The sequence below is a fragment of the Cavia porcellus genome, unplaced genomic scaffold (genome assembly GCF_034190915.1).
Source record: "Cavia porcellus strain 051 isolate PalLab524CR breed Dunkin Hartley unplaced genomic scaffold, mCavPor4.1 scaffold_2, whole genome shotgun sequence".
NCBI classification, from domain to species: Eukaryota; Metazoa; Chordata; class Mammalia; order Rodentia; family Caviidae; genus Cavia; species Cavia porcellus.
The window spans coordinates 23,258,591-23,402,769 of NW_026947485.1; the positions used below are offsets into that span (position 1 = coordinate 23,258,591).

At 36.6% G+C, this 144,179-nt stretch overlaps 1 protein-coding gene and 1 pseudogene across 2 annotated transcripts; both read right to left on the bottom strand.

The window, feature by feature from the left end:
* Nucleotides 1-39,381: 39,381 nt before the first annotated feature.
* Macc1 (MET transcriptional regulator MACC1) lies at nt 39,382-101,399 on the bottom strand. Of its 2 annotated transcripts, none has more exons than XM_063239213.1 (6): nt 101,258-101,399; nt 95,887-96,067; nt 61,698-61,820; nt 58,436-60,471; nt 55,281-55,469; nt 39,382-42,555 (listed from the first exon to the last, which is right to left on the bottom strand). In XM_063239213.1, the coding sequence occupies exons 3-6, from the start codon at nt 61,810-61,812 to the stop codon at nt 42,343-42,345; spliced, it is 2,553 nt and encodes an 850-aa protein (XP_063095283.1). In that variant the 5' UTR covers nt 61,813-61,820; nt 95,887-96,067; nt 101,258-101,399; the 3' UTR covers nt 39,382-42,342. The 2 variants fall into 2 exon arrangements, with proteins under 2 accessions (XP_063095283.1, XP_063095285.1); XM_063239215.1 differs by lacking the exon at nt 101,258-101,399 and adding an exon at nt 101,124-101,237.
* LOC111756881 (U6 spliceosomal RNA) lies at nt 67,133-67,228 on the bottom strand (annotated as a pseudogene).
* Nucleotides 101,400-144,179: the final 42,780 nt, after the last annotated feature.

Here is a 144,179-nt window from a genome sequence, read left to right on the forward strand (position 1 = left end):
GAATTCCAGGCACATGATGAAGAATCAATAGATATTAATTGACTTGATTTAGAAGTGGAATTACTCCATTTCCCAAAGACAAGCTGAAAAGCGTCTATTGATTTGTTCCAAGGTCGCGGATGTTGATGGTTTAGAATGAAGCTGATTCAGCTTCACTGTACAGCGAGACAAGCTTATTCTATGCAGGCCATTCATAAATTTCATGAAATCATGTTCCCAACAATATCTTTTAAGCTTTTACATCAGAAGACGCATTAGCCTTGTATTTTACAATTCACAATATTGAACCCACTATTGCCTTGGATTAGAGGACTTTTTCTATCATGATTGCTCTCAGATGAATACCATGGATGGCCACCCGTTTTCACATTAAGTAGCTTTACATGGACACATTATAACCATTTATACAATTTTGCGCTCTTAAATTACATGATTTAATTGCTTTAGTATTTTCAGGGGATTTTTCTCATCAGGCAAAGAGAGAATTCTGATCCTATTAAAATTAAGCAAATTAATTCTATTGTACAAAAACAGTTTAATAATAAATGAGATGGAAAGCTGCACTCACTCTGAGCTGAAATAAGAAGACTGATAAAAAACTGCAGCCAAAGGGCAAAAGTAAATGTTTTTTCTGTGAAATTACTGGCACCGGGACATCACCACATGGTACTGTTACTGTGCAGCAATAAAACTTCCATGACATGTGACTGAATTTAATGATACCTACCCAAACTCTGAGGTCATCTAAAGAAATAAGCAAGCAAATAAGAGGAAAAGGGTCAGGTCCTGGGTGTTTTAACCAGGCCTTCTCATCCCGGTGGTGGCAAGAGAGAGACGAAATTGATCATGTGAAACCTACATTCTCTGCCCTTCTGAAGGGAAGGGAACTCTGCTCTCCCGGGCTCTTCAAGGAAGGAAGCCATGGATCTGGAGGTGAATGTCGGTGGCGGGGACTTCTTCAGTCTCATTTCCTCTCACTAGCCCTACCCATCTAAGGACTGAGCCCAAAGGACCGGTTATTTTAGGGAACACTCAGTATTTGGAAAACAAATACTCAGTTCTGAAAGACATGAAATAGAATGCTTTGCAGCTGTGACCAGTTAAGTGGCCTTTTATCTCTTCAAGCTTCTTCGCTTTACTGATCAGTAACGTTAAAGGAGGGATTGAGCAATTTCATCTAATACCTTTAATCATAAGATTACAGTAAACATTTAAATTCCCTACATTGTATGCTTAGGACTGGTTAATACCAGGAGACAAAGAAAGATAAGCACGAGTGAGAAAAACTAAATACCATCTTCCTTCTCTTCACTGTCCATTGTTGTAATTGCTATTATGATAGTCATGTTCATTGCAACATGGAGAAATATTTTTCAGAGTTCTAGTTTCTGCTTCCCAAATTAGTTAGCAGTGAGTTTATAGTCTTTACCAGTACTAAAAGACTGTGACTGTCACAACGTGCATGACCAAACCCTCACATAACCTCACGTAAAAATAGATATTTATATAATATCTTTGCTCTATACTTCATCAGAAAGCCACCTGCATTCTTGCCACTTTTTTTATCAGTTAAAGTTTATGATGTTACTAATTGTATTCAGTCATGATAATAATGATGAAAATTTTCAAGTCAATAAATAATATTGCTGACATATTTAACTTTCTACAAACATTGTTTTGTATTCTTTCTCAATCTATACAATTTACATAATGAAGGCACTCTCATTGGACACTGTCACACACCTGTAGGGTCAGATCTGTAGAAGACTGAGAAATTCAAAGCTGCTTGGGCATTTAGTGACTTAGTGAGACCCTGTCTGCACCCTTACCCAAAAGTTGCTAATGTAGTTTGATGTAAGGGTCCTACATTCAATTCAGTCCTTACTATCATAACACAAAACACAGAGAGATGCTGAACTTGTCTTCAGAATTCTCTGTGATATAACATTTGTAAAATTATACACACCACAGGATTCTGGAACTCTCTGAAGACATATACTGAATATTAATATTTGTTGTGCTGGCGGATCTGGGGTGCCCTCACTGGCCTCTCTGCGTGTCTGGAGGACTCTGGATTTCTGCGCCCAGACTGCTGGAGTTCCCTCAGGCTTCCAGGTGCAGTGAAGGGGAGAGGTGGGTTTGAGGCTTCCACATCAGCCTCCCCATTCCAGGCTTCATTTGGAGACCTGCTGAGCTCCCGATAGGTGGGCTGGCCCACACTACCAGCCTAGCCCAGCCTGTTTAGCTGCCGCGCCTGGCCATAGGTCTGCAGAGGAGGAGCTGGGCAGATCTGGGGTGCCCTCACTGGCCTCTCTGCGTGTCTGGAGGACTCTGGATATCTGCGCCCAGTCTGCTGGAGTTCCCTCAGGCTTCCAGGTGCAGTGAAGGGGAGAGGTGGGTTTGAGGCTTCCACATCAGCCTCCCCATTCCCGGCTTCATTTGGAGACCTGCTGAGCTCCCGATAGGTGGGCTGGCCCACACTACCAGCCTAGCCCAGCCTGTTTAGCTGCCGCGCCTGGCCATAGGTCTGCAGAGGAGGAGCTGGGCAGATCTGGGGTGCCCTCACCGGCCTCTCTGCGTGTCTGGAGGACTGTGGATATCTCTGCAACCAGGGAGGGTCCACAGGTTCCTGAAGCACTGCGGCCTGTGGTGAGTACCCTAACCCGGCTGCGATTGAAGAACTGTGGAGCTTCCAAGGGGCAGGTGGGCGCACAGTGTCCCTGAGGCCCAGCTTGTCTGGAACTGCGGAGTTCTGAGCAGGCAGAGGAGGGCCACTGGTTCTGTAGGCCTAATGGCTTGGAGTAGCGCGGCGCCAGAGTCCCAGTAGCTCCAAACATAGAAGGGGATTTTCAACAGATCCTGAGGAAGCTTTCAAATAACACTTGAAACACAGAAATATAGGAAAATGACAAAACGAAAGACCAAATTACAACCTCAAACCTCCAGCCCATCTCAAGAAACCCTAGGAACGATGTATATAGAAGAAAATATATCCCATTCACCTCATATATCGGACACAATAGCCACTGAAATTGACAAGCAACTCCAGGAAGCTTTAAAGAAATTCAAACTCGAAATAATCTCCCAGATAAAAGAAGAAATGATAAAAGAAATGAAAGAGATTCTAAGTATATCTAAAGAAAACACAGATAAAAAATTGGAGGAACTAAACAAAAAGATAGAATCCCTAGACGAGCAATATAAGAAACAAACAGAATACATAATGCAGATGCACAGAGATATACAGGAAATAAAAAACTCCACTGAAAGTTGTAAAAACCGCCTTAATGAAAGTGAAGATAGAATTTCAGACCTTGAAGACAGGATTGCAGCTAGTGAACAGGAAAGGAAAGATCTTTTGAAAATAACAAGGAACCAGGAAACAATTCAACAACTGCAAGACGATGCAAAGAAGAATAACATAAGAATGATAGGGATTAATGAAAGAGAGGGAGACAACATGAAGGATGTCAGGAGGATATTTAGAGAAGTAATAGCTGAAAATTTCCCAAGCATGAGATCAGAAACTGACATCAGGATCAGTGAAGCATATAGAACTCCAAACAGTCATAACCAAAATAAAACTACACCCAGATATATAATAGTCACCATCCCAGAAATCCAACACAAGAATAGATTATTAAAAGCTGTCAGAGAGAAAAGACAAATCACTTATAAAGGAAAACCTATCAGAATCACAGCAGACTTCTCAGCACAAACGATAAAGTCAAGAAGAGCATGGAGTGAAGTATTCCAGATCCTAAAGCAAAATGATTTCCAACCAAGACTGATATATCCTGCAAAACTATCATTCAAAATAGATGGTGCAATACGATACTTCCATGACAAAGAACAGCTGAAGAACTTCATGAACACCAAACCAACCCTGCAAAAAATATTGAAAGACAGTTTAGATACACAAAGGAAAAAACCACTAAGCAAAGCAAATAATTAAACAGAACCGAAAGATAAAGATGCAACAGCAGAGAGATAACATTCCTACAATTAACCAGCATTTAACAGTAATAACCATTAATGTAAATGGTCTCAATGCACCAATCAAAAGAAACAGACTAGCAGAATGGATCAAGAAACAAAATCCAACCATATGCTGTTTACAGGAAACCCATCTAACCCAGAAAGATACTCACAGCCTGAAAGTCAAAGGATGGAAAACAATTCTTCATGCAGCAGGAATCCAAAAAAAGGCAGGAGTAGCCATTCTGTTTGCAGACAACGTGAACTTTAAACCAACAATGACCATAAAGGACAAAGAAGGTCACTACATACTCGTAAGGGGAAAACTCCAAGAGGAAGAGATAACTATCTTAAATATATACGCACCAAACTCCAGAGCACCCAGTTATATAAAACAATTATTAACAGAAATGAAAACTCAAATTATCAGTAACAAAATTGTAACAGGAGACCTCAATACACCACTGGCACCAAGGGACAGATCAACCAGACAGAAAATGAGCAAAGAAATAACAGAACTGAATCACACCTGTGAACAAATGGGTTTGATAGACATATACAGAATGTTCCACCCAACAACATCAGAATACACATTCTTCTCAGCAGTACATGGATCATTTTCTAAAATAGACCATATATTAGCTCACAGAACATATTTAAGCAAATGCAAAAGAGTTGAAATCATCCCTTGCATATTATCGGATCATAGCGCTCTGAAATTAGAAATTAATGACAAAGGATACTGCAAAAATTCCGCAAGCACATGGAAACTAAATAACACACTCTTGAGTAATCAGTGGGTCACAGAAGAAATTAAAGAAGAAATTAAACAATACCTAAAAGAAAATGAAAATGCAGATACAACTTACCGGAATCTGTGGGATGCAATGAAAGCCGTTCTGAGAGGAAAATTTATTGCACTGAGTTCCCACATCAGGAAAACAGAACGAATACAAATAAATAACTTGATGCTACACCTCAAACAGCTAGAAAAAGAAGAGCAAGTCAAGCCCAAAGCCAAAAGAAGAGAGGAAATTATAAAAATCAGAGCAGAAATCAATGCAATAGAGACTAAGAAAACAATCCAAAGAATCAACGAATCAAAGAGTTGGTTCTTTGAAAGAATAAATAAAATCGATAAGCCCCTAGCCAACCTTATTTAAAAAAGGAAAGAAAAAGCTCAAATTCATGCAATAAGAAATGAAAAAGGAGAAATCACTACAGACCCAATAGAAATACAGAGGATCATCAACACCTATTTCGAAAACCTCTACTCTCAAAAGTTTGATAACACAGAAGAAATAGACAGATTCTTAGAAGCATATGAAGTACCAAAGCTAGATCAAGAGGATATAAAACTGTTGAATAACCCAATCTCTGCTAATGAAATTGAGAATGTAATTGGGTCCTTGCCCACCAAGAAGAGCCCAGGCCCAGATGGATTCACTGCAGAATTCTACAAGAAATATAAAGAAGACCTAATGCCAACACTCCTCAAACTATTCAATGAAATTGAAAGGGAAGCAATCCTTCCTAAGTCATTCCTGGAAGCAAATATTACTCTAGTACCAAAACCTGAGAAAGACCCAACTATAAAAGAGAACTATAGACCGATCTCCCTAATGAACACAGATGCAAAAATCCTCAATAAAATATTGGCAAATAGGATCCAGCAAATCATCAAGAAGATTATACACCATGACCAGGTGGGATTCATCCCAGGAATGCAAGGATGGTTCAACATACGCAAATCAATAAATGTAATCCACCATATCAATAAAGCCAAAAATAAGAATCACATGATCATCTCTATAGATGCAGAAAAAGCCTTCGATAAGGTCCAACACTTATTCATGATAAGAACTTTACAGAAAATTGGAATAAATGGTCTTTACCTCAATATAATAAAGGCCATTTATGACAAACCAACAGCCAGCATCATACTAAATGGCCAAAAATTGAAAGCCTTTACTTTAAAGTCGGGTACAAGACAAGGATGTCCTTTATCACCACTCCTATTTAATATAGTACTGGAAGTACTAGCCAGAGCAATTAGGCAAGAAAGAGAAATAAAAGGGGTAAAGATAGGAAAAGAAGAAGTTAAATTATCATTGTTTGCAGATGACATGATACTCTACATAGAAGACCCCCTAAACTCCATTGAAACACTCTTAGATACAATAAATAAATTCAGTAATGTGGCTGGATACAAAATCAATACTCAGAAATCAATAGCATTCCTATACACGAACAACAAAATAACAGAGAGGGAAATAAGAGAAACTGGACTATTCACATTAGCAAGCAAAAAAATGAAATATTTAGGAATTACTCTTACGAAAGAAGTGAAAGACTTATACAGTGAAAATTATAATACACTGAACAAGGAAATTGAAGATGATCTCAGAAAATGGAAAGACATCCCTTGCTCATGGATAGGAAGAACAAACATTGTGAAAATGGCCATTCTCCCAAAACTGTTATACAGATTCAATGCAATCCCAATAGAAATACCATCAACATACCTTATAGATCTAGAGAAATCACTCCTAAATTTCATCTGGAACCAGAAGAGACCTAGAATCGCAAAGGCAATTCTAAGCAGCAAAGACAAAGCAGGAGGCATCACAATCCCTGACTTGAAGTTATACTACAAAGCAACAGTAGTAAAATCAACATGGTATTGGAATCAAAACAGAGCTGAAGATCAGTGGAATAGATTAGAAGATACAACCACAACTACGAACACACTCAACCACCTTATTTTTGATAAAGGAGCCAAGCAGGTTCACTGGAAGAACGACAGTCTCTTTAATAAATGGTGCTGGAAAAACTGGCTCTCCATTTGCCGAAAACTAAAGCTAGACCCATGTCTATCACCATGTACTAAATTAAAATGTAAATGGGTCAAAGATCTGAATATTAAAACAGAAACACTAAATCTATTGGAAGACAAAATAGGTAGAAACCTTGGAGACATAGGAGTAGGTAAAGAATTCATGAACAGGACTCAAACCGCACGGGAAATACTTCCCAGAATCAATAACTGGGACCACTTCTTATTAAAAAGTTTCTGCATGTCAAAAGAAATCTCCAGCATAGTGAAAAGAAAACCCACAAACTGGGAAAAGATTTTAGTGAACTCTCTCTCAGACAAGGGCCTCTTGTCTAAAACATACAAAGAATTAAAGAAACTCAGACCTCCGAAATTCAAAGATCCAATCCAAAAATGGGCATCTGAGATGAATATGCAATTCTCAGATGAAGAAATGCAAATGGCAAATAAATACATGAAAAAATGCTCATCATCATTGGTCATTAGAGAAATGCAAATTAAAACCACACTGAGATACCATCTCACTCCTGAAAGAATGGCCAGGATCAAGAAAACCGACAACAAATGCTGGGGAGGCTGTGGGGAAAAAGGAACTCTCCTGCACTGCTGGTGGGAGTGTAGACTGGTACAGCCTTTGTGGAGATCTGTCTGGAGATTTCTCAAAAAGTTGGGACTGGAAATCCCATTTATTCCAGCTATTCCACTTCTAGGCATATTCCCAGAAGAACTGAAAGCATCATACCACAGTGATATATGTGCACCTATGTTTATAGCAGCACAATTTGTAATCGCCAGATCTTGGAAACAACCCAAGTGTCCATCAACTGAGGAATGGATAAAAAAGTTGTGGTATTTCTATACAATGGAGTATTATTCAGCTATAAAGAAGGATCACATTGAGATATTTATCAATAAATGGGCGCAGCTTGAGACCATACTCATAAGTGAAATAAATCAATCTCGCATGTGTGAATACCGAATAGTTTCCCTAATGTAAGTAATGATTCAAATATATAAAAATATGTGGTAATCATGATTCCCCATTAAGTGGCCTTGAAGCCTTATAAAGTTTTCACTCATTAATTAGAAAGGCTTTATTCTGGGCTTCTTGATATGAAAATATTTGAAGCTAGAGTATATGAAGTTTTACCCAAATATTTCAAGGAAAAAGACACTATGGTAACTACTATTAAGTCAGGTTATAAGGTGGTGAAGTACTAGGTTATTGAAACAGTCATGCTGTGACCTCTATTGTTATATTGTTATGTCCTGTTTTATCTCAATCTCCCCCTTATTGTTTCAAAAAAAATTATTTAGTCATTTCTTATGTTTGTATTAATTAAAGAAAAAATTCAAAAAAATTAAGATATATAAATAGTAACTCTTTTCGATTTCCTATTAACTTGTTTTGAAGTCCTGTAGTACTCCCACGATCTTGTTTTGACTGATTAGACTCTGTTCCATTCTATATGATAGTATCAAGTTTGAAGACATAGGCAACTACTTTGAAGACAATAAGATTCACTAAGATACCCATTCTGGTTTGACTATTGTCTTCTTTGGAAGTCCTGTAATGTTTACAATGCCTAAGTTTTATTGGTCTTGTTCTCTACTGTTTTGTCCAACTTTATAATATCTAATAAGATAGACAATTCTTTTTAAGGAAACAAGGGACAACGTTGATAACCATTGTTGATAAACTTGTACTCTGTTCTACACCATGTGCTATGTCTATCCTTGGTATTGACTGACAGCTTTGTTTTGCCATATTTGACTGTATTCTCCCCCCCCCCCAAAGAAAGTAATAAGCACTAAGGAGTAATAAAATCCAAGATGTGTAAATTTTGTTGTAAAAAAGAGAGGGAGGGAAAAAAAAAGAGCCCTAACGGATATAACAGCAAGTGTGTTTAGGGATGTTAAATAGCTGACTATATTAATGTTTTTGGAACATTGAACACAGCTGTTTGCAGTCTCCCTGTTTGAATGTCCACCTTGTGTTCTTTGATACTGTGATTTGAGGAACTGTTTTCAAGAAAATAGTGTGTAATCTACTAGCAGGTAATTTCTTACTGTTATGGTTTTTTGTTTTGTTTTGTTTTGTTTTGTTTTGTAGTTCTGTATTGCGTGTACCCTTACGCCGCTTTGGTTTGTTTTGTGTTTTTCTCTTTTTCCTCTTAAATTAAAAAAAATATATTTGTTGTGCTGTATCCTGTATAGGATATACCCTATAACTATCATAGTTGAGATTTAGCTTTTCTTTTCTTTTAGAGACCAAAATGAGATGTCATATTATAGAAGGCTTGGACACAACCAACTTTCACTATTCCAGCTTGGAATGAAATGCTACCAGCTGATATAAAATGGATATGATTTCCTCAGTCACAGATAGCCCTATTTTTATAGTGACATAAAAGCAATGTGTGTATAAGGAACGTTTTGTGTGAAGTAGTTGTGAAAGTAATTTAGCAAGTCAGATACTATTGCCACCATGTCTAAAACACTGTAGTGGCATTCCACACTGCATTGTTGAAGCTCAAACCACATAGCATAAAATGTAATCCTTTGTTATTTTGTTTCTGCTTATTCTTCCATTCCTTATCCATTAATTTAGCATCCCACATTCCTTCTCTTTGTCTTACAGTTGAATAAGCAGCATTGCCAAATGGCTTGCAGTTGTCAGAACATCCTACTTTTCCATGCTCATTCTTGCTTCTACTCATGTTGATTGGGCTGTGTGGAGACCTCACCTCCAACTCTTTATGTTTACTTTATGCTTATGTCTCTTTACTGTTATGGTTTGTGTCTGGATGTCCTCTCAAAGCCTCCTGCAGTCATAGGGCTTTTCAAAAATGGCTGAATCTAGAGTGTGTGATTTGGGGATTAAGGGTATGTGATTAGTAAATCAGTCCATTGGTTGGTTTGGCATAGTTCTGGCTAGGCTTAAGGGTGTGAGTGCTACACTTTCTCCAGGTCAGGTAGCCTGAAACCAATATAAAGGACAGAAAAAGTCTAGTCTTTTCTCTCTTTCTGCCATGAACTGCTCCCACCCCACCATGTGCCGCTCTGCCTTGGAGCCAGCCACTTACAGACAGGAACTTCTTTTAAACTGTGAGCTAAACGAACCTTTTCTCTCTTAACTTTAGAGTATTGGATATTTTGTCTCAGCAATGAGAGAAAGGTAATAAAGATACTAATATTTTTCTTTTAAAATTATAAATCATAAATCTAGAAACACCAAGCATTCAGAATTCTCAGTAGAATCTGAAATGAAACTTAAATAGGTTGTTAATTAAGCTAAAATCAATGTTATTGAAACCTAATTTAGAATCTATTAATTTTAGTTAATCTTAATTTAAGTACTCTTACCTGGTTTCAATGTTTATTATAGATGAGGAAACAATTTAGAAAGAAGAGATAGATTTATTACAGAGAAGCCCTGATAATTAGTAAGAAGTTTAAAGATGAGACTTTAGAAAGTAGAAGAGACATTAAAATTTTATAAAGATCACAGTATAAAGCAACCTATATTTTTCCAAAAAAATTACATTATATGTAGAGTACATTTAGTATACATTGGTAGGAAATTTTACAAGAGTATTCTAGGAAGTGCAGAATAAAATGTTTAAGAACTACAAAAGAGATGGTATTACTTGAATAGATTAAATTTCTGTGACATATAGTAGTCGCTGCTAAATATAACACTATTTTGTTTGGAAGTCTTGATATGTAAGTACAAAGTTTTCCTATATTAATAGATAATTCAGAATGGCCAAAGGTCATATATTATTTTCTTCTTCATTTTGAAATTTGACAATACTTTTCCAAAGAAAAAAGCTAAATATTTATATGCTATTCATGGGTTTTTAATCATCAGCAATACTAACTTATGATATTTGCATTCAAAGTGAGTGATAGGAGTATATCTCCACACACAATAGAAATTTGTTTAAGTATATCCTAAAATCTGATCATAGTTGTTTTATGACATACAAACATCATATTTCTGAGAGTCCATACTGATACTATTGTTAGGGTGTATAAAAATTAACTTGATTGAAAGAAATGATCGACCAGAAGAAGATTCATGCCCCAGTGCAATGCTTTAGCAAGATTTGGGGAAAGGGACATTTGTTTTCATTAATGTATGTTTTAGTTTTTTAAAAAATCCACATTGTGTCTTCCATGTTACAAGAAAAGGGAAAAATATTCTGAACAATGAAGTCAGGTTCTCTTTTTCTATGAACTAGATATTTCCTTAATGGATGAATGCTATCACTGTTCCTTTCCTTTGAGCTATGACTAGAAAAGCCTTTTTTTGTTTCACTGCCTGTGACCATGTAGGGATGAAAAATGAGTTTCCTCTAAGTATTCCTCATTCTCAACCTCCTTTGTTATTTCTTAATTGTGACCTACTAATAACACAATGTGTTTCTGGGATTTAAAGTTTTTGTAGTTCTTTTTTTTTAGCACCAAAACAAATCACTTGACTTTTTATATACATGATGAAATATACACATGCAAAAAAGAGCATAAATATTTATCTTCTATAGCAGCTTGCTATTTCTCTTCCTAAAAGTTTTCAATTTCAACAATTCAGTGGGCATTATATTAGCAAACATATCTAGTGTATGCCAGGGAAATGTATAATAAATTCAGAAAATAACTACCTTTTAAAGGGTCCTTAGTCAAAACCTAGTATCTTAGATGCTTTCCTAATAATCTCCAGTCATTTGATACCAAAAGAAACCTGGAGACTACTTGCTTGAAAGGAACACTGAAGGAAGCTTCTTCCTCAAGGAATCTTGGTTCACACACCCTGAATCACATCTGAGAACTGTTTGGACAAAGTACAGCTTCTAATCATAAGTAAATCCTCCAAGTGTGGTTCTGCTGGAATTAGTCAAAATGTTTGATTCCAGAGTTTACCACTTAGCCTTATAAGTCATGATATCATGAGGTATTTGCTAATTGTTAAGGTTCTTGACAGAAAGGCCTAGAACACAGTTAACACTTAATGCACTTTAGTTATTTAAACAATTAATGTTCAACAAACGTTAGCTATTTCTGTGATTACATTAACTAGGTATGTAGAAAATGGAACACTCCTCCCGCCCCATGGAATCTGTTCTCATCACACTTTATCTAATAACAACACATGAGAGACCACACAATTATGTGCTTACTCTCCCTAGCTATATATGGTTTTGTCAGAGTCATTTTACAAAAGGGTCTGGATATTTTCTGTTTTTTCAACCCAAGTAAGGACAACAGAAGAAAACACTTAAGTTCCAGAAATGCCATCACTAATGAGAAAGCTGTTAGAGCCCAGGGTCATTCTGAAAAGAGATGCTGGCTGGCTGTCTCTTCCGAGACTGATGTCACACTGATATCTCCACAGACGAGGCTGATGTAGAAGCACAAATCAGTCATCAGTTGTATGTGACTTCCTTTGAGTCAAAAATAGTACTCACTGTTTCTGCTTCCCCGTAAGAGTTTCAATGATTTGATTGAAAAGACAGCTGAGGTGAAAAAAGTGATTAGTCTAAAAGCAAAAGGCATAAAGTTTCTTGGTTTGGAATCTAAATCAGACTTGGGAGATCACCTGATTCAGCTAAATGAAAAACTCTCTTCATCCAAAATCCTTTTTCATCGAATAACATGAGAAATTTGAACAACTAGGAAACAACAAAGAAATGTTGTTGTGACTATAGAAACCAAATGTTAATGATTGTGGCCCACAAGGTGCATGCTGGGATACTCACCATACCTGGTTACACAGCTGGGGCACAAACAGCAATGGCAGCCACTCTTCCGTTAGAGCTATCTTCTCCATTTTAACTAGGGTATTGAGTTTTATTTCAATTTTGGGGGATTTTATATCCTCTTTACATTTTTAAGTGAATAAAAGTACCATTAACATCACTATTTTGAAATGCTGCTGTTTACTGTATAAAAATACCAAGTGACGGCCACTAATACAGATATATTTAATTTTGTTTGCCATGTACACAGTTAATCTTTGAGTGGTTTGCTACATACTTTACATGAACTGTTATTAACCCTCCCAACAACTCAATAAGATAGATAGATCTACTTTTATTTCTAGTTTACAAATAAGGGAGTAGTCTTGGGGAAGTTCAGTAATTTGCCAAAATAATCTTATTAGCTTAGAAGAGGGTCTGAGGATTTAGCTCAGAAGCATAAACACCTGCCTTGCAAGCAGGTGGTCATGAGTTCTATCCTCGGTACCAATTAAAAAAAAAAAATGTATTAGCTTAGAAGAGGCAGCAGCTAGTCCAAGTTCACTTTCCTATGAGCTTTTGTTTACTGCCCAGTTGTCACCCCCAGTCAGCCAGGGAGAATGGATGGACTCTTCCATACTCTGACATCCATAGGCCTTAATGGCTGCCTCTCTGCGGGATACTGCCCTCTCTCTAGGGAGAAGACAGTGACTGCTCGAGGTGCATAGTGCATTAAGACTGCTTAGGACTGACTTCCACCTTTTGTGAGGGCTGAAATGGCCCCCTTAGCAGACAAAAGAAGCAGAAGACCAAGCACGCTGTCTTACAGCACTGGACTTTAGCAATGAGCATGTGTAGGGATTCCCGGAGAAAGGAATGAAAAGTAAATACAGTTTATTTGGAAGGAATCTTAGAGCTTCAGAAATGAATGGAATTCATGCCTGTAAACAGAGGAATGCTGTACGTGATTAAAAAAAAAAAAAAAAAAAAAAACTCTCTTGCCTCAGGTTGTAAACAATTGAGTCAGATTTTTCTCATAACCTAGAACTTCCCTTGTTCATGATGCAATCACTCAGGACTTGTTATTGAACTCCATTAATTAGCACTGACAATGGCTGAGAAGGAACTAAGGCAACAGTGGCACCGAGGCTTCACTGGATCCCTAGGTTGCTTGTTGAATCATTTCTAACCCAGCTCCACACCCTGCACTACTCAGTCAGATCGTAGAATCTCTCTTCTGAACTGAGGCTGAGTACCCAGCACCCACCTTTCCTTGGAAAATAGATGGATGAGTAATTGTCTCATTTACTTTATTTCTCATATCTCAACTTCAATGCTGACTCCTCAACAACCAGAACCAGGGTAGATATATCTATTTAACCCTGGGGTGCAAGGAAATAATGTGAAAGAGTCATACAAGTAAAAAACCAAAACAAGGTTCTGTTATTATAAGCTTTTAGAAATCCAGCATAATTGAACATACAGAATCATAGTGGCTTATTAATAGCAAAGAAGTGAATTGAGCACTTTTGAGTTTGCTTGACATTGGTCTAAGCGCTGTGTTTGTATTATGTAACTCAGTCTACACAAATACCTTGTAAGACGGATGACAATTGCTCTTAAATCTCTGACTTCAGAGTTAGAATCTTGTTCTTTTATTCTAGTTCAAGTTCCTTGACTACAAAGCACCTGCAGAGATCAGAAGTAATTTACATATGTAATTTCTGTGCAGTTCTAATATTTCAGAGGAAAATTATAGCAATTTCAGTTTTTTACAGTTTCATACTCCATTCAAGACAAGTTACCATTAATAAAACAGTAATTCATAATAACTTGCTATTTTAAAGGTAGTGTCTTTACCTCTTAGTTAGATGAATGATTACTTTCAATTAATAAATGGAGATATTAACTAACAGTGATGATTGATTTGAAATTCTGTTTGATGAAGAAACCCATAGCAAGAAAATAGGGTTTAGGCTTTGTCTTGGCTTTGTCTTAGGTTTTATTTTTTCTCATTACTGGGACAAAACATGGAACATTCAAAATTAAGGAAGGAGAGGTTTATTTAGCTCACAGTTTGTGGAGGCTTCAGTCCCTAATCAACTGGCTCCAAAGCAGGGTGGCATGGCAGAGGGTCAAGAGATTAAAATGCCAGAAGATAGCAAAGCACCAAAAACAACAGATATGGAGGAGCAGTGTTTTTTCCTCCCTTATATTATAAGCAGACTATCTACCCACACCATCTTGGTGCCTTCCTCTTGCAGAGGCTCAGCATGTTTACAAAGAGAGGACCCTGCCCCCTGTTGACTCCCTAAATTAAACTTCTGAACTTTTCAAGTTCAAGGGTTTCAACCGCAACTAACTTTGTTTGTTTTAATTTTTAACTTATTTTTAATTGCACAATATTTCAAAAATGCAGAAAACTACAGACTATATTGTTTATGCAAAGATCCATGTGTAAAAACAACATCATTAAACATACACTGAATTTTCCTAAAAATAAAACCTCTGCCTTACATAGAGTAATGATGGCAGGGAAGACAAGCATAGGCTGCTTGAGGATGACATTTTTGATTTGTAGTTGTCAAGGCTGATAATTTTCCCACTAGTTCTCAGTTTTGGAAAAGAGGGTGTTGATATTTGGCCCATATGGCTCAAAGGTTCACTTAGAAGAAAAATAATTACCACGGAAATTGCTAATGACTCAGTATTCATCTGTGTTTCTTCCTGATGTGTGAGTGCTCTTCTGCAATGGCCATATATTGCTCTAACAAGTCTTGTATGTGTGTAAACATAGATAACGTGTAATAATTTTCTATGCTGAAAAAAATGCTTATAAAAGATTATTATATGAGTCCATTTTCACCTTATTTTCTTTTTTGTTGGTTTCAGAGGTCTTTTTAAAATTTTGATTGAAACGTAATATTTGTACACTTTTACATATTACATTCTGATAGTTCAATATTATGTACAGTGCACAGCAATTAATTCAGTGAAGTAAGCTTTTCTATCACTTCAAACATTTGTCTTTACATGTCATACTGTTTTTACTTTCATACTCTTATTTTGTAGTCATTTTTAAAATGTGAGGTTGTTTAAATCGTTCATTGATTGTATGATAAAGAAAAAAACCAAAACTCATCCCTCCTTTCTGTATGTTAGTACCTCTTACTGAACTTCTTTCCATCCTCTCTCCCTACTCCTTCCCCATCTCTAGTGGAAGGCAATTATAATCACTTTATTTTCTTTACTCAGCATCATGTTATTATTTTAGCTTTTAGTTAGGAAGTGTCACTGCTGGGTGTACAAATTATAACTTGAGGTGCTAAGGAAGTATATAATAAGTGTCAGCCTAAGACATGACCATAAAGCAAAAATACACATTGTAGTAACAGATGTCTGGGAGGCAAAGACTTTTATATATTTTAAATAATTTATTTCATCATATTTAATGTAGGTGATATACTTCTTAAAGTTGTAAAATTGAAAATCATAAATTTGGAGCGGTGATATGAACAATAGCATGTATTAGAGAAAGACAACCAAGCTGTAAAACATCCCAAGATTTTAGGAAAAGGTTGACTTACTTGAGAAAGGTAAGTAATTGATATTCTCAGATCCTAGGCTGCTCAGCCTGAGGTTTACTGCGGCAGCTCTACTGCAAGTCTCCTGTACTCTGTGCCCACTTACCTCATGTCCTGTGCTTACAAAGCCCCTCTACCTTCTCTCAGCCCAACTCTGAGTTGTGGTCTGAGGAAATATCAGTAGAAGTCATTTCCTTTCCTTATTCTTGAAATCTTGTCATCCTGCAAAACCTCCTTATGATTCCTCTATTTGTCACTCCCTTTCTTGCAAACATCTTCCCTTTAAAGACAAATGGCTTTGCACGTCCAATTTGTTGCCTTATTCATGCTTTTAGTACCAGAAGCTAACTCTTCCAGGCATGTTATTACTTTTAACACAAATTCCTCATTTCCTTTACCGGTTCTATGTGGCTAGAACATAAGCAATTATAAGTAACTTTAATAGCTCTGTGGCATTTTCTGGGAGATTTCTCTGGATCTCTATTATCCTCTCATGCAAAACATATGGTGCCAGTTTTCCAAATAAGGGAAAGATTAATAAAATATAGGAAATTAAGAGAGATCAGCAAGAGTGCTTGGCTTTAACTCACCCAAATACTACATGACCCCCAGAAGCAGCACTTCTAGGGACAAGACCACTGTTATGTGATGATTTGCAAGTGTGTAACATTTAATGTTTTATAAATCACTTGTGTTTCTATTAGCTCATTTGATTTTCACAGCAAAGAGAGGTTGAAAATATGATGAAAGTTAAATCTACAAACTACTGTTTTTTTTTAATGTGCCTCTATCTTCATAAAGAGTATCCATTATAGAGTAACACAAAAAGCTAGATAGAAATGTGCCTTTCAGAATACCAAGTCAAACGTGTAAGCATTGACAAACATAAAGCATGAAGATCATGTTCTTTCCAGGGATGTGATCAACATTCCATGAGGTCTCCTTGGCTACTGTTATCCTTATTATATATTGAAATTAAGATCATACAACCTAGGTGTCTATAACAGTATCTAGAAAGATTTATAATTCAGAACTTATCAAAGATAAAATTGATTAGCTGAACCTGGCATCATCTGCATTTGGGACTGGAAATTTTATGTGATCATCCCAGCCATGTGACCCTGGTAGGAGTGAACTATGATCCATAGCAAAAATCTCTGATTCTCAGCTGCATAAATACACTGGTTCCTGGAGAATATTCTCAACATGAAGTACAGACACTGTCTAATGTCTGGGCACATCTTTTCTTGTGTTTTTTACTCATTTTTTGAACGCTACTCATAGCAATGTTATAATTGAATAATGTCCCTCCAAATTTACAACCTAGAGTCCCAGTCCTCAGTACCTTAGAATATAAACACATTCAGAGACAAAGTTTTCAAGAAAATAATTCAGTTAAATGAGATCCTTAAAGCAGGTGACCGTATCTTTCTAAGAAGCAGAATCACCAGGGTTCTGTGCGTACAGAGTGACAAGCTGGCAACAGGCATGAAGAAGGTAATCTTCCACAAAGGAAAGAAAAAGACTTCAAGAGACATAAATACTGCTGGCACCTCGATCTTGGATTTCCAGCCTCCAGATCTATGGGGAAATAAGTGCTGTTATGTAAGTGACTTTGTCTATGGTGTTGTTCTAAGGTAGCCTTGGAAAACGAATAATCCAGAACATTAATTCTGAATACTGTACTTCATTTTCAAGTGTCCCAACTTTGCAATCTAGGAAAGGAACTTGTATTGTTGAGCATTCATGCCCACCATTCACTGACACTCAGCCTTTGTGCTAATCTTCTACAGAGATCCTGCCTCTTGCCTGGCTTTGCACACTGATGGTTAGTTATCCTTTATACCAGGTATTCTGGTTCTGTTTATGAGCCTGGTAGCATTAAGTCTTGAGCAGGGAAAAGAAAGTTCTAAATGGTCTGGTCTGCAGACACAATGTCTAAAAGATAATCAGATATTGTCCAAGATAATAACCATCTATTATTAGATATTCTGTGTGTCATTCTACATAATATGCCTATTGACTCTTTGCTGTGATTTATATTGACAGAACAACCCCAAAATATTATTTAAACTTTGATGTACAGTACAACACACTCTGAGAAGAAGTAAAGTTTTTTTTTGTGTGTGTGTGAAAAACTATAGAATTCATCATGCCCCACTCATGTACCACTGAATTATGTTTGGCATAAAACTATATCCTTGTAATTGTTTATCTCGAATTTCTGCAGTTACTCTCATTTTTCCAAGTTCTTTCTTAATAAGATACTATTGCTAACTAAGTAAGCATCTGTTTTAGTCCTCTCTGAATTCCTCTCATCTGTTTTGCTTTTTATATTATGATTTTCTTTAGGAATTGATGACTTCTCTGTATCTGGACCTTACTTTTCAATTTCTGTTCATACAGTTCCCCAAAATATATGTTAAAAAAACATTTGACGATATATCACTCCAACTGTTTTTCATCTTATCCATCTAAGCGTTTTATCACCTAGAGATAGCACCTGGCTCTTTTATCAATTCAACCTCACGGCTTACAACCTAAACACTTGTGCCCTTTCCTCCATCTTGCTGGGGGGATAGCAGGATCAGGAATCCTGCGTGTGAACCTCTGAGATGGAGCCACGCCCAAAAGGTGTCTGAACTAAAAACAGACCTCATGGTGGAAGGAAAAACACAACATGTTTAATAACACTGAAACATATTAGTGTGTAGTGGTAATGTTGTATCTGCAAAGTGATCATGAAAAATCACAAAGGAACATTAAAATTCATCAAACATCCTTCTGTAAGGCCCTGTCTTGGTTAAGGATATAATATAAAGGTACTTGCCAACCATGATAGAGGCCAGAATCATGTCACTGAAATGACTGGCTTGCTATTAAAGGGCACACTTTTTTATATTCGTACACTGGCAAGGTCATCTCTCCATCAGACTTACAGTTCCATCCAACTTTAATAAACCCTGGACTTATATATGCCTACTAAGCCCACACATATCCTAACCTGTGGAAAACTGGCCAAGTGGGTAGGTACGCATCCATTTATTCATTCACTCCACAAAACATAACCAATTTCCAAAGATGGGCCAGGCACCAAATTTATATAAGTATTTTAGTGAACAAACACCATGGGTAGATGAATGAGTAAATCATTGATTAAAGCTATTTTGTTCATTAATTTCCTGTGTAATATAAGGAAAAACTACTTTCAAAATAAAAAGGTTTAGCCGGGCATGGTGCCACAAGCCTATAATTCCAATACTCGGGAGAATGAGGCAGAAGATAGCAATGTGTTTGAGCCCAGCCTGGGCTACAGAGTGAGTTCAATGCTAACCTGGGGGACATAGAGAGACTATGTCAAAAAACAAAAACAAAATCAAGAATTTTAACACAGAGTGCAAGGGAGCAAGGAGATTCCCTTGAGTTCAAAGATGCAAAGAGCAGACAAGCATGCTTTCATCCAAACATCGCTGAGAGTACTGTATCTGGGAAGAAGGATAAATAAAGCAAAACATTATTAATTAATTCACAGTGGTGGCAACATGCAAGTCTATTGGTTCTCTAATAAATATGTGCTTCTTCTCTTTTTATTTTTCAACTAATGCTAATCCAAATCTATCAGTTTTTTTGTGATTTACCGCATCACTAGAGGATTATGTTGTAATTGTTCCAATTTTGCTGTATTATGAAAAACTATTTTCAACTTATGTTATACCTCAAAGGTCTTCAGTTGCAGATTGTTTGTATTCGGGCCTGTGTCTGGGGCCACAGCTCCTCAAACTAACATAAAAGACATAAGTAAGTCAGAAGCCTATCAAGGTCTCTTTCCTTATCTGCAGAGCACAGATAGAAAATGGAATCATTCTAGAACTTCCTTTAGAATATGAACTTCTTGAAGACAGGAATTATGGTCATATTTATGTTTGACTAACACATAAAAGGGAATAAAGAAGCTTCTTAAATACGTGACTGAATAGATGAGTATATTCTAGACTTCATCGTGACCTTGAGTTTAATATTATGGTAAATATGGTACATGGAAAAGACAAAGCGTAAACTATTAGAAGTAACATACACAGTGAGGAATCTGGAGATGGTTTATATGAAATGAAGAGACTTCCTTTGGATGTTTATCCTGTTGAAGAAATGAGGAAATTTGAAAGAATGATAATTGCCCCCAAATGTGTAAGAGAAGCCCTTGTGGAAGGGGACTCCTGGAGTCAGTTCCCTCCACTCACTGCAAAATCGCTGAAAACAGTGAGTGTCTTAGCTAGTGAGATGGTTAAGGTGCAGTGTACCCTTGACCAGTTTTGGGATTTGCCGGGTGGTATCAGTGGAGTGTGATTCTGGTGTGTCTGCGTTGGTCCTGAAGGCATGACTTCGAGGTCTATATCTGATCTCTCACCCTTACCTCTTGGCACCCTCTGCTTCATGCTCACCATGAACTAAACATTTTAGCTCTGCCATGACCTTCTGCCATGATGTTTCTGCCTCAAAGCCAGAAGATCTTGGACTGAATTCTCTGAGGCCCTGAGTCAAATTGGTATAGGGAGGAATATGTATAACTTCCATCCTGGTAGACGTCAGATACATCAAACTGATGTTCCCCGAAATTGAGGACTGAATTCTAAGGAACCACAGAGGTTCAAGAGCTGGGTACAATGTGGGTCAAAACTATAGTCAACCAATAAGATAATAAATTTAGCTGCTTGCTAATATTGATCCAATAGTAGAGCATATGGATGACATCATTAACCTTGGTTGAGAATCTATAGTTTTAGTCTTGCCTTTAGTCTTAGTTTTAGTAGTCTTAGTCTTAGTGAGTGATGGAGGTGGTACACCCCTGTTGAGACAATGGTTTATTAATACAGGAAATGTCAAAACATAGTATCAATAACCTCAAGCTCCATTTCCCTTAGGGAAATATGTAAATTTGTAATTTTAATCTTCTTCAGATGTTTTAGCCACACTTTTGACGTGTTCTCATTTCTTTTTTTTTTTTTTTTACTGGGGATTGAACTCATGACTTCACGCTTCCCAGAACTATCCCTGTCTGACTACCTATAATATATCTACCTAACTTAACTGTCTATAATAAAGTTACTCTCCTCCTTTAAAGGGTGTTAGGTATTGTGTCCCAGCAGCAAAACAGTTTACTAATACATTTATCATTTTATCACCAGTAGTTAATGGCACAGATAAGACTCCCAATCTGTATTACTAAATGATGAATGAATGAATGAATGAATGAATGAATGAATGAATGAACAAAGGAGGTAGAAAAGGCAGATCTGGGCTCAAGTATAGCAGACTTGCATAAAAAGAAGAATGTTCAAAATTGGAATGAATTGTCTTGTGGGGGTGAGTAGTTTTAGTGTCTAGCATAGAAATAAAATCTAGGTGATAAACAGGTGAGTTTCTTTAACTATAAGATTTTCTGACTTTATACTGACTTCTGATGGAGGGAGGAAATTAGGACATGGCAATGCTGGATGGGGAAGTAGCTATGACCTGTTAATTACAAATTCCTAGGAAGCCCTGGCTGTGGACTTCTTGGGAAAATTCCAGCAGGTTTCCCATAGAATGGCCTAGATCTGACGCCCCCTTGAGGAGAGGGTGACACAAAGTGATGTCCACACTGAGGTTTTGCCACTGTGTTTATCTTGCACCGTGGCCCACCCTCAGGCTGCTGGGTATACTTCTTTTTCTACTTCTACTGGGACTAGACTTGCACTGCAGAGCCTATTTCTTTCCCTACCTTTATAAAACTTGCTACCATTTGCACTTGTCTTGACCAATCCTTTGCTGAGGAAAAAAAATAGAAACAACTTCCAGAAGGAGACTCCAGCACCCTAAAACAAGTAACTTGATAAATTGTTTAATATTTCATGGGTCAGTATCAATATACTAAGCATGAATGTGACTGACATTCACACAAATTGCTTCATTAGTAAGATAATCTATTTTGAGAATCACAGTATTGATTCAGGGGTCTCTAAAAAAAGAAGCATAGGTGCATTACTTCAATCAGTACCTGCTGTCAAAGAGAGGGTAAAATGACAATAGCAAGATTCAAAGTCATTATTCTAATAAACTCTTTCAATAAAGCACTTTAAACAATGAAGTATGCTTTGTGTGAAAATTTTCTTTAATGAAATTATCAAAAATCTATTGTTTTACAGATTTTTATTTAAAAACTACTCCAGCTGTAAACTGATTGGAACAACTACCCTATGCAGTCAGTCTCACACAACATTTAATCTTAAATAATCCTTTCACAGATATACTCTTGTATTTTCTAGTTTTCTTGAGTACAGTGTTTTGGAGGTACATATTGACCTTTGGTGCTCTGAGAAATTTTTCCAATTATCTTATGTTTAGAAAGTATTTTTCTTCTATCCTCAATCACTGAAATGTTTGGTATTTTTCTAAAGAGAGAACCAACTCTGTCAAAGTCATATCTTCAGTTGGTCCTGAGTGGACCGTTTTCAAAGTCTTTTCTATGTCAAGAACTCAATGGCAAAATTAGTTCTACTTGAGCATTGTTTAGTTAGGGTTACAGTTATTTTAAGACTCTTTTAAACACTGGAATGTTTTGGAAACACAGTCCCTTTTATTAATGTAAGAGCCCTGCCTGTAAACTTGGGTTCATTCTGTTGAGTCAGTACTTACTGATAGCTTCCTGAATTGACCCACAGCTTTAAATGCTGCTTTCCAAGTGTCCTTTGCCCTAAAGAATCAAGGAGTGCATTAATGTAGCTGTTACTGTAATATTTAATAAAGAACCTTGCGTAGGGTTTTAGAGACTGTCCATTTGCAGGTGAGTCCTGCTCCTAAATAATACAGAAGTTATTAATGTACCAATAAGGATGGAGAAGGCAGGAAAGCTGGTTGATGGTGTTTACTGTGCATTCCCAAAATCTAGGAACATAAAATGTAAGTAGTCCAGAAAGAAAAAAAGACTTTAGGTCTGCCATTCCTAAGTGCAACAGTTGAAATTAACTGCCAGAGAAGCCTTTGGCCTAATTAAATGTAAATACACAAAAGATCAATTTATAGTTAACACAGACATGTCTGTTGATATACCAGAAAACCACAACAGTAGCAAAAGGAATGAGAGGCAGCAATGACAACAGACGCTCCCACTTTGATGTTTCATGTGTTTTATAAACACTTTAATATAAGCAGAGCGTTGAACCAAGGCCTGCATATATGAAAATTTGACTACATCGATCAAATATCTGGACTTCTGTTTTCATGCTTAGTTTCTTCACTACATGGAAAATATCCACAAATGGGAAGATGATTTTTAAGCACATCTCATAGCCTGCATTATGTTTTAGACATGATAGATCTGTAATGAAATTGTTTTCTCACAATGTTTTACACATTGTGCTACAAAACATTAGGTTTTTGCCTGTTTTGCTGCTGAGGAAATAAAGGAAGAAGAAAATGAGAAAAATGAAGGGAAAGAGGAATAGGGCAAATAAAAGCAGAAAATAAGGAGACTCACAATGTCTGGATTGTTATCATTGAACCAATTACTTATCACTGCTCGTGCAGATGCCAGGCTTGGCATAAATGAACATTCCATAAAAACTAACTGATGGGCTGGCAGGTAACTGTAAAACATATATTAGGTCACTGTTGGGATCAAGATAATCCTGAAAAAGATTTTCAAAGACCTTTCACAGACATGGAAAATGTGTTTCACTGGTTCTCCATTGTTTAAAATTTATTGTGTTGACAAATGTTCCTAATGCTGGTTTTCACAAGCTAAAATATCTATCTACTTTGATAGTCTATTAGATATGTAATCACAAACTATTTTTATTGCCTTATCTCTTCTTTGATTAACTTAATATTTCAGTGGTTCTGTGGTCAGAGAAACCGATCATTGAGTAACAAACTCATATATCCTTGCGAGGACTGCTTGCATCAGAGGGGTAAGAGCATTATTAGCTGAAATCCTCAGTCACCAGTTTTATTTTTAGCATGTGTCTCTATTTTTGTACCCTATAATTAATTTAATTCTTGTCTATTCTGGTTCTTTTTTTTTTTTTTTTCAAGAACTGCATGTCCCTTTCCTTTAGTAGGTTTATTATGGTGGGCATTTGAGCTACAGTCCAAAATTCTTGATAAGGATTTAAAGTATCATCCTTTACTTTTAACAGTGGCTTTTAGTGTCTTGTTCTTAGGAGTAGCCAATTAGTTTCTGTGTCTGATACTTTTTTTCTGGTTTTAGCACTGAAAATTCCATGTCTTAGGAAGCCCTCAATCTTGGGCAAACCAGGAAAGGTTATTTACTCTAATTATACATAAAAGCCATAAAAATGGCACGAGAGACTTTAACACTCTCTTTCAAACTGCAGTTCTCTGATGGATGTTATTTAAGCCTCTCTTCTCAAATCCCTGTTTAGCACAATCTACTTGGGTTTCTCAGGAGTCTTTATGTCCATCCTCCATACCCTTCAAGAACAATCTTTCAAGTGCTCTGCCAAAGGTGTTTTAAGGGTGATCTAAGCCTTCTATTGTTCTGCTTTGCTCAACAGGGACATTTGCTTCCTAGGCACCTCACTGTTCCTTCATAAAACAAAGTCAAAGAGTTCCAAATTCATGTTGTAGTTACTATCCATGACATTCAGTCTGCTAGCATGTGACTTTGTATTTCTCCATCTGTCAAAAGATCACCCCTTTCCTCAGGTGGTACCATAAAAGCACAGTCATGAAAAGCTACCTGTGACTATGCATCATTTACACCAATATTGCTTATTATTAACTTTAATAAGCAAAGTTTGTGCGTCATGCTTGAGGTTAATGGACACTGTAGCGACACAGCTCAAGTTATCTGGCCTGGTGAATTTTCTGAAACTTTGAAAAATCCCAGGATTCTGGAGAATCATATACTTCTCAGACATCTAGAATTTTCTGGTGAAAAAGAGAAGAGGGTCAAAATTTTAGTAGATTTACTGCACGGTTCTTTAGAAAGTATTTGGCCAGGCCAGCATGGTGACCTACATCCTAGCCCTCCCAGACACTGAGGCTGAGCAGGGTCCAGCTGCCTTTTCAAGCAAATGAGAGGAAAGAGGCACAGCAAAACAGGAAAGCCCTGGCTCAGCCCTCAAACTGAAGAAAAAGAAAAGAAAATGGAGATCAAACATTTGACCAAAATAGTTAAAGATGGTTAATTGATTTCAGTAGCTACAAAAATAAAAATTTACCGCATCATTTTTGTTATGAGTTGAATTGTTTCCCTGTCCCAAATTGCTGTGTTAAAGTACTAACCCTCAATGTCTAAACATGTGAGCATATTTAGAGAGAGGATCTTTCCAGAAGAAATTAATTTCATTAACAAATTAAGTTAAAATGAAATCACTAATCCAATGACTGGAGTCCTTTGAAAAGAGATTAGGGATATGTGACATGCGTGGAGAGAAAGCTACGTAAGGACATAGGGAGAAGACAGCCATGGGAAGTGAAAGAAAAAGGCCAGTGACAAATCCTTCCCTCATCGTGCTCAGTGGGAACAAAATCTGCCAAAACCTTGATCTTATTTCTAGCCTCCAGAGCTCTGTGAAAATAAATGTCTGCTGTTTAAGCCACCCAATCTGTAGTACTTGTTATGGCAGCCTTAGCAAAGTAATGCAATTTTCTAGTAAATAAACACAAGATTTACTAACTGGTCAGAATAGACCTCTCATTAAAGATAGATTTTTAATCTTGCTTTAGGCAGGAACCCAGGGATTCATTACTTGGAGTCCAGCTCTAACACTGGATCTAAATATGCAGTAGCTTCTTAGCAATCAAAGCAGAAACAAATATAAAGTTCTCTAAGATGGGAAAAAAAGACTATAGAGACTTTTTCTTTCTAAACTTGATAGTTTCAGAAATAATATCAAGGCCCATCTTCCTAGTAAGCAGCCATGGTTCAAGTGAGCTGTGGCGAGCCTGGAAGAGAACCAGTCTGCATCTCTCATCAGTACCACTGTGTGGCCTGAGAATCAAATATGTCCCCACCATTAGCAACTAGGAACCAGAGGTCTGAGCATCTCCTGGGAGGTTGACCATATGCGATATAGCAAATATGGGGGATTTCCTTCTATCATCTCTTTGAAGGCAAGTATTGTTTTCACTGTTATGCTTTGTTCTGATTAATAGTTTTTCTCTATCCAATATTCCATTTTGGTAGATTTTACAATGTTCTGTTTTTAGTTAGATTTTGTTAGACCCGATTGAATGGACAACTATTGTGAAGACAATGAGATATACTATGGTATCTATTGCTGTTATCCCGGGATCCCGGGATCCTGCTGTGAAGTTCTGTACCAATTTCACTGCACTGTCTCAATCAGTTTTGTTCTGGCTTGTTCTGTTGTATTTTACTACTTTCAAAATTTAAAAAATTAAAAAGAAATAATATCAGATGTTTCCTGTTCTTCTTATCAATAACTTTACTAATCTATTATTTCACAAACCACTCAGTCATGAAAACAACATAATATTGCCTTCTGAAGAACATTCTACATGCAGAGCAGATTATGAGCATAATCAAATAGATATTAAATAGGAAATATATAAGAAAAAATTATTATGGACTCCTACAAGTAAAAGAGTAAGTTACATGGTATGTAAACTATACTTTTACAAAGTTGTTATACAGTAGGAAAAAAAGACGTCTTTTTCTTTCATATCTCTTTCATTTTGCCTGTTTTTCTACAATGTTTTGGAATCATCTAATTCACTGTGTTACTGCTCTTCTACTTTCTCCTTTGGCAGCATTCAGGGTTATTATTTCTTCAAAATAAGACATAAAGATCTCCAGTGAAAAGTCAGATCATTGAGAAAATATATATGCAACTGACCTTGAATCTGATCTCCTACTTTTTCATCCCCCAAAACCCTGAAAGTTGTTTTCATTTCTAGGTCATGACTCAGATTCTACCCTTTCTATTTCCTGAAACAGGCAATCTGGGAACTCCTCCACCCTCTTCTCCCCATCAGCTTCTTTCTAGCAGCAAGAACTGCTTGAGTACACAATATAACAGATCTCTCTCTGGCCCTCTGGGGCTCGGTGCACCTGTAGCTTCCAGGAAGTTGTAAATGGTTATCTCATGTCAGCAGCAATTTACAAATCAGTATGCAGAGGACAGATATGGAATTGCTTGTGGAAGTCCATTCATTTAGCATTTGACTTAGTGCAGATGTTTATAGAAGCAGGCCCATTGCCCAGGCTCCTCAAACAATCTGAATTGTACTTGACAAGGGAAAGAAAAAGATTCTGGTCCAGGAAATGATTCTGAGGTTAATCTTATATACATTTTTAGTGGAAAACTTCTGCTGGACTTCTCACTACACCTCTTCTGGGAATATACTCCAATTTCACTTGGTGACCAACAACCTCTGAACTCTGGGACCTGGTGACCTGCACTGGGTGCCGAGTTATTAACAGGTAGCAAACAAAGGGCCACTGATGACAGCTGTCCATGATTGGTTGAGGGATAGAGTCTCAGCCTAAACTGCCCAATCAGAGCAATTCTATTCATGGGGCTATCAGAAAGTACTTTCTCTTTTAGTCTGGGTTGAATCAAAAAGTACTACTAGGAGCAATGAGAGTTTATTACACAGATTAAACCAACCCTGACTCTTTTGTGGATGCTAGTAGTTCTCAGGTCTGCTCTCTTGTCCAGCTCTGGTGCTGAGCCAGAACTCAGAGGGCAGATTGAAGGAAAGAAAAAATGGACAGAAACTTTTGAAAATCATAGACAGGTGAAACCTGCATTTGTCAAACAGTGCAGCCCTGAGCTGTCAAGCTCCTCCTTGAATCCAGCGCCACTTTTGTGAGTAGCTGCAGAGCAGAGAGCTCACTAAAGAGCTTATGTCTGGCCAGGATTTGGAGACAGGTAGGATCCCAGGGAAACTGCAACTGTAGACCACTAAATTGCTCCTGTCCGGTAATCTAGGTCACTGCAGCTGCAACAGGGCCTGACCTCCAATCACTTTCCAATGACAGAAATGACTTGCTAATCTTGTATGTATTTCTCTTGCGGCCAGTTCTGACCAGTAGAAGGGAACTGCAAAACACTATCTAGTATGGCCAGGTTGACACATCACCAGACCCAAGCACCCTGGAACAGAGGAGTAAGTACATGTGAGGATGGGGGTCTTGCACTCAGCTTGTCATCAGAAGGGAGAATACAGAGCCTCTGGCCCCACTGAGAGCAGCCCAAGGATGAAACTAATGTAATCTAAAATCTGAGAAGAGAAGAAATAAATCAAAACCCAAACACATATTTGGTTACACTCTTTTAATCTCTGAATCCTGGAACGCCTGATACGACCCCTGGAGTTTTCAATTGTGAGAGACTATAAATTCTTTATGCTTGAGCTGATTCAAAATAAGTTTTCTGACAACAGCTCCTGGAAGACTGCAGTACGATAATTCTAATTTGGGGTTGCTGTCTTTGCTCTAGCTGACATTCCTTAGCAGTTGAGAAAAAGTCCTAAGTATTATTAAATCTAACCTGGGGGAAATAAACAGTTAATTTTGATCTTATTATTGATCATAAATAAAAAAGTGATCAAAAACTGAAAAAAGGGAAAGATTAAAAAGTAGAAAAACATGTCTAAAAAGAACCTCTTTTCATAAGAACATGATGAAACTGTTCCCTGAATCCCTTTCATGCTTTCTTTCCCTCATGATGTAAAGGGACTTAATAGGGCACTTTTTTCCCCATAGAATGCATTCTTTGCCATGTTAAGAAGGGTTTCTATGACTAATTTTATTGTATCATTTAACTTAATATATGTAAGGTTAACTTCACACCAAACTTACCAAGCCTAAATTCTGTTTTAAAGACTGAGTTTGGTAAGAACCAGTTGAAGTAAAACAAGTAATTCTATGTAATTGATATTTGATTTTCACTTACTAATCTTAATTATGACTACATAAATGTCCAAAAACATGCCAAGGGTTTAATAGTGGACTTAAGTGTTAGGAACATTTAAAATCTGCTTTCAGGTAGAAAAAGGGAAAGAAGCAATGGCAAAGGATGAGGCCTGGTATATTAATGTCAAAGTCAGATTGTTCATTTTATCACTGTTTCTCAGGCACAATCTCTTTTGATGTAGAATTGCTCATTAGAAAGGGGTCATCTGGCTACTGTACAATTGGTTGGTAATTCTAAAATGAAAGAGGCATATAGATACTTACATGTACTGATTGACGGATTGACTGAAATATTTTTTCAATGAGGAAAAATAAGTCCAGTTTAATAAATGAAAAATGAGTAAAAATAAGGTTTTGCTCAAGGTTAGCTTATGGAAGTGCACCATTATACACATTTTTACAAAATTATCTTAATGTATTGAATATATATCTCAAATTTGGTTAAACCACTTTTACTTGAATAGATTTACACTTTAAATGATACACAGATATCTTATTTAGTTTATAATTAAAGTTACTTTAAGCTTATTAACATAACAAAATTCTTATAATTTAAGTGCTAATATTATATGAAGTGATTTTTAGTTCCCTATGTATAAGTAGTCACTCTTTTGTGTGCTTTGGACAAGTAAACATGCATGCAAGAAACCATGCTGCTTTATTCTGAAGGAACTCTTTAGATTATCTGACCTAGCATGATAATGATATTTTTAATCTCTGGGTTATATGTTTTATTTCACTCACTCTATATAGGGGAAAACTTCATATAGAAATTGAGAGAAGAGAATTAGGTATATCTATATAAAATCTATTTTAATTAGAAAAACTTCCAGTGATGTAATTTGTCATTATTTTCTTTTTATATTATCTCAGATATTCCTTAGGCATTAAGAAATTGCCAAACATACCATTTAACAGAGGAGTGCCCCAGCCAGCCTCACTGATCCCAAAGGATCCAAATCCCACCCAGCCCAGCAACCCAGCACTATCCATAGAGGGAATATCCTAGCCAGCTGTACCAGTCCTGGAGGAACTGAGCCCCACCCAGCCCAGCCCAGAACCCCAGCGCCATCCACTGGGAGAGTGCCCTAGTCAGCCATGTGGGACCTAGAGGTTCTAAGCTCTACCCAGCCCAGTGCAAGGCACCAGTGTTATACTTCATGGGCGTGCTCTGGCTAGTCATGTGGGTCCCAGTGGATCCAAGCCCTAACCAGCACAGCATCCTGTGCAATCCATCAGGGGAGTGCCTGGCCAGCTGCGTGGGTCTTAGAGGACCAGAGCATTGCCCAACACAGTGCAAAGCCCCAGCAACATCCATTGGAGGAGTGCCACAGCAAACCTTATAGATCTTAGAGGAGACGAGCCCAGCACAGCACTCAGGAGCCATCCATCGAGTGCCTCAGGGAGAAATATGGATCTGGAAGAGCCCTGCCCAGAGATTCTCTGCCACTGAGTGGAGTACCAGTGAGCTGAACGAGGACAGCAGCTCTGATCATCATTTTTCTGTCACACCAGGAACCTTGGATCAGAGGAACTGAGGTGCCTGGCCTACCCACTTATACTGCAGAACAGTCAGCAAGCATGAGAAGCATCTATAATCAGCTCATCTGGAGGGACCCAAGAAAATGACAAAATGAAAAATCAAAATGCAGTATCAGACATCCAACCAATGACAACAAACCCAGGAGACATTGACATAGAAGAAACTGGAAATTGTACAACTGAAATAAATACTTGAGTAAAGAAATAAATCCACGAGGCTATAAAGGAAATTAGGTCAAAAATAATCTCTCAAGTAAAAAAAGAAATGACAAACTTTATGAAAGAAAAGCTGACCATATCTAAAGAAGACATATACTAAAAAAAAGATGAACATAAGAAAATGATGGAAACTTTGAATGAACAATATAGAAAAGAATTAGAATCCATAAAACAGACTCAAAGAGATATTCATAAAATTAAAAATTTTATTGAAAGCTGGCAAAACTGCTTGAGTGAAGCTGAAGATAAAATCTCAGACCTTGAAGACATGATGAAAACTAGTGATCATGAGAGAAAAGATCTCTTAAAAATAAGGAACCAGGAAATAACAATTCAACAGTCAGAAGATGATAAAAAAACAATGTAATAATGATGTGTCAACAAAAAGCAGGAGTCACTACAAATGACATAAAAAGACTATTTGCAGAAGAAATAGCTGAAAAATTTCCAACCATAGAAGAAGAATCTGACATACAGATAAGTGAAGCATATAGAACTCCAAATAAATCCACACCCAGCCATATAAGATCCCAGATATCAGCACAAAAACAGAATACCAAAAGCTTTCAGAGAAAAGAAACAGTTCCTCTATGAGGAAAGCCCATCAACATCATGGCAGACTTCTCAGCACAAATCACCAAGTCAAAAAGAGCTTAGGGTAAAGTATTTCAAGTCATGAAAGAAAAGAAGTTCCAACCGAGATTGATGTACCCTGCAAAACTATCTTTCAAAATTGATAGAAAAATAAGATGCACAGAGCAACTTAAGAAATTCATGACCAATAACACAACATTACAAAGAGTACTGAAAGATACTCTAAAAAGAGATAAAGATAACCACAACTCCAAGAACAACTACTGAAAGAAACTACCAAGTAAGGCAAGCACTTAAACAGAGAAAAAATGGAGAACCAACAACAGGAAGATAACATGACAGATAAGTCAATATGTATCAGTTAAAACTATCAATGCAAATGTCTCACTTAACCAATCAGAAGAAACAGACCAGCAGAGGGGATGAGGAAACAAAATCCAACAATACACTTCATATAAAAACACATTTATCTCAAAGAGAAATTGATAGACTGAAACTCAAAGTATGCAAAACAATACTCCATGCTACAGGCGCCCAGAAAAAAGCATGGATAACTATTCTATTTGCAGATAATGTGAACATCAAACCAAGAATGATCAAAAGGGATAAAAGTCATTACATATTTGTTAGGGGAAAACTTCAAGAGGAAAAGATAACAGTCATAAATATCTATTTAGCAAATATGGGAGCAACCAACTGTATCAGACAAATATTAATAAGCATGAAAAGTAAAATAAGCAATAAAACAATTATGAGACACCTCAACACTTCATTGTCAAAAACAGATAGGTCAACTAGACCAAAACTCAACCAACAAATAAGAGAACTGAACCAAACTTGTGAAAAAATGGACTTAGTAGATGTGTGGAGTGTTCCACTCAACAAGATCAGAATACACATTCTTATCAACTGCACATCAATCATTTCCCACAATAGACTATATACTAGCCCACACAACATACTTAATTAAATGAAAAAGGATTGAAATTATCCCATGCAATTATATGAACTTGGTGCTAAAAAATTAGAAATTAATGACAAAATAAACTACAAAAACTCCATAAACATATGGAAATTAAATAACACTCTCCTAAATGATCAGTGGATTACAGAAGAAATTAAAGATGAAATTATGCATTATCTACAATTGAATAAAAACACACATACAACTTATTGGAACCTGTGGGAAAAAATGAAAACAGTTCTCAGAGGAAATGTTATAGTAGTGAATTCTCACATAAAGAAAATGGAACAAACACAAATAAACAATCTAATATTGTACCTCACATTTCTAGAAAAACAAGAGCAAATTAAGCCCAAAGCTCAAAAAAGGGAAGAAATTATAAAGATTAGAGAAGAAATTAATGCAATTGAGACTAAGAAAACAATACACAGAATTAATGAATCAAAGAATTGGTTCTTTGAAAGAATAAATAAAATTGATAAACTCTTAGCAAATATTATCAAAAAGAAGAAAAAAGAAACTCAATCCATGCAATAAGAAATGAAAGGGATGAAATCACTACAGATCCTGTGAATCATCAGAAGAGTTATATCTATTTTGAAAAATCTATACTCTTATACAGTAGAAAACACAGAAGAAATGCACAGATTCCTGGAAATGTATGAATTACCCAAACTGGATCAAGAAGAAATAAAAATCTTAAATAACCCAATATAAGTTAATGAAATAAAAACTTAATTAAAAACTTACCAATAAAAAAGCCCAGGACCTGATAGATTCACAGCTGAATTCTACAAAATATTTAGAGAAGATTTAACACCAATATTTGTCAAAATCTTTAATGAGCTGGGAAGATGGCAGAACAGTAAGCAGCAAACTAAAAAGCCTCTCTGAGAGAAACAGCCCAGATGCTAGAATATAGCATTCTGGAGAAGGGAGAGCAGTAAAGACATAGGTCCCCTTCACCAAGGAAGAAACTAAAGTGAGAATTGAAGCCCACAGATAGAATATTAAAAGAGAAAAACTTGAACAGAAGAAGGCAGTAGCTGGCGGTACTCTCACCAGAGCTGGTCCCACTGTGCCAGAAGCACTGCTGGAACCCAGAGATGCACCAGCACAGTGAAGCTGGTGGCTGGTAGCCTGAAGGCCTTGGTGAGGAGATGTAAGGGCAGAAGGGAGCAGTGAACGAGAGAACTGCACTGGCTGGCACAGCAAACTACCCAGGTTCCCGCTGCTTCGACTCCCCGGAGCTGAGGTCATGTTGGGGTGCACTGAGGTCAGGGATCAATGAGACCAACAGAAAGCGGAGCCAGTAGGGGACCTGCATTGACCTGTGGTGAGTGTTGGGAATAAAACCTTTCCACGGGAAATGGAACAACATCTTAGAACCAGGCAGGACTGGCAGAAACAAGGTACTGCAGAGACTTCAGTCAGTTGTTCCCTTGCCAGATGGGATTGGCCAGATGTGCTTGGCCTGGGTCACACCCCTGGCTAGGAACCAGTAGAGTGTCCCAGACCAACTCCCTACATGCTGCTCATACCAAGGTGCAGTGAAGGCCTTGGCGGGCTGGCTGACCCAGAGGGGAGGCGCCAGCATACACTGTCCCTGTTTGCACCTCAATAGCACACTGGAGTAGGCAGGGTCACCTAGAAAGAAGAACCAAAATCAACAACAACAACAACAACAAAAAAGGGGCCTTCTTTACATGCCTGTATGGAAGAAATAAAAAATATGAGAAGAGGAAACAATAAGAAAAAGGCCCCAGTCCCCAACCCTGAGAACACTGATCCAGGAAAGGTAAATACAAAAGAGATTGAGGACAGCAAACATGCAATATCAAACACAGCGTTAGTGGACATAAAGAAATACCTTCAAGACCTCATAGATGAGTTCAAAAGAGAAACATTTAACCAAGTAAAGCAAGATATAAATAGATTAATAAAAGAAATGCTAAATACCTCTCAAAAGACACGGATGGAAGAATGGAAGAACACAAAGGAGAGAACCATTCGATAAAGAATATAAGAAAACATAGAATACATGAAGCAGATTCAAAGAGATTACCAGGAAATTAAAAACTCCATTGAAATCTGGCAAAACTGCTTGAAAGAAACTAAGAATAGATTATCCAAACCAGAGGACAGGTTTGCAATGTGGGATTATGAAAGGAAAAACATTTTAAAAATAACAAGGAAACAAGGAGTAACAATACAAAGGTTAGAAGATGACAAGAGGATCTATAACTTGAGAATAAAGAATGTGAATGAAGAAGCAGGGGTACAAACAAAGGAACTACAAAGACTATTCACAGAAATAATTAAGGCAAACCTCCCAAACATAGGAAAAGGAAATGATATTCAGATGTATGAGGCATATCCAGCCACCTACAACCAAAACAGAGTCACACCCAGGCATATAATAATCAAGATCCCAGAAATTCAATAAAAGAACAGAATATTAAAAGGTGTTAGAGATAAGAAACAGATCACCTATGAAGAAAGGCTCATCAGAATTACAGCAGTTTTCTCGACACACACCATCAAGTGAAGAAGAACTTGGAGTGAAATATTCCAAGCTCCAAAAGAAAATAACCTCCAACCCAGATTGATATACCCTGGAAAACTGTCTCTAGAAGTTAATGGAGAAACAAGATGCTTCCAAGACAAAGAGGAACTGGGGAAATTTGGGACCACAAATCCAACTCTAAAGAGAATACCGCAGGGCATTCTAGAGAGAGAGAAAAGGACTAGGATTCCAGGAACAGTGGCAGAGAGGCCTCAATGAATGGAGCAGAAAACAGAATGAAGAAGATAAGCAGACAACTGACGGCAAACAAAGAGCACAACAGAAATGAGGCAGAGAAGGTTGGTTATAATCTCTAATATAGATGGCCTTGATACACTAAATTAAAAAAGAAGAGAATCACAGGTAGAGTAGATCAGGTAGGGTCCACTGAGATGCTCTTTATAGGAAATATAGTTAACCTGAAAAAGGGTATATGGACTGAAAATCAAATATGGGAAAATAATGCTCTATGGGACAGGGAGCCAGAGAGTAATAGGGGCATCTAGACCAGTCTTTGTGGATAAGTTGGAAAGACAGGCTTTAATAGGTAAAGGAATATAATTAGAGATCAAGTCCAGGAGGGAGAAGTTTTGAAACCACTTAGGTAAAAACCAGGCTGTCCCCCCCTCAATTTAAAACTGAGGGTCTATATGAGACTCAAAAATAAACAGTGTGCCCTGGGAAAGTGAAAGGGGAGGAATGGTCTTTAAAAAGACGGCAGAAGATATCGTTAATAGTGTATCAAGAATTAAAACCCATATTACTCACATTACTCTGCTTAGATAGATTTTATTCTGTCCCAGTTTGTCCACTTGCAAAGGGCACAGACAGCTATTCAAAAAACGCCAGGATATGGTACAGTAATCATTTTTAATTTCCTATTAACTTAATTTGGAGCCCTGTATGACTTATACTGGTTTATCATGACTGATCTTAACTAAATCTGGTTTGATTGCTGTTTTGTACTTACAAATTTTACTCAAAATTGAAATGATTGATAGTATCCAGTCAGAGAGTTTAGGCAATTACACTGAAGATGACAAGTCTCACTACGATACCCATTTTGGCTTGATTACTACCTGTTTTTGAAGTTTTATACTACATATAAAATTGTGTTTTTATTAATACTCTTATGTACTGATATATATTCAATTATCCTATGTCTGTTGATATAGCCAACTCTATTGAAGATAACAATAGACAACACAGTAACCACGGTAGAACCCCTTGTACAGTGGCCTTATATGTCTTTTTCATTTCATGTGTTTATAGGAATGTGTTTTGTTTTGTCTTGCTTTGTTTTGTTCCTCCCTCTAATATAGAAAGGATAGAAATATATGTTAAGACTCATGCATGCATAGAACCTATAAACAGTTTATGAGAACTGATCTTATGGCACAAGATGAAATGAACAAATACTTTGAAGAAAAAGAGACACTAAAGTACCCAGTGCTGATCCAGGAGTGTCATAATGTGAAACCCAGAAAAACTGTTATTCTTTGCTCAGAGTGATTTTAGCCTGCTTGGGTTTTGTTCAATCTCAATATAAATGAAGATATGGATAACTGCATCTATAAGTGTATAGGATTGATAACCATATTACAAGTTTTTGTCAAACAGAACTGTGTGCAGTCTTGCTGTTTGAATCCCCACCTTATATGCTCCACTTTTGTATCTTGAATAACTATTTGTAAGAGGACAATATGTAAATATCAAAAAAAATCTTTAATGAAGTTGAAAGGGAAGAAATTCTCTGTACCTCAATCCTGTATGCAAGTCTTACCCTGATACCAAAACCAGAGGAAGATCCAACCAAAAAACAGATCTACAGGGTAACCCCCCTAATTAATAGAGTAAAAAATTCTCTATAAAGTACTAGCAAACAATGTAGCAAATCATCAAAAAGATTATACACCATAACCAACTTAAAATCATCTCAGAAATGCATGAATGGCTCAATGCACACAAATCAATGTATCATATCAAAAAGACAGAAATCACATGATAATCTCAAAAAAGACAGAAAAAGATTTTGATAAAATCCAACACTTGTTCATGTAAAAACCCTAGAGAAAATCCTATTAGATAGTCTTTACCTTAATCTGATAAAACCGTTTATGATAAACCAATTGGCAGCATCACACTAAATGGACAAAAACTGAAAACTTTGCTCTAAAATCAGAAATAAGACAAAGATTTTCACTATCACCACTCCTATTCAATACAGTTATGGAAACATTAGCCAGAGCAAATAGACAAGAGAGATATTAAAAGGAATAAGGATACGAAAAGAAAAAGCTATCATCATTTGCAGATGATATGATTGTCTATATAGAAGAGCACAAAAACTCCATCAACAGAATTCTAGACTTAATAAGCAAATTTAGCAGTGTATCTGCGTACAAAACAACTCTCTAAAGTCAATAGCATTCCTGTACACAAACAAGAAACTCGATGAGAGAGAAATTAGGGAAATCACACCTTTCAAAATAACATCTGAAAAATGAAATACTTACAAATCAATCTAACAAAGGAAGTAAAAGATTTATACTTTGAAAATTACATAACTTTGGAAAAAGAAGCTGAAGAGGAATTCAGAAAATGAGAAGATACTCCTTGCTCATGGATAGGAAGAAAAACATAGTGAAAATAGCCATACTCCCAAAACTATTACACAGATTTAATGCAATACCAATCAAAATACCATTAACATACCTCACAGATCTAGAAAAAAATCCTAAAATTCATCTGCAACCATAAAAGAACCATGAGACCCAAAGGCAATCCTGGGCGGCAAAGGTGAGGCAGAAAGCATCACAATTCCTGATCTAAAATTGTACTACAAAGCTGCTATAACAAAATCAGAATAGTGCTGCAAATAATCAGACCTGAGGATCAGTGGAACAGAATAAGGGATACAGACACAGCTACAAACACTCTCAGCCGTTGAATCATTGACAAAGGGACCAAACACGTTCACTGGAAGAAAGACAGCCTTGTTAATAAGTGGTCCTGGGAAAACTGGATTTCCACACGTCAAAGACTTAAACTAGGTGCAGCCATATCTCCATGTACTAAAGTTAAAGTGGATCAAAGGTCTAAGTATTAAGACAGAAACACTAGACCTGCTGGAAGACAAGTAGGTAGAAATCTCGAGGACATAGCCGTAGGCAGAGAGTTCATAAGCAAAAACCAAACTGTACGGGAAATACTTTGAAGAGTCAACAAATGATACCTCACTTTTTAAAAGTTTTTGCATATCCAAAGAAATTGCCAACTGAGTGAAAGGAAAGCCTACAGATTGGGAAAAGATTTTTGCAAACTGTCACTGTAACAAAGGACTTTTATCTAGAACATATAAGGAATCGGAAAAAACATCTCATAAAGTCCCAGTCCAACAATGGGCATCTGAGATAAATACACAATTCTCAGATGAAAAAATAAAAATGACAAACAAATATGAAAAAAATTTCAAAATCACCGGTCATTAAAGAAATGCAAATTAAAACAACACTGAGATACCCTCTCACTCCAGACAGAACAGCTAACATTAATAAATCAAAGAATAGAATAACAAATTCTGGAGGGGCTGTAGGGAAAGAAAACCTTGTATATTGTTGGTAGGACTGTATACTGGTAAAATCACTGTGGAATCAGTGTGGAGATTTCTCAAAAACTTGGATTAGAGTTACTATTAGACCTAGCTATTCCATTTCTACTTTCCCAGAATTGAAAGCCTCAAACCAGAGTGAAATATGTGCACCCATATTTATAGCTGTGCAATTAGGATAGCTATATTTTTGAAACAACCCAAATGCTTATCAACTGAGGAACAGTAAAAATATGTGGTATTTTTATATAATGGAATACTATTCAGCTGTGAAAAAGGATCAACTCGTGATTTTAAAGGTAAATGGATGCAACAAGAAACCATTCTCATAAGTGAAATAAATCAGACTTATATGTATAAACACCATATTGTCTTGCTAGTATAAGCAACTGAAAGTAAATAAGATCCAAAAGTCACAATAGACATGATGAAAGGAAAAGAAACTGCTCAAAGGGAAATCATATTGTTTGAGCAATTTTACAACTGAATGACTATTTCACAAATGACAATATGCAATATAGTAACCATTGTTAAATTCCTGTCATCTTGTTTTGAAATCCCGTATCACTATACTTGCTGTTGTTGCTTGGCTTTTGTTATTGTTTGTTTACTTGATTGTTTTTTATTTTTCTGCATTTTTTCACTTTAAAATGAAATGAAAATCTCTCTTAAAGTATCACCATATGAAAATTTAAAATTTTAAAGGTCACAATTATGGTATTGTATAATTTATATTTTCTCTATTGTATGTTCATATAACAAAACTGCTTACTAGTAATAACATTTTCCAACCCAGTTCCATCCATTAATTTAGCACTTTATTTCTTCCAGAAACTTAATTATCTCCACATTCAAAGTTCATATAAGTATTTCCCACAACACAGAATATGAATGTGTGCTGTATCCATTATTGGTAGGAACCATCAGTGACACGGAGCCAAATGAATCTTATTGCTTCATATGAAGACTTTCACTTAAAGACATAGTGGATTTGTGATTCATAGAGAAAAAAAGTCACATTGCAAGCTAGAGACTCTACTAAAACCTTATTCTAATTCATGAATTATTACATGAAAATCCTGAGGAACTGAAAGAGTTGCCTAAGCTTTTCCCATTTTTGAAATGTTTAAAGCAGTTTTGATTAGTAGCTGTTGACACTTTTATGGATGTGTAGGATAGGCTACAAGGAATTAATTTCATTGTCTTTCTGTCAAGTACAGGTGACTTACGATTACTAAAGTTAATCTTTTCTGATTATGAAAATCTACTCTAGTAGGAAAAATGCAAAATTCAGAAAAGTAGACACAATTTATAAAAACATTAGAATAAATGCATAAGAACAGAATGTTTGGACATGAGTTTACAATTCCCCTGGGAGGATTTGTTCTAATACTATAAAATATCTTTGTGTGTATAAATATTTAAACCATTCTTTCATACTCAAATTACAGAGATCGTGTTTTTTTTATTTTTTAAAACTCTTCTTAAATTAATTTCCTAACCACAACTTCAAAACACAGGTGTAAGCTGAAACGATTTGCTTAACCCTACTATACTGATCACCTATCGAGATCTCTGTCTTCTCAGCTCTTGCAACCTGGGGAAACCCAGGTATTATTTCCTTACTATGCCTTCCCAAAATTGTCCCACTGCCTGACAGGTGAAGAGATTCTAAGAATCTTCTAAAGAAGGCAAATCACCTCAGCAAAGGAGTGTGTCCTGAGCTTACAAGCTGTTTTCTTTTTTCCTTCTCCCTGAATTTATTTTCAATTAAAATAAATTCTGTCCTTGAATATGTGTACATAACTCCTTGGTAAGGTTGTACTGTCCTGTCATTGGATATCAATATTGAAAGCCTTAAAGATTGTGCTTAAAATCTAATTCAAATTACCTTTGCGAGCATACCAAAAACCCCAGGTGGTGGTGCTAAAAACCGTAAGGAGAGTCTGCTTTTACTTTTTCAGCCAAATGGACATGTTTTATTCAAGATGCTGAAATAAAGCCTTTATTCAGTGTATCCACATTAGCTTGAGGGTCGGTTTTATTTTCCTGAATGTGAGGAGTCTTGGTGGTCCTAACGTGTCTGCTGCCCCCTGCTTTCACACCTCCACTGCCCTTTACCTGTTCACCAGTACGCCTCCATCCCTTCACCCTGGCTCCCTTCACTGCTGAGCTGTAAGGTGCCAGGAGCTCCAGCACCCTCTGAACACCAGGGGCTGCGTGATGCCCCTTCAGCACCTAAATTTTCTTCACAGGGTGAACTTATGCCCTGCCTTTCAGAGAATGGCACCTGTAGATACGCTGTCTCTCAGCATCAGAGCCCTCCATTGGAGCTTTCACCACAGATGGCATTTTACATCCGATGGAGTCACTTTTTACTGTCTGTCTCTATCATGGAGCAGTACTGAAGTCAGGGATCATTTTTCCCTTTATAACCTCAAGACCTTATATGCCTACTACAAACAAGGCACACACGTTTTGTCAACTTAGTAACAACAGATGAATGGCAGTCTAAACACATAAACACTGCCAGGCCACCGGAAGACGGAACATATCAGTAAGTACAGGTCATCCTTTCGTGAACTCTGTGACCCATTAGTACTTACAGCAGCTCAAATTCTTCTTTTTTTTTTATCTGTACCAGGGATCAAACTCATGACCACACACTTGCAAGGCAAGTGCTTATGCCACTGAGCTAAATCCCCAGGCCCCAAATTCTTGTTTATCTGTTTTCTAAGAGCCTAGTAAAATATTCTGGGGCACACACACACGCACACACACACACACACACACACACATATGAACACACACAAAGATAACAGTACTTTTAGGGTTAAAACTGCTGTCCCAACGAGGGACAAATCAAGTTTTTGTTTTTAATAACCCATTTTATTAAAAGTTCTTGAGAGCTAGACTACTTTGCATTGTGATTCTGCAGAAAAAGACTGAGTTAGGCAGAGTTAGATAGAGCCAAGACCCTGCAGGAAGCTGGTGAAAACATCAGGTCCACGCATTTGGACGACAGATTTCTGACATTTTATCTCATTTACCTTCTGGCAGTCTTCCAAGAGATGGTAAAACAAAAGAAAAAACTTTAAAATGTAATAGCTATCAGTGTAGGCTATCAATATGCATTTTATTTTTATTTTCTATTCTAATTTGTATAAATTTTTAAAAATAGAAGCATATTTTTAATCAGAAACCCTACTTTGCCCTGGCGTGGGCATCCTCTTCATTTCTTGGTTTTTCCAAATGTGATGTGGGAAATCATGCTGGCAAACACCACTCAGGAAGAAGAGACCAGTTACGGGAAGTGTGTAGCCCTGAGGGTCTCTAGTTCCGCTCCTCCTCTCCTGGTAAAATTCCATGTGATCCAGCACTTACTTTAACCAGGTGTCTGCATGGTGAACTTGCTCTCACATGAGTTTTTTAATTTGAGAAAACGGAAAGTATCTTTCAAAGAGAGGGAAGGCCTTTTATTCCCTCAACAAACCAACCTAGTGTTCGCCTTTGAAATTTTTATGCACACACACTCGAGTGTTCTGTTGTAAACCCAATGCTGAGTATAAGGATAAGCTTTGCTTTCACTAGGTAAAAAAATGGCTTTTAAACATAAAGAATATAAGTATAATACCTTTTTATTTCTCTGTCTCTCTCTCTCTCTCTCTCTCTGTCTGTCTCTCTTTCTCTCACACACACCAAAGACATACACACTATTTTTTTTCCCACCATTCCTCTTAACCCCAATAACACTCTACATTTTTATTCTTCCTCAGAGTTAGAGAACGCTGTTCCTCTCAAAACTTCCAAACAGTTTACTAATAGTAAAACTCCAGTTAAGTCTCTCCACTGTTTGGTCACCGGATTCTTCATTCTGTCCAAAGCTGATTGAAGGTCTTGTAACACATCTCTGTAGCTGTTTCCATACTGAGTGCTCCAAGTATAGAGAAAATCATAGGCAGGCTTCCACATTATCTATAAAGAAAAAAGAAATTAGACTGGAGCAATATGAAAGTAGAGTGCAGAGGAAGACAGATGTTGAACAAAAAGATTTAAAAGTCTCTGTAGATATAAAAGAAAATGAAATGTTCATTATATGTGAATTTATTTAATGTGGTTGAGAAGATTTATTTTATTTTATTTTATTTTATTTTGGAACCGGGGATCGAACTCATGACCTAGCAACTTGCCCGGCAGGCACTTATATCGCTGAGCTAAATCCCCACCCAAGAAGACATATAACACGTGTAAGTTTCTTGTTATACTTCTGTGTCTCTAAAACTAAAGATTTTAAAATAACAACTGCTAATATGGCCTGCATTGATTTATTCAACATCTGCACATTGCTCTTTGGATCAAAGCAAATATAAAATACTTGCATAGTATATTGACAATAACAAATGTTATTAAGATAAACTTTTAAGTCTCTGAAATATTTTTAAGAATAAAATAACTTTTTAAATATAATATGTATTTGTGGTAATTTTATGCTACTGCACATCATAATAAAGATCTATAAAGTATATTTCATACTTGTAATTCATTTTATTTAAGCAAGTACATAAACCAGGAAAAATATATCTTGATAATCAAGTCAAAATAAAAGCAATACATATATCTAATTCAGAAATTAAGGTTATATTTTATAACCTAAAAAAGATCAATATTAAATGTTTTTTCACTTTGTTTTCCCCAAGCACCTACCCATACCAATGACGTCACTGTTTCCATAGTAATAAATGTACGTCAGAGGAGAACTTCACACACCAGAGTGTATGTAATGGTAACCACGGCAACAGGCTCAGAGAGAATAGAGACAAAGCCAGACCAAATAAGAAAAGTGGAAAATACACATGCATGCACACACACATGCATACACGCACACGCAGAGTTTAAAATGAATTTTCTCTAAGAAAATAACAAAATTAACCATGTACTTATAATTGGAATATTTGGAATATAAACTTTATTGCTTACTATTTTCTGGGGCTCACTAAAGTAATTCAAGTGTGATTCAGTAATTTGCATAATGTAGCAAGACAAACTTTGAACTAAACAATACGAAGTATTGTCCTCTTATTGTAAAAACTAGATTAACAGTATTATCACATGAAATAGTGCCATAGGATATAATTTGTCACTGGCCTTCAATATCACCATATAGAAGACAATTAAAGTGAAACAGCTGAAGACCTAAATATGAGATTCCATTATGCCTTTGAACCACATAAAAGGCTCAAAGGATGAGCTGATGCTATTTGCCCCAAACTGTAAGCCTGAGGAATTATAATACCCATACCCTCACCTCTCCTGACAAAGCTCAATTCTGCAAAGAACAAAAGATAGCTATTAAAGTTGTATCGCTTTAAGATACATGATACAGCAAGATAAATCATCTGAGTTTTGTTTACAAGCTCTGCCTTCATTGACCATATTTATAAATGATTATATATGCCACCACAGAGAGAATCTATATGGGATGTCTCTCGTGTATTTTTCCACAGATTGACATTGAAAACAAATCCCACAAAGTACGGGCTATCACTAGTAGCTAAGCTGTAAAAGATAAATTCAGACATAGTAAAAACTTTTATTCAGAGGCAGTCTTGACTGTCACTGCTCAGATGCCAAGAAGAGCTAAATAGATTATTCTGTAGTGGATTTATCCTAACCGTAAAAGCACTGTGACTTACATTATACATTGAATTCATTCAAAAGTCCCTGATGCTCAACTAGCTGGAACATCATTTTTCAATTTGCCAAGTATTGTTCAAAATAATGGTATTTACAGTTAATGGCTTCTAAGACAGTTCAAAGTCCTTATTGATTGAACAACAAGAAATGTATTTAGAAATGTGGGAGAGCATTTCAGTAACAAGGTGATGGCAGAGATTAGCATAAAATATCACAGAAAACAGGTGTCTCTTAAGAATTGCAAATGGGTAATTTTAGGATTGTTCACTGCTCTGCAGATTCAGTACCTTTATAGTCAGAAGCAGTCAAAATGGCCTCACTGACTTTCCTAGGTGAAAAGCTCTGTGCCACATACATCCTGACACAGCACTGTGACTATGTATAGAAAAGCCCCAAGGCACACTTAATCATAAAGCAGCTTCCTGGTGATTCTGGGGGCAGGAAATATATCCAAGCGATGCATAAATTAGAAGCTACAGATTCTGGCGCGTTCCAGTGACACATCTTTTCATACACACACACAGTTATGCACATTGCTACACAACCCCATCACATTGGCCGATTTGTACTGATAGCAGAACAGTCAGCCAGCTCTTGCAGTCAGAGAAATACGATAGATTCCTGAGTCTCAGACCCTAAGAAAAATTTCCAAGAGTATAAAGAGATTTCCTAGGAGTCCTTTGGATTAGTTGGAAATGCAAGAGCTATTTCCCTATGCTCATTTGAGGTTTCCTGGAGTCTAAAACACAATCTGGCTAGAAATGGGTAGATTAGCTGTGGGATGAAAGGAGTATTTGGAAGGTGTGTAATTTTAAAAATCTGAGCATATTTGTGATGGTTTATGTCTAGTCCCCCCAAAGCCTCCTGAACTCACAGATGAGGCTTTTGAAAGGTGAGCAGATTATTCAAGTACTATAGCTGAACATGATGTTAGGAGGTTGGGTCTGGTCAGAAGACGCAGATCAAGGTGGTGTGAGCTGGATGGATTATCTCTCTTCCCACTTCTTCCCTGCATTACTTCACTCTGCTTCCTGGCCACCATGATGTGAGCAAGTTTTTCACCATGCCCATCTGCCCCGCAGCCCTGCCTTGACACAAGCTGACCAAACTGGCACCTCCACAAATTGAGAGCCAGAATAAACATTCCCTCCTTCTGAATGCAGGGTTGGATATTTTGTCTCTGTGATGAGGAGGAGACTAAAACAATACTTTGCCTATAGTTTTTATTTCTCATTCCAAGAAAGTAAACCTGCATGTCACTTCAGTGTAAAATTTGATCCACTATACATAAAGTCATCAACTCAGACAATAAAGAAATACCATCACCACACTAACACAATGAAAATACACAAAATACGTATCATTGGTTATTTTACACATTAAGACATTTTATCACCTACGAAGGAATTATGTCAGACCAAGTGATAAATGGAAAATTAGAGCATGCTTTTAGCAGCTTCCAGCAGAGAAATAAGGTAGGCACCTGCCAGACACAGGCCCAGGGTGTGAGTAGATAGGATTTGGAGATAACAGTGACAAAAAATCTAATAATGTACTTAGATTTTTAAAAATCATTTTGAGTAAAACAATGATTATCCTATTTAATCAGAGTTATGATACTATCATGCAAAAAAACACACATTTGGTCAGTTTTGTGTTCATATCTTGGTTCCACTGTGTATTGGATGGATCAATTTGAGTGAATCAAGTTTTCCTGAGCTTTGAACTTTTGAAAATAGAAATTTGGATAATAATCCCCTAGTCTACGTCTTTATGAGGGTATCTGATGAAATGGTTTGTGGAGAGTTTGAATTTCAAGAAAGAATGTCTAAGAACAGCTCACCCAGCGTCTTCACATCTATTCTACCAAGTCCCACTTTCAAGGATATCACATTGGGAGGCCAAAATCCATAGTATGGGTTTTACAACATGAAAATTAGCAAAATCTGCACACTAGAGCTTCCTCCAGACTTTTGAACAGCTGATTGTTAAACACTTACCACCATGCATACAAATGGTACCCATTTCCTGTTATATACCTCACTACTTATAACATCAAATGTGGAGATTAAAAAAATTATTAAAATGCTTAGAAAATCCAGTACTTTGGCAACTGAAACACGTTTGGTAACCTTGGAAAAGACAGTTTTAAGGGTCATGCAACACATGCAACAGATATGAGCAGAAGCAAAAGAGAAGTCAGAGGACAAAAGGCCACATTTAGAATCTGTCTATTAAAAAAGAGAGAGTCAGAAGAAGCATCAGCAGGAAATGAAGGTACTTGGAAAGAAAAATATTCTGTAAAAAGTGATATTCTACAATGGAAAACAGAATTTTGGTTTAAAAACCATCAGTCCTAGATGAAAGGTATATCACACACAAAGGACCTAAGAAGAAAATTATTGGGCAGAAACATAAACACCAAAGAAGGTTAAAATCATGACAGAACTGGGTAAGTAATTAGAAAGGTAAATAGCAAAAGAAATTGAGAAAGAGCAGAAGCATATTCCAATATTTATGTACTAGATGCACTGAACTATTAAATTTGAGAACCATGTTTTTCCTTAGTAATGGAATCTCTGCCAGGTGCAGTAAATATAAAGTTTTCTATAGTGATCTCTGCCTCAACAGAGCATGATAAAAGTTCAACTTTAATCAATGCAAAAACTAGTCTAATAAGTTAGTTTTTGTCCTCTATGATTAGATATATGACATTTGGATACAAGTTCTTAACTAGCTATGCTTTAATTCCCCAGCATTTATTTATCTTGTTTTTGTTTTCTTATGAAAGGCAAAATGCAAGAGTAATTAAATATATTAATTAATCACAGATACTGATATTTTGTCCAAATATACATACGGGGTAAGATCACAGAGAAATCTATACTTTTCAATAAATTACAAAGACTATAAAGTCACCACCTCTGGGAATGTTTGAAGAAAGAAAATGGGTAGAATAAATAATTTCCTTTCTGAATTGACCTAGGGAAAGTCCTCTAAAAACTAGAAATGTGTTACAGACTGCCAAGATTTCTTGTGGTTTGTGTTATCTTATAGCTATTCAGTGTTTTTAAAAGCACTTTCCTGCCTTTACTGAATATTATGATTACGGAGTATTAGTAACTTCACACTTACACTTGGGTGAATCAGAAGGAATGTATGTTCCTGAGAGTTTGTTTTGTAAATTATTCTTACCCACAAAACAAATTCTCCCACTCTCTCATCTGTATCACAAGTACTCAATGCATAAGCTACATTCTTTTGTCTCTATTCTTGACTTTGCTATTGCTGACTTCTTCAAGATATGGGTTCACATTTAAATAGGCATCATGAGACTGATAAAGGCACAGCTGTTAATTTCTTCTTTATGTGCTTTTCTCTCATATAAAGGGCAAGAGCATCAGTATTTAATTTATCAAGTTCAGAAGTTTTCCCAAGTCATAGCATCTGCGTGGAAAGAATGTATTTTTTCCTCTGGTTTATCTCCTCAGTATTAAAGGACAAAGTAAAAGTTAAAGGAACAATGAAAAAATAATGTGTGTGGTATCGAAAAATGGAATAGGAATGGAAGGAAAAAATTTCCAAATTTAGAGTGCTTATTTTCAGAAGCCAGCAAGCCTCATTAGATAATTCACTAAATGATGAAATGCAACATGAATACAGCAATTCAGATATGAGCATAGAATTTTTAGGCTCTTTTTAGCTCATAAAATGTGAATAGCATAAAGAATGTAATTGATTTTAACTACCTTTGGATAATTACATTTTGCCACATTACAAGATTAATAATCCACCTACATTTCTCATAAAGTTATAGGAGCAACGTTTCATTTTTAAGTACCATCAGCAGAAGAATAATTAAAGCAAGTTTGCCTTCTCAATGATTATCATATGTGTTTGTCTTCTGCACCTCACTTACAATATTTAAATTGACCTTACATCACCTGTATTTCATAAATACACAAATATTGCTGAAGATACGCTTGTCATTGTCCTCAGAAGAAAAAGGAAGCTAACGTATCAGAGAGTCACTTTCCTCAAAAGGGTGATATTGGTTGGTTAAAGTTTTTTTTTTTTTTTTTTTTTTTTTTTAGCTGGTTAAAACTTGACATAGCATTCTCTTGGAAAAGTCTTTTGGAGTCCAGCCAGCTAAATTTTTTTTGTGAGAATAAGTATTTAAAACTTCTGGGGTTGAGAATAAACCAGAGGAAAATAGAGAACCTGTTCCTTGCTAATCCCATCTTTTCAAAACGCTGTAGCGTCACAGCAAAACCCACTGGTTTAGCCTCCTCATGTATATCATAAGCATTTGATTCACAAGCTACAGATATAGAAACTGGACAATTCAGGGTCACTGCAAGCAGAAAATAGGAGTTGCTGCATAAGCCAGAAAACCATAATAGTCTAAGGACGTTCTCTTACCTTTTGCAATATATATCTTCCCAGGAAAATTGAATGATGTTAAACCCATAAGTAAAAGCTGGTCACTCAAGAGTTTCCTCATGCATCAGCATTCTACCAGTCTCACAAGCCTTGAAACCATTGCTGACTTTTTCTTTCCTTAGCTATATTGTTCATCAGTTGTATTACTAAAAATATTACTATATTCTCTTCTTTTTCCAAAGTCATCTAATGTCACAGAGTTGTCAAACTCACCTATTCCTCCTCTTCAAAATGACAGATGTTGTGTACTTAATGATTACAATATGCAAAGCACTGTACCAAATGTGTTACGTTTTACCTTCTTTGATTCTCTGAACATTTGACAATCGTTCAGCAAGAGAGTATATTTATTTTCATTTGGCTAAAAAAAAAATTCCTAGAAAAGTTAAGTAACTTGCCTAAAGTCTGAGGGTTAATAAAAGGTAGTCGTGGAATAGGAATCCAGGCCAGGAAGCTTAGTTTCTGTGCTCTAGCAGTCATTCAAGACTCACTTCCATCCATTCCGATGCATGCACTCACCACACCTCCCAACAGTTTTTAAGGTCAATTCTCCTCTCTGCCCAACATCTTTCCAGTGGTCTCTAGAATGTACTGGTGTTCAAAACCTTTAGGGTTTATTTCTCATCCTTCCAAATTCTTCTTATTCTACGTATCTTTCTGGGCCAGGATGTGTCTTCTAATCATGTTAATCACTTTTCAATTCTGAAAATTTTTATCATAGTCAACACAGCTGTTAGCACTGTGTGTAAGAAAAAAAAAACTATTGAAATCCTAATTCTACTACAGATAAAGGATACAAATGCAGTTATATTGATCGTATACAAAGTGATGGATGTGTTGTCTTTCATATATAGTTTCTTGAAATAAATGAGATAATGTAAGGAATATGGTTAGAACGATTGGTACTTACTAAACAATAAGTACCATCAATCTTATCTAATCATAATGTAACAATTCAAATATTCTCTAAAATGTAACAATTCAAATATTAGCAGTATGTCTCAATCTGTACACCAACATGAAACTTAGTTTTTAAGAGAAAAGAAACTTCTTTTCCATTCTTTGTTTTTTACTTTTTGTAGCTCCTATACTGATTCTCTTTCTCCCTCTCCCTCTCTCTCTCATTCGTACTGGGGCTCAAATGCATGCTCTCATATTGCACTGCACTTCTGTGCTATATCCCTAGTCCTAAACTGATTCTTAGAATGAATGAACCCAGAAAATACACTAAATGCATGAATGAACAAAACACCAAAACGACAAGACAAAGATATGAAGGACAGATAATGTGTGGCAAGAGGTTTGTATAAAATTATTCATTCACTTATCAGCAATATTAACTGTAGATCCCTGTTTTCCATCATTAATGTAAATTTAGAATGAAGTACCCTAAAAACCCTGTCAGTGAGAAAATGAAGAGAAACAGAAGGCTGCTCCTAGAAGATATAAATGATTAGATCTACACTGATGAAATGATGATGACAAAAAGACTTCAAATATACCTTGCCAATGATGACTCGCTATAGGTGAGCATAATCTTTGCTGCTGGAGAGTGAACCAATGGGAGAGAGCCATTGGGGAATTACTTTTTCATCTATGGTGATAATCCTGGGAAGGCTAAGGGAAGAGCGCCCAGTTCAGGGTTATGAATATTTTACACGTGAAATATTTAACACCTCCAGTATTTTCTCTTTAAAAAATCCAACTTTTAAAAAGAAACTTTTTTTAATATTTTACTTACTTCTACATTTTAAACCACTAATGGCTTCAGAAAAGTACCAGTGAATCTGCATTAGTTTTCCTGGAAAAACTTGGGCAATAGTTACATCTTCATAGCATTAATGTACTTTGTTTCAAAAAGAAATATCTAGAAATATATACATTTTAATTGTGTCAAGAATCTAATCTGTACAGGTTAGATTTAAATTAGGAATTACAATGTCATTAGAAGTGCTGAGTAACTTTCTTAAAATTGAATTTGGGGAGATGGTTAATTTTAAAAAATGACAAAACAATATGAAATAGAGAAAGGTATTCAAGAAAAATCTAAAAGACATGCTATTAATATTCTCTATTCTTTAATAAGTTTGAGGCATGATGAAGATGTTCAGGGCCAATTTTAGTAGTTATCTATCTTGGCTTGAAAGGAAGACAAAAAATAAAATGAGTCGCTTAAATCCCCAGCCCTGACAACCTTCTTGTCTAAGATGTAGTCACCCTGCTGGATTTGAACCTAGAAGGTAAAGGCTGTGTTCCAACCCTGGTTCTGGGACATTCTAACTCTGAAGTTATCTAACACCTGTACATTTTAGTTAATATTTCGGTCTTCCCTGCAAGTTTGTGTTGGAAAGTTTTTGAGGTTATCAAATAATTTTTGTGGCATTTCTGGAAAAGCACCAGGAACATATGACAGATAACTGTCTACTCAAAACAATAAAAATAGAACAGAAGAAAGACAGAGAAACAGAAAGGGATTTAAAAAAAAAGAGTGAAGGGGCTTCTGAGCAAGTGAGATAAAGAGACCAGCGCCAGCAGAGGAACTACTAAACTGATTGTCTCTTGGCCTCAATGCTGGTTCCCTGCTCGGAGCTAACTTCAGTGTGTTTTGCAATCAACAGCTGGACTTGTAAACTTACAAACCAAATCCCTCCACAGAGAAAAAGAGAACTGTACATTTGTATTCTTTTTAGGGAGACAGAAATTAGCATATATTGAACCTGTAGGTTAAGTGGCCTAACAGAAAAAAGTTCCTATGGGTTATTTAGAATGGATCTGAGTCTGACTGGTAGTATAAATCACAGTAAATTGTACCACTGGCCCTAGAAAAACATGTAGGGGATTTCCTTTATGCTTCTGAGTATTTATCAGCCTCAGGCATAGACTTAGTCATGTATGATTTGTTCTGTGCAAAAGTAAATAATGGAAAAGTGGGCTGTTTGTTGGCCTCCATCAAGATTGGAGGTAGCTATAAACATAATTAGAGAAAAGCCAGATGCTTAAGGAGGATGACAGAATAAATAATTCTCCAATAACTATCCACAAAAGATTGAAAACAGCACCTTCTTAAGAAAAAAAAAAAGAAGTTGTACTTTCAATTAGACAGCTTTTTAAATCAGCTGAAATGTCAGAGTCGGAATACCACATTTCTCACAATATTGTTCTTTTCTTTTTCTAAGGGTTTCTGATATTTTGGCTCACTCAGTAGACACTTGGTTCTACTTTGCAGACTGCATTTGGTGCGCATTATAGGTTGAAATCTCCTTTAAGTTTATAGAGAGAAACGTAGTCTGTGAGCGGCTGTAATTCATTAGCCCTCAGCCACTCCCGGCATAAGGAGTCCTTGACAGAAAGCCAGCTCTAAGAACTCAGAGGCCGGCAGCTGACACTCCCTGCAGCTGCTAGGATTCAGCTGACTTGGTTTGACTTTTTACTCTGCATGGAAAGATTGCTCTGTCTTAGTCACCCAGCTGGAACAGTTGCTTCACAGTAAGAAAAAAAAATTTAAAAATTAATACTCAGTTCAATGCCCAAAATGGATGTGGAGAACATAGCTCTGTTCCTACCAAGTCATCATCTAATAAGAGTGAGAATGTTTTGCTAAATATACTTGTGAAAAATACAGAACATTTTGCATGTGTTCATCATTGAATAACTTTTTTATTTAATTCAGTAAGAGTTGACTCACATTGCATTATGGTAATCAGGAAAAAAAATTTAACATGTGCCTAACAGAATATATTTGTTGTAACTGATTAAAATCAACAGCAGTCTCTTCATTTTCTTTTTTCAGAGTATTATAATTTTCAATGCAGTGTTCTTTTGTTTGCTTCATTATGTTCATTCATTTTTTTTTTCTCAATGCTGTTGTGGAAAGTGATTTCCTTAGTTTCTCTTGCAGTGAATTTATCCTTTACAGGAATGTTACTCATTTTTGAGAGTTGACTTCATATCCAGCCATGCTGCTAAATTTGCTTATTAAATCTAGAAGTCTTTGGGTGAAGTTTTTGGGGTCTTCTATGTAGAATATCATATCATCCCCAAATAATGATAATTTAACTTTTTTTTTCTATCTTTATTCGTTTTATTTTCTTCTCCTGTCTAATTGCTCTGGCTAATGTTTCCTGAGGTATATGAAGTAAGTGTGGTTACAGTGAACATCCTTGTCTTGTTCCTGATTTTAGAATGAAAGTTTTCATGTTTGGACCACTTAGTATGATGTTGGTTGTTGATTTTCCATAAATGGATTAGGTTTAAGGTTTGAATTAGGGTTAGGTTAGGGTTATTGTTAGGGTTAAGATTAGGGTTAAATATAATACAATCTCAATCAAAATACCAACAGCATACCTCACAGAATTAGAAAAAATAACCCTAAAATTCATTTGGAACCAGACAAGACCAAGAATAATAAAAGCAGTTCTGGGCAACAAAGGGAACAAGGCATAGGGCATCAAAATCACTGCTTATAATTAAACTATAAAGCTACTGAGATTTTTTAAAAAGCATTTTTCTGTCAAAAACAAACAAACAGAAAATTAGACCTGAGGATCAAAGGAACAAATTAGAAGAAGCAAACAACTCAAAACATACTCAGCCGATCTATTTTTTCACAAAGGGGCTGAAAACTGTCACTCAAAGAAAGATACTCTCTTTAATAAGTGATTCTAGAAAAACTGGCTTTCCACATGCTACAGGTTAAACTTACACCTTTATCTCTCATTATGCCCTGAACTAAAATTGAAATAGGTTGAAGACCTAAATGTTAAAACAGAAACCCTAAATCTATTGGAATATAGAAGTAGAACACTTGAAGATACAGATGTAGGCAAAGACTTTATAAATAAAACCTTCATCACACAGAAAATAATACAATGAATCAACAAATGTGATCTCATCTTATTAAGGAGATTTTACACAGCGAAATAAACCACCAGCAGAATGAAGATACAACCTACAGAGTGAGAAAACATTTTTTTCAATTATTCCTCTGAGAAAGGACTACCATCTAGAATATATAAGTAACTCAACAAAACAAAACAAAACAAAACAACTCCCCCCACAAATGTAAACACCCAATCCAGAAATGGGCATCAGAAATGAACAGACATTTCTCAACCAAAGAAGTACAAACAGCAAATAAATATATGAAAAAGTGTTCAACATCCCTGATGATTGGAGAGATGCAAATTAAAACACTACTTAGATTCCATCTCACTCCAAAAAGAATGGTTATCAAGAACTCAATAAAAAGTACTGGAGGGCCCATGGAGAAAAATTGCCCTTCTCCACTGCTGCTGAGAATGTAGAATGGTGCAACCACTGTGAAAATCAGTGTGGAGATTCCTCAAAAATCTAAAATTAGAGGTCCCGTTTGACCCAGCTATTCACCTTCTCAGTATCTTCCTGGAATAATCATACCACAGCAATATATGCACATTTATTTTTATAGCAACACGATTTATAATAGCTAAATCTCAGAAACAGCTCAACTGTTCATTAACAGATGACCAGATAAAGAAGAAATGATATTTTTATACAACATAATACTACTCTGCTGCAAAGAAGGATAAACTTAAGGCATTTGCAGGTAAATGGATGCACCTTGAGACCAAGCTCTTAAGTGAAATAAATCAGACACACATGTTTAAATACTGCATTGTTTCTCTGGTGTGAAAAAGCAAAAGTGTAAATAAGGATCAAAATATATAATAAATATTGGAAAACGGTAAGAAAATGTTCAAATTGAAAGTGGAGTAAAGGAGGTGGGAGGAGAAGGAAGGGAAAAGAAAAAAGGAAATAAGAGAAAAGAAGTGGAAATTTTGTAAATAAGGAGGTAGAGAATGTTGAAGGGAGGGGAAGACATTGGGAGAAAAAAGAAGAATCAAGACATACTAAGTACAGGTACAAATTCCTGATGACAAATGCCATCACTATGCAGTCTAAAATGTACTAATAAAATTGGAAAAAGAAAAACACAACAGTGTTTACATGGCAAAAGTTTACTTTGTACTAAATTCTGCCGTTCTGTATTTGGTACCTGTAGTTTGTAATGTATGATCATTCTGAGGACAATAATAAATTGGTAGGCAGCTTCAGTGTTCACTGCCAGGGGTCTCACATGATCCACCGTCTTCCTCCTACTTGACAATCAGCCACATTTGTGACAAATGACTAAGTCAAGGTCCGAGATTTACAAATACTTTTAATATCCTCCTCCTTTGCATTGGCTGGATCCAATTCCTTCCCTTCAAAATTCAGCTGCTGTGTGCTTCATGTTTTTATATCCCTTCTTAATGATCCAATTTAATGAATTCATCTTAACAAAGGCATGTTAATGTGCAATTCAGGGGGAAACATCAACACATTTTTGAACCTACGACCTCGCCCTTGCCAGGCGGGTGCTTCTGCTACCCAACAAAATCCGTGGCCGCTTGCTCAGTTACTTCTGTAGTGATTTCAGTTAGTGGATCACGGACATTCCCTGTGCATATGGTCCAGGCTTCATCACACATTTTACTTGTTCTGCAACAGTTCACTATCGTATGATACATTAGACAAAGTCTCACCTCGACTGCAACACTTCCAGTTTTTCCTTGGTGAGGAATTTCATATGCCTTCATCTGTTGCTTTGTGAGGTGCACTAACTTTTCAGCGAGCTCTCTCCAGCCTTTTCCAAGCTTGACAGCTGAAGTCAAAATCACAGCCTCTTGGATAAGATGTGCTACTAACCCTTGGCAGTCCATTTTCAGCAGAGCCTGTGGCAATAATTATGTGGTAGAATTAAAGATTTTTTTTTCTTTAAATTAACAATTTCATTACATGTTCTAGAAATTGGAATTAAAAAAAAAACATATATAACTGAGTTTTCTAAAGCTCAAATCATTGATTTATTGTTAAGCAAATTCAACAAGCACTATAATAGAATAGGTAAATCAAATTAGAAGAGATATAGGACTAAATCAATGACTACACAATGATGGGTAAGTCACTGAACCAGTGTGTTTTATATCTTTACTTGCAAGAGGAAAAGGATGAATACACACTTCCAAAAGTACTGAGATTCTAGCAATCTCTAATCTATCAGTTCAAAGTTGATTTACAAAAAAATAATTGCTTGCCTTACCAGAGAATTAGCTACACGATTTCTCTAAAGAGTGAAATCACTGGTGATGGTAAGCATTATTTTATTTTTTTCACCAAAGTACAATTTATAACATCCTAGAATTTGAGTATGCTTAGCATGCATGAGGCCCTGAGTTCAATCTCCAGCACTCCAGAAGAATCTAAATCTTTCTATAATCATCTCTATTGTATACAAATAAGATGTTCCAACTTTGAATAAAACTATCAATGTTCATTTCTTTTAAAATAACCAATGGTCTCTCTCATTACTGATGTAATTGTGTTAAATATAAAACACAGGCTACTGAAGATAAAACAGTGTTGTAAATGGCCAAATGGAAAATCATCAGCATCTTTTGTTTTTGTATTTCTGAGCTTTTTCATTCATCAGGTGTGTTTTGAACAAGTCTACAGGTTTCTGTTTTGTTTTGAATATATTTTATTTATTTATTTTTATCATTTTTGGTACCAGGGATTGAACTGGTGACCTTGCACTTGCCAAGCAGGTGCTTAGTCACAGAGCTAAATCCTCAGCTCTTTTGAATATATTTTAGAGATGCAATTTTATTTTTATGTATGTCCTTAGTACAATAAGCAAATAAAAATGTTTAGTTGCTCCTCATTACTTAATGTTGCTCAGAACGTTTATCTACCATTAGGATATAATAAGCAAAAAATGAATGATCAAGTCATATGACCACTGAAATATACAGAGTGGTTATTGCCATGGAAGTACATGATTTGAAGGGCCACCTGTGGTTATACATAGACTGAATTGATCTATGCATTTTTTTCCCCTGGCAGATAGGGCCTAAATGAGAAGCAATACTGAGCCAGTGGGTTCCTGAAGGTGTTTTTAGTAGACTATACAATGGTTTTACCATTGTCTAGTCTAGGTTCTCCTTTGAGCAAAATAAAGTTACCACTTAAAGTCACAGAGCCTAAATTTAAAACAAGTCTCCACAAAGAATAAGACTTCAGATGAGTTACTTACTATTTCAACTTAATGATTTTAAAAATTGATGTGGTAATAGTATCACCTTGTCTAATTCTGCACAGTAAATATAAAGATTATGTCATATGTTAAAAGACTCTATAGAGCATCAGTATATAAGGATAGCCTCTTGTAAATTCTCCTTTGAACCAGCCTCCTCAAATTAGTCTACAGCCTAAGAAAGATGCTTATTTACTACACAGATAAAGTTTTAAGAGATAACACTCCTTGTTCAGTCAGTCTCCTATCGGATGGCTAGGCCTGAGTCTCCTCCATACAGAAGCCTTCACTAAAGTAAGACATGCGTTTTGGGGCTCTCTCAAGAACTAGTCTCTTGAATGAGCTTTCTACCATCATTCGTCACCTAGTCTGACATTCATTTTCATGTCCTCCAAGAAATACAGGTATCATCAGGCTTAACTGTTTGATATTGGGCTAATATAACTACTTTTCAACCAGAGAATAAAAGAAAGCCAGCTTTGATTTAAACCTTTGTGAATATATGCTGAATATGAACTGTAAAAAATAATGAGCTATTTTATTGCAAATACAGATGCAGCTTTAAAGGTAGAGCAGCTTCTAGCATTCAGTCTCCAGTGGTCCAAGTTAAATGAAAATAAAGCACACTACAAAAAACAAATATTCACTTACTAATTGAATATTAGAGCTCTTCAATTTTAATTTCTAGCATCATTGTAGAATCATCAAAAACATTGAAGTATAGGAAATGTTTTAGATATTTTTTCTTTAATATATAAATTATTGTTAACATCACAGATTAAAATTCCTCTACAATCTTTTTGCCCTCCTTTTGTACTTTGATTAAAACTTTATTCTTCTATATATACCTCTCTGTATAATCTGACTCCTCTCCTACATCACTGGCTTTTAGTATTAGCTATTATTCAGGAAGTGTTAGCAATCATTGTATGCTCACATTTTTATCATTTTTTAGAAATATGGTGTTCAGAAATATGTTCTTAATTTTTTAATCTTTTACAAATTATTGGATTTCAATTTTAAAAACATTCTTCTGGACTCTAAGCCTTTCACTGGTATAAATATTTACTAACTGAAAAATTGAAGATAAACATGTTATTAGAAAGTGAAGATTAAAGAGAGAATTAACAATATCATTGCTTGTTGCAATGCAGTGCAAACAGAAGAGGAATTAAATTGCCACAGTGCAGGACACTGATAATATTTTTTAAACAATAATGAAAAGCAGACCTCTAGCAATGGCCAAGTTAGTTTTTCTTAGGTTTGTTCTTATTTACTTTCAAGTTATAGAGCTTCTCTTGATCCTTTGACGGCTATTTGACAAAGGAAGAAAAACTCTTTAGTTTTAGGATATACACAAACAGAACCTTTAAACTTCCCTTAAAAAGATGATCTTTGGGGACCTACTTTCTGAGGAAATCAAAACTGAATCAGAAATCTAAGAATCCAATTATATGATCCTGTAGGAAAAGCTCTCTGTTTGCTCTAAAGTGACTAGAAAGTATTTGTGACAATTTTTAGACATTTCTTCTATGTTTGTCAGGGCTGCTCAAGCAGATACAGTTGTCTGTGGCAAATAACTTACTGTCATCAAGCAGTACTCACCACAACAAGTTCATAAAGAAACTTTCTTGTATTTCTATCAGCATGGCAATCTTCTTTTAGCTTCTTTACCACATAAGAAACCCTTTCTGATTCTTTGTTCACTTGTATTTGATCAAAATCTTGCAGTGACAGATGTGAGTATCCCAGGACATCAGCTAAAACTTTCCAGCCGTACACATTTTCAGACACCAAGGTCAATACGACTGAGTATATGTAAGTCAGTTTTTTAAAGGGCAGGGTTATTTGTTCGAGAAGATTCCTGGTTGTAAAGATACTGTCTGACGCAGGCATTACTTGTTCTTTTGAAATCACCTTGATGTTTTTGCAATGCACAAGTCCGATCTTACCTCGGAGGACACCCACGTACCATTCTTTCACTTTGGTCTGCCCCATGGCTCTTACCTTACCTTCTCCAAGAAGAGCTATAGTGTCCCCTTTGAAATATTCAAGTAAGTAGTCAAGCTTGATTTGTCTTAGCACTGTTTTCAGGGTCACCCCATAGTTGGTAAAGTTCATTTTTTTATCTTGGAAGGTGGGATACTTAACAGGCAGCGTTGGCAGTGAAGGGGCAGATTTGACTTCTTTCTCCTTCAGACAACCTGGTAGGTTTGAGAGCCTTTTTAAGTTTGGAGCTGGATCAGGTGAAGTGATAAAGAACTGTGCAACTGGTCTACAGTCGGGGGTATCCACCTGAACACGGAAAACAAACAAATGCATCTCCCTGTGGTCAACCAGAGAAAATAAAAATCGTTGATGAACTACTTCGCCTGTTTCCAACTGATTTCGTTTAATTTCTTTCCTCTCTGCTTCTCCCTTTACTTCAAAATCTGGGTCACATGAAAAAACTGAAATACTTAAATCCTGTGGTTTGTTCAGTAAAAACGAATGCTTCCCCCAGAGATGAAATACAACTGGAGATGTGCTTTTCCTACCTTTGTTAATATCGGAGACTGTAAGCTTTCCTGGCATATAGCTGTGTCCACAGACAGTGAAAACAGCAGTAAAACTAGGATGGATGTATTTGGGTCCATAAATTCCAACTGAGGTGGTTTTGTGGATATAGTCCCAAATGGTGGCAGCTGGTGACTGAATAGCTTTAGCTTGTGCAGCGATCACTAGATACATCACCTGACTGAAGTCCATTAGCTTGACTTGGATGGTGTCTTTATAAATATAGCAGGTGTTCAGCACTCTGAAAGGGCCTTCTTTTTGCAGGCTGTATAAACACACCATTTCTGTCATGACTTGGCTGAAAGGATCCTTTCTCACTTCAGCCCCGATTTTCATCTCCAGCAAAATAGCTTCCATTGTATTCAGGTTGCTTAATGTGATTTCCAAAAGAGGGCTTACAGTGCATGAAAGATCATGATTCAGCATTTTTGGAGGATCCAGAAAAGCCCGAAGTGAGACCTCTTGGAATTCTCCCACAGCTACATGACCTTGGGGCACATGAACAGTGATGTCTGATTCAGGTAATTGTACAGATCCTCCTTGGTGATTTATTTTACAAACTGTGGTGGTCTCTGCAACTTGTGTCTGGGCCCATCCGGGACTCTGATGAATTGCATTCAAATCCAGGCAGGAGCGGGCCAGCTGGCGTTGACTTAACCAAGCCATTTTATAAGCTTCTCGGTCATTTTGAAGCCATTCTAAGTCTTGAACTAGAATCTGATTGGAACTGTGAATATCATCATAAAGCTGGGCAGTATCATCTAAAATCCCTAGAAGCTCTGAAACACTTTTAGATCTTCCTGGATTCCCTGAGGAATGCCTGAGCAACTTATGCACATCAAGTTCATCACCAGAGGAATCAAAAGAATCCCCAGTTTCTATTTCTCTTAAAAAAAGAAAAGGATCTTCTTTCAAGATGGAAACATTATCTCTCTTCTGGCTATTTCTTTGTTGAGTTATATCATCCAAAAATGGATTAGAAGCAGACAGTTCATTCCAGAATGGATTCCCAGCTTTGGATGCATTATTACCATAAAAAGTAGAAGCATCTGGCCAATTGTGATGCAAACTTGGGTCATGGCATTCTTGACATGTAAACAAAAGCAAATCAAAACAAAAATGAAGTGACAATCTAAGAAACAATCAACCTTTCCCATATGCTAAAAATTTTTTATTTTGCTTTGTGATCTCTAGTCTACTAGTTACTTCAAACCTTCATGTTAAATTTGGTCAATTTTGCATGTAATGAGAAAGGAAAATTTTCTATCAAGTTATTTCAATTGTAGATAAATTGGACATGAGATATGGTGATATATAAATGGAATAAAGAAATGTTAAATACTTTAGATAATAACATATTGAATACACGTCCTTGAAAATGATCTACAGTAGTATGTACTTACTATTTTATGTTTTATTTCCACAAAAGCAAACTTCTGAACAAAGCGAATGATTCAGTCAGTTATTTAGACTTTCCAAACACTGAATAGTTTCATTAAATCTAGAAAAGTAATTTCATGTTTTCCTTTTCAGATAATATTCAACATATGAGAAATATCAAATATATCTATTGAAATTTAATATACTAAATTAGTCAATTATCAATGATTTCTTAAAACATTTTTGATAACTTTGTATTGATAAATTTTAATTGAATCTTTTGTCTGAAAAATAATGTTGAAAAAATAGAGCACTGCTCAAACTACTGGTGGAAGAAATTCTTTGAGCTTTTTCAAGTCTGCAAGTGTAAAAAAATGATCTTAATCACTAAAAATGGAAGCATGTGATTACTTGGCAAAGTAAGTGTTTCAAGAATTAGGTGCACATTAAAATATCCATGTTTCACCTAAAAAATTTCTATATATTCCACAATGTTGAAGTCAATTTTTTTATGTTTAGAATCATACATATTTGGCCTTTTTCAGACAATGTTAGTAATGAATCTGAGATCTCTTGACACTGGTACTCTAGAGAAAATGAACAATCAAATTGTTATAGTTTTTCATATAAAAATGAATTAAATAAACTATGAAATATTTGTAATATTTATAGATTATCTTGACTTAAACTAGTTTAAGTGCCACATATTAAATATTAGAAAATGCATTTTGAACACATAAAGATAGTATTTCTCTTATGTCCACACTTGTCCTCACTTCGGTTTCCCTCTTGAAAGTTTCCTTTTACTCTGAGGATCTGTTCAATTGTTTTCTCTTCCATGAATATTTCTACAGTTGATATCTCTTTTAGGTGCCTTTATATAATTGACTTACTTATATGGAAAAATTCCAATGGTTACAAATTTATGTACCTGTATTATTGCATTTTTTGAAGAACTTTTGGTCTTCCATGTCAGTCAAATTTCCTTCAGATCTACTTTGTATAATTCTTCCTGACCAAAAATCGGCTTTCTCACTGATTAGCATTTTCCCACCTATAACATAAACATATACATACTTTTCATAAGCATACATACTCATATATAAATTAACAGAGGGAAAAAAACTCAAAATGATCACAGATACTTAAATAGAAAGCTGCGTGTAAAAATACTCTACACGAGTCCTGTACTTGTGTAGTATGCTGAACTAGATCTCCTGAGGTAAGTGTTAGGTCTCTATTGGAAAATGCTCAGGTTCTGGATTGATAGCATCAAGTAAACCTGAAAATTCACTGTTGACCCTATAAAAATGATTAATGAAAATTCTAAGAACAAGAGGAAATAGTAAAATGAAACTTCAATAAATGGACATTTTCTGTTTGATGGAAGGAGGACCAAGGAACACAAATCTAAAACTTCTCATCCAAAACTTTCTACATATGTAGTACAAAGCTAAGAAAAATTATGTGACATATATGTATATGTGTATAGTTGCTTATTTTTTCTTAGAAGTAAAATTTTATCTATTGTATATATATAAATACATTTTATACATTGTACGTATTTACCATATACAGCATGTTGTTTTAAAGCATGTTGGCTTGTTTATAAATGCTTACAGTTTTTATATATTTTATGTAGAAAATCATGGGCAAGTATTCCAGATAATTCAGAAAAAGAACATGATGTAAGTAATATGTGCTACCTACCAAGTATCAACATTAATCATAAACACTAACTAGGTGAGACATTATGGAGTTGCAACAGAAATAGACAAAAGAGCGTAAAACTGAGACTCCAGAAACAAATACACACTTAGGTGGAAACTCAGCATCTGACAGGGGCAATGCAGAGCAGTGTGAAAGTGATGAACTAGTCACACACACACACACACACACACACACACACACACACACACACCATATAAACAAATAAGAAAATTATGCCAACATACTTAAGGGCCTAGAAAAAGATGAATCTTAAAATTTGAAAAGTCCATCTAAGAGTATGCTTTCTGAAAAGCAGTGTTTCGTATGCAAGGAACGTACATACAATACTTACCATAAAATGTTAAAATGAGAAATCAATCCTGTATATCAAAAGCATCATTTACAAACAGTAAAAACACAAGCCAAATACTGGGAGAATTTATTCTGATGCTATGACTGAGAAAGGAAAATAATCAGATTTTAAAATATATCAGACTCCTGCAAATTGATACATCTTTTTAAAAAAAACACCATAGAAACTTTTGAAAAAAGATATAGACAAATATTGTCCCATAAAAGGGAACCATGATAAACCCTTGGTACATTTAAACATGATCAATCTCTCTGATAATTAGGCAAGTGCAAATTGAAAACACATGAAGCGTAATTACCACTTATTGAATTTGCAAAAATTAACAGCATCAATTACAATTAAACATGTGAAGCAAAAGGAAACCCTGTATACTCCTAGTGAAAGTATTAAAAGGTACAGTCTCTGGGAATCAGTATGTATTATCTAGAAAAGATGCTTATAGAGTAGTATCCCTAAATTCAATTATTTACTTTAGTAAAACTTTGCGTATGCACATTAAAAGTGATGTACATGTGAATGTTCATTATATTACATAAATAACAACTCAGATAAATCAACATATACTTTACCTTATGAACGGATAGATAAATTTGATATTTTAATATAATAAGCTACTATTCAACTATGAAAACAGGTGAATGACAACTAAAAATAAGGCCACCTGCAAGGTATGTTTTCCATTTACTGAGACTCAGACTTATTTAAACAGATGCTTTCTCTTAACCTCATGACAGCATTTAATAAATAGGTATTTAAGATCTGATTTTCAGTGTGAAAAACAAATCTCAGTAATGAAATATAAACAAACAGTGAAGGTCAAATACTAAGTGATTTACCCAAATGAGGTTCAATTTTTATTTTTAAGAGAAAACAAAAGCCTTTTCTGTTATATAAGGAAGAGAATATAATTTAAAGGAAGAAAATAAAGAGGGAGGGAAAGAAAGATGAATGGGGAAAGAGACAAAAAAGTGACAAGAAGAAAAGGAAGGGGGACATGTTTTCAGACATGATGAATAAACAGATGCAAAAATTATAAGGTGACATAAAAACTCAAATAGTCTAAGAACAATTTTCTTCTTCTCATAGAGAAAAATGAAATTAATCTGTTGAGTGAAAAGTTGAACTATGCAATATACAAATTGTACTGAGACCTGCAGTTTCCTGGCAGCTCTTTAGAACTTCTATGGTTTTTATCAAATACAGAGTTCAAACAAAAGTCCACACCACAGACAGTCAGAACTTTGAGGTAAGAAAAGTGAGTTCCATTCCTTCAGCAAAATTTATCAAATCAAGTTCAATTGGGACAAATGTATGAATATGGGAAAATGTTTCTAAAAAGACAAAGTACCTTCTCAATGGAAAACAGTTTAGCAATCTACATAATTTCTTGCAAGTCTGGGTGGAAAGAACAATAATAAACAATTTATGCCCAGGATTCCCCTGAGGTGAATAATCCTGGATGTAAAAAATAGTTGTAATCCAGAGAAATAAAGTTAAAAGTTTTCAACTACCTACCACCCAGGAAATGTGCTTTCTGCAGCTAAGATCCTGCAGGGTCATTGCATCTCAGAAACAAATTTGCTAGCTGCAGTTCTTTGTGGATTTGTCCTTTTCTCCTGTCACCAAAGCAGATCCTCCTTGTGCACTAAGGTAGTGTTCTAAGCCCATAGGAGAACCACATGAAGGGTTTAACTAGCCATAGCCTGCTGGGCCTCGCCCAGTGTTTCTGATCCAAAAGGTCTGGGACAGCATTCAAGAATCTGTAATTCTAACAAAGTTGCCCAGTGGTGTTGATGCCATGGTTCTAAGGGGCATATCTTGAGGGCCACATTCCATAAACTTTTGTGGTAAATACCCCGGTTACTCCCACTGTGCCCCAACAGCTCCTCTCAATGTTTCTCTACATGCACATGGATAGAACACACTATATTACATCTTGAATCTGAACTGACTGATTGCCTTAGTTACTTTTCTTGTTGCTGAAACAAAATAGCCATTGCCCAGAGTTAAAGGAGAAAAGGTTCATAGTTTGTAGAGCTTTCAGTCTGTAATTGACTTGCTCCAAGGCAGGGTGGCTCAGCAGGGAGGCATCACAGAAGAAACAGTTCATGGTGCCCACAAAGTAGCAAAAGTAACAGGGACCCTTAACAGCGTCTTTCTGTCCCTTTTGCACTCTATATTGGAGATTATGGTGGCGTCAAACCAATCAGAGGACAAATTTAGTAATCACACCCTTAATCTTGGCATTGCATCATGAATCAACCACCTGTTCTGGATCCAGCCACTTCTGAAAAAGTCCCACTATGACTGCATGAGATTTTTTTTTGGGGGGGGTGCATCTAGATACAAGCCATAACACTGACTGATTGATTGATTTTCTGTGAAAACAAAGAGGTAGTAAAGGAAGAAAATTTCTTGACTGGAAAGAGAGGGTGAGGATGCTGATCTGTAGGGGGCAGTGTTTGTTTATACAGGTGCAAAGAGCATCAGCCACATGTCACCCTGGGATTCCTTCCAATTACACTCAATGACAGTTGTGTCCAAAACAAGATTAAAAAAAAAAAAAATTGAAAAAACTTTTATCTAGAGAAGCATGAGTCAGCCTTTATAGTTGGAATGAGTTTAAAGGAAAGGCGCAGTCTGCTATCCGTTTAATTTGGAACAATCTTTTCAATATAATTTTTTCTCTGATTTTGTGGTTCATTATTTTCTTCTTCAAAGAAACTTTCATTTATCTTACTGTTTGGACCTTGTCCAATTGGGGAAATTTATCAATTATAAGACTTTTTAAAAGTTCTCAGAAGATTTTTTGTGGGGAAAAAGACTGGAAAAGTGTTATGGTGCTTGGAAAGAGTAACCAGAGAAACAGTGTCATTTAAAAGAATTATTTTTTGAAAATGTGTCTATCAAAATATTTATATTAGTTCTTATGTAATGAAACTTGATATTGTTAGCCATCAGTAGTAGGCTCAATATACTTTTTAATTGGTCCTTAGTTATCTCATTATATTATCTCATTAATTAATCATCTATGGTTTTTATGAATCTATACTATACTTAACTCTTTCCCAGATTCATATTGCATTTAATTCCTGACTGATGTGATATTATAATATAGTCATGGTGTCTATAATTTTTATAGGTGACCAAAATACTAACATGATCAGGAGAGTGATTGTTAGACAAATAATAGATTTTTGCTTTATCTTCAAATGCTATATCCATCTAAATAATAATACAATGCTTTGTAAATATAATTAATATAAAAGGTCTGAATGACTCAGAAAGGAATCATAGTAAGCAGTAATATTCATGATATTGCTGGAGATTACCATCATGTGTGTGGTCTAACTAGATGTGATCACCTAGGGCATTTTTGATGGGCTGTTGACACTCTCTGATTGGTAATATATTTATCCTAACACCAGCTATTAAGTAATGTGAGTATTTATTACCTCTGGTCATTCTAACTAAATATTTAAGACTTGATGCCTGACAAGGGAAATTTCAGTTAACACTTTTCCCTAAGGAAAATGGCTGTATAGGATTTTTCATGAAGCCTGGTACATTAAAGAGTCCTAAAAAGGAACGAAAATTTCTATGATGCTTTTATGTGCCAGTACCTCAACACATTCTATCAATGCATCATCTCGTTAACATTACACGTGAAGAGGTCTATCATTTCTTTATATTTTATTGACTTTCCATCACTGACAGCCCTAACATTCAGAAGAATTATAAAAATTGTATAGCATAGCATTGCATTAGTGAACACAAATCAGAAAAAAAAAAAAAAAAAAACACTGCCTCAGAAACCACTGCATATGCAACTTAAAGAAGTGGCATGGAACATCTCCAGAAATTTCAGTCCAGAAGGAAAAGTATATAGGGCTCTCCAGAGATAACTAAAAGACAAACCTCAGGCTTATGCAAAATAATATTTAAAAAAGAGTCATAGAACTCTCAATTTTAAGAGCTTGCTACATTCTTGATACTGTGCATGGATATGCTGATTTATTACTTGTAAAACTTCTATCATTCTTTCCAGTTTAAAGACAGATAAATGGAGGCTAAGGGACTTTATATGTTCAAGAATAAAAGCTACTAACCATTACTAAGTGCTGTAGTAGAGGCAATTTTTAAATTTAAGGATACTGGAACCTAAATTGTATTAGAAATCTGTACTATGTTTCCTACCTATAGGTCAGAATTTCTCTTCCTAAAAGGAAGTGAAACTTGAAACTCTGCACTGGGATTTTTTGCTAAAGAGCCCTTTATATTTTAAAAATATGTAATGATTCACAAGTTTGCATGGCATCATTGCACACACTAATTTTCTCTGTATCATTCCAATTACCTAAGCAAGCATACAAGAAACTACAATCTTGATCTCAGAAAATCTCCCAAATTCAATGAGATCTGCAACATGAGCATGCGAGCTCTTCCTGGGACACACCCTCAGAATGGCCCCTGCTTAGTGTAACGCTCCGCTGAAATATTCAGTATATTTTGGACAAAGAACCTCATATTTTCATTTTGCATTGTGCACAGAAAATTATGTTGTTATCCTGCTTCAAAAGGTTGAGACTATATACTTTTAAAATAAGACAAACAGGGCTGGAGGTTTAGCTCAGTGGCATAAGCACCTGCCTTCAAGCAGGCAGTCGTGTGAGTTCGATCCCCGGTACCGATAAAAAGGAAAAAGACAAAAAAAAAAAAAAAAAAAAAAAAAAAAAAAGAGAGAGAGAGAGAGAAACAGTTTAAATTACAGAGGTCATGAAAAAACTGAGAAAAGCTTTATTTCAGATAAAAATATTTTATGGGTAATAAAACCGAGCTGCAGAGAGAATAGTGGAATTGTTTCATGTTCAAATTCATCCCTGGAAAATGTAGGAATCAAATTGTCACTGTTTGATTAGAAATCCCATAAGACAGAAGAAGCACATGAGAGAGACCAGTTCTACCACAGCTTTACATTCTGTCAGATTCTTCTATACCCTGTTATACAATGATAAAAATAATAAAAGCTTAGATTTTAAGGTTTTAAAACAAATACATTAAAAAACTTTGATCCTAGCTCCTAGCATTCAGTGAGAACAAACTACATTGGTCTCCAGTTCTGTAGTCCTGTCATCATGCCCCCTTCAAACAAAGGTTCTTTGAATATGGTGTACACTTAAGGCAAGAGAGAATCAGGTCCACTGGCCAAAGCAGTCCAGCTTGTTTAGACCTTACTCCATGCTTACAATCAGCCTTTGACAAATGGGTAAATCTTCTTTTGAAAGATCAGAAAGTAGTCCACAAACATAGAAGAATTTAAGAGAGCACTGTAGACTTCATATATATGTATGTGTAAATATATGTATATATGTAAATTGACAATCTTTTAACATTACCCTAAGCAAGTATAATTATTGGTAGATGTCTTTTTCATCTGAATTTCTTTCAATATTTTAATTTCATGTACATGCAGATACACACACACACACACACACATATCCACACACTCTTCCTTAGTTTATTTTTTAATATTTTGTCTTTTTGAGACAGGGTTTCAGTATGCAGTTTGAACTTAGCTTGTAGACCACACAGTCCTTGAATGCTCAGTGATCCTCCTTCCTCAGCCACCCTAGTAGTGCTGGAATTATAAGAACATGCCACCATATCCCACAACCTTCCTTTGTTTAAAAAGTTTAAAAATAATTCAAAAATACTTACAATTTTTATAACAACATGAGTTTAAACAACAAAGAAAGTGGGTACTATTCTTTAGGAAAAAAACTATAAGAAGAAAACAAGTAGATGAATTAATTGGATCACATTTTCAAAATGTTGGTAGGAAGATCAAAATAAAAATAATTTCACAAGCAATATGTTGTAAATTCCAGTACATCTACCAGCATTGAGCCACAAGTTTTGTACCCTATTTACAAAAGTAGCAACAGTTAGGAAAACACCACTAGTTAAGAGCTTTGCTGTGACCATATGCCACAAAGAAACCATTTAGCAGAGTACAGCTTTGCCAGGAGTGAACAGGAATATAAAGGATTATGCCACTCCAGGGAACATCCGTGCCCATCCTCTACAGTAAATTCAATAGTAAATCCCTCTCATGTCTTGATGTCATCCCACCCACAGGCAATTCCATCCAATCAATAGCAGCAAGCGACTATTTACCTGCCTGTCTTAATAAAAGAATACATGTCAAGTGAGTTCCCAAGTGAGTTGCTGGATATGATTCCGGTTGTGTAATGATTGACCCTAAGAAAAGTTTTCCGGGTTGTGATAGTCAAAAGGTACAAAGGTTAATTCCTGATTCAGCAGAGGTGGAACTAGAGGATTTCCAGGATAGCTACTGAGGCTGAACCCGTGAGGCCCACAGTTTCAGGGAACTGAGCCTCCTCTATTTTCTTGCACACTTCATAGTCTGAAAGACTCCTTTGCTTCAAAGAAATCCTGAGGGTGAATCATGGGTTCTCACTTATTGTTCCTGACCTGTAATATTTTTACTTTTCTTTGAGTATACATTTAGGAAAGTTACTAAACATTTCTGGGACCCTGTCTGCCATCTGTTAGAAAATAAAAAAAAAAAATTATGATTAAAGTAAATAACGCCACAATCTTCATCACGCTCCTGAAAGTATCCAATGAAATACTATGTAAAGTGGCATGACAATGTGATACTCTTTTCCTTCCTTGGTTCCTTCCTGCTTCTTATGCAGAGACCAAGTTGAAAAATGACTTTGCCAATTGAGCCCATGCCAAAGGTTCCTCCTGACTAAGACGGTTTGACACCCCAGAGGTAACTTTCCTCGTCATATGGAACAGAAGTGATCACCAACCAAAAGTGACCCTGTCCTTCAGGGTCCTTCACTCCTCACAGAAAATTTCATCATCAATTGCTATGACTCCTGCCAAAAAAGAGTACCTGAACAACAGAGGTGCCGGGTGCAGCAGAAAGAATGTTGTCTGAATAGATAAAGTTTCAAAGCAACTGAATCTGACTTGACTTCACACTTTTCAGCATCATTTTCCTAACTGATAAAAGCATAAAATACACCTCAAAAAGTTAAAAACTATGAAAATTGTGTCTCAGTAAAGCTTTTTCAAAGTAAAGTTTAAATTAAATATCATAAACCATATTATCAGTCCTTGTTCAATAAAATGTAATGGTTTTCACCCAAGGCTTCTGTATGGATGGGACTCATAATGAAGTCAGAGTGTTCTTGTCAATATTTTATGTCAATACTCTTATGGCAAATACATGTGTGTACCCACTGTTTTATTGTGGATAGACAGACATTTGATAGAAAGGTAGATGGAGACAAAAATAGATAATAGACAGAGGAAGCTATATGTACAGGATGTCTTTAATTTTATTATTTAAATTACAATTAAATTTAAATACTTAAATTGATTATATTTTCTGTTCTACTTTTAGTTATTAAATTTTAATAGAATGAGCACATTAAACACAAATAGAATTCTCCATATTGTGTTTATTTCATAAGTGACTTCGAATCTTTCCAAGAAGAAACTCTGTTCCCCTCTGTTCATTTAAAGCAGGTGGCATACAAGTCAGGAGTTGTTTTGGTCTCTGCTGAGACCCTTCCTGCTCTGTGGCAGCTGGTGGGTTCCTTATGATCAGCTGGGGAAACAGGAAGGAGGCTCAGAGTTGTACCCACAGCACCACCTGGTGCCAGGTCGGGGTCTCCCTGGACAGCTGCGCTGGGAGATGGTCTCGCTGGTTGCCTCTGACATCATTCTAACCACGTCAGTGTGAAATACTGGTTCTCAGTTGTTCCTCAGCATTGAAACCAACTTTGGTGGTTTAAAAAATCACAGATGCTCAGAAACCATCCCAAATGTCTGGAGTGGAGCCAGGTATTATTATTTTTATAAAAATCTCACAGTAGATTCTGACACATAATGCGATTGAGTTACTTAATCATAATTATGAAGTGATGACAATATGTGTACTCCACTTTGTTTTGTTTTATAACAAGCATTTTACTAGATGTGATAAAATGCATGGCAGCTCAAGATGCTCACCTTTGCAAGGCAATTCTGTCACTGACAGAAATGCATGTTGGGACATTGAGGGAGAACAGGATTAGAGTACCATAAAGGAGCACTAAATCTCTCTCTTCCCTGAGGAATGGTTCTTCCTGGTATAGTCTAAGGATCACGGCTGAGATTAGTTCTGCTCAAAGCTTTAGGGATAAGTTCTGTCTCTATCTCTGTCTGTCTCTCTGTCTCTCTGTCTCTGTCTCTCTTTCTCTCTCCTCACTCCCCCCTAGCTGGATATGTTTGGTTGGTATTTATGTCTCCTTACCTTACCTTTCTTTTCCCTTAGAATTGTAAGATCTATATGACCGTAATTGTGCTACTTAGGTAAATCCTGTTTTTAATATAATTTTTTGTTCTGTCTATAGCTTAGGCAGTTAAGGCAAAACAGCCTCTTCTACTCCAGGTAGAATTTTCTATTTCACCAAAAAAGTACATTGGGGTTGGATCCTGTGTTCAGCTAGTTATAAAAATGTGTTTTTGTCTAGTATAATGCTTTTTACAAACCTATAGCAACTAACAGGCAATCTGATGCTATGACCAGCCACGTTTCACCTTGATCTAAACAAGACAGCGTAGTCATTCCAGACATGCAGCCATTGGTTGCTTTAGAACTGACTAGGCTGGCTGAACTGACTAGCTTGCACATGATGGGGAAACTATCTCTGGAAGTGGGACTGAAAGAACTCTATACTCTGAAGGCACAGTCACACCAAACAAGCACGATCTCTAACATGGATCACTACTTCCTTTGCATACATAGATTCAATAGGCTTAGTTTTTAAATTGGTTCAGGTGTGTGATTTCAAAGAAGTAAGTTGACAAATGGTCAGATGGATAAACAACATAGCATTCAGCATTAAAGAAGAACATCTGGCATAGCTCATAAACTCTCATAGAGGTGGAATGACTAAAACTCAATGACACTGCACACATGCAGTATGTATCTAAAGATAAAAGAGTACCAACAGGACTTGTCAGTGAGCAAGATGGCAGATAATTTGCAATAATCATGTTAAGATTTCTATCAGCACCTAGAAGAGTTTAATATATTTCAAGGAAGAAATGTGAAATTCTTTAAAATTTGGGAGTTAAAATAAAATGAAACTACCTGTTTGAATTCAAGTGTGAGGGAGAAAATTTAGAATAGTCAGATAATTATCACATCACCAACAAAACCAAGACTTAAAAATGTGACAATGTAAAAAATTGCTAAGAAATTAGTGTGTGCAAAAACTCATGATGCCTCATGAGTATACAAATATATAAAACCTACAGAATTTTTAATAGGGTGAAATACATCTCTCAAAAAATCTTTCAGTGTTTTATATATGTAGTTGAAAGGACCATTTTCTTAATATATGTGATAAACTATTATCAAAAAAGAAATATAAAGCATCTAATAAAAGAATGCAAGTATTGTGTATGTATCTCTGAGTGTGAATTAGCATTTATATTCATGTATTCATATATATGTATGAATTGTATGAATTATTTAGTTTAAAACATTTTCACTTGTATATCAACAGTTTGTTATATGACTAATTTTTACAAAATATTTTACATTTTGTTCAAAATTAAACAGTAATACACATATTATATTATCATATAAAATATATTTTAATAATGTTATATTAAACTTAATAAATTTTTATGAATATATCCAAAATATGCACACATATTTACTCAGCTTTGGGCTTTTTCTTTTCAATGAACTATCAGTTATAAAATATGACAGCAAGGACAGATTACAAAAAAACTTTGATCAAGCAATGTGTAATAAAATACTGATTCTAGATTATTTACAATGGTGGCTGTATCTAACATACAGTATATAGTAAGCTGGCAGACTTTCAAATGTATTATAAAATCAGCATTTCACATAATTTAAAATGTGCTTTTATGATGATACACGTATGCTTATATTTGAATATTAGATTTTTAGTAGCTGTGGCAGTGGTAACCTTTGAGAAAAGTTCGATATACCACTTCAGTTTTTGCTCACAAACTCTGTCATTGTCTTTAATCTTGAAATTGCATATTTTTTATTTATTGTTCTTACCCTTTTTAAATTTATTAGCATGATTCTTGGCCCCAAGGATAAAATCTGATGCTAATAAGTTTGCTCACAATGAAACTGGTCCTGCTGTAGACTGATTCCTTTCAAATATGTGTAACATGGCAGAGATTATGCTGGAACATGGATAAAAATCATCTGAGCAGGAGCTTCAGGGGAAAAGCAACTCTCACAGAGATCAGTGTTAGAATCAGACTCTACACCTGACCTTTCCTATGTCCTCCAGTGTTAGAATCAGACTCTACACCTGACCTTTCCTATGTCCTCCAGTATTTATGAAAGTTAGAGAAATTCACAGATGAGAAACAGTGATGCAGTGTTATGGCTGGATTAAGTAATGTGCCAAAGTTCAAAACTCACAACTAATGACAACTGTGCCACATTCAGCTCCAAATCCAGGCTTCTTCACAATGCTGTTAAATTCTTACTTTCCTTTTTCTTTCTTTCTTTTTTATTTTTTTTTTTTTTTTTTGTTTTGTTGTTGTTTTGTTTTGGTACTAGGAATCAAACTCATGACCTCGCGCTTGGCAGGCATGTGCTGGGCCGCTGAGCTGACCCCAGCCCCTAACTTCTTACTTTCAAGATGGAGATAAATTAATGATTAACACGAAAGATTAGCTTTTAAAAAGCTATTTTTAAAAATGCCTTTACCATAATGGTCCAGCAATCACATTCCTGGGAATAAATTCCAGGGAAGTGAAAACTTAGGTTCATGCAAAAACCTTTATATAATTACTCACCACAATAATCCATATATAATTGTTTAATAGCCATGAACTGGAAGGAACCAAAAGGTTCTTCAGTGAGTAAATGATTGAATCAGCTATGAGGTATCCATACCATAGACCACTCTTCAGCAATAAAAAAGGATAAAACTGGTGTCTGTAAAGCAACTGGGATGTCTTAGACATTATGCTACACGAAAAAAAAAAATTCACATTAAGGTCACACATTGCATATATTTTACATGACATACTGTAAATGACATAATTCTAGAAATGAAGTAGAGATCAATGTAGCGCTTAGCAGTAGATATTTACAGAGTGTTAATATTTGGTTCTCTCAGTGTTTATAATTATAGATCTATTTTCTATGGGTTATAGTTGTATATTACTGGTTCTAAAGTTATGTTAGTATCCAGTTTGTCTTTGACACTATTGCTGATTTTATTGCTATTGCTAAAGTGACAGAGTTGATGTTATTAATTGATTTTCTTTGTATGACAATATCTGGATTACCTTTGTGTGATTACCAATACTGCGTGAATAACAATACCAATACCCACAGGATTGAGTAATAGGCCAAACGCACTGCAGCGTCTCCCAGAATGTATCACTGAAAAGCAGACACTAATTGAAGAGCAACAAAGTCTTCCATTATAATCAGCCTGCAAACCTCAGCACAAACAGATCAAAATGAAACACAACAAAAATTTCAACAGAAACACAAGAAGACAAGGCAACAAAGTTCATCCAAAAGCTCCCAATTTCCCCAAAACTGATCCATTGGGAATCGAGGAAGAGGAAATCAAAAGCCATGCAACTGGATCATTCAAAAGAATAACAGAAGAGAATAAAAAATTTTAAAAATCATCCATAAGGGGCTTGGTGAGCTTAAAGAATATATAACTAAACAGATAATGCACTTAATAAACCAAATAATCATGTGTTTATACAAAACACAAATAAAAAGCAAGCTGAGTTAAACAAAATGCCAGTCTAGCAAAGAGTTAGAGTCAGTGAAAATGCCTTCTATTGAAAGTATGGGTGACAAAAACTACCAAAGCGAGAACAGGGTCAGACCAAGAAGATCAAGCTGCTGTCAGAGACCAGTCATTCAAAAATACCTTAAAAATATCATGAACAAAAAGACTTCATCATCCTGTAATGATTTGATTAGTTCTATAATATGCAATAAGTATATAAAGTGGGTGAAGATAGGGACAACTATTTGTAAGAAGCTAGAGACAGATAATGAAGATCTCCAGTGGACTTGCTTTGAAATCTGTATTTCTTTAAATTGTTTTTTTATTTTTTTAAATGTTCTGTTCTGTTTTGATATGGTTAATCTTACCCTCTTTGAGATGTAAAACAAATGTGTAGGACTGATAATCACATTACGGAGCTTTTGTTCGATCATAGAGCAGAATGGTTTGTAGGGTCACTTTTTTGAATGTCATTCTAAATACCCAATTCTATAACCTGAACAGCTATTTCGAAGATGACAATTTGTAACTTATCAACCGGCAATTTCTTGCCTTTTGTTTGTCTGTAATTTTGTATTATTTCTACCCTTTTTTTTATCTCCATGTATTTTTTTTTCGTTTCCTTTTCTTTAAATAAAAAAAAAATATCATGAACAGAACATGAAAAATGTATCTAATAGCTACTAGATGACACAAAGGAGACTGATCAAAGATTAAATGGAATTAGTGAAAAAATCAGAAGGTGGCACAAATGGCACAAAAACCTCTTTACAGAAATAATAGAAAAAATTTGAGATATGGGGAAAGATTGTAATATACAGATAAAATAAAAAAAGATAAATAGCTGAGATCAGAAAAGAATCTCTCCATGTATATCACAGGCAAAATTCCAGATGTCTAACATAAGGACCAAATCTTAAAAGCTGTATAAATGAATCACTTATAAAGATAAACTCATTTGAATTACAGCAGACTTCTCAGCACAAATATTAATGGCCAGAAGAGCTTGAAGTGAATTATTTCAAGCTTTAAAAGAAAACAAAACATTTCAAACCTGGACTCGTATCATATGTCCTGCAAAACTGTCTAAGAATTGACGGAGAAGTAAGGTATTTCCATGTTAAAGGACATCTTAAAAACTTTATGACCACCAAAAAAGTACTCCCCTAAATTCTAAGTAATATTCTGCAAAGAGACAATGAAGCTAACAGTGACAAAATGCCTACTAGAATGAATACACATTTACAGTATTAAGAAGAGTTCATATTACTATTCTCTAACACAAGTTAGAGACTTCATAACCAAGCCAATGAAACATTAACAATGAATATACAAACATTACAAAAGAGAAAATTTATTATATATAAAACTTTCATCATACTCTTAATGAAGAGGAAAATAGAGTTAATTTTATATAAGCCCGGCAACTAGCTACTCCCCTGAGCAGACTTGTGTCCTGCCTCCACTAATACCAGATATATATTTCCTTTACCAAAACCAGCTGTACCCTGAACTTCTTGGTTCCCACAGTTTCCAGCTTGACCCCACCCTGAACCTGTATGCTCCCCATAACTGCAAGCTTGCCCAGAATTCAAACTTGTCTTAGTATGCAACATACATGATGTAGTTTTCTTCTAGGCCAATCAGTAATATAGTAAGGTAAGATGTAACCAATCAATAATCACCAAATACTCCACTTCTGTACTTCCTGCTTGTAAGCCCCATATAAATCTTAGAACACCAGAGATTGGGACCTGATACTTTGGGAATAAAACCTTGTGAGGCCTGTTAATATTAAATAAATCTGCCTCCAAATCTTGGGTGACATTTCACTGTTCCCGTTTACTGCTGTATTAACAAATCCAAGAAAATAAGTGACTGCTAAGGAATTGCTGCAAAGTCTAGGTAGTTAAATATAAAGTAAATTTATAAAGGCCAATGATAAATTAATTAGATAGTGTAATGGAAATTTTTCATTAAGTAACAATGTATATGAAATAGAATATCTATGAAAACTAATGTTGCAAATTTTACATGAAAAGAAAGTACATGGGACTTTGTAAAAGTCCACATTTCATAAAGATGTCAATTCTTTCAAATTAAATCTAAAAGAAAAAATTCTATTTGAATTTGACTAGTATAGTAGGCTGAGTTTTAAAATAACCCCAACAATTTTTAACATCTAATCCCTTCCTTTGAGTGAGGATTGAATCTATTATAATAAGATGCGTCATGTGCAATCATGCTGCATTGTATGACGAAAGTCAAGTTATTGAAGGGATATCTGCCTTAATCAGGGGGACCCTTTAAAAGTAGAAGTTTAGGGACTTTTAGGGAAAAATACAGAAGCTGACTGGCCAGAAACCAGGATTATAATTGCAAGAACTAATGTTGGACAGCGAAAAAAAAAAGAATATGGAAAAAATATTTTTTACCAGACCCCTCGGAGAAGAATTTAGGCCAACTAACACCTTGAGTCTGGCCTTGGATACCTTTAGCAAATGAACTCATCTCGTTACGACAGACTCCTAGAAGAACAGTGAGCTAACAGATGGTGATTGTTTCAAGCCTCTAAATTCGTGGCCATTTCTTTTATAGAAATAGGAAGCTAATACAACTAGATGATTCTAAAACTTATCTGCAGCAGAAATTACTCACAACTTATACTTTTAAATTTTCATTCTTGTTCTGTCCACACCCTGCCTCCCCATAATATTACAATACAATTATGCAAGTCTGGAACTTTCACTACCTGATTTTTTTTAGTACTGTTTCCCACCCTGTTTGTTCCCATTTGCTGCAATCTGCATAGATTTTATCATTCAACATTGTAATGACTTTTGTTCCTCTCTCAAGCCCAGTTGACCATATTGATCTGCAAAACTCCAAGTCTGATAGCCTCCCACTCATTGCCTAGTGCTGAAATTACCTGGAAATACACACGACCAAAATCTCAGCTATCCTCAAGGAAGAACACATCAAATCTCAGCCCATTGGATTTGACCATCTTCTCACTCTCCTATCTCTTACTTTTGTTTCACTTACAGTACTTCTTTTATTTACAAGTAAAACTCTTGCTAACTAGTTTGCTAACAAATGAGGGAGGGAGAGGAGTGAAGAAGAGGAGAAATTGGAGGAAGAAGAGGAAGAAGAGACTGAAAGACTTTTTGTGAGTACTAAGAATTGAACACAGGGCCTTCACACTGAGCCATGCATCTGCTCCTTTATTTCATTTTTATTCTATTTAGGGTCTGACTAAGTCACTGAGTTGTCAGAAAAGAATTTTTATAAACTTCCAGCCCAACTGGCAAAAATTCTCGCATCTATATCTGTATAATTTTGTTCGTGCTATTTCTTGAGTACTTGCTCATAGGAATGTTCCACAGAGAGGGAAAAAATAATTCAGCTTTTTGTATGTTAGAGACATAAAAGATACCTGTGATTTATGGTAAAATATTTCGCCATTTAAACAGCCTTCCCTTAATCCCTTAATTAGAATGATTGTTTTTTCTCTTCATATTGTAGTTTTTCAGCAATAGTGATTAAAGTGTTTGAAAAAAGTCAACATTTTTCCCTTCGAGCAATCAATGATATCTTTTTTATGACTTATTATAGCTATCAGTTCAACTAAAAGTCAAAGGAAACTGAAGAAAAATCTTTAATAATTAATAGTTCATATTATTTTTAATGGTATATACTTTTTTAAAAGATGTATCATAATAAGAATGTATAATTAAAACCTTAGAGTACAAGACCTAGAACCAGGACACCCTGAACTTGAATTTAGGAATCCAGCAGGAGGCCCTGTGATTTGCAAAGACCTTTTCTTTCTCCTCCTGAAAGTAGAATGCATATTACTTTTCAAATTCCTGCCAAGATTGTGAATGGTAAACAGTATCAGTCCTTCCTAAGAGAAAAGAAAACGGAATCTGAATTGCCAAGAAATGGTTATTTGTATAGAGACTTACAATTTGCTATTTAAGAACTCATAATAACAAAGCACTCATTTAAATTATTTCAATAACTTAAGTCACTTATCTATTGCAAGCCTTTAGAAAGCCATATTAAAATATTTGCTTTTTGGAAACATGTTTTCTGGCATTCAAATAATATGCTATATAAGCACTGAATTCAACTCAATTAAGGAGACATAAACCAAATGAAAGTGGTATGTAATCATGAGAAAGGCACATTGAAATAAGGGTGGCTCTTACAGATGGGTTCTATGTGCAAGGTAAAAATGTCCAGAAGTTAGAAAGAGATGATCTAATGTAGATTATCTTACATCTGCAGGAACTAATAACAGGTAGCAATTTCTGGACATACTTGGCACCAGGTAGCATCCCAGCTGCTTTGCTCTAACCCTCACAGCACAGTTACGGGAGAGGTAACATTATTGTCTACATTTAACAGTTGGGGAAGCTAAACTACATAAATGTTAATTAACTTACCTAACTTCATGTGGGTGGGAAGGAAAGGAAGCAGGAGCAAAATTCCAAGAGTCGAGCTCATGAGTCTATCTCTCAAGACTGAACATGGAGCCATGCGTAGATAACGTTGTTGGCCCCTAACACAGGAAGTCATAAGGTAGCTTTTCCAGGGAAATTACTACACTGCAAGCACAGAGTGACCACCCAGTGGTCAGAACTACTGTTAATCCCATAATTTAATTGTTCCAGCTCAGTATAGCCAGCTTGTTGACTCCCAGGTTGCTTTCTTTCTTAACTTCTTCCTATGGTTTTTCCATAACTTCTCATAATCCCATATTTTTGAGCCTTATATAGTGAAAAGGACCAGCTAACTAGGATGTTTTCTGAGTTTTTGTACATAAGTAAGAGGTATTTGCCACCAGCAACTTTCTAAATGGTTTGGGTAACTTTCAACAGAAAAAATGGTCCAAAAATAGAGTGATTGCTAAATTATCCTAAGTAGTTAAAAACAACAGCAACAAAAATGAATGACTTTTTAATCAACAGAAAATAGGCTGTGTGTATTTATGACTTTGGTCAGGATGGAGTGCCATAGAAATGCAATATCGTATTAATAAGAGGAGGTTAAAAAGTAAAATAAATAAACAAGAACCAAACATATTAAAAAGAAGATCACTGTCCTTAAATCCACTAGGACTGTCATTTTAACACTACACAGAAACTTTGCAAAAATTCATAAAAGAATAAAAATATCAAAGGATTGGTTTGAGAAACTTACATTATAGTATTTGGGGGGAATAATGAGTTTATTAAGATTCCTTTGGGAATATAACAGCAAGAGATGGAGGGATTAGGGAAAGAGGAAAAAGGTAGGGGATGTAAAAAGAATTAGGGTGCTTTATATGGATGCATCAGCTCCTCAGGATGAATGTAACAGTAGGTACTGCAACCATGCAATAACAAAACAAAAATGGAAAAATTAAAATTAAAAAAAGAAAGTTAAAATCCCAGAAAAAAATAAAGTTGTTTATCTCTGTACAACTTTACTACCTAAGTAAATTAGTGTAAATATCCTGTAATATAGAAATTCTTGAGTACACTGTTAAAATTTTCCTTAAAAACTGAGAAAGAAATATGCTAAATTAACAGGAAATAAATTCATCTGGGCCAAACTGAAGGAAGTCTGTGAAGGTTTTCTAAGTGGTTTACAAATCTGCTGTTTAGATAGCATGTACATAGTTTTCTCCTTCAACCATAAAGCCAACTGCAGTGTGAAAGGCCAAGAAAACCTAGCCAAATAGCTTTTAAATTCTACCTTTGATAATTCTAGACCAAAGTAGAGACCAGCTATAAAAATGGACACAAAACACACACACACACACACACACACACACACACACACACACACATGCACACATATACACACAAAAACACACAACACACACAGAACAGGATGAATCGGGGAACTTAACCTCTCGCTTCCATAATCAAATACCATAGAGAGGTAGCTCAAACACAAATGGGCAGGTTCAAAAATCTAAGATTAGAGTGCCAGTTTCTTTGTGAGGATGCTTCTAGTTTAAAAAAACAATGTCATCTTCTTGTATCCTTGTATGGAGAATAAGAGCTAGCTAGCCCTCTGATTTTTTCTTCTAAGGAACTTATTCTATTTTGTATTCTATTCTATGAGGGCTTCTCCTTCCCATAGGACCTAATTACTTCCCAAAGACCTCAGCTCCCAATTGTATCATATTAAGATTCGGGTTTTAATGCATAAGTGTCGGGAACATACAGACATTCAGTTCATAATAGAGCTTGATTCAGGAAGTATGCAGGTTTTTCTTATTTGTATCTTTCCATACTCCCATCTCTGTCACCTAAGAGGACCCTGATTCCTACTTTTGTGTCAGTAGTGCCCTCATCAGACATTTCTACTTCTCTCCCAGGGCTGTGTTTTCTGACACCTTTTCATGTCAGGTAAGGCCTTGTTAACTAGTTCTAGCTAACAAGATGTTAGTTTCATTGCTGGAAGGACATGTAATTGTCATTGAGACCTTTCAAATGCTTTCTGATATTTTCCCCTGGAACAAGTAATGTTTAAAATGGGTTCTATTCCATTAGGATAGTTTCCTTAGACATAACAAAAAGAAGTTCCACCACAACCCCCAAATAAAAACTGGCAAGGGAAATGGCGCATGAGCAAAAATTAACTTTGATATTTATGACATTGATATTTGGGGAGTTGTTCTCTTAGTCAATACCACTCTGCATTTTGTCTCCAATTTTATAAGCAATAATCAATTTAATAGGGTATTATTTTTAAATTTTGTATAATACACAGGTTTTTAAGAAGAAAAAATTATAATAGCCTTAAGTTTTAAAATTTTAATGTGCTTTTACATTAAAATTTCATAAATTCCAAATGCATATGGCAACTTTCAGTATGCAAAGTGGTATTACTAGAATTAGTTTTTAAATCAACAAATTAACTTTCAAAATAACCACAATAATTCAATTTTATGGATGATATTGCTCGGATCAAATTAAGTTATCACTAGAACATAAATAAGGCATCGATACAACTCAGACAGTACTTTGAGCCCAGTGTACAGTGCCTAGCAAGCACTGTAGGATGGCTCAATTTTCCCAAAGATTCCTGTAGTAAAACTTACACAGATCTGTTCCTTTTAGAATGCACCGTCACATTATTTAGCATTTTCAAAACCAAGATGAATTATTTTTGTATTACCTAACCTTGTCTTTGTTATTCTGAGCTCATTAGGTTGGTTCACATTTGTACCCACTCACTTACATGAGTGTGCACATTCTCAAAAGGTGGTCAGGCAAGATGAAACAGATGAAAGTACCCCAAAATGAATAGCAAAACTTTATAAAAACCCCAAAGTATGTAGGTTTCCAAAAACTATATTGTCTATCACCTGTTTGAGTAATGCTGTGTAAGAGAATTAAGGTGCCTCACAGCAAGAAAGAAAACTAGATAATCCCAAATTTTCACTCTTATCTATTTGATAACTAATGAATTTCTAGATTCTCTTGAGGCTTTCTGTCCTTCTTCAGACTTCATTCTCTGAAGATGAGGATTTGAATAGCCAGTTCCTTACATAGCTGTTATCACTGTTAAGCATTTGACCTCCGGGCTCACAAATGCTGACAGTCCCCGGAAGAGGCACCTAATTCAGCCTGGCTTTGAGGAGTAAGCTATTACTTGACTGAATCCAATTTACTTAAGTACAGTCTTGAATTCCAATTTACTTAATAAAAAAGAAGGATGTGCATGAATATACATAAGTGGAATGCTAAAAATAAAAAGACAATTCTCAAATCTGACATAAGAATATGCCCATTAGAGCCACAGGAGCCAAGATAAAAGGCTGTTAAAACTTAAGACTATTTTATACATTTGTGCACATATATTATGCCATACTAATTTTACCTGCTAGTTATCAAAGATAATTATAATCATGTCAAAATGTTTAATTTTGAAATTTTTTCATTTTTCTTTATTCAAAACATTTTGATCTTTACCCCAAATTCAAGGCTAGCCTGGGCTACCTAGAAGTTCAAGGTCAGTCTGAGCTCATGCAGTGAGCCCCTGTCCTAAAAATCATTCCCCTCCAACTTTTCAATTCTAATTTTTAATTATTATTTAGTGTGTGGATGCTTAATAGGCACAGATTAAAAAATTGTTATCTGATATTGATACTAAATAAAATTCTTTCTCAATACAGATTTTGCAGAACTGGAAAATTAGTATAAGAGCCAAGGCCTAATAGAGATTCCTTCATGTTGATTATTTTATTCAAAGATAATTGGCTGTGCTTTTTTTCCATTCCCAAAGCCTGAGCAGATAATTCTAAAACATGAAAATTCTGGCTTCATCACAGCTTCTAAACAACAACAAAGATGAAATTTGTTGGTTATTATTAAGTCAAAAGAAATAAAAGCATTTTGATTGCAAGTTTTTTCTCCCAATTACAACCAAAATTTTTGGTTCTGAGAGTCTGCCTGTGAACTATTAATGACCCATTGATCAGTGGATATGATACTGTGACTTCTGCTGCTACAAAATTCAATCTGGCACTGGCAAGAAAAATAAATGTTACTCCTAAGAATTCCTGCTTTCTGTGGGGTGAAAATAGTCATTTCTTGCAAAACACAATCACTGCTACATAGCCAGAGCCTATAAATAAGTGAAAAAATATCAAAAACACAGAAAATAATGCCATCATTGATGAATGGCTTTCTCATATGAACACCTTTCTGTCACACCAGCTAAAGTAATCTGAGCATTCTTCCTTAATGGACATTTTACAGCTACCTGCAAATAATTGACAGTGACATAGCACCTACCACATTACTCAACATTCTATAAGAAAAATAGAAACCACAAGAGATATTTCAAGCAGAGGGGATTAGTTACAAAATGTTTAGCAGACTGAGCAAAAAATACAGCATGTGAACTCACTCAGCTATTAATACCTACAGGAAGCAGCTACTCTCTCCAGAGCCAGGAAAATGAAAGGGAGGAGGTGTAGAAACCTGGAGGCCACTTACGAATGCACTCTGGATGATTCAAGAGACCCTGGAGAAACAAAGGGACCTCTCTGTTAGGATTGGGAGCATGGATGAAGTGGCAGTCAGTTAAGTGGCAGTCAGAGTAAGACATGTTGCACACCACTGTGCCACCACAGCCAGCTCTCTTGTCTGTTGTTGAAACTGAGGAGGACTTGAGCTCTGCAGGAGCAGAAGTCACCAAAAGGTGCTGCCTACAGTGCTGAGAGAGCCACGTGGGCGCCACTGGGCAGGAACTGGGGTATCTGATGTGGCATCAGAGCTGGACTCAAGCAAGAGTTCTGTGCTAGGGCACTGGAACTAGAAGATCCTCGAGTCTCAGGGTCACGCTGCTGCAGGAGGGGCCAGGAAGCTGGACACAGGAAATGAGTCACTTCCCCTCGTCTTCATTTTTCATTCTCTTTCCAGAAACTCATTGGGGAAATCTAACTGAAATCTGGCTGGCAATTAAACCATGGAATGGTGCTCTGAAGAGATCAGAAACCTACCATGCAAAGAAGAGCCCCGAAGGAAAGGAATGGACCCCAAGGGCCAACAGGCAAATGGGTGCTGCAGCTGCTATCTTCAGGGCCATTTTTTTCTGGACTATTTATCTCACAAGACTATGGGTGGTATTGTTCATAAAATTATTACATCTTTTGTTATCTTACTAAAGAAACAATGATAAATAAAATGGCATAAATACAAGATGAGGATACAACAATGTAAAACATAGTGAACCAGTGACTTTAAGCACTGAAGACATTTAGTTCAGCGAAGGTATATTTAGGAGGTTTATGCAAATTATAAAACAACACTATAGACTTCTGTTCTTACATTTATGAAATCATACATGGTTTTATTTAAATCTTTATTATTCTGTTCATATCCCAGTATATCATATGGTCGAGCAGATACTTTTTTAAAGAAGTACATGGTCAGGGGAAAATAGAGGCCCGTGCTAAGTTGGAGGTGGCCTCTAATTCTTCATTACCACCCTTGAGATTTTCTAGAATCTTGAGTGTCCATAGAACTAATAAAACACAGGGAAAGAAATGTTCAGGGATTTCCAAAGCTAGATCAAAATTCCTTGCAGCTTCTCCCTGAATTCTCTTTGAAGACTTGGACCAAATAGAAGCAGCAACCTTTAAAGAAGTTTAACTGCCCCAAAACTGCCATGCTGGGGAGACCACATATAGTTTTTATTGATAGTTCCATCTGAACCCCAAGTTCTAATCTTGTCCTCCAAAGTGCCAGATATGAATGCAAATCCCTTTCATACCTCCCAGAGCAGTCCACATTCAAACTGGGCTCTAGAGGCAAGGTGATAAACAGGAACCAACTAGTCAGTCCTTACCTAAACCTCTCTGCCACTAAGTGATAAAATACAATAAAGTCATTGTTTTGAGACTCAAGTTTTGGAGTTATTTGGAGTATATTGCTATCGATGCAGCAATAGATAGATAATGAAATGTGACTGTTCAAATAATGAAAGAAATGCATATAAAGACAATGTTTTTGTTAAATGTAACTGTTACTATGGCTTAACTAGCTAAAATAAATTATAAATCATAGTACTTGTGAAACTTCAAAGATGATACATTCTCATTTCTTACTGATGACAGTTACTGCAGCACTTGAGGAAACCTGCCTGGCAATGTGAATCTGAGACCAGTGGACCTATAGCTTCTCACAGGGAGAGGCCCCTTTACATTAGGAGGTTCCCTGCCAGTTACAATAATTCTGCATTCTTTTTTTCAAGGAGCACCACCCAATACATTGAATAAACTTGAGATTCCACAACATTGACTATCTCTCTGGAGGATATACAGTATCTTCTGTAAGAAAAGCATTCAAAAGAAAGGGAGGGACAGCAGAGTTTAAAAATTTCTTTGTCAAAACATTATGTGTCATTGGAAAATAAAACTAAAAAATCCAGTTGTTCTGTAATAGATAGATACTTGAATCATAAGCCATTAATTTAGGACATGATGTCATCTTTCTTGAAAAGAAGTTACAAAGTTCAACACCATGAGGAGCCGTTAGAAAAAATTCTGTATGGAAAAGCTCAACTGGAAAGAGCATATAAACTATGATGACAAGTTTTAAAATGTAATGTTACAGAGAAGAGCTAGCAGGAAATTTGGAGAAGCGAAAAACAGTTATGTTGGGGTGATGGTCATGAGATGAAACTTTATTCTTCATTTTTTTAAGATTCTTATTTCTTCTCTAATTTACATCCCATTTCAGCCCATAAGCCTGATACGAATGGTCTCAGAAATCAGCTTCAGAGGTTCCATGAGAGATGTTTCCTGAAAGTTGCAGGTAAATTACAGGGATTACTGTAATGTCCAAGCTAGAGAAGGTAGATGTGATCATGAGAATCACTTCTGGCTTTGTGACACATAATAGGGGAAAATAAACTTGTAATTAGGAAGGTAAGTTCAGACACTTGGGGGGAGTTTGGCATCTTTCTGTTCCCTTTTTGCAACATGAATTGTAAAGTGAAGCCAATAGAGGCCAGAAATCAAAAAGTCAATATGATCTCCTCATCCTGTATCTGTACACAAAAATGTACAACTGTGCATGCATGCACAAACACACACACACACACACACACACACACACACACACACTCCTCCATATACACACTCCTTCAAGTGGACACATTTAAAGAAAGCTTTCCCTGTTTTAATGACAATTAATTGTTAATGTTGTAGAGTGTGACAACAGAAATAGCAAGATGACTGGTCTAGTTCTAGATTTGCTGCCAGTATTTCTGTGACCTGCAGAAGCTCCTCGTAGTCTGAGAACCCTCATGTCTCCATCAGTAAAATAAGGGGCACATGGTCACAAAGGAACTATGGTCCATTTAAAAAGAAAAAAAATAGAGAAATAGTGGGTGTGGTGGAATTCACCTGTAATCTCAGCACTCGAGAGACCAAGACAAGAAGATCACCACAAATTCAAGGCCATCTTGGGCTACATAGTGAGTTCAAGGCTAGTCTGGACTGCATAGCAAGACCCTCTCTCAATAAAACAAAACAAAATAAAAATAAGAATATATGTGAGGTCATGCTGTTTGGAGTGGTTTGTATTTTTTATATCTCAATTTTATACCATGGAATGTTGAAGATGATGAAATTTTAGGTAACAATTTAAGTGACAGAAAGAAATTCAGTTTAAGTAATGAGAAAGAAATGGAAGGAAAAGCGAGTTCAGATACATAGCTGAGGGGTGTCAGCAGGGTGGGAGCCTAGGTTTATTCTCTTCCTCCAACACAGAAAATAGTACAGCAATTCCCTACCACAGTCTTTCTTTGTAGTTTTTCTTGGGAGACATCCCATGGAAAGGCAATTTAATTCACCTCCCCCGCAGAGGTATGAAGAGCTTAGCTAATCTGGACCTCACTCTGATTGTACCTTAAAAGCTCCCGCCTGGCTCACCCTGAAGTTGACTAAGCCCACCTCCATGTCTGAAGCTTTTCCTTACAAAGATGTGCTGTTAATCATATATGGAAATCACATTTTTTGTAAAACTAATCAAGGATCCTGCCTAACATTGTTCCTCACACACAGCTGTATGCAAATCATTCTAGAATTCAGGAATAGGAAAAAATTCTTAGTGTTTTTCTATTGTTAAATATCTAGTACTTGCCTTAAATTCTTACTAGGCTACTAGGGAAACTAATGTTGAGTTGTGTAGTGATTTTCCACTTGTCTGATTTTTTTTCAATTTGTTTGATATAACTAACCCATTTCCTCAACTCACCGTACCTTGTTATTATAATAATGCTATCTATTGGTTGAAATGATTTTCAGTTTTATTGAGTATGCGTATTCATGATTAAATACATCAAGTCTTATTTGGGAAAGGCAATGTATATATATATAAATTTATGTAGATATGTGTATATGTGTGCATGTATAGTGCACTTAAAATATATTATTAGTGGTCATACGGAATCACATCTTTAGAAATAGTATGGTTAACACATTGTGTCAGCTTCAGAAGTTTAGCATTTTAACTGAGAGACTCAGCAGGGAGCCAGGGTCCCTATTTTGTAAATATCCTCATCCAGTGAAAAAAGAGGGCGCAGAGATTTTGCTACATCTGCCCTGGAATGGGGGTGACCTGTGTACAATATAAAGCGATAAGAGGCTCGTTCCCCCGTTTTGCTCTGGCTGCTGCCTTGAAGTGTTGCCATGCCACCCGGCTTTGGAGCCAGCTGATTATGGACTGAAACCTCCACAAACAGTGAGCTAAATAAACCTTTATTTCCTTCATTTTGAGTGTCAGGTGCTTTGTCCCAGCAGTGAGAAAAATGTAACCAAGACAAGAAGTGAAAAAGTAACAGTAATTTAACAGCATGGCTTCAAACACATATCTATCACAATTGGAAAATCTTTGTCTTCAAATGAAATAGAGCATAAAACTTAATGAGCATGATTGAAATGCTAAACAAATAAAAACAAAGTTCTTCTGTCAGAAAAATAGGAGGAGGGAAGCTTCCTACTTCTCTTCTGACCTTCTGGCTTCACTTGAGCAACAGTAGAGAGCCTGAAAGACACTCAGAGTCCTTCCGATGGTCCATTGCAATACATCTAGTCAATCTCAATCATCTTTTTTCAGAAAATATGGGGGGAAAGTGGTTTTTAGCACAATTTAAATTGTGGATAAATACACATTAGAGACCAGGTTACCATCAGAACTCAGATATCCTGAGTTCCAGGTGTTTCTTTTGATCCAAATGGAAAGGCCCATCTGTACAGTGTCTTAAAATTACAATGATGATCCACGTATGGTGGTGCACACATGGAGTCTCAGCACACAGGCGAGTACACTGAAAAGATTGCTGCAAGTTGGAGGCCAGCCTGAGCTACAGAGTAAGGTCCAGTCTCAAAAAAAGCAAAACAAACAAATGGAAAATTAAAATGGTGACCTACTAAAACTTTTGAGCAGTTTGTAATTTTATTTAAGATTAAAGAGGTTCTAAGATTTCCTTAAATGCAACAAGGCCACAAACACTAATTTATCTCAAGTCCAGCACTGATTTTGCTCTTCCTAGATCTGGGTAGAGCAAGGGGCTCCCTCTCTTCCTTTCAAGTCTGTTTTCAACTCATTCTGCCTCTTGCCTCTTCCCTAGGAATCGCCAAGAGATGAAATTTCCTAATCCCCACCACCACCACCAAAAATCACTGGTTTTCTTCTGTATTAAATACACTAAAGATAAAGACTTGTGGAATCTTAGTGACAAGTTGCTTCTCTGCCTTGGACATTTTAAACGTTCACCTGACTTAACGTTTTAACATTATTCACATGAAGTTCTTTGTCCATTGAGTAGAACCTAAACATACTTTTATACCTACCCTCAATAAACTAAGGACTGAAAAAACCTAGGAGGGTGGTTTATTTCACAAATGGCTCTGGAAAAAGGGTAAGAATAAAATGTGTTTTTATGATACACAAATATTTCTAACAAACTTTGGATAAGACTATGGAAGTCTGAAGATGCCACATTTCAAAATCATGATTGTGCTCAATTTTAGTTAAAACACAAAAATTTGAATCAAATGTTTTATCACTGAAGCAGTAGAATTCACATGATGGTTTTTAGGACAAACATTTCCAAAATAGTGGCTGGTAGTTACCAGTTTTATTCCTTATTTTGTCCTCCAGAAACTTGTCTGCGCCATTACAGAACCAGTCTCAAACTCACAAGAAGAAAACACCACCCCCTAGTGGTAAAAACCTTACACAGCAGAGAGGTAAGAAAAAGATTGGCTTCCTGCTACCATACTGATAAAGCCAAGTGGAGCGAACAGCAAAAAATCCTGATTTCTGCGTTATCAATACATCTCAAGAGGCCCTCTGGAGGTCCCTAAGGGGATCTGATAACTGCGATATGGAAGAGAGTGGCGGGAAGAGAACTAAAACATTGCCTAAGAGATATGGATCAAAGAAATGTCTGCTCATGGGTTAGAAAAATCTGGCACTAATTAAACAAGTGTCTGAGTAAAGTCCCAGGGGCTTTTCTGAACAGGAATTAAGCATCAGGTCCAAAGGCAGCATGGGAGATCTTAGGAAGGATAAGGAGTGCAGCATATCAAGTTAGTTCGGGAAGTAAACAGTGAAGACAGCTGCATTGCCAGGGGAAGGAGTTTAATGGCTGTTGGTCTATTAGTGACTGAGAGGGGATGAAAGGGCACCAATTGCCTGAGTGTAGGCATTCAGGGTAATCCAGGCAAGTAAATATTTTGCCCAGGCTCCACTCTTCAGCTATTCAATTGTGTCTTGATAAGTTCCTAGACTCTCCTGGAGTTACCCCTCCAGATCTCAATCTCCCCTGTAATCTCTCTAGACTCCTAAGGATGCAAGCCATTTATGACAATTATCAAGTTGTAAGTCTAAGTGCATACCTATTATCTCAGAATCCCATACATCTCAAATAGACTTGCTGGAGGACAAATCCTTCAAATCAGAGACACAATAGGACCAAAAGTAATGATAGTTCTTTGAATTGGCAAAGCAGTACTCAGTGAAAAAGAGAGTTCTACTGAGGATATTTAACAAACCCTTTGATCCTTAGAGTATGGTCCTGAGACTGTGCAGCCAGAATGTTGTCAACTCAGCAGACATTAGAAGGTTCTTTTTAAACTGCAAAGTTCTTTATGAGTACTAGATGCACTGCTGGTACTAATGTCATGATGGCAATACAAAGGAAGGATGGTGATAATAGTGATTTGAATTTATGGAGGTCTATTATCTTAGACACTTGCGATTTTGAATACCACTTTAGTAATCTTCTAAGAGTGTCTCGGGAGGCAAGTAGCCAATGCTATTCAATCCATTTGCAATTAATACATTGAGACAAAGAAAGATTATAAAACTTACATAAGGTTTGTAAAGGAAAGTTTTGAGTAGAAGCAAAAAAAGTCTAGTAATGTGAAAATGTGGTTCAGAGGTAAATAGCTGGCTTGCACTCTCTGTTTCAGAATCATGGACAAAGTAGGCATCATACTACTTTGATATTAAGCGTGGGCATTATCACAGGCAGCAGCACAACCCAGCAAAAATCTAAGAGTCAGTCTGAGGGTTCAGTGGAATGGGTGCTTTGGCCACCCCTTGGTTGGAAATCAGGCCTCTGTTTCAGTGGCAACCTCCCCATTCCAGACTCTGTGACAATATCAAAGAGATCCATGCATAACCACCAGGGAGCAATCGCTTCAGAACATACCTTGAAATAAAAACTGAAATAATAGAATGAATAAATTTGCTTGAATTAATCAGGAAATACATAGAGACAACAAGGCACTTATTAATGCAAGAAGCAAACACCAAAATCAATGAAGATGCATTCACAGTGTTGAATCAAGGAGAACACAAATTGTCATTCAAGAATAACACTATAACCAAGGCATGATAGTGCCTGTCTGCAGTTGCAGTACTCTGGGAAACTGAGGCAGGAGGATCACAAGGCCAGACCTAGCTTGACCAAGTGAGAAACTTAGTGAAATCTTGTCTCAAAATAAAATAAAAAGGAGATGGAATTACAGCTCAGTGTGAAGGCCCCAGGACTTATAAATAAGTAATTAATTACAGAATTAACTGTAAATCCTGACTCCTTTCTATGTAAAAAAAATAAAAATAAAAAAGCAAAAATCTTGTATTTCACTTTTAGAGAATAAATATTTTAAAAGTAAAAATAAATGTTCTAGATATAAATCCACAAGAGAGTAGTGAGTTGTGCATACTTTCATAAAGGCAATTGAATTTTCAAATTGGGTTTTAAAGATCAAATTAGTTAGCCCTTGTAATTATAATGAAATAGATAACAAAGAAAATCAAGCAGCTGTGCTACACAACTATACACACAAAGAGAAATACACAGGTACATTACTCATTTAAAAGAGTAAAAGAAAGTGGACAGCTACAGCTAAAATAATCTCTTCAATTAGAAAAATCATTAAATCGTATTTCAAAGTAATAATAAATGCTGAAGAAAAAATATGGTGACATGGCAAGGAAACCAGAGTTACTGAGAGACCGTTGGTATTAGTCTTCTCAAAAAATTTACCGCTCACAACCACAAATCCTGGAAGAGAGAGGAAACTGCACTCACATTGCAATGAGCAAGAGTGCATAGGTTATTCACTGGGAATTTCTAGGTTAGGAAACTGTAAAAATCAAACCAAGAGCGAGAAATCAAGTGATGCAATCGCATGAGAGGGAACCCGAAGCAATATCCTCAACCAGAAGTACCTCATTTTCTTTCTGCTTGAGCCAGGAAAAATATTTTCACTGGCCCAGTCAGGCTCATAAAACATTCCGTGCCACCACAGCCTAGAAACATGGGCGTTATCCAACACTGGAAGTTCACAAGGGCCAGGACTTTGGGGGCTCATCCTCTGCTCCCAGGCAGAATGGGATATTCACTGGCACATAACGCTGTATTCCATCCAGCATTCATTATGATGGGTCAAGTGTCCATGCCTTAGCTTTGCTGAATATTTTTAATGATGTTCTGTGTCCTTGAAAAAAATCAACCCAGCCCTACCCAGGTAGGTATTCATTTCTCTCTTTAAAATTCTTTGCAGATGACTGGGTGTTGTTTAGTAGGATGGATTTCATTCTTTAAAAGAAAAACGAAGGGAAGATCATAGCCTCTGAGTTGGTGGATCAAATATAAGGAAGTCTCTGAAACATACTATTGAGACCCAAGAGGAGACTGACAAGGTCAGCATTTATACAGGAGTGGAAGGAAAGAAGCCACTGGGATCAGGTAAAACAAGGGGTGGGGAAAGGCCCCTCAGCCTGTGCCCCTGTGAAACCACGGAGTGTTTATAAACTGGGTTCTGGAGGTTGAGGCACCTGGATTCCCATGTCAGCTCCACACCGGTATTCGTAGGGAAGATGAAGATGAAGAGTGTTTCCACTGAGAGGAACAGGACACAGAAGGGTAGAGAAACAAGAGTGACTGGTCATGGTTCATCCAGGAAGCATCACGGAGCTCACCAAGGCTGGGGCACAGCAGGAGGAAAGGCCAAGCCCAGAGGATGAGGAGTGGCAATGGGAAAAGATATGGGGATGGAAGGGCCACTTTTGACATACCTACAACTATAGCCTACAAGAAAGATGATACAGAGGACATGGGCTAATTGCTGATTTACATTTTAGGGAGGTAGAAGGCGAAAGGCAGAACATACTAGAGACAAGGAGAAGCGGCACTTACCTGGAAGAAGGAAAGTAGTCTGAGATTGCAGAGCAGCAGAGCCCGCCCCCTTCCTAATGTGCCCCTCCCACGTCCCCAAGGGATCCTACAAATCACTCTCCCCAGATTTTGCACTCAGAACTACTTTAGATTTCATTTCTGAGCTTCGCCTTTCAAAGATGTAGAACATGCAGCTAACCCCTTTCAGCAGGCCACAGCTGGACTCGCTCACAAAGAAACTGAGCTTCATACTTCACTCTTGGATAATTCTTTTTTCTTTTCCGACCAACTCCTGTGTTTCCTTTTCATAATAAAACTGTTATCTCTCCAAACCACTAAATGTTCAGTGTGAAACACTGTTTTTATGATGCATTTCATTTATCTTCATTTGAAAAGGACAATAAACAGCAAGTGTGGTCTGTAAACCACCTATCCATATCAAAGTCAGAGAGTAATTTCTTGTGGAACCATACCAAAGGGCAGATAATACAGATAAGTGACATTATCTAATACTTCTCTGTTACTATCTGAAACTCTTCCCTTTCATTAAAACAACCTTTTGGTAGAACTACCTGTGTAAACATGTTTTGTGGGTTGTAACGTGGAAAGTACCAGAAACAGCACACAAGACTGTGTTTCTGACCAACTATAATCACACAGAGATGAGCCATCTCCTCTCCTTCCCTTTGGAATACAATGTTTAGAGTGCACAAAATTCCCCTTTGTATTTTGAAGTGGATTTTTCATTTACCTTGAGTGCCAACTAAGAAACACAAGACATGAAATCAGACCATCTAGGCAAGTCTCTAAGCCTCTATGATCTTGAAAGAGTTAGGAATAATTTTATTTTTCTCTCACCTAAATAATCTGATTTTGGAAATGTCCCATATATCAGATAATAAATTACTACAGCTAGGCATTAAACACTTGAAATAAGAGTAATTTATTAGAGTTAATTTTAATTAATTAAAGCATAAAATATATATGTAGCTAATGATTATCTTGCTTAGAATTACAGCTTCAAAATTCTGTTTCAGTAATTCCTACTCTAACTTTGTTCTAGAAATCCATAATTAACATACAGTGCTTATATAGGAATATGTCCTTTTTATGTGGGAAAAGACAGGTACATAAACATCTTAAACACAATTGACAAAATGAAACATAGTATATATTATTTTTGTCCACTACTTTAAAAAAAAGTATTCAGTGGGGCGGTTTCTTCATGGTACATGTGGTCCACAGCTGTGTTCACCTTTATATATCTACCTTAAATAAATCTTCCTCTCCCATATCTCTACCAACAGAACTTTGCTTTTATTCATGGTTTCACAATCTTCAGATTCTTTTCGGATTAGTGTCTGGAAGCCCTCTTAAATTCCATCGCCACAGCGTGTACCTATGGCCAGGGCACCTGCCCTGTTTAATTACTTTATCTCCTTTCTAAAATCCTGTTCTTTTCCACTGCAATCATCTCCCACTTTTTGTCTCTTCCTTTCTAAAGACATCCCACCCAACGCCCTGCAAGCCATCTTCCTCAAACGCAGGTATAAACATGGCTTTCTGGGGTTTGTTACTGCTCCTCACGAGAAGCTGCTCTGGACAAGGCTTCCAGTGAAAGTTTTCAAAGGGCACCTACCTTTCCTTTTTCTTGGGGCTCTCAGCGGCATTGGACACTGTCAACTTTGACCTTCTTGAAAGTGTCTTCTCCTTTGTGTTCACGCCTTCTGGATGCATTGGACTCTCTGTTTTTCAGACCACTCTCCCTGCTTCTTTTCTGATTACAGGTCAGTGCTATTCTATCACAGGGTATCACCCTGAGCCTACACTCTTCTCATGCTGGGCTTCTTAATACTCCTGAAAGAGCATCCACATTCATGATGCCAGCAGTACCTCGACACTTCTGATTCCCTGTCTATCTCTAACCCATTTGCGTTCCTGACTCCAAGACCTGCCCAATAGCTTAAGCAACTTCTTTGTGCGGATGACCACAGGCATATCAGAGTCCACCAGCTTCAACTCACTGTACCCATCCATCCTTCCTAGCCTGATTTTCCTGTTTTCCTCATCTAAAGGAACAGAGATAGCAGCACCCACCCAGGGAGATACACACTTAAAGTGAGAGAGTGAGGTCACCCACCACCAGCATTACTGTCTTCCTGACACATTCCATGGTCTGCAGTACACTAGTTTCTGCTCATTCCATTCCTACCTAGTACGGGTCCTCTTTTTCCCACCTAGATTTTTGTAGTAAATGGTACCAGGTCCATTGTCGGCAATCTTTCCTATTTTAGGATGATCTTCCTGAAATGCAAGTTTTATCAATTCAATCTATATGAAGAACTCTTTAAAATTTTTCCTTCCATTATATAGTATGATTGAGAATTTCTGTGAGTATCATGACCTATAGTCTAGAAATTTTTCTTTAAAGAAAATTAGTTATGTCCTGTGAAGTTTGAACAGCACCAAGTACCACAGTGCTAGCCATAATACCAACCAACGGTGAAAATTTTTTCATTAATAGAGAATTAACAAAAATTTAATTTAACATACAAATGAGTAATCTAAAATTTTGCTATAGAATAATGTATAACTGACATAAAATGTGTAATATGTGGTTGAATATGTTCATGTAATATTTCTGGCCCATTATTCACTCTGAATATGTGTTTGGCATTAAAAGGCTAGTAGACACAAAACTTAAAAGCTGTGTGTCCTTGGTAAGTATGATTATGGTTCTTAAATTTTCTACAGTGAACGTGGAACTCCTTTAGCATCAGGAAAAGAAAGAGGCATTATTTTACTAAAGATTAAATTCAGTTTCATCTCCCACTGATTCCTCATGATAGTTTCCCAGTCCGCATTAAGCACCTCTACCTGTCTTGTGCAGAGCTCTGCCTCAGTCCTTGACTTACATTATAAGTTTTAGGCAGAATAAGTGTTTACTAAATAAATAAATGACTGACCCCACTCACCTCACAATAATCGACATCCATGTCTCATTTCCTTCAGACGATGAGGTGCCCACTCTTTTGGCCTGTGCTTGAAAAATCCTTCATAGTTACCGCCTTCATATCCTGGCTCTTATCTCCATGCATGTCCGTCTATGGGGAGGATGGTGTCTTTCCTACGACTGTATCTCAAATACTACAACTCCTATGAAACAGAGGTTCAGAAATAAACTGATGAATTAGCGACTGGGTAAATCAATCAGCTTTTTCAAATATACCCTGTCCTTTGCACTTCTCCATATTTTGTACAGCTATTCCCTCCAACTTTTTTTTTTTTTTTCTTTTTCATTTTTATCGGTACCGGGGATCGAACTCACGACTGCCTGCTTGCAAAGCAGGTGCTTATGCCGCTGAGCTAAATCCTCAGCCCCTCCCTCCAACTTTTGACTCCTTAATTCCCTTTCTCATGCTTCTAAGTTTCCGTAAAATTTGGGCACTATAAAAACTGTCTTCCTAGGCAAAATTAAGACCTCTTCATTACAAATATCGCAATTCTCTGACTCCTCCCATTATTGGAGTGTGCCCTTTTGATGTTATTTAAATGTTAATCATATTCTAAAAGCTTTTCTGTTTTTAAGAACTATAATGTTGATTGTCTCTTTTCCCAGTTTCTTCCTATCTAGTCTTTCTTACTTCTTCCCACTCTTGGAGAGAAAGCCAGACCCTGGGAGGAGAGGTCAGCAGGCCTTTCCCTAACCTTCTAACTCCTCGGAACCCAAAGACACCTTTCTTGATCTTTCCTCCCCTAGATCCCTGAGTAGGGCAGGAAGAAATGCAGCAGTGTCTCTTTTTCTCAGGCACACCATGCTTGCTGGGTCCTCCAAGTGTTGGCCATCTTTGGTGACAAGTCAAAATTCCTGTCCCATTTGGGGAACAATGAAGTTTCCCTTTCCTGTAAAGGTCTGTTCCTATCCCTGTGTCAAACTGCCTGAGATGCAAAGCAATTTATCCCCTCCCTCACAAGAAGTATCTCCCCTTTCTTTGCCTTAATCTTACCACAGATCTCTCAAGCTATCAAGCTTAAAAACTCAAGACCATCTTGGTTGTCTTTACCTTTATTACTTTGCAATGTTCTTTTTTACTGAATGACACCATTCCTCTTTCCTGTCTCCTTGGAGTTCCTAGCAACCCTCATTTATTCATGATCACATTCTAGACATGTTTCCAAAGGGCTCTCCTTGCCCTCATGTCCCCTGTGCTCCAAGGTCCTCATGTGCTGCTCACAGATGCACTTACTAGAGCAGGCAAGGCTTTGATCTTATCAGTCCCTGGACAGGACACTTTCTAGGCCCCTGCTGTTTAGAAGCTATAGTTCACACCCTTCTGAAGATCCCATGGTGATCTTCATTCCAGTGTCATCACCAAAATCCCTGACTGTCTTCCACAGGACAGAGTCCCTCCTTCCTTTCTAGCTATCTGCTGTACAATGACAGTTCATTGAATTTCTCTTTGTAATTTTCCTGCTCGACATTCCTCCTATTTCATTATTTCCTAAAGTCAGATCTTTAGGAATCTTGTCATGGTTTTTTCCTTGTCAATTACCATGTAAACTAATTTTTACTTAATAATTTTCTCTGTTAATCAACATTGAATTCAAAGTTCTCCTAAACAGTTTACAAGAATTGATTATATTATGTGTGATGAAATGAACAGCTGCTTTGAAGTCTGTGCTTTCTTTCTTTCTTTTTTTTTGACCAGGGATTGAACTCATGACCTCGCGCTTGCCAGGTAGGTGCTTATGCCACTGAGCTAAATCTCCAGCCACATAAACAGCTACTCTGAACAAAAAGAGACATTATAGTATCCATTAATGATCCTGTTATCATCATGCTGTGAAATCCAGTAATGTTTTTATCCTTCATTCAGAGTGGCTGTTAATTTCAGAAGGCATGGACAGCTATTTTGAAGACAACAAGAGACATTATGGTAGCCATTGTTGATTTTCCTATTGTCTAGTTTGGAAGACCTGTAATGCCTTCATTACTCTGTTCTGATCAGTTTTATACTATTTTGTTTTGTATGAATTCATTGTGTGTGAAGATATAGATAACTATTTAGAAGAAAATAAGAGACATTATGGTAAAAACAAACAGTTCAGCTTAGGTAAGTATTTCAAAAGTTAATTTCTGTCATCATAAATGAAAACACTAACTCTTGCAATAAGTAGACAATGCCATTTTTAACAGTTACTAAACTAAATACTTTTTCCTACTAACACCTTTGCTTACTCTGCTGTTATAAAAGAGGCTTAAACAAGTATTAAAAGAATTTTCAAATTATATCAATAAAATTTAGCCTCAAAAGATGAATGTACATTGAAAAATTTAATAACTCTTCAGTTGCCATCCATGTTATTGCTTCTCTAATCTATATGTTGCCTAAAATCATTTCATGCACACAAAATTTATAAAATGTATATGAGATATTCTCTTCCCCATTTTCTGCTGGTCTCCAGTCTGCACATCCTTCCAGTCCTGGTCAGTCCCCCCACTTCCCAGTGTCCACAGTTCACTGAGAATGAGTCCTGGGCCAGCACCTCTGCCTTATTTGCTTTTGAATGACTCATGCCCAAGTTTGTTTTTTTCTGTTCTCTAGTGACACTGGTTCAGAGACAGACTTATAGAGGATCTTTCAAAGCCTCTGATACTGAGCATCACACTTTCTACCGAGTGAGATTTAGGAAAATGACTCCAGGAAGAGCCTGAGTGACTGATGGGTTAGCACTTTCTCCCACTATTGAGGAACACACATTTCCAGGAGTAGATAAGGATCCCCCCAACAGTTGTATCTGAGTCATCCCTTTAACTTTCAGGCTCACGCCAGTGGGAGAACATTATAGAATTGCTAGAAATCCTGGCCAAACAGATAAATGATCTTTCCTACAGAAAGCACACTGCAGATGACATTCAAAGCAAATCAAAGCTGCCTTGTTTGGAAGGGTGCACTGATGTTCAATGTTGCTCCTGCTATTTCCCCCACCTTTGTTTTCAATCTGGTGCCGTCCTGCACTTGCCAAGATAGCTGTGGAAAGACCTCACGCTTTTCGCATGCAAAGCATATCACATACAAAGCTTTACATGCTTAGCACCAACTGGTAGCTGTCACCCTCAGTCATCACCAAACGTCATTCAAGTGCTTAGTCTTCAGACAGCTGGACACACGTGTGCTCTCTTGAGAAAGGATTTGCTAAATATTCAACAAGCTTATATCTTCTGTCCTCCAACTTAGCTCATGCATTTTAACATGAGATGACTTTTAACAGACTGTTTTAACAGCCTTCGTTGTCTCTAAAACACAGAGTAATCATTTTATAGGTTAGTCACAGATAAAGTGAGAAAACTGGCATAGATAATGTTATGGATTAAGAACTGGTGGTCAACTTAACGCCAGCTGGATTACCTCAGCATGACATTGAGCGAAGATGCTCCACCTGAGGAAAGTTGCCAGGATAAACAGGTGGAGAAGAAGGGAGGTGTTGAGGCATTAAGGAGGCATTGTGGGTTCTCCTACAAGTTGCTGTCTGAGCTGTTGGTTCTCCTGGAGAAGCTTTGGTCCTCACATTGAGCATTGCTTCCTGGCTTCGGAGGAGAAGACATGTGCTGCTTGGTCTCCAGGATGAACTTGTCACCCTGCTTCCTGGCACGTACCTGACTGTGCTGTCATCAGAGGAGCTCAGGGCCTCCATGTCACTGAGGATGGCTGTGGTGCCTTTCAGGATAGCCCTAGTCTTTGTTGTGAGTGTGACTTCTCGGCTCCAGCATAGAACCCTCATCCCACTAGCACAGCTCCTTCATCCTCCTGGCATAGACTTTCTGGCTTCCACCGCTGACACTTGGGTCTTCCCGGCACAGATTCGTAAAAGAGACTGGCGTGAGTCCTTCTTGTGGGCTCTGGACCTCCAGTTGGACTCATGGAGGCGTTGTCCTGAGCTCTAGATTTTTATCTGGACTCATGTGGGACATTGCCGTGGGATTTAGGCTCTGGACTAAACAATCTATGTCTTTGGTGTTGCAAATAGATTTCCTGCATTTTCCTGTGTTAACTTCCGGTGACCATTATAAAAATATTATAAACTCCATGTCCTAATCCTAATTGTTCTCTGTGTACAACCCCTAACTACAACAGATAATATAATTGCCTTTAGTTTTATAAATGAGCTTTAACTAAACCTCTCATCAAAACTGTAACTAATAATTATGGCTGCATAATTCCTAGATTCTGTATATTGCCAAAAAATCATTTTAAGAAACACTCTTATGAGTTAAAGATAATCATGTAATTACGAGGACATGAAACAATCACCATTAAAGTCAAGACAAATTTAAGAATATACATGAAATGCATCATCATCACCTAAAAACTATTGTCATGTAAAACTCTAGTATTAACATAAGTGATTCACAATCAATCTAAAATTAAACCACTGAATGTAGATTTAGTTGTTTTTCAGGAAACAGGGACTTTAATAAATGGTGAGGCTTCTGAATTTCTGCTACATATACTTTTAGTATTTAACATGGTATCACTATCTTAACCACTTATAAGTGTGATGCCCCAATATTGTTGGATAGGTTTAATTATTGTCAACAGTCTCTAGAATATTTTCATCTTGCAAAACTAAAACCCTCTATTCATAAAACAATCCTCAGTTCCTTCTCCTCTGTGTCTCCTGTGGCAACCTGCTTTCCATTTCCATAAAACTTTGAGTAATATAGATGTTTCATGTAAGTAGAATCAACAGTATTTGACTGTTTGATCTGTTTTTGAAGCATAATTGAAACATAATTAAAATGCAGCCAACCTCCCATCAGTCACTAACCATCTGTTTAGTACAGTGCAGTCTGCTTATTTAACTCTATTAAATCAGTGAGACAGCTTTTATTCATTTTACAGGTCAGGAAAATGAGCAAAATGTAACAAAGTGAAACATTTTGCTACAGGTTAGGTATGTATAAGTGTAGGGCCAACCCATCGCTATCTGACTGCAAATGTCAGTCTTTGTCACTCATCTGGATGTGTTTTGTAATACTTAAAAGTTTCAGAGAATTTCAACCATCTACCTATATAACACAGTCCCTCTTCTTTCATACGACACTTTCATGACATAACTATTTCTGCTTTTTAAGTAAACTGCTTTATTCTAAACTGTATCTCCATGTACTGTTCTAAGCCATGTCTCATAAACACAAAATACCAGTTACCTTCCTTTTTATCCAAGCAGGACTTGGGAAGGAAGAAGCTACTTGCTCAGTTTTCCTGGAGATTATCTGACTTCCCAGCATGTAGTACGTTTCTGTAGGGAAAGGAGTATTAAACTTTAAAAAGTGGCACTTACATGTGTGGAAGTGAGCCCCAGCTTCTTCAGTTCAGTCAGTGTTTTAGTGAATGGAAGTCACTGCCCACGCCAAACGTGCCAGTCTGGCTCTGGGCAGTGAGCCCTGCTTCCGGAGCCACCTAAGACTACCAGTGTGATACCAGGGCTGCCCAACCAGAAACCCTGGAAAGCAGGAGAACTACAACACCCACAATGCAAGCTCCTTACCGGAAACCAAGAGACCAAGGCAATGGCTAAAGTTTCACTCTAGGCAGAAAGCAAAAATTGTTGGAAAAGTAACAGAAAAATAAATCAGAAACAGTACATATGGTCCTATTTCCACAAAAGGAAATTAAAGTGGTTTGATGTTTGCCAGTGAGTAAGGAGACTCCTGTAGTGCTGGCAGGAACAGAAAAAGTCTTCAAGCAAACAAATCCGCTGCAGCCTTGGAACCGGCCTGGCCAGATTCCCTTTCGATGATTCATTCTGAGGTGAGGCTGTGTCAAGCAGGTGACTGAGGAGTGCTAGGCCTGACAGTCTGTTCCTCCTGCTCAGCACTGTGATCTGGCTCAGAGATCCACTGATACACTGGGGACCTTTGGCCCCGTCATCTTCCCAAATGCCCCTGAACTAAAACTGCACTTTAAAATTTTTCTTTTTTACAAATATGAACAAGAAGTCACCTTTCTTGAGAAGTTCTTTCACTTTCCAATTCTGAAGTGTATGTTTTCCTTCTACATGCCCACTACTGTTTCCAGTTATTTAGAATTCAAGAAAGAACACCGAGGTGAAAAAATTGTAAATCTTAGAAAAATGAAAGATACAATTGCAGTATCAGCCAAGGAGAATAAAATGAAGAAAGCAGAAAGTTAGAACAGCAAAGACATGTGCCGTCCTTATTTGTGCTTTCAACCTCTCTCTCAGTCTTTATTTTCTGGTTAGATCCAACCAGAAGGTAGAAAAAAAGTAGATTTGGCTTAGTCTGGGCTCAAAAACATGATAGCAAGATTCATCTAAAATAAGTGAATGGCAGAAGGGTGATAAAGGGGCATTTTCTTTTTGATTTTCTGTGATCTCTTTCCTTGTGTTCTGCAGGTCTCTCTCTGCCTGCCTACAGGTCCGTCCTTAAGCTTGGTGCCCAAGACACCTCGTTCACCCAGAGTCCTACTGAAGTTTCCCGGAGTCATCCCACAGTCTCGCCTCATCCTTTCTAGTCCCTTTTGTCACAGGCCCCTAAAGTCCCAACAGGAACCTAATTTTTCTTAATGCTTCCTTCCCAAAAATGTATCTTAGTTTCTGAAGACCCTGCAGACTTTGTGTTCCCTGTTGTTCCCCCAAACCCTAGATTCCTCATTTTTGGTCTTGATACGTGTAGTTCTTTTCTTCCTCTCAGAGAATGGAAAGTCAGTCTTCTTCAAGAACCTCTCCCTAATCCAACTTCACTGGAATTACTCTTTCCTTCTTAAGAAATCCCATTACATCATACCTAGTCCTCTCATAACATTTTTCCTATCTTGTGTCATTGTTTTATGTAGATTTATCCGTATGTAGGTAGTCCTGGACTTCCATGTCTTTATCTCATTCCCCTCCATTAATTCAGTAATGTAGATAAATATTTTTCTGATAATCAAGGTGTGAAACAACTGCAATAGATTAACTCAATGAATTTTAATGCTTAATATCATCTCTGACTAAGACAGGAGATTTTTTGTACTGAATAACTATCCAAATCCAGAGAGAAATACTGTTACCACAATCCCCTATAGTCCAGTTTCATGTGGCTTCTACAAACTGTTTTCAGAAAGGCAATGTACTAAATATAGCACTTTAGCCACTGAGCATTCCTGAAATGAAGGCTCTAATAGATCACAACTCCACTCCATGCTGTGCACTTGGCCTTCTAGCAGTTTCTTAAGGGCTGGCCTCTCTGAAGTCTTCAGTCCCATAACTGCCCCTTTGAGACTGGCCCTCATTTTTATCTGTGATTTTTGATCATTAACTCCAGCATTTTGCACTTTCTTCCCCTAAAATCTAATGTCCTGGCTCTGAAGACTAATCTCTGTTCTTTAAATTTTTTAAATAGTTCATTCTCACTTGAGTAAATTACTTCTCACCCATCAACAGTTCCCCTCAGCTTTACTGCTGTGGGATTCTCCTGGTCTTCACATGCCTGCTGTGTCTAGCTGTCAGCCACTGTGGAGGAAGTGAGTGAGCTCCTGCTGACTCACAGCAAGAGTTCTCCTGACATCAGACATAAGAGCTGGTAGTGCAGATGATTGTTTGACTGGCCACCAAATTTCCTTTAATCGTGTCATATGGCAGTCGGCCCCTTCACCTGCCTCAGTGAACAAATTCTAAGCTATCTGGAGTTGGATCCATAGCTCACTCTCAACATACTGCTCAGGAGGACATTGTGAAAGAAATTTCTTCTTATCCCTTCACCCATTCCATGCTTCCGTTCTCATTTGTACTGACTTACACAGATGTCTGAGTGGGTTGATGTTTTGTGACTGTGACTCAAAAATATTTTCATTCTTTCACTGAAATGATGATCACTTGCAGCCACATAGTTTGCTGTACCTAAGGAAAAAAGTGGGATATGGTCATGTTATTCCCTAACTGATGGAGAATGAGTATGGAAAGCTTGCCCATTCTGTCTCAGAGTGTGGGAAGAAGAAAGCCAGAGGTTGAAACAATGTCAAGGGGGTTTCCATAGAAACGTACTGGGAGGCCCTAGAAAGTGGGATGTGTCTGTGAACAGAGCGTGGCTTGCAGATGGTATGGTTAGCCCAGCTGGGTGGGCTGGTTGAGGACTACTTAATCTCACATTCTTCAGTGTGGGAATCTGAAGGAGCCAAATGGACCAGGGAATCTTCGGAGATCAGGGTTTAGAACAAAGACAGTGCATTGCATTTTTGTGACTCAAGATAAATCATAAAAATCAGCCATCAATGGATATTATGCTGTACAGTGCTTCATAAAGGCTTCTATTCAGGAAGGAAAAATTGGTCTCTCATAGTAGATAATCATACAGAATACAAATGGTATCACATGGACATCAAGCCTTCTTTTTCCACACCATTTGCTCTTACTTTGATATTATCTGAAGGAGAAATTGCAGGAGGAACAGCAAGAATAGGAGGAAGAAAACCTCAAAGGTGGAGAATGAAAAAGGCGTGACTCAAAAGAATACTGAAGAATACTGACGCTAAAGAGACTGATAGCCACAACTGTAAGTTAAAAATCTACTCCTGTGCTCCATCCACATACAGCAGGGAAGCTGAAATTCTGGGCCTCACCCTGTCTGCCCTAGTAGATAAGAAAGATGCAGAGGACTTAGAATAGCTAATCAGACACAGCTATCTGGGACCTGGAAATAGATACCCATGACATAAAAAAGCAAGGACAGAGGAGAATTTCGTCTCATGATGAGAAAAGGCAGTTGTGAAACATTGCACGAACGTGGATGACGTGACTGTAGTGTTGTGGAGCACTGTGCCCAGAACTCAGCACTGGGTGTTCATGCAAACTGATTTCGAGGGCTTAACAGAAACAATGAACCTATCTATTCACATTGTTTGGGCTGCTGCTATGGCTTCTTAAAACATGCGCCCAGTTCTCCAATTTTCCCAGCAATTCTGTAACTGGAGTTTGGTGTGTCACTTTTCTGTTTCAACCAGCCAGTCATTTACTGCTGCTTGAGGATAAAAATTTTGATGTGAATATCTCATCACCGCCATATCAATCACCTTGTCTGTCTCCCCATATCTAGAATCTGGTGGCTCAAAGACAAGATCTCGTTCACCTCTAAATGATTCAAAACTTCACAGCGTTGGACTTAGTACTTACGTGTTGATCTAAAGTGAACTTATGAGTAAAATTAAGAAGACTTACTTAAAGTTCTTTCTAACTTAAAATTTCTTTGACCACCTGGAAGCTATCAAATTGCCTATTAACGTGTGTGTACTTTTTTTCACCTAATATTATGAGTGGTTCAGAATTTTTACTTTCTCCCTTTCTGCATCTAGGATGGGGTACAGCTAGAAATTTCCAACACCCAAGAGGAAAACCAAACACACAAAAATGGTTTTAATAGCTCGAGATGTTTCTTACTGTTACTTAACAATCAAAATGTATGTGTGTGTGCACTTCAGTGATCTATGTTAAATGTCATTTGTATTTGGTCTCTGCAGTGCAAATAAACCAGTGACAGGAAACAGCGCATTCCCATATGCTCAGATTTCTCTCAGTTGGTTGTCTTGGAAAGAGAAAGGCCACACTGCAAGTGTAGAAGAAATTTCCTCTTGGAGTTTTTCCTTCATCCTGTTTCATTATTTTGGACTTTCAGACTCTGGTTGGCTGTGATTTCTATTTCTGGGTCACCTTGTCCCTGAGTCATGATCACACTGTAACTTTCCAAAACACAGTTAACAGCAGTGAACCTACAAGTTAATTTCTGTGAATAGCTCAAATCATTGTAAAAGTTTAAGACCAGAGCTAATTTAGGTCAGATTGGTCTTATTTCCCTACATTAAGAAAATGACTCAAGCAGTTTCTACAATTTCATATTTTCCTTCATTATGTCTTTCAGATCCTTGCTCAACTGTAAGATGAATCATACATAAATTGACCCCTACCAAGCAGCAGTTTAGAAGTTCATCCCTGTTTATTTTCATCTGTTGCTTTTAGGATAACACTCAACGAAATATGGACCAACTCTTCACAAGCTCTTATTTCAATGCTGTCCTTCTGTGTCTAATCAACAACAGAGAGCCATCTTTGCCATGTCCCTGGAATGGCACTGCATTGCTTGTCATATATTTTTGATCTTCAGGGTCTTCTGTTGAATCTTCTGTGTTTTTATAGGTATAATTGCTATTTCAGGCAAGACCACTCTTTGGAGAAAGTCTTCTGAAGTCTTTACATTGATGTCCCTGGAGCCTATATGAGTTTCCAGAGTTTCCAAAGTGTATTTTTCTTAGTTAATCCCTAATGAGATACAAAAGTTTGCATCTCTCAAGGTAGTGATTTATGCATTCTATTAACAAATGAGTGCATGTGCTTTGTGTACAACATATCCACTACCTCACGCACTTAGGAGAGGAAAAGAGTTCACTCTAAAGCCTTTGGTGTACTACATTTTGAGAGTGGAAGGTTAACTTCCAACTGTCTTCTATAAAGTTCACAAATCTAAGAACCAAGAGAAGAGGATGGCAAATGTTCCTAATTTACCTGCCAATATAATTTAGAAAGTGTCTACTATGGTGTGAGTTTCAGTGTCCATGCAATCCAAATATCCATGTAGTAAATGCTTAGTCTCCAGTATGGTGTTATTGGGAGATGTTGGAATCTTTTAAGAAGTACACACCAGAGAGAACTCTTCAATTCCCTAGGGACATGGCTTTGCGTTGACTAGGGGCACTTTGACCTTTTGCTCTTCCCCCTTTTTACTTGCTAGCCAGGATGGGAGCCTTTTGCTCTCCTGGGTGTTTCTGAGATGACCTGCTGCCACAGGTCCGAGAGCAATTAGGGCCATCTATCACAGACAAATCTCCAACGCTGTGAGCCAAAACAATACTTTTCTCATTATCAGTTGATTAACTCAGGTATTTATTACAGTAACAGAAGCTAGGCTACTATAATATGTTTCACTGTGTGTTTATTTCTTGTACATGTTTCAGTTTTTTCCAAGAAGACATGGAACAGTTTCTAAAGAAATAAAGAAAAAAATCAGAGTATTTAATGACTTGGGGATATTGTCTCATATTGTATATTTTCTTAGTTAGTGTAACATAGTAAGCTCTATTCCCTTACCTGAAGTCAAAAGATTAAACTTTATAAAGATGAGGATACATTTACTGTACAAGGGACAAAACCCCAGGCCTCTGTGGTAGAAGAAAAGGGCAAATGCCATCAGTGACACATTTGGTGCCTGGCAAAGATTGCCGTTGGGAATGTTGAGGGATATAGAGATTAGTTCACAATTCTCCTAGCATTGGAACATTCATTTGTGGCATATTCATATTCAATTGTTGCTATAACAACTTAATTCAAATTTAGACTCTTTCTGGAAGGTGAGAGGCTGACACAAATCCTACCGGGCCCAAACCAAGCAACCAGCAAGGCCTCATCATTGCGAGAGGCTTGGGGGGAGAAGCCTTGCTCTGGTCTTCTCCATCTTCTAGAGTCCACCAATATCCTTGGCTCAGATTCCTTCTTCCATCTTCAAAGTCAGCCATAGCAGGTTGGCTCCTGACATCACATCTCTCTGACACTTCCTTTGCTGTCAGAGATGTCAGAGATGTTGTCACATCTTTTTCACTGACTCCCACAGGAAAGCTGTTCTGTTTTAAGGCCCCATGATTACACTGGGTCCATCTGGATTATTCAGATCCTCCCCCACCTCAAAGTACAGACCCTTCGTCACATCTGCGAAGTTCCCTCTGTTATATCAAGTAACACACCTGTGCTTGTGGGGGCCTCCAAGAACATCTCGGAGGAGCCACTATTCCTGCTACCATGCTAGTTTCTTGCTCAGGAAATCCTCTACACAGAACCCTATAGTTGTGGCTGGATCCTGTACAGGCTGCTTATTTGAGAATAAATCTTTTAATTTGTAAACAGCACTAGTAGAAGTATGATTGAAGAGGCGTAAGGAAGGGCCTTGGGTGTCTTTTAAAATATCACCTGCCTCTGAGTTGCCACCAATTATTTCATTACGAGAGAGATATGATTTAGTTCCATAAGTGGTTTGCTCTCAGGACTAATTAAATTTAATTAGATAAATAAGACCATATTAAATACATCTTAGAGAGGTTCCTATTGCTAGAATTCTTCAATCAAGTAAAAAGGATCAAGATGTGATATGTGTATGTGCCTTTACCTCACTATGATTCTATTCATTATATATCACAATCATACACTAATGCAAAACTAAAAACAACAAGAAAACACTGCAGCACAAGCAAGTTTATGAAAAGTGCTAATTGGAGAAGGAAAAGGGGAGGGTTAAATTGAGGAGAAGGAAGCAGGAGGAAGAGGAAGAGGGTCTGCCTGCATCAGAGAGACATGAGTGGTCTCTTTCATTTCCATAGCCTCCTTATCATGAAAGAACCTGACCACAGGCAGAGTTTTTTGTGTCCTGTATCTTATGACTTTTCTACCCTTACTGACCAAAGTTGACTAGATTGAAACTTGAAGTCCAAATCAAAGCCAATTGCAAGCTAGACTAGGATTTTTAAATTGTGTGCTTGACTAGTTTTGCACGATGAACCCATTTATTACCATTTTAAAATGAAATAAAATAAATGGAAATAGGATAGAACTAAACGAATGCGATGGAAAGAGTAGGATAGAAAGGATTGGAACTCTTTCAACTACACAAAGCCAGTGTTGTTCCCTGAAGTGTTCATTTCAGTGTGAATGTAAATGTAAGTCCGGTGTTTTCTGTTCTGTGTGTGTGTGTGAGATACATATGCACACAGGAGGGGAGAGGAGGAGAGAGAGGGGGAGAGAGAGAGAGAGAGAGAGAGAGAGAGAGAGAGAGAGAGAGAGAGAGACAGAGAGAGAGAAAGAGAGAGACAGAGAGAGAGAGAGACTCTAACCTAAGAGCTATGCCTCATTATGATATTTTTATACTGGACAGTAACCTGCTAACTAAGCATCTCTCTTGTGACAAAATAATAAAAATCTGCAAATGGCGACACAGGCACTAGAGCATTGCAAAACCACAATAAATACCTTGACAAGATGGAAAACAGAAACCACAACGAGGCTAAGGTCTGAGTAATAGTCAGAATCCGTGGGAGTAGAGACAGAGCAGCAGGGTGGGGAGCAGGTGATTGGCAGTGGCAGGAGAAACAGAGAGTGAGGCAGAATGAGAGACAAGGCTGTCCCGGGTAAGGCAAATCACAAGTGAGGAAGTACTACAGAGCCATTTATGAAGGTGTGACATTCAGTAAATACTTACTGGCCGCTTGCTGTATGCCAGGGCCTGTTCTAAGAGCTCAGTGTGTTCCTGTGAAGTAAACATAGAAAATCCCATAGCTTTATGAAACCAGCCTTCTGCAGAGTACGTGCGAAGTGTCATCTCCTAAACTATAAATTCTTCCCCACAGTAAAAAGTGGTGGCGACATCCTGTGCTCCTCGTTTTGCCCTCCATCCTTTCAACACACCATCATCATTTGCTTTCTTGCAACATGACAAAGTCTAATTAACATGGCCAAAAATAAACCTTTGGTTTCTTTGGTTCATTCTACATCTTCCTTTCATCAGAATCTGTCCTGTCCTCACCTCCCACAAAGCTTCTTCTATGTCACGCAAACACCACTTTTCACATCCTGATGAAGCAGCCCTCATACATGACTGCAGTCTATAATGACTCCACTCATTTCACGAAGTTGGTACATGTACATGACAAAGCTTAATTGTGTTTTTCTTCCTTTCTGTGCTCTTCTCCCCTGTTGTAGTCAGGGGATGAGCAGAGAACAATTAGAATCGGGACATGGAGTTTGGAATTTGTAATGTTATCTTATGATGGTTAACACAAGAAAGTGCAGGAAATATGTCCACAACACTAAAGACACAGAATATTCAGCCAAGGGGCTGATTCTCACAGCAATGTCCTATATGAGTTCAGATGAAAATCTAGAACCTGTGACAGTGCCTCCCACAAGTGCAGCTAGAGATCTAGAGCCCACAAAAAGGACTCACACCAGTCTGTTTTACAGATCTGTGCTGGGAACGCCCAAAGGTCAGCAGTGGGAGCTGGGAAGTCTATGCCAGCGGGGTGAGGGAGCTGTGTTGGTGGGTTGAGGGTTCAGGATTCGAGAAGTCACACTCCCAACAAAGACCAGGGCTGTCCTGAAAAGCACCACAGCCCTCCTCAGCGACACGGAGGCCCCAACCTCCTCCAATGACAAGCACAGTCGAGTACATGTCAGGAAGCCAGCACGAGGAGTTCGTCCTGGAGATCAAGCAGCACATGTCTTCCTCCCCAGAACCATGGAGTAATGTGATGACCAGAGCTTCTCCAGGAGAACCAGCAGCTCAAACCGCAACACGTAGGAGAACCCACAATGCCTCCAGCCTTTCTTCTCTTCCACATCTCTGTTTATGCTGGCAACTGTCCTCAGGTGGAACATCTACCTACCCCTTTCTTTGAGTTGGAGTCTCACTGTATGGCTAAATTGTGCAGTCTAGTTTTGAACCTGAACTCTTCCTGCCTTAGACTCCCAGAGTGCTGAGGTTATAGGAGTGCACCACCACATCTGCTGGGCTTTGGTTCATATTTTTAAATCCACTGGGTTTATTTTATTTCAATCTTACTTTCTCTCAGATTCTCAGTAGATTTTAGCACTTGTGTCACTGAGAATGATGTAGCTTGTGTCACAGTAAAAAAAAATAAGTAAACATTCTAAAACCTTAGGCTCACAGCAGCAAAGATTTTCATCCCACTCATTCCCTCCATTCAGTGAGGGCTGTGAAATTTCTCATCTTAGCCACTCGTAGTTTAGGAACAATTAGAGTAACCTTCAGAGCTCTCCAGCAAATGATACATAGGCAGTCATCATAAACTGTCCGGAATCAGGGCACATCCGTTTTTCTCACAGCCAAATGCAATACCTGGTCACACTCACAATGGGCCGGGAAAGAGATGTTAGCAGGTGCTGTGAGGGGAGAGCCGGAAACATTTGAGGACTTGGTTGCAATTCCTGCAGTGAGATTACCGGCCTCCCTTTGGGCCTGACTCTGGCCTTCTCTTTTCCTGCCTCCCCTCTGCCTCTGGTGGGTTATTCTCTCTTTGCACGTTCACTGAGCTTACTTTTTCCCTCTCATACTAAGAATTGGATCTTGGCAACTCTTTACATTTGAGACAGGCTTTTCCAAAGTCACTATGCTGTCCAGGCCGTGCATGAATTTGTGGTCTTCCCATCCCATCCTTGCAGGTTCTGGGGTTAAAAGAATGTGCCGCCACGTCTGGCTTAACTCTCCTTGCTCTAGAAGTGCATGCCTTTCCCTGTGCCATGGCATCCTCGCCTCTGCTTGTACTACCTGTCATCTGCTAGTGATTTTAGATCCATATCAGAGACTCAGAATAAGTCCCAGCTCTGCTTAATGCCATCTTTGAAACTCAGTCCAAAAACAGACTCATAATTTTGGCTCCAAACTGCATCATTGTCTATGCTTCTGATCTCAGGGAGTGGCACCATTGGCCAGCACTGTTTCTTAAGAGAAAAAAAAAAATTTCGGAACAGATAATTAGATGGTAACAATTGTTAATACACTGTGTACTGCTATCTTTAGTTACTCAGAGTACAAGATGTCTGCATTTAATTGTCCAAACAATATTAGCACAAACCTTTCTTTCCAATGAACTAAGAGAAATTAGTAGCATAACTATCTTAATTATCTTTTATTATATGTATGTATATGTGTATATATATATATATATATATATATATAATTTCTTTGTTTTATATATATAGAATTTCAGCTCCTCACACTAGGGAGAAAATAGGATGCTTACACAGGTGTGTCTTATTTATTTCACTTATGAGTATGGTCTTTAGTTGCATCTATCTACTGTAAATGTCTCAAGTTTATCCTTCTTTATAACTGAGTAGTACTCCATTGCATAAAAATACCACATCTTTTTAAAGTCAAACTCTTAAGATATATTCTTTCATCTGTTTATTTTGCATACTCTATCTAGCACATCATCAGCTCCTGTCAGGTTTACCCTCAAAGAGATTTCACCCTTCCTTCCTATTTTTACGCACACTGTCATTAGCCTTGGGCAAACTAATCAAGTCCCTTGCCTGCAAAATCTTTTTTCCCTGGTGTTAGAGAGTCAATCCAGGATCTCAAATGTGTTGGACAAGTGTGCTAACTGAGCTCTACCACCAGTCTTTGCTACCGTGATTCTTAATGAGACTCGCTAATGAAACAAAAAACATAATTTCTCATCCTGTCCTCTTCATTTTTCCTTCTTTTTGTATCATATTTAAAGGAGTTACCATACACATCTCCAAATATTTGTGTGACCATTACTGAAAAATAAAAAGCTAACTGGAATATTGTTACAATGATTTCTTCCTATTTTAGAAAAAAAATAGCCATAAATTACAAAGTCAGAGTGCGAAGTCATGAAGCCCTAATACATATATGTGGGTCTCAGATCTTGTTGACTTTCTGGGAAGTGAAATTAACTAGTCCTACACACTTTTAGAAAAACTTGAGGTACTGTGTCACAATAAATTCCAAACTAGTATTTTTAGGCAGTCATCCTACAGATTGGTATCATCAGTGAGAATGGAATAATTTATCCCAATTTGGATGTATTTTACATCTTTTCAGTTAACTGAGGCTCCTCAGGTGTTATATCTACTTACCCCTTTCTTTGATTTTAAATTTTAAATTAAAAATTTTAAATTTTCTTCAACAAATATACTTTTTTCTTATTCAAGGATATAATATAACCAATAAATTTTCCAGTTATAGAGTAAAAACCAGTAAGATCAAGGTTAAATATCTAAAATCCATGTGTAATCAGGGATTTTATAATGAATGTGAGTAAAAGAATTTCAATATATAAGGAAAGACAAGTACACATAAGACTAAAACTGAAGGATACTATTGACATTAAATTATTTGGGTAAATTGTTCTAAATTTTCCTTAGCATTTTAAAGCATCCACTTAATTTGTCTCGTTTTTTAAAACAGGACCTCACTAGGTAACTCTGCAGTCTAGGGTAGCCTTTGACCTGCTACCTGGCCCAGGCTGGCCTGGAACTCGGGGTGATACTCTTGCCTCAGCCTCCCAGGTCCTGGGATTACAGGCATGTGCCACCATGCCCGGCATTAACTTCCTAAAGACATATAATTAGTGAATTCTGCTACCTGTAAACCCATTTGCTTCTATTGTCAATACTATGAAATAAATAGTATAAACATCTGTAAAACAGACTTTTTTTTCCTATTCCACTTGTCTAAGACTAAGAGTATAGGAAACATCTAGGAATTGATGACCACGTGCCAGACGTCCATGTGGTCAAAATGAAGATGTCAGAATAGAGTCTGTTATCATTTAAAAGTGATTTAGAACTTTTCAAATTTAGGGATATCTTTATTTTGCAAATTAATATAGCATATATTTATTCATATATATATATATATATATATATATATATAGTATAAAAAGTAGTATTTTTCCCTTTCCCACTGCAAGTCCTGTCTGATACCCCTATAACAAAAGACATATTACTCCTCTCTCCTCCAAGACTTGCCTGACAGAAGCCTTCCTAAATCAAGATCAAAAACCCAGGGAGAGCTGTATTTTTATGATTAGTCATGCAGACATGTGACTGCAGGATCTACTGATATTAAGCTAGAGTAAGGTGTGTTCAGGTTCTTTTTGGCCTCTTTGTGTAATATTTCTTTCCCAGCCTGGTATAGGGGAGAACCCCTCTGAAATAAGGGTCTCATGATCTATTTTCAGGAAAAGCAGGTTGGAGAATTCTCTTATGACCACGCTTCAAATGTAAAGATAGGGAAGGTCAGCAAGTGACCTTTTAGGTTTTACAGTTGACTGCGGGGAGAGAAATTTCAGTTACTCTGACCCACTTTGGAGGAGTAAAATTCCAGTTTCTATCATCCTGCTTGAGAGAGAAGTGGAAGAGACAGAAAGGAGGGTGGGGCAAGCTCAGCAAAGACTTACTTTTGAGGCCCTTCCAATCTCCTAAGTAATCAGCAAGCCAAGATGCCATACTCTGGGGTATTCTGTTCTGAATCCCGATCCATGCAACACGCAAAGGTGATCCAGGGACTGCAGCTGACAAAGGACTGAACTGAATCTTTGAATGGATGCCATGGACTACACAGAGCCTAGGACTCTGGGATCTGTATTTAAGTTCTTTGTGTCTTACCATACGACACTTAATATTATCTTCTTTCTGGAATTATCAGTGTTCCAACACTCTGGAGACAGTGTTTTTGCATATTTTAAAATAAATATTTAATATAGGTGGTTAAAGGGGGGAAAAGTCATTTCAGAAAGCGTTTAAGGATCAAAAACACAAGGGAAATGCTTTAGGATTCCAAAGAAGAAATTAAACTGAGAAAAGTCCCTTTCATTCTCACCAGTGAGTACATGAAAGTAAAAGTTCTGAAATGTGAAAGAGCTCTGGGACTCATTTGGATACATCTGCTTGCATTGCCAAAAGGTAAAACCACATAATGTAAAAGAAGATTTCTGGCTAATTTAAGAGTCTTCAAGGATAGTTTGTGGTATTACCACACAATTTCCTGTCATATTTACACTGCTGATTCTCATTTGCCTGTTGGTCTCTTTCCTGGCAAACTTTTCCAACATCACTTATGCTGTAGGGGTTTCAAAGAGCTCATAGATCTGAAAGTAATTTTCCAAGAATCCTTTCACGTACAGTCTCTTTTTGGAGATTTGGGGGTGGGCAATAGGCAGACCACTGCCTGAATACATTAACTGTCATGCTGTTCTTTAACGATTAATACCTAGAGGGAGTATGGCTATTGTCTCACACAGAAGTCAGAAACATCTCCCTATGCTAATGCTGTCATGGAATTTGTTGTCGTAGGAAGTGAAAATGTAGACCTTCCCTGACAGATAAATAACATACTGAGTAACAGGGTGCTTCTCTCTGTATTGACCTCCAACCTCCTAACTAAACACTGATCCATTGCTTTGACAGAGATTATCCTGGAAAGGAAACTCCCTTTGGGGAAACCCAGAGAACCAAGCAATCATCAGAATCTAGTGACTTTCATGAACATGGCACTCTCATTCCTCTGAGTGTTAAGGAAGTCTTATTGGATCTTCAAAGAATGCAATCACTATTTTGACCATTGTTTCTCTGGAAAGCTGCATGAATCTTCTGATAATTTCACTAACACAGAGTTCTAATAAACTCACTAACTATAGTTTCAAAAGCGTGTGAAATTTAAGTCATTGAAAACTTTGAATAATAACAGTACAGTGTGAGTGGTTCAAGGGTCTAGGCAGCAATTAGAACCATTCTTTAAATGCTCTGGAATTTTGCAGTGTTGCATATTTTAAGAGAAACAGCAATTCAAAAACCTGGATTTTGGCCAGCTTTTCCATTAACTAAGTGATGTGACCTTGATCCCAGGTATGTGACACAAGCCACATTTCCTCAGCTGGAAAGAGGTGTTATCTCTGTGTCATCATGTCTCACGGTTGCAAGGCAGGGAAGGAGAGGGAAAGGACATGAATAGCGAAGTTTGGACTTTACTTCTTATTCTTACCAAGTTACTAGATGTCTGGCTCTGTTGCTTACCTTTCAGGATTTGGAGAATGATTCAAAATAATATCTGCTAATAATGACTGAGTGAATGAATATTTGCAATGAATGTAAGACATGTAGAAGGTGATTGAAAACTGTTGTTTTATTATCAATATTGCTTTATTGATCATGAGAGTATGTGAAGTCATTATTTAATTAAATGATATTTGTTATCTGTCTTCATCGCTTCAGTGATTGAATGAATACAGGTCACATGAGAGGAGCAGCTTTGTGTTTATTAATTGTTATTGTATTTATAGTCTCTAAGTGTATGGTGCACAGTAGGGGTTTTAGTCATTTTCCTTGTCCCCAAGACAAAAAAACTGACACTAAAACTTAAAGGAGGAGAGATTTGTTTGGGCTACAGTGTCAGCAGTCTCAGCCTTTGTACTGTCAGTTGGCTCTAGGCAGAATCAGCATGGTGGAAGGCATGAGCAGAGAAAAGATACTCATGTCTTGGAAGCCAGGAAGCAGAAACTAAAAGGGAAGATCCAGGAAGGGAGATAAACACTTCCGGTTCATACCTTCTGTGAGGCCACCTCTTCTGATCAGTCCCTTCCTTCTAACAGCAAGTCACTCATGGTTCCCAAAAGTCACCTTCCAAACCCATGAGGCTTTTGGAGCCATTTGAAATCTAAACTAGAAGACTAGACCCTGAGTAATACACTAAAACTAACATCACCTATGGGAATTTATTTTTACAACAACCCTGAGGTCTTGATACTATTTATTATGTGCCCCTATTTACAGAGAAGGAAATGGTGGCGTTAAACCATCTCTCAGTCAGTAAAGGACAGCCATAGAATCAGAGCCTGTCTGGCCTCTGAGTCCATTCTTTTAAATGTTGTACTTAGCTGGACATGAGCAATTGTTGAATAAAGAAATGAATTTTCGTAACAATTCTTCCTCAATTGTTTGATACCATCTAAACATAATAACATTAGGAATACAATGTTAAACCCATTTAATGAAAATAGATGGCTGTTTCTTTTTGTATTCATACAAAATGACCAAGAAAATCTCTCTGGGATAATAAGGGGAAAATTATTCTATTTTCTGAGCATGGTGAAGGACAGATTATATAGGACAATAAACAATATGATTTCTCACTAGGTTTTACTAAGATTTGAGTTAAATAGTTTGCAGCCTTTTCCCCCAGTTCAGTTCCACAGAGCCTATTTGCCTTGTACATAAGGAGGAAGGCATGGAGAATTCTAGCACATAGGGGCTCTTCCACAGAGGAACAGACCCTAGGAAACTGCTAACACTGATAACTATTCTAGGAAATAAAAATTGTACTTCCTATATTGCATTCTGGCTTTACTATTCTTAAGGTTTAGTTCGCTTTTTTGAGACAGGGTCTTGCTATGTAGTTCAGACTGATCTGGAACTCACTATGTACCCTATGCTGGCCTCAAACTCTCAAAAATTCTCCTGTCTCAGCCTCTCTAGTACTGGGATTACACATGTATGTCATCATACCTAACTCCTTTGAGTTTACTTTGAATTTTTCATTTTTCCCTACTTAGAGGTAAGCTCTTTCTGACTATGAGAGTTCTCCCAAACTCAGATCATGAGCTAGAAATTCTGTGAAAAGCTGTGTGCCCTCTTAGCATCCAGACAGCCTGAGCTTCAATTTCCTTAGTACAGATAATGCTTGTCCTTCCCAATTTAAATCTGTTGTATGTCACTATAACCTATCAGGAAACAAATTGCTATGCAAACCATAAGGAAGATTGATGCTGCTCTTTAAGAGATAGGGAGGCAAAATAGCACAGTGGTTCAAGACAGGACAAACATAACATTGTCTAGTTCTTTCCCAGATTCATGACTCAGGCGATCTCTGACTCGTCTGTTCCCTCATCTGGAGAGAGCTGGTAATAATAATGCCTGTGTCATCTGGATTTTGCAAGGATTGAGATAGCTGAAACGTGCAAAGTTCCTACAGTGTGCCTGGCATATGATGATGATGTTGCCTCCATAAAGGCTATTTGTCTTTATAAAAAGTGGACCATATGACTGAGATATAAACACATGAGTTTTTTTTTCCCCTCTTAATAAATTTTCATATTCTGCAAAATGTTCCTGGTCTATTTCTTCAGTCTTAACTACATCATTCATCCTCTGATATGAATATCTTTTACATTCATGAGTGACTCTTATTAATTCCTATTTTACATATTCACAAGGGACACTAAAGATCTCAGATTCATAATAATTTTTCATTTGTCTGAGATCTGTATTTGGCTCCTGTGTTCTCTAAAGTAACCAGATATTAAGGACATTTAGGGAGTTTACAACTCTAATTTTCCTCTACTGTACTTTATGTAAATGACCATGATTACTTAAGTTTATTCAGCATTCTATAGTGTTTTATTGTATTCAATGGAAGGATGGAGACTAGGATTACATAATAAATTGGTATTTGCAAATGTAATCTTTGAAAAAACTTCAAATCTATCATTAATGAATGTGAACACTCAACTTTATAATTAACATTAAGTCTAGAGTTATATTTTGAACTATTTTTAGAATTAGAAGTTCTAGATGTGCATTGGGTAACTTATTGAAAACTCAACCTAATTCCTAAAAATCGTGTTCTCCTCTGCCCTCTATCTTGGTGAACTCTCATCATTTCTTCTGCTACGTACCTAACACGTTGAACATTGCTTGCTCTCCATCACTGCATATGCTAAGCTTCCCATGTCTTCCTGATGACACCTCTAAAGTATGGCTCACTAGTTCTATGGCTTCCTCTTTCTTAGGCTGGGCTTTCATGTGAACTGTTGCAAGTTGCCACCTAATTAGGTTACTTGGCTCTAATATTTTATCCCTTGGTCATATCACTTTCCTTCTTAAAACCTTTGAGATGTTCCTTTTAGTCAAAGTTTAACAACAAGAAACAAATTTCATTTTAGTATGTTGTCCAAGAATCTTTTTATCTGAAACTTGGTTTTCCCCCAGACCATCTATTTTATATTCCACTCCATCATAGGGGACTGCATATTTTTTCATGTCTGGTTGATTTCATTCATGCACATTTGCATTCATTTGATATTTTCTTTCTTCCTTTTATTTGCTTCTGTTTATTCAGTCCCCTACAAATTCTGTTCATATTTCAAAACAGCTTTCTTCTCATAATAACCTCATAATAAGACATTCTCTTCCTTCTTTTTTTTAGAAGAATATATTCCTTTATCTTCTGCATTGGAAGGACAGTAGAATAATCAAACATTTATGTTTCTTCAGCTAAATTGCTTGCTTATTATGGCAAAATGATATTTCTTGACTCTTGATGTTGCACCCATAAAACTAGTATCTTATGGCACAGCTATCTACTAACATTTTATTGGCGCAATCAATCTCAAGAAAGCAAAGATAAATGAGAGAGCAAAGGAAGATAAGAAAAGAGGGAATCATATACTGGGTGATGTAGAGCTCTTGGAGCTCTTGTATCTCAGACCAGGATATCTCAAAAAAAAAAAAAAAATAAGGAGCAAATTATCTGTTTATTCTTCCCTTCTCATTTTCATGAGCCAGGATTCATCACATAGGACATTAATTTCTATGCTTCCAGTTGCTCTGGTGCTTTGGGCCGCCAGTAAACAAGCCTATGTGTCCCTGGTTCCACTAGAGAACAGCTGGGTGCTGGAGATGACAAACACCCAGAGAAGCAGACAACTGGTGTTCCAAAAAGAAGCGATTAGTGTGATGGCTTTTATGGTTATAAATAAAGAGTAAGGGTGTATACACAGATGACATCAACAAAACTACATGACGGGGATACATAAACCGGGCCTAATACAACTCTCCTTGTGCCCTGGTACACAGCAAGGTTGATGTCTAGTGCACAGTTACTGTATTTGGAATAGGCTGGTTATCAACTTCACTCTTGTCAAATGTGAGCCACATTACTCACATTTTACTAGGGTATATAATCATAGTGTTGTGGGAAAATTCCCCAATTGAACTGAAAGGAAAACTCTATGCACCAAGAACAGAAGAAAGCAGTGTTGAGTTTTTACACCAGCAAACTGTTTATATACAGTTTATAAACAGTTTAGTTTATATAGCATTTAGAAGTGAAAAATACAAAGCAAGTGACAAAATGTTACATAACTTGTGGCTAGTCTTGAACAGATTTTTTAAAACAAAGGAATTGTTTATCATAATATGGAAACATTCTGAGAATAAGAGGCGGAGTCCTTACTGGGTGAGCATAGGTAAGCATGCCCTTGACTAGCCTAGCGTGCCTAAAGGTAGAAATAATTATTTTATTTATCAGAGGTATGAGCTGGGCTTTAGACATTGTCAAAGTCAATTGAATTGTGCAGAAACTTGGTCAGAGACCTCTAATTGCCCCCTAATTTGTATCATGAAATACTTATAAGCTTGCTATTTTATAGATGTTTGCTTCATTATTATTGTGCTTCAACACTAGAAAAGTAGTATATTCTAAATATCACCAAATAGTACCCAAAACTATACAAAGCCTCTTACCTTCTTCAGTTAAAACTTTGAGTCTAATCCTCACAATATCATATGAAGCAGATATTTCTGACATCTTCATTTTATAGAAGAAAGCAAGATTACCCATTACATTATAATGTCAAAGTGTCAAGACAGTAGCCTAGAAAGCCTACTTTAGAGCTTTCCTAGCCCCTAATAATCCTATGCAACTTTTCTGAAGAAGAAAGATAGATCAAAGCTGGGAGTAGGTAAATCCTCTATTATTCTTTATTTGCCAAATACACAGTCAGTCTACTAACCTTCTGTGCAATGCTGGTATTTACATATAACTGCACAACCACCCTAAAACCCAATGCTATACAAACATACCCTAACATCTCCAGAATTCACAACTGCAGAATTCAGCTGCTTTTATAGTGACAGATTAGACAAAGGCGACCAATTAAAATTATCTTCTACAATCTAAAGTTTTGGAGTATCAGTGAAAAAAAAGTGACTTGCTATTGAAGTCAGAATTGGCTTTACCTTTTGCTTTGGACTGTCAGTTACACTCAACTCATGAGTCTCTCTTCTGTCATTAAATTATCATAGAGATCATTTTTTTTTATCTCATTTACTCCTTAAGAGATGGCACCTGTGAAGCCCCAAGAAAGGTGTCTATCTTTCCTGAAATTAGATAGCAAAAATATTGAAATGCCACTGTTTGAATCTTATTTCTGCCCTGTTTAGTTGTAAAATGCTTTAGCATGCATAAAAAATATAAACCGTTATTGCTGGAATTAGAAAATAATTTTAAATAATAACTCATTGACAAACAGCCATAGATACTACAAAGTTGAACATAAGCCCCAATTACTAACCAACCATAGAAATTTAAGTCCTATTGCATTCTTTCCTTTCCTCGAAGGACAGCTATAAGATGACAAAGTGGTGGAAAGAATTGTCCCAAAATAGTTGTTGTGTAAGCTGTACCTGATGTGTCTTTTGAGCCTATTGACTGAATGTTTAAACAGACATATATGGGCTAAAATCTAGGTTCGAGCACTAATAGCTAAAAGCAAATTACCAGTCTCTCTAAGTCTCACATGAGTACTGTATAAAAGGGCAACAATAAAAATTCCTACCTCAAGATTCCATGGTTAAATCATTAAGGCTTGTAAAGCACTTAGTATGTCTGACTCAGCTATTTGAAAATCATATAAATCAACACTGGAAATTCCTTGAAAACATTCTGATCTCTGCATTTGCATTTGTCCTCTCTCAGTGATATTTAAGATCTTTAAGGAACTGAACATCAAGTGACTATGCATAAAAGCTTTAAAGAAAAACACTTTCTTACTAAATAAAAAAATTTTAAAGATATTAAATGTGGAAATATTTATTCAAAGAATAAATAAATAAAACTCAACTCTGAAATAGGTGAAAAACTTAGGCCCTGTTATATCCTAAAGACCAAGTGAGAAAAAGAAAATAAGGACATCAAGAGAATATTTGAAAATCATTATAAAATAATTCAAAAATCGTTACATCAGAGCGGCATGAAGAATTCCAAGATGGAAAGGATTTTCAAAAATATTTCCTTCAGCCATGCAAATGTTTACTGAAGAAATAGTCAGGTCTCTTTGTCTATAAATTTTGCATCTGTGGATTCAACCAAGGGCAGAAACTTTTCAGAAAAAATTTCATTTGTATTTAACATGAACAGATGTCTTTTCCCTAAATAATGAACATGAGCATAGCTTATTCCATAAGTATTGAACATGAAGAGACCTTATTCTGCAAATAATACAGTATAACAACTATTTACATAACATGGTATTAGGTATTATCAATAGATGAGTCTATTTATTGTTTAAAGTATATGGGAAGATATTCATGGAGTATAAGCAAATACTCTGCCATTTAGTATGAGAGATGAACAACTTTGGACAAAAAGCAAAGAGTGCTCTTTCAGAAAGAAATAGTGCTTATATTATTTGATCAATTTTGCATACCTTTATCTGGTAATCTGAACAACTATTTTGGAAATAACAATATGCAATATAATAACCATTGTTAATTTCCTATCATCTTGTTTTGAAATTCTCTATTTTTGTTGTCATTGTTGCTATTTTGTCTTTTTTGAATTCTCTTTGAAATTTACACACAAAAAAAAGAGAAAGAAAGAGAAAGAAAAAAGAAAGAGAGAAAGAAAGGTGGCCCAAGAGCTTCTTTTGACAGTCTTAGAAGTAAGACTGTGGTCAAGCAGATGGAGAATTTTAGAGTCCTGTGCACTGAAGGGGTATCATGTGGTCTGGGTGACCCGTCCCAGGAATTGACAGGTTTCTTAACCAATGAGGAAAAGCAGAGTTGAGGGAGGGACAGAGTGCTGGATCTAGAGCAGAGGTCACTTCTGTCTAGACATAAGGAGAGAACTGAGGGCAGGAGGAACTCTAGAGCTCTCAGCCTTTCATCTTGAAACCTCACAGAAATAAAAGTAAGAAGTCTGATTCCCCAGAAATTCCAAACAAGTCTGTCTTTTTCTCATTCATTCTGAGGATTCACAAGCCTGTTCCATTGTGGGTTGCAGTTACCATGACCAGAAGTAGAATGACGAGCTATTTAACTTAACCTAGTCATGGGCTTTCCCTGAAAACAAAGTGTGAACCTCATGACCTGAGAAGAAAGGAGGGGTGAGTGACAGGCCGGCAAAGGCCAAAAGAGCTTCAGAAATAATGATTCTTAATATATGCAAATGGAAATAAAGTCAGATCGCTAGAGGCTATGGAGGAGAAAGCAAGAGTGAATAACAATATTTAAAGCATTACACTCAAATGTGGTCATGAAAGAAAGAAGAATATAATTATAGCACAAAATTAGTATAGTCTGATGGTAGTTTAAGCAGAGAGTTTCAAACTTTAAAGTACAAGTTATGCTTCTGGTTAAAATGTAGATCAAGTTTCAGCAGATGAGGGGAGGAGCATGCAATTCTACATTTCTAATACGTGCTCAAGTGGTTCTGCTGGTTCATAATCTCATCTTGAGGGGCAAGAATTGATTAGGCCGCAGAGAAACAATAAGATTGACAATGAGGCAAAGAAGGTTGAAATGAAAACCAATAATCCTTGGGCAATACTCCTCTCTCCCTTCCTATTATAATCGTTTTCCCCAGCAAAGAGATGCCAGGCAGTACTGTGGACAGTGTGGGAACATTCGAATGTCTCTGAAGAACTTTAGAAGAATATTCTGACCTAGGGTCCATCTGGCACATGTGCAAAGCAAGCATGCTAACCCTGTCATACTACCGTGTTTCCCATTTTCACAGAATTGCAGGACCCTTCATACGACAGCACTGGCCATGCCAAGGGTATGGGTGGATGAATGAGTAGCTGAAGGTTAAAACAATCCTGAGCCATGACAAGGAGCAGTGAAAGCATGGCTTTATGATGTGCTTACCCGCATCGGATTCTGTAGACTACCTAACAGCCGACCACAGAGTTTCAGTCACATTGTTAGTGGTTCCCTCCACGACTTAATTTTAGTAAGTCCAATAAATACTGAAACTGAGTGGGTTAGAGATTTACGATGTCTTCTTTCCATAGTTCAAAGATCTGAAAATCATATAAACTTGCAAAGTAATGAGGTGTCAGCACCTTAGAGTGACAATAGAAAAAAGTACCCATTTAACTAAGGAAGTGAAACTACTTTTTCTCTTCTTTTTTTTTTTTAAGAAAGATATATTTTATTTTCTTATAAAGTTAGTTTTCTGAGATTAGAAATTTAGGGCAATATATTAAACAAAAGCTATACAATTTTTAAAATTGTGGTTCCACTGGTATAAATTATTATAATTAAAGTCCAAAATTGATTCTACCCTAGACATAGTCTTACCTTTCTACAAAAAAGAATCTGAACAGATCTTCAGAACACTTTTGGCTTTAATGTTAATGATTTATTTTAAAAGGTCTCTTTCAACTTGGGAATGTTTTAAGATATATTTTTTAAAATTAATGGATTTTAAAGTGTCATTTTTATTTCAAAGGCAAAAAATAATAAACACAATGCTGCAAATTTTCAAAACAAGATTGTAGGAGAGTGATAATGGTTAGGACACTATTTTTATCTTCAAAATAGCTGTTCATATTTCAAGATATAGGCATGAAAAAATCAATCAAACAATATAGGCACAAACCTTTCTTTTCAATGAACTAAGAACAATTAGTAATATAATTGTCTTACTATATATATATATATATATATATATATATCTTTCCTTTTTCAGTATCTATTGTACATTTTTCCCCTTTTACAGTATCTATTGTACATTTTGGATCCTATTTGCTCCTTGAGTTTCTTTCACTGGGAGATAATATGATGTTTACACAGGTGAGTCTGATTTATTTCACTGATGAATATGGTCTCTTGTTGCAACAATTTCCATAGAAATGTCTCAAGTTTATCTTTTTTTGTAGCTGTAGCTGAGCTTTATAGCTCCTTTGTACAAAAATACCATACCTTTTTTATCCGTTCCTTGGTTTATGCGCATTTGGGTTGTTTCCAACTTTAAAACAAATTGTGCTGCTATAAACATGAGTGCACATATATTGCTGTGGTATGATGTTTTTAATTCTTCTAGAAAAGTACCCAGAAGGGAAATAGCTGAATCAAAGGGGACCTCTACTCCTAGCTCTGTATTGATTGCCACACTGGTAGCACCAGTCTGCATTCTCACCAACACTGGAGGAGGGCTCTTTTTTCCCCACATCCCTCCAGCATTTGTTATTGGTTGATTTCTTAATTACAGCCATTCTTCGTGGAGTGACATGGAATCTCAGTGCTGTTTTAATTTGCATTTCTTGAATGACCAGTGATGTTGAACATTTTTTCATGTATTTACTTGCCATTTGTATTTCTTCTTCCTCTGAGAAGTGTGTGTTTATCTCACATATCCATTTTGGATTGGGTCTTTGAATTTGGGGGTCCTGATTTTTTTCAATTCTTTATATGTTTTAAATATAAATCCTTGGCTGGGGGTTTAGCTCCGGCCTGGCAAATGCAAGGTGATGAGTTTGATCTCCGGTACAAAAAAAAAAAAAACCAAAAAAAAAAACAAGGATATTAGTCCTTTGTCTGAGGGGAAGGTGGTTAAAACTTTTTCCTCTTTGTGGGTTATCTCCTCACTCTGGTGATTTCTTTTGATGTGCAAAATCTTTTTAACAGGATGAAATCACAGTTGTTGATTCTTTGAAGTATTTCCCATGCTCTTTGAGTTTTGTTCCTGAAGTCTCTGCCTACTCCTATGGCTTCAGCATTTCTACCTACTTTCTTTTCCAGCAGATTTAGTGTTTCTGTTTTAATATGTAGTTCTGATCCATTTTGATGTTAGCTCAGTGCACGGTGCTAGACATGGGTCTACTTTTAGCCTTCAGCATGTAGAGAGCCAGTTTTTCCAGCACTGTATATTGAAGTTATATTTCTTCCACTGAACATGTTTGGCCCCTTTGTCAAAGATAATGTGACTGAGTATATTTATAGTTGTGTCTACATCTTCTAATCTGTTCTACTGGTCCTCATGTCTGTTTTTTGTTTATTTGTTTTGTTTTTTGCTGATTTAATCACAGTATCTTTATAGTATGACTTCAAGTCAAAGATTGTGATGCTGTCTTGCCTTTGTTATTCCAAGTCTCTTCTCCCATTTTAATTTTAAGAATGTTTTCTCTAGTTCTGTGAGATATGTTAATGGTATTTTGAATAGGACTGTGTTAAATCTGTATAAAAATTTTGGAAGTATGGCCATTTTTACCATGTTAGTTTTTTTCTATCCATGAGAAAGGGATATCTTTCCATTTTCTGATGTGCTCTTCAATCTCCTTTTTCAGAATATATAGATCCTTTACTTCTTTTGTTAGATTGATTCCTAAGTAGCTCATCTTTTCAGATGTTATTGTAAAGTGTGCAGTTTCCTTAATTTCTCTCTCTATAAGAGAGGAATAGGAATGCTATTGGTTTTTGAGTGCTGAGTTTGCTAAATTTGGTACTAAATTTGGTTATTAACTCAAGAGTCTTTTGGTAGAGTTTTTTAAGATCTCTTATATAGAGAATTATGTCAACTGTGAATAATGAGAGTTTGTCTTTGTCCTTTCCTCTTCTTATTCCTTTTATTTCTCTTTCTTGTGTGATTGCTCTGGGTAATATTTCCAGAACTATATTGAATAGGAGTGGGGATATTGGACATCTTTGTCTTGTTCCTGATATAAGAATGAAAGCTTTCAGTTTTCATCCATTCAATATGATATTAGCTACTGGTTTGTCATAGATTTCTTTTATCAGATTGAAGTGAAGACCATCTATTCTGATTTTCTATAGGGTTTTATCTGAAACTTCTTCTATATTGATGGAGGTGATCATGTGATTTTTGTCTTTGGCTCTTTTGATATTTTACATTACATTTATTGATTTGCCTATGGTGAACCATCCTTGCATTCCTGGAATGAATCCCACGTGGTCATTGTCTTGGTTACTTTTTTCTCACTGTTGAGACAAAATATCTGATCCTCAAAGTGAAGCCAAAAAAAAAAGGTTTATTTCTTTACAGTTTGGAGGATTCAGTCCATACTCTGTTGGCTCCAAGTCAGGATGGCATGGCTTAAGAGGCAGCAGTTCACTGCCACCACAAATTGCAACAAAGAATGATATAGAAGAGGGCAAAGCACACTCCCTTCCTGCCCTTACACTGTATTACTGGCTCCACCCCTGTGCAGCTATAGTAGTCACACCACCAACCCCAGTGTTAGACAATGAGCCAATCACGAATGCTGGGTTCAGCAGTAACCATGATTGCATGAGACTTGGGGGGAAGGATCTAAACACAAATGATAACAGCCATGTTACATAAGCTTTTTGATGTCTTTCAGCATTTTGCTTACTAGTATCTAATTGAGGATTTTTGCATCTATGTTCGTTAGGGACATTGGCCTGTAGTTCTCTTTTTTGTTAGATCTTTCTCTGGTTTTGGTGTCAGGATAATATTTGCCTCCAGGAATGACTCAGGGAATATTGCTTATCTTTCAGTTTCATTAAAGAGTTTGAGGAGTAGTCTCATTAAATCTTGTCTAAATTTCTTATAAAATTCAGGTGTGAATCCTTCAGGAGCCAAGCTTTTCTTTGTTGGTAAGATTTAATTACATTTTCAATGTCATTAACCTGTCAATGACCCTGATATTGGGTCATTCAGAATTTTTGTATCTTCTTGATTCATCTTTGGCAATTCATCTGTATCTAAGAATCTGTCCATTTCCTTTGTGTATTCCATCCTATAACAGTAATGAATTTTGAAGTAGGTATTGATGATCTTCTGAATTTCCACAGGATCTGTGGCGATTTTACCCTTTTTATTCCTCAATGCAATCTCTTTCCTTTTCTGATAAGGTTGGCTAAGGGTTTATTAATTTTATTTATTCTTCTGAAGAATAAACTCTTTGAATCATTAATTCTTTTGTATTATTTTCTTAGTCTGCTTTGCATTAATTTCTGCTCTGAACTTTATAATTTCCTCCCTTGTATGGGCCTTGGGCTTCTCTTGCTCTTCTTTTTCTCAAAATCCTTTTACTTTAAGTCTATTAATTTCTTTTTGAGTAAAGTAGGTTTCTTTTATACAGAAAATTATTGGGTCTTGCTTTTTGATCCATTCTTCCAGTGTGTTTCTTTTAATTGGTGAATTGAGACCATTTTCATTGAAGGTTATAACCAATATAAGTGTTGGCTTATCTTTGTCATGGTATTTTCATGCTGTTGGTTTCCTGCTTCTCCCTTGTGTCTAATTGCTTGCCCTGCCTGGTTGTTTCTTTTGTTACTGTTCTTGGAATTGTGGTCAATTTTATCTCTATCTAGAATATCTTTTGATACTCTTGATAGAGTTAGTCATAAATTTTGTGCTGAGAAGTCTGCCATGATTCTGATAGGCTTTCCTTTACAGGGGATCTGTTTCTTTTCTCTAACAACAGTTAATATTCTGTTATTGTGCCTAATTTCTTGAATCATGATTATTGTATGTCTGGGTATAGATGTATTTTGGTCATGGCTGTTTGGAGTTCTATATGCTTCATTTATTTGTATGTAAAATTCTTTATTCATGCTTGAGAAGTTTTCTACCATTATTTCTGTAAAGAGTTTTATTTAATGACATCTGTGCTGTATCCAACTTTCTTATTTACTCTAGTCAATCTTGTGTTTCTTTCCTTTGCTCCACCTTGTAGCTGTTGGGCTGAATTTTCATTATCTCTTGCTATTTTTAAGATATCTTTCCTGTCATTATCACTAGCTGCAATTCTGTCTTTAAGATCTGAAACCCTATCCTGTCTTTCACTCAATCCATTGCATATACTTTCAGTGGAGTATTTAATCTCTTGAATTTCTGTTTAGATCTATTTCATGTATTCCATTTCTTTCCTATTTGGGATTTTTTTTTTTGTTTCCATCATTTTATTAAACTCATCTATTCTCTTATCAGTGTCTTCTTTAATATCTTGGTTTTTGAGCATCATTTCTTTTTTTACTTGAGAGATTATCTTCTCTATAGCCTGTTCCATTTGTCTTTTCACTTTTTTGCTATCTTTTCAGAAAGTTCTAGTGTTTGATTTCCAATTTCATCTATCTCATTGAGTTTCAGGCTTGTCCTGGGTGGGCTATGGGTCTAGGGTCGCATTTTGGTTCTGAGTCTTGTCATTTTCTATTTTCTCTTTTTTATTTTATTTCATTTTCTATGTTGATACTTGCCAATTTATTATGATATATAACTTTGAGTAGTATTGAGGCTTCCCTAGGAGATGTCTGTTCTTCAAGGATGTCCTGTAGATATAGGCGGTTCTTTATAGTTATCCCAAGAATCTACCTTCTCAATTTGTAAAGAATGCAAAGTGACTATTTGATTCAGCTCCTAATCTTTTGGTCCGGGGCTGAGGTGATGATTATGACCCCATGCAATCAGAGTATTATCATACAGGGGAGAAAAACTGTTTATAAAATGTATGACATCATTGCTAAGTAGTACAGTTAATAACAACAATAGTTTCAAGCCCAGCTTAACTACTGACAAACCATGGAAACTACTAGCCTACTACTTCTGTCCACAGGGGCAAAATCTACGGTTATATAACAACATCAAACATTTACTGTGCATTTATATGTGTTGACTTTCTCCTTAGTGGAGTGGTTTTACCCTTCTCTGGGGTACATGTCTTTTAAAATGGATAAGGGACAGTTTAAAGTAATGACTGAGAACAGATATAGTAGTGTCAAGGCTGGAGGTCAAAAGATGATCACACAAATTTTGGAAAATTGGAGGACATAGGAGGGAAAAATGAAATACAATGCAAAGGAGTAATCAGAAAGGTAGAGACAATGATCACTTACTTGAAAGTTTAAATTCAAGAAGCAGTTGAGGAAAGAAAGAGGATTAATAGGAGAATACAAAAAGGAAAGCAAAGAAACCTAAACAGTGATAAAAAGAAGAAAGAAAAAGAAGAGAAGAAAGGAAAGAAATAAAAGGAATCAGAGAAATAGAGGAGAGAGAAAAATGCAAAAATAATCATATAATACATAACAAAGCAAGACAACATCCAACCAGACAAGAAAGGGATAGGCAATCAAGGGAGAATAAAAGTAGCAAAATGCCTCTGGTGTTTTCAATTCTGTGATAGTTTCCATGTTAGATCCCAGAAATGTGCTGGCTATGGAGCTTATCTTCATCTCTGGATGCAGGGGCGAGGACTGGGCCTCCACTGGTGGAGTTCTCCAGAGCCCAGCTCCTGGCTCCTCTCTGCTGCTTCAGAAGCTTCTACATTGTTGATCTCTCTGATTACACTGCCTTCCAACGGGTGTGTGCAACCTGCACCCAGGGCCAGCTGTTGTAATGAGTCTTAGGGTCCTTGTGGCTCTGCCCATCAAAGACGTGAGTGACGGACACCATCATCCGAGGGACAATGAAGGAAGTACAGACACCATCATGCACGGGCAAAAGAAGACGCCATAAATTTTCATTAGTAAAAATTATGTCTGAAATTTCTGTCCTGACACAAAAACTATATCACTTTCCCCCACAAACATTGACCTCAGATATTGATTTGTCTGAAACATTAAAAGGAGTATTGTCACAACAGATTTTTTCAAAAGGCATTTTACTTGAAGTTTCAAATATTTTAGAAACAAATTCAACATCTCCTATGTCTCGATTAACTGCTGGGAAATAATATACTTTTTATAAGTCTAGGTCATATATTTAAAGAATTTGTCTTGATATTCTATGGAGAGTTATTCACTTTCTTAAAATAAGATTTTTCACTTAGAACCTTGAAAATCTTAACCTGAGTAAGTTTCTCCCTTTACTTCCTTATGGTTCCACCCCTTGAATTTTCATTTCACCTTGTTGGAAACAAGAAAGTATGACTCAAGTAAAAAAATCTGGTTCATTATTGATTCTTCAAATAATGCCATTTTAAAAAATCTATGTTAAGTTATTAAATTACCTTGTCTGTTCCTATAATTCCTATTTTCTATGTTAAGTCTACTGATTACTTGTCCAACTTACTTCCTTGATGTCTGCATCTTATCTTTTCATTTTGATTTATATATCATCTCCTCAGAGAAGTCTTTCTTCATCTGTATTTATTTAGTCAATAAGCTCTGGTAGATTACCTTCTTTGCTTTGGGTAGCAAATCAGAGAACAATGTTATACTTCATAAAATATACTATTATAATATGCCAAGTATTTGTTGGACAAAGAAAATATAGTGTACAAGCTCTTTTAAAATAGAATTTAAATGTAATTCATAAAATATACTATTATAATATGCCAAGTATTTGTTGGACAAAGAAAAAATAATCTACAAGCTCTTTTAAAATAGAATTTAATTCTGTACTTCTCTATTGTGTTTACCAGGAGCAGACAGATAGTTACAATTATCGTGGCATTTTCACCACACTGTACATCTTTCTGACTGATCATTTCCAAGGAATCATATTTGGATGGTACATGCCTCATGCCATGCCATTTTTCTCCGCTTTTCACTTAAAATTTAATTCACAGTATATCTCATAAGGATTGCATGAATTTAAGAGCTGAGACCATGAGTCAAACTGCTTGGGTCTACATCCAATTCCCTTGATACATTTGTAGCAATGAGCAAGACATTTAACTTGTTTAGCGCTCCCACCCATAACACGAATATAATGTTTAACTCAAGGAGTTATGTTCTCATTAAAAGAAATATTTCATGTAAAGTACTTAATCAAGTACCTGAAAATAAAGACTATATATTACATGGATTAAATAATAATATATAATAATAATAATTATTATTATTATTATTGTTATTATTATAACTTTCATATTTGCTTTTCAGTTGTAGAATGAAACCCTTGAAACATTTGAAACAAGTCTGTTGGGGGTGCACTCACCTCATCTCTCAAAGTTATTTGGGAGCTATGACTACCTTGATTACTACTTATTCAAAAATATAAATTTTAAGGCCGGTCATTTAGCTCAGTGGCATGAGCACCTGCAAGCACTAGGTCATGAGTTCAATCCCCAGTACGAGTAAATAAATAAATAAATTTTATAATGGACATTTGAGGTTTCAAAATGACACTATGGCATACACAGAGAGTCAAATAATTCTAATAGTGAGGCAGATTAATATATTATCTCATCTTACTTCTTTTAAATAAGAGCTACTAAAATCTATCTACAAAAATTTCTGACCACACAATTTTATTAACTTTATTCCTCAAAATATACATTAGAGATCTAGACTTCTCATTATATAAATTTGCTATTTTGTATTCTTTGACTTACATCTCCTGTTTTTCTCTCTCCTTCCAAACCATACTAACAGCTGTTTGACTCTCTTGTACTTGAGCTTTTAAAAGTAAGTGTTTTGGGACCAGGGACATAGCTTAGCAGCACCATACTTGCCTGGCAAGCTCAAGGTCCTGAGTTCAATTTCCAGTTCTCCAAACATAATAGATATTATGAATGGATAAACAAAAAGTATATGTATAAGAAAATGTATGCACACAGAAAATTAAAATGGAATTTCATTCAACCTTAAAAAAGAATCAGATCCTACTACTTGCCAAAACATGGATATACTCAGGAGATACACTAAGCAAAATAAACGAGATAGAAAAAGAAAAATATTGCATGATCTCACTTATACATGCAACATCTACTGTTACTCTTTTCTGGGAAAGCAGGATGACAGACAGTGTTAATACCTCCCCAAAATGTGTCTCAATCCCACCTGTACTTGAAAAAGTAATGCAGCCAAACAATGCACCACAAGTTACTATTCAGAATACTTGTACCTTCTTGCATTACTTTGATTATCTGTTACCATATTATAGAACTGTAGGCTTCACCACTGCCTGACTCTCTTACTAGAAGTTAAGCCCTATAAAAGCAAGGAATTTGTTCATATCCTTTATAGCTATACCTCCAATATATATTAGATTTTTCATAAATATTTGTAGAGTGATTAAATATCCCATAAAATCTATAGAAATACTTCAGCATCATGAATGTACAGTACATTCCCAGAATATTTTCTAGAGAAAGCTCTAGCTGAATTTAGTTTAAGGATCAGTGGTGTGGAATAAACATCAGCCCAGTGCCCTATGTTCTAGACATGGTTCTGCTGCCAAATATGAATCTTTAGGTAGGCACAGTATGACTTCACACAATGGATAACATCCTCAATAAGCGAAGTCCTTTCACTGCTCTTCCTGATTCAGTTCACCAAAATCAGTGCTCTGCTTAGTGCCTATCAGGGTCAGATTTTGGGGGGGGGGTGTTTGGGAGGAGGTGGGTAGGACTTTGAGCAGATGAAGAAGTAAGAGTGAATGAGACCAAATCTTTAAATAAATCTTTACACTGCAAGAGTTAATAGGGAGGAGGACACATAATCACTTAGGTAATTACCCTACTCTGTCATTGCTTGACAAATGTATGACTTCTTTTTTGATCTTTTATTATGCAAAATAAAAATGGCAATAACTTAAAGCCGAATCTCACTGGAATTGCAGAAAATAATTTAAGTTGCTAATAGTACAATATTTTTAAGAACTCAGTTATCAATTTCTAATTTGAAGTATTCTGAACCTAATCCACTTATTATTATTACTGAAACACAGAATAGACCAGATATGAATTCCTTCTATTCATCATTTTATTGATTGAGATGGTAATTTGCTTTAATAATAGGATTTTTTCACTCAAAAATTCAATGAAAAGCACAAGCTGCAATTCTCATATCTTTTACTTGCCTGAGAAGAGATTACAGCCATATTAATCCCAGGATAAATCTGTGTCATTATACTAAGTATATAACTAAATGCTAGTAAAGTATATTTAACTGTTGCCTGCATATTTAGAAATCTAAAATTATTTAAGATGACCTAGAGAAAGTAATAGAAATGAAATAAGAGTTTCATCTTTTAAAGTTATTTACATAAGATTCTACTGCTGAAATATCGGTTGTCTTAATGCTTTGAAGTTAAAATTATAATGTTACATTCCTGATTCAATAAAAACTCAAATATCATAATTAGTTTCTGGCATGAATATATTTTGCTCTAGAAATGAACTTTCTTGCTGCTTTCTCATGTTTGGACAGCAAATATCTTTCCATGATATATAAAAACTGGACTACAGTGTGTTTTGTCAACAGAAAAGAATGTGAGATTTCTGAAAGCCTTAGTAACCACAAAACATACAATAATTAAAGAGAACAAAAAATCAAGGATAATTTTGGACTGGGGCAAGCAAGGCAAGGAGAAAGAATTGTCCACTCCATGTTTTTATATAATCAAAAGCACATGTTTGATAAAATGAGGGCCAAAATAATTTTAAAATTGTGATTTTCCAAAGGAAACCTGTAAGTCACATCATGAAAACTCATCTCTAACAAGGTTCCTATCTTTAGAACTAGAAATGAACTTTGTGAGGAAAGATGAATCACAGTGTTAATAAATAGATACTGCTTGCCACCATGAAAATAATCACAAGAAAAACACACTGAAAGTAGTATCATCAGAAAGCTGGAGCTTTTAGCCCATTTTCTTAGATAGTTTTTTCCTTTCTACTTGAGTACCCACATGAAAGGCATTTTTTCATACTCAAGAGATTCTGGATGGACATTGGATTCTGAAGTTTTAAATCAGACTGCCAATTTGCAAAGAGGACCCATGACAAATTACTTCACATCCCTTGAGAATCGTCTTTCCCTTTTGCAAAAATGGAGGTATCCTACCTCTTCCTTCAAGGTTTGGGAAGAGTAAATGCAAGCATCTGACACCATAATGGGATGTAATTGAGTTTCAATAATGCTAGTTTCCCCTTTTCCTTTTCCTTTTCTATGAATACAAAACAGTCCAAGAAAAGTCAAGTGTCTTCCATGCTTAGTGCATAAATTTTGAAAATTTTAAGAAATAAGTAGGGTTTTTTTCCCTTCAACACATACAACCTTTAGTGAGAGGGGTCTCATTTTATTTTGAATAATCATCTCAGTCCTTTTATGGGAAAAATGATTACATTCTCATTCCCATTCTAATGACCTACAGCTATACAAAGCACCTCACCAAAATGATTAAAATATATCCATTCATACACAATACATATGAAGTACTAAAGTGCAAAGTCTCTTCATACTTACCTATATAAAAACAGGATGTTGAAGAGTTTTAAGATAGAAAAATGAATGCTAGGTATAGTTTTGCACCTTGTAAGCATGTATTCTGACCGAATACTAACTTCAATATGTATATTCAAAGTAAAGGCTGATCAGTGAAGACTTGACTCTTTCTTTCTTTAACTTTGCCAGCACTCCTAGGAGTAGTATATTCAAAAAGACAAATTGAATCTCTCTTCAAAAGCTCCATGCTGCGTTAAGGTAAAATCGTTCATCAAGAACAGCAAGCCTGGAAAGGAGGAAATGAGTATTTCTGTCTGTTTCCACTTTTCTGTGCCTGTCAGCATATGTTTGACCTAATGAAACCTTCACAAAATTTGAGTGAAAATGAGTGAAGCTCAGTCACATAATTTGTACTTATTAAAAACCACAGGAAATAAACCATCACAGTAACGTGTTACAGGAGTGAGCAGAAGAGGGCAAGAGAAAAAGCACGCAGGGCAAGAGAAGGCAAGAGGATAAGCAAGTGACACGAGAAAAAAGGTCTAGACTGAAGTAGGACGCGAGCAGCTACTAGCAGATAGCCGAGGACTGGGTGAGTTCACAAGGGCTGAGTGAGTTTTATTTCATTTAAGGAAAAGCAAGGGAAAGGGGGGCTAGGAAATGTAGGCAGGAAGTTACACTGCTGCACAGGATATGTTTCGATGAGGATGTCAGAATGAAGAAAGATACAGCAAGGCAAAGACTGAGGAGGACTTGTGGAACCTGGCTATGTGAAGAAGCTCTTAGAGTCTTTAGCCAAAGCAGATGCACGAGTAAAATGGTGGGAGCAGAACTGAGGAGACAATTGGTAACCTAAGGAACTCCTGAATGAGGGAAGATGCTTGGATTCTACTCAGAAGCAACCTCAGGGCCAAAGATTCTGAAGTTTTTTGTTGTTGTTTTTTAATCGGTACCAGGGATTGAACTCACGACTGCCTGCTTGCAAGGCAGGAACTTATGCCGCTGAGCTAAATCCCCAGCCCCAAGATCCTGAACTTTGAGTTTACAGTTTGTTAGAGGTTACAAAGTCAGTATAAATGTAAGGAAATAGTAGTAATTAAGAAATGGCTACTTATCTATGAGACCAGTACCATTTTACAGGGCAAATGTTGGTTACAAGCAGGTCTTCTAAACAACAACAACAAAAAATAGTTTTTGAAAGGGAAAAATGAATCAAAACTTAAATTCTGATAACTTCCTTATAACTTTACCTATTTATTCTATATACATTTCATATATTTCCACAACTATACAAACTTCAATCAAACTGATCAGGAATTCCAGATTCAAAATGATGATGATTGTACAATGAAGAGCTGGTTCCAGGAACAGGCCAATCTCTGTGTGTTGTCTTAAAAGCAGAAGAGATGACACAGTGCAGCATTTTAAAGCAATAAAGCAGGACAAAGAACATGTAAACAGCTGTTTCTCAAGTAGGGAATAGAAGAACACCACGGCCACGCTAGCATTAAATTGTGAAACTTTTTTTTTAAAGTTCAAAGGCCAACACATTTAGTTAATTTGTTGAGGAAAACAATGACCTACTTTTGGTTTCTATATTCCATTAGAGAACAAGTGAACCTTACTTTGAAAGATTATTTCTTCCTAACAAGCAATACATGTAGAACATATCTTTTTCAAAAATAGAGAATATAATGAAGGATATGAGTTCTTTAAATTTTATGAATATCTATAATTTTTGTTTATGAAGATGATTTTAAATAGTTAGCTAAAAAGAGTATGTCACTTTTCCAACCTTGTTTTAAAGTGGTTGAAGCCTTCCTTACCAGAAATATACAGTTCTATTACTGGATTCTCGAAGGTTGATGGCCAACAGGCAAAAGAGTCTTTCAGTCCCTTCAAACCAGATTACTATATCCAGAGGGCTCTATAGAGGTCCTATAAACTGTTACTACACTAAATCAAGTCATAAGTCAATTAATGCTAGCCAAAAGTTCATTAGTTGATCTTGGTATCACTCTATTAAAAAAAAAATGAAGATGCCAATTGTTTCAAAGCTTATTGATCTTGAAAATAAATTTTGTTTGGACATATTTAAATGATTGGTAAGGCTATCATTACTTACACAAAGTAGGATACTGCTATGAATTAAAAACTGGTGATCAACTTAACACCAGCTGAATTAAATCAGCATGGTGTTGAGTGTAGATGGCCCACCTAAGGAAAGTTGCCAGCATAAATAGAGAGGTGAAGACAAGCTGGGCATTGCGGGTTCTCCTAAGTATTACTGTTCTGGGCCACTTATTCTCCTGGAAGAGCTCAGCATGATCAGCTTCCTCAATGAGTTCGACCATTATCATTAGAGGAACATGGGAGCTTGTCGGTGAAAGTGGCTGTGGTTCACTTTGGGGTAGTTCTGCTCCTTACACTGTGCATTGCTTCCTGGCTCTGGAGGGGAAGATGTGTGCTAATTAATCTCCAGGAGAAGCTTGTCACTCTGGCTTCCTGGCATGTACTCAACTGTTCTCACCATAGGAGGAGCTCGGTCTTCCCTTGTCGCAGAGGATGGTTGTGGTGCTTTTTAGGCAGCCCTGGCCCTTTATTTCGCATGTGCCTTCTTGGCTCCAGTGTAGAAACCTTACCCTACTGACACAGCTCCTTCATCCATTGGCATAGACTTTCCAGCTTCCGCTGCCAACCTTTGGGCCTTCCCAGCAGATCCATAAAACAGCCTGGCATGAGTCCTTGTCGTGGGCTCTAGATCTCCACTTGGACTCGTGGGAAGCATTGTCATGGGCTCTAGGTCTTCAGCTGGATTCATGCCTGCATTGCCCCTGGGATCCAGGCCCTTGGATGAATATTCTGGGTCTGTAGTGTTGTGGATAGATTTCCTGCACTTTTTGTGTTTAACTCTGGGTGACCGTCATAAAATAATATTTAAATTCTGTGTCCTGACTGTAATTGTTCTCCTCACAACCCCTGTTAATCTACACATCAAAAGCTCACTGCCAAGTGGGCCCTGGAGGCTGCACAGAAGGTGAGAAATCATGATCTTGAGACTAGAAATACCGGACAGTGAAGAGCAGGAAGGCACTAGGCCATTCAGGTATTCTATGCTTCCTGGGCATGTGACACAGATCACCTGACTTTCAACAGAAGTCAGAGATATGGATTTTGAGACTAATTCTCCCAGGTAAAACATACTAATGCAATTACTTTTTTAATACCATGTGATTGACAGCCTCTGCTCTAGGTAGAAGCTTAGAAATTAAAGTTTCAGACAGCAAATCCACCAAAAGGGTGAATAGTTATAATGAATAGAATATGTCTTGAGCTTGCGCTATCTGAATTACACATAAACTTTCTCACTGACAAGAGTGTAAAACACATTCTCTTCACTCTAAAAACTACTGACAAGGGTATCAAAACATTCTGTACAACTGTAAGACCTGTTATCAAATTCTGGTCTTTTCTCTCATCTCAGCTACAGTGATTGGTAATACTACCACAACCTGAAGGTTTAGCATAAAATGACTAAAGAAAAAAACACTTAGGAAGTCCTGAATAATTCATCACTGCAGGGGAGATCAAAAGATCCCTTGTCTTGTAGTATAAACCCATTACAAACTACAATGCATAATATAAATTCATTTTAAATACACTTAGGTGGAAAGATTTAAAATGTAATTTCTCTCCTTTTTAGAAATACCTACAAACAGTTCATTTCTGCTAACATAACTGGACAGGTCACCACATTTTAGCTACATTTCAGGCTACAGCACTGTTAGTTGGGGTAAAGACATGTTTGTGCAGGCCACTATGATGCATTTATTCCACATGGCTGGATGGTAGGTACTATATTGTTCCGTGACTTGAGAAATGTGTCAGGGCTCAATCCTGGGCCAAAGCCAAGCTGCAGTAGAAATACCACATGTGATGTCATCTTTGTCACACTTAAATGGATAGATTTAGAATAATTTACTTGGGTCATGGGTCTTTCAAGGTTGCCAGTCTACCACTAAATGTTTTCCAAATTAGGTTGTAAGAACTGTATGTGTAGGTGAGTGTTTAGGATGGGTGAGCAGTTGTTTCTCAGCAGAGTAGAAAACAAATGCCCCAAAGGCAGCTAGACATGGATTTGAATCTAGATCTGTTGCTTGTTAGCTATACAGTTTTGGGCAAATCACCAAAACCTTAACAGAGCAGCTTATGTGTGCCAGATACTATGTTAAATACTGAGTAGATAAGGGTGAGCAAAATCAGATTGTTAACCAAAGAAGCTTAGATTTTATCATGGAAATCATGTACAGCTGTTGTGCATTACCTCAAGGATTGCAGTAAATGATACTGAAGTACCATTTCAGGAGCTTGTAGAGGCAGCATTCCTGATTCTGAAAAGTAGATAGCAATTTGTTGTTACCAGCACCAAAATTTCTTCACAGAAAAGAGCTATTTATAAAAGAGTGCCTCCCTTTCTTAAGTGGCCTGTTCCTGTTTTCAGGGTACCTCAAACACCCCTTTGTTATGAATCCCCATTGCTAAGGGAGTACATGACATTTCTTGGGGCCCAGGACATTTTAGATGTTTGAGAACAATTTATTAGGCGTAGAGCAGGACCAGAGCCAATGTTAGAGGTTTTACGTGGTGCCAAATTTGATAGGGAATAAAACATGAGTGAAACTATCATCACACATGGAAAAGAAAAAAATCTCCCTAAGGACTGAACTGTTACCCAAACACAGTGTAAGTGGATTTTCATTTTCTGACATACTATCTAGAAGAAAATAGTTAAAATTTTGTGTTTTCAAGAGAAAGAAAGCATTCATAATTTTGGAAGACCCTGGAATGCCTTTCTACTTGCTCTGTAATAGCATTATGATAAATTAGGAGTTAGACTTGTCCTCTCTTGCATCTCTCTCCTTTAGCATAATGTCTTGGGCAGAATGGGTTATGAAGAATTTTTAGAGAAAGCTGTTCAACAAAGAAAACAAGAGAGACTTAGAGATTGAGCATGAAGGCTGCCACTTTTGGAGGAAGCAAATCTCTGATTCTGGCTTATTTGAAGAAGAAGTTAATGAAGTTCTACATTACAATTTTGACTTCTTCGGATCAATGTATATTTCTGTACTATTTGATATGAAGTGGAAACTTTAACCAACTTTTGTAGAAACTGTTCCCTACTCTTCTTTATGTAGCACTGAACTGCTATGTGAATGCAGGTATTATTAGATCTAGTTAAAAGGGGTCATATTTAAGTTGAATGATATGGCACAGTGACGTATTTAAGATCTTTGTATATGATTAAAGTGCAAGATAACCTCAGGGAGTTTTCAGAATTGTTAACTTTAAATGCAGTGATGTCAAAACACTTATTGTATTAATCAGGAACAAGTACCAGCAGTCCAAATCGGCCAGGCTTTTGCAGAAAAATAAAACAATAAAGTAATAGAGGAGGTGTACAGGCTTGCTTTACTGAAGTCCAAAGGTAAAACTGACTACAAACAGAAATATCTCTAGAAACATAAATAATTCCAGTTTAAGCCTTCTTTTTTATTGGTGCTACTCAGTAGCAGCTTTGTCCTTGTAGTAGGAAGAGAATCAGGCAGCTCCAGGCTGAGTTACTCCAACCAAGCAAGCTCACTAGGAGAGAAAGATCTTTTCTGCTAATAGCACCTAAAGGAGTTTGATGGCCAAATTGGAAGTGGCCTCTGCTTGACAGTGGGGTAAAAGTAGGACTGTGGTTTCCCAAAGGTGGGTCAGGTTGCTGTTTTATAGGGAGGAAGGAGCATGCAGATTGGATAGGCAAAGTGCAGTGGCTGGGGCTGTGTACACGTCCTACATCACTGAGGAGTCAGTCAGTGTCATAACTGTGGAAGCTCATTTGAGTTGTTCAAAGATGATCTAGGTTTTTGTTTTAAAAACTACTAAAACTTCTTTTTTTTTATTTAAGGAGAAAATAAAAAAAACAGTGAAAGGGTACAAGTTATACAGATTTACAGAAGAAAAAAATGAACAGTAGGAAATCATTAGTTAATGGATTACATATTGCCATCTTAGAAAAAATTGTTCAAGTCACAAAATTAAAGCTTGTAGAGTAGACATTCCAACAATGATACTGCAAACAGTTCTGTTCAATGATCCAATAAAACTCTGTGATATCATTTTCTATCTTATACACTTAAATATACATGCAGTTATATAGTTTAGAGCACTTTCTTTTCCTCTCTTTTGTACAATGACTATTACACATTTTGGGTTTCATTGCTCCCACGGTTCTTATTGCTTTTTTGGAAGAGAGTAAAACCAAATGAGACATAACAGAACAGAGTTGGTCAAGTCAAAAGGGTGGACATAATAGATAATATAAAAACATAATACAAGGTGATCAACAATGGTTACCATAATGCCTCCCGCTATCTCTAATAGAATTGCCTATATCTTTAGTCATAATACAATTGAACAAAACAGTAAAGAACAAAACCGACAAAACCAAAACATTGGTGACATTGTAGGTCTTCAAAAGTAGATAAAAGTCAACGAGAATGGGCGTTATAATGAATCTCATTATCTTCACAGCTGATGCCTAAATTTTTGAACCTGATACTATCCAGCAAAACAGAATAGGGGAACATCAGTTAAAAACCAGATGGTGAGAGTAATACAGGGCTTTAAATCGAGGTAATGGAAAGTCAAAGTGGGTTACTATAATATATCCTGCTATTTTTTTTCCTTTAATTAAAAGGATAAAAATAAAAAAGTAAATAATGGAGTGGAGATTGAGAAAAAAGAGGGCATAACAGCGAAACAGCGCAGATCAAAACATAACCATTTAAGCAGAATAGTGTTTCACCACCAGATAATTCCGACCCAAAAGTAGTTACCATATTGACTCTTTCCTTGAAGTCCTTGAGTACAACTTCGTATACTGTAGCATTAAGTATATCAAAACAATGTAAAACCATTTAAGAGAATGACAGCATTACAGAGTATTTAGAATCGACTAACAGAAAATGAATAATGGTTTCTGTATAATCTCCTTGTCTTTAAAAGGTTTTTGCTTATACTATCGTACATAATAAAATCCAATAAGATACAACCTGTTTAGACCATTGGAGACAGAAGAACAAAAGCTAGATGAGACTTCAAAACAAGATGATACTAAATCAGTATTACCTATTAAGATGTCATTTTCTCCAAAATAGCTGTTCCTATCATCCAATCTTCTCTGTCTCATTTCTGTTGAGCTCTTTTTCTGTCAGTAGCTGTCAGTTTGTCTTCTTCATTTTGTTCTCTGCTCCATTTGTTGTGGCCTCCCCGCCACTATTTCTGGGTTCTTTGTATTTTTCTTTCTTTAGAATATCCTGCAATACTTTCTGTAGGGTTGAATTGGTGGTTGCAAATTCCCCCAGTTCCTCTTTATCCTGGAAGCACCTTGTTTTTCCATCAATTTCCAGGGACAGTTGTGCAGGATATCTGAATCTTGGCTGGAGATTATTATCTTTCAAAGCTTGAATTATTTCCCCCCATGCTCTTCGTGATTTGATGGTTTGTGCAGAGAAATCTGCTGTAATTCTGATGGGTGTTCCCTTGTAAGTGGTCTGTTTCTTGTCTCTTACAGCTTTTAATATTCTGTTCTTGTATTGAATTTCTGGAATTTTTATTATTATATGCCTGGGTGTTTCTCTGTTAGGGTTGTAGGTAGCTGGGGTCCTGTATGTAGACTACTTGAGTGATTTTATTCACAAAAATTTACTATAGAGCAGGCAGTTGAGACTTTTGCACACTGTCTTGGGTTTTACTGATAAAACTATTATTCAAATACTGACAGAGATCATTCTCTCCTCAGGCTTTATCTAAAAAAAATAAAGACCTAAAAAAAAAAAAAAAGAGAGACCTCCCAAATTCAAAGATCCAATCCCAAAATGGGCATCTGAGATGAATACACACTTCTCAGATGGTGAATACAAATAGCAAACAAATACATGATGTAATGTTCAACATTGCTGATCATTCAAGAGATGCAAATTAAGACAACACTGATACTTAATTTCACTCCAGAAATAATGGCTATCATTAAGAAATCAACCAAAAACAAATACTGGATGGGCTGTGGGGAAAAAGAAACCATTCTCCACTATTTATGGGAGTGTAGACTGGTGCAACTACTGTAGAAATCAGTGTGGAAATTCCTCAAAACTCTAGGATTCAAAGTTCCATTCAACCCAGCTATTCCCCTTGTATGTATGTTCCCAGAAGAATTTTAAAAAATTACACCACAGCAATATATGTACGCCCATGTTTATAGCAGCACAAATTGTATTTACTAAATCTTGGAAGCAACCCAAATATCCCTCAACTGAGAAATGGATTAAAAAGGTGTGATATTTTTTATACAGTGGAGTACTATTCAGCCTTAAAGAAGGAAAGGTCAAGAGTCATAGATAAGTGAATGCATCTTGAAACCATAGTCATAAGTAGAGTAAATCAGACTCATATGTGTAAAAATCGTATTGTATCCCTGGTGTGAGAAACTGAAACAATAAATAAGGTCTGAAGTGTGCAATAGTTGTTGTGAAATGAGAAGAAATTGTTCATAGGGCAAAAGGAACTGGGACAGGTGAAAAAGGAAAGGAAGGAAGGGAAAAAGGAAAAAGCAAGTCAGTTTTACTGTTAGTGTGTCTCAGTTCATTGAAAAGGAAGGTTTTTGCTAATATTGATTAGAGAATTTTTATACGCATATTTTGTACTCTGAGTAAATACTTTGGAGATAACAATACACAATGTATTAGCTACTGCTATCTCCTTTTGTTATGAAATTTTGTTTTATCTTTTTTTTCCATAAAATACAAAAAGGCCCTGCAAATTAAAATGTCCAACATGTGACATGAATATTTAGCTAAAAACCAAGACAGCTCCAACACACTTGGCATCTGAGGACACATTGATCCCCCAAATCAGAATAATAATACCTACAAGTATAAAGAAAAAGTCCTAGGCAGACACGCTGGCCCTCTGTCCAGTTTGGTAAGCCTTGCGTTATTGCGTTAATTCTGTTGCAAATCAATAAGCCACAAATTATATGATTTCCCCATTCAAGAAATTAGAAGATGTGCTGCTACTTAGACTGTCACACAAAAATGTGTCAATAATGTCTATGTTCAATTTTTCTGGACTATATGACTTTATTATTAAGTTTTATTTCCTTAGAATTCACATCTTTATTTCAAACAAGTTTTATTATCAGTTTATTATGAGTTTGCTTGTCTGCTATTATTTATGATAATAAATAGACTAGTGAAAGAATAATTTATAACATAATTTTCATCATGCAGAATATCATTTTAATATTCATTTTGAATACTCTTACAAAACTGGAGTCCCTGGAGCTTCAAATTTACTTTGACATCTGCTCGATTCAAGTGCATAATAACCAAGTTATAATAAAAGAACTGTGCTGTCAAAAGAA

Bases quoted from the DNA above. Each gene is read 5' to 3' on its own strand.
- Macc1 (XM_063239213.1), bottom strand. From the start codon at position 61,812: ATGCTAATCAGTGAGAAAGCCGATTTTTGGTCAGGAAGAATTATACAA. The intron at 55,470-58,435 runs GTGAGTACTGCT...TTATTGCCACAG, and splicing joins TTCTTTATGAACTTGTTGTG to GCTCTGCTGAAAATGGACTG. The intron at 42,556-55,280 runs GTGAGACTTTGT...TTTTCTTTATAG, and splicing joins CTGGAAGTGTTGCAGTCGAG to ATAATGTGGAAGCCTGCCTA.